Source organism: Paroedura picta, chromosome 11 (assembly GCF_049243985.1).
Source record: "Paroedura picta isolate Pp20150507F chromosome 11, Ppicta_v3.0, whole genome shotgun sequence".
NCBI lineage: Eukaryota > Metazoa > Chordata > Lepidosauria > Squamata > Gekkonidae > Paroedura > Paroedura picta.
The window spans coordinates 63,336,635-63,469,568 of record NC_135379.1 but is presented as its reverse complement, the minus strand read 5'-3'; the positions used below and the strand labels follow the sequence as shown (position 1 = coordinate 63,469,568).

The 132,934-nt window shown below is 47.3% G+C and overlaps 2 protein-coding genes across 2 annotated transcripts; one reads left to right on the top strand and one right to left on the bottom strand.

Moving 5' to 3' along the window:
• Positions 1-44,573: 44,573 nt before the first annotated feature.
• Positions 44,574-59,828, bottom strand: INO80C (INO80 complex subunit C). Its single transcript, XM_077302962.1, has 5 exons — positions 59,531-59,828; positions 50,847-50,957; positions 49,507-49,618; positions 48,420-48,487; positions 44,574-45,259 (listed from the first exon to the last, which is right to left on the bottom strand). The coding sequence occupies exons 1-5, from the start codon at positions 59,696-59,698 to the stop codon at positions 45,128-45,130; spliced, it is 591 nt and encodes a 196-aa protein (XP_077159077.1). The 5' UTR covers positions 59,699-59,828; the 3' UTR covers positions 44,574-45,127.
• Positions 59,829-77,171: 17,343 nt separating this feature from the next.
• On the top strand, positions 77,172-123,039 carry GALNT1 (polypeptide N-acetylgalactosaminyltransferase 1). Its single transcript, XM_077304403.1, is given in 13 exon segments — positions 77,172-77,190; positions 84,678-84,902; positions 94,190-94,364; positions 108,920-109,086; positions 112,021-112,228; positions 113,214-113,328; positions 113,331-113,386; positions 114,676-114,793; positions 116,067-116,247; positions 117,216-117,355; positions 119,111-119,209; positions 120,391-120,525; positions 122,245-123,039. Coding segments are annotated over 12 exon segments (1,680 nt in total). The 5' UTR covers positions 77,172-77,190; positions 84,678-84,763; the 3' UTR covers positions 122,392-123,039.
• The last annotated feature ends 9,895 nt before the right edge of the window (positions 123,040-132,934 follow it).

The following is a 132,934-nucleotide window of genomic DNA, read 5'->3' as shown; positions in this document are numbered from 1 at the left end:
TCCCCCTCCCTCCCTCCAGGCCTGCCGCGAAGGAACCTCTGACAGGCCCTGACTGAGGGGAGGGAGGCCTTTCCAAGAGCAACGCAGGGGAGCCTGAGGGCCTTCCTTTTGAGGGGGGGGACTTTCCCCTTCTGCCAAACAGTTGGCTGACAGGGAGGCCACAGAAAAGCCCCTTCTCACTTAAAATAATGCTCTGGTCGGGGGTTAGACACAGCCAAGCCATGTGTCCTTCTTCTTTGCAACTCTCTGCAGATTTGAGGCCACTGCACAGCGTTATTCTGCAGAGGAAATTGGGGTTTTTTTGTCTCCTGTTTCATCTGCACAACAACCCTGTGCAGTAGGCCTCAAGTCTTTCAATTCTACAACAACCTGTGTGGGAGGCCTTAAATGTTTCTTCTCTACCACAACCCTGTCCAAAGTAGCCCTTTCTGCCTGGGGAGCTGATCTTTATACTCTGCAGGTGAGCTGTAATTCCAGGAGCTCTCCAGGCCCCACCTGGAGGTTGGCTACCCCTGGGTTGGATATATTCCTGGAGGTTTGGAGGTGGGACTTCATAATCGTACAATGCCTCAGAGTCCAGCCTTCGAGGAGGCCGCTGGTGCGCTTCTGGGCCTGGGGGGAAGGCTGGGGGGAAGCACACCTACTGCCCGCTGTATTTACAAATACAACAGGCTTGGTCCCTAGTACATATATAAGAGGACATACATTTTACGAGTTCAGCTGCTTTGGGGTTTTCAGTGAAGTTCATGGGCAATCTAAAAATGGAAAAGAATATTAGAGGGTGTAAAATGACTATGTTGTGTCATCAAGTTGCTTCTAACTTATAGTGATGCTATGAATTAATGAACTCCAAAACACCCCACATCCAAGTTCTTTGTCATATTTATATATATATATATATATATAAATTCTCCAGGTATTTCCCTACCTGAAGCTGGCAACCCTAGACGCTGAGCAGGTTCATGGTGGAACCTGGGGATCCCCTGGAATTACAGGTCATCTCCAAACCACAGAGATCAGTTCTCCTGGAGGTCTGCTGATGTCCCTCCCCAGCCCCAAATCCTGCCCACTCCTGTCTCCAGGTACTTCCTCTCCCAGGGCTGGCGACCCTAGGTCAAGCAGGAATGGCCTCACTTCCATGCTCTCCTTGGGAGCTTTGTGGAGAAGTGATATTCAAATGTACCGTTATCAGGCGAAGCCCACCATTGGTGACTGCAGTTTGGATCAAACTAGGAATTGTCTTTTCCTCTGTGAATCCGCTGGCTTCAGGGGCCAAGCAATGCACTGCACAGATCTCTTTCTCACATTTATTTCTCCCCTTTCCCCCTGCGGCGTGTCGGTAAAGGGACGCAAGAGCACTGGGTCCGACAGAGGGCACCCTTGCACTTACATGGAAGGTCGACTCCTTAGAAATATTCTATAACTGTCAACCAGCTATTTTCCACTTACTGCGAAATGTTTTTGAGGCTTCCTTAAATGGAAAGGAATGAAGAACAAGACATCATACTGGTGATTGCTCATTTGCCTACCTCTCTTATGCATGTATTTGCTTATTTATAGTTGGATTTATAGGACTGCCCCTCTTGGCCCAACCATCTCGGGGCAGTGTACATCAAATACAACATAGTTAAAAACATCTGTGCCCCATACATCTGATCTCACCCACGTTGCTGCCCTCCATTAGTTGCCAGAACAAGATGGTACAGGAAAGAGTGTTTTGAGGGGGGGTGCCTGGATTTCCTGGTGGCCCAGCCTCAACCAAATGCCTGGTGGAAGAGCTCCATTTTACAGGCCCTGCAGAACTGAGTAACCTTCAACAGGGCCCGTGTCTCCTCTGGGAGCTCATTCTACCAGGTAGGGGCCAGGACTGGAAAGGCCCTGGCCTTGGTGGAGACCAGGTACACCTCTTGTGGAACCACCAGCCTGCTGGGACAACAGAGTGTAACCCTCTTTGAGGGGCATTCAGAGAGGTGGTCCTGCAGATACGCCAGACCCAGACCGCGAATGGCCTTCAGCGTCAAAATCAATTTCTTGAACCTAATCCGGCACTCCGCTGGAAGTCAAGGCAGCTGTCTGAGCACTGCCAAATAAATCCGTTTCAGCTTTAGGACCACCAAAGCCAAACAGCTGGAGGACTAAATAATAGAAGAGGAGCAACCTGGAAATCTCTGAAGCACTATCTAAATGCTAATGATTATTGACAGCCATGCTAGTCTCTTCTTTAAAACATTGTTCAAGCACAGCTAGCAGCAATATTCTGTATTTAGCAATGCTTATATTTGCGCTCAGGCTGGTGGAGAAATATGTCAGGAGGCCAAACTTTGTGACCTACTGTGATAAACCCCTGGTTCCTGACCCGTAGTTCTCCCCTCCTTTTGAAATTTGCTTGGGTGCCTTACTCTCCCGGATCCCCCGCTGAGTTGTGGCACCTTCCCAGGCCCAGGGAAGAGCGCCCCTCCCATCTCCACCTGCATTTCAAAGGCTCATCCTGCTCTCACCCCCCTTATCTCAGGACTGTTCTCACTGGAAGCTCAGTCTGAATACCAGGGGGCTGCCTGGCCTGCTTTGGCACTCTGCGGATCAAAAGGACCTGTATTGCCCTTTCTGTGTGAATCGATGTTCCCACCAAATGCTTCTCCTGCCCCCCCCCTTCCCAAGCCAAGGTATCTAAGCTATGCAGCCCCCTCCCCGGCGTCTCTGTCAAGATTCCCGCCTAAGAGCTTATGCGAGGTGTTGATCCTTGTCCAGATTCTCCAAATAAAGACTTCTACTTAAAGCTTCAGCCTGAAGCCCGAGAGTGAGGTCTGAGCTGCGAGTCTGCTGGGTCTCAACCGCTTGATTCCTGACACCTACATGGTCACCTACAGTAATTTTCAGAAATTCAGAAGTCCTGAGCTTTGCTAACGTCCAGCTTGGCTGACAATGACCGGTAAAACCGCTGTCCACTCCTGGGAGACTCTTTGCCGCTTCTTCCCTGGGCAGGTGGCAGGCGGCACACCCAGCTGACCCACCTACTTCCAGGCCTTGCTCCCTCGCACCATCTTTTCTGGGGAGACCCTCCCTGGCCGTGTAAGTGGCAGACTTGGAGCCCTCCCCTCGTGCAACCCTGACTGCCCGAGGGCTGCTGCTGTGTGCCTTGAGAGCCAGTTGGGTGTCGTGGTTAGGAGTGCGGACTTCTAATCTGGCATGCTGGGTTCAATTCTGCACTCCCCCACATGCTGCCAGCTGGGTGATCTTGGGCTCGCCACAGCACTGATAAAACTGTTCTGACCCAGCAGTGATATCAGGGCTCTCTCAGCCTCACCCACCTCACAGGGTGTCTGTTGTGGGGGGAGGAAAGGGAAGGCTGCTTTGAGACTCCTTCGGTTAGAGAAAAGCGGCATCTAAGAACCAACTCTTCTTCTTCTTCTTCCTTTAGAGTGGCCATTTACTTTTGTTATACGAAGGCCAGTGACAAATGGATCTTGGGTTTTCATTTAGGCCTGTTTAACTGTACTGTAGAAGGTCTGTTTGTCAAAGGGACCAGTTGGCAAAGCGAGCAGATTTTCATTTGATTGTCATGGAATTATTTAAACACATGTTATAAATATTAGATCCCCACCCCCACCCACCTCGGCTCTCCCATGTGCTGTTTTCGTAATGAAATGCTTCTCCTCTAACAACGGAGTGATTTATCCTATGCTAAACCCTCGCAGAGCCCAAATCCTCCAGTGCTTGTACAGGCAAAATGCCGGCTCAAATTAATGAGATCTTTAATGCCTTATAAAAAGGGTGTGAATTGTCGAATATTCCATACAGAGAAGCCTTTACACACAGCCCAGCATTAACCCATCATGTCCCCCAAGACAAAACACCAGATTTCAACAGAATGAAAATAAAGGTACCGAGACCCCTGAACCTGGCATGAAGTTTGCATTGCTCACTAGCCAATGGGACAGAACCCCCATGGTTCCCGGGGGAAGAGCCACGTAAGCTATAAAATGAAATGGCATTCCCATGCATGACTGCGCAGTGGGCTTATAGTCCCCCCGAACTTATGGGTAATATAATGTATGAGACAGGATGTGCACGTCCCCCAGATCCCCATAAGGAACATCACTTCTGCCAGACTTCACAGCTTTTTAGTCCTGCTCAGCAAGCAGTGAGAAAATCAAATAATCTCGATCCATGCTTGTACAGAATTGGAAAACCATGCACTGAGATTGGCCATAATTGAATCATAGAATCATAGAATCATAGAGTTGGAAGGGGCCATACAGACGATCTAGTCCAACCCCCTGCTCAACGCAGGATCAGCCCAAAGCATCCTAAAGCATCCAAGAAAAGTGTGTATCCAACCTTTGCTTGAAGACTGCCAGTGAGGGGGAGCTCACCACCTCCTTAGGCAGCCTATTCCACTGCTGAACTACTCTGACTGTGAAAAACTTTTTCCTGATATCTAGCCTATATCGTTGTACTTGAAGTTTAAACCCATTACTGCGTGTCCTCTCCTCTGCAGCCAACAGAAACAGCATCCTGCCCTCCTCCAAGTGACAACCTTTCAAATACTTAAAAAGGCTATCATGTCCCCTCTCATCCTCCTTTTCTCCAGGCTGAACATTCCCAAGTCCCTCAACCTATCTTCATAGGGCTTGGTCCCTTGGCCCCAGATCATCCTCGTCGCTCTCCTCTGTACCCTTTCAATTTTATCTACGTCCTTCTTGAAGTGAGGCCTCCAGAACTGCACACAGTACTCCAGGTGTGGTCTGACCAGTGCCGTATACAATGGGACTATGACATCTTGTGATTTTGATGTGATGCCTCTGTTGATACAGCCCCAAATGGCATTCGCCTTTTTTACCGCTGCATCACAATGCCTGCTCATGTTTAGTTTACAATCCACAAGTACCCCAAGGTCTCGTTCACACACAGTGCTACCTAGAAGCGTATCCCCCATCCAGTAGGCATCCCTTTCATTTCATGGAAATGCTCTGTGTGTGTTGGGGGGAGACTATCTGGTAGATTCAGGGACTTGGTGTTGTTTCAACACTCTGAGGTGCGTAAGCACCGGGGGGGGGGGGCTGCCCCGAGTCTCCGTTTGGAAATGTGCTGATTTGCTGGCTCACCTCACATCCTCCTTGGCACACGTCTACCAGCAGGTTTTCGGCCACCCCCGAGAAGGCCAGCGATTCTACGCATTGCTTGTTAAAGGTGCCCATCTCTCTCACTTCCCACAACCGATGACCATGGGGACACCTTCCCACAACTGGGCACTCCCAGGGAATGAGCAGCTGGGTGACCAACGGCCTCCCTTCCTTAGCACCTGTAAATTCTGCAGATGACATGAAATTGGGAGGAGTAGGGAACACCCCTGGATGCCTAGACCTCCCCGCCTGTGCTCACTTCTGTACCTGTTAGCTGAGTGATCTGCTAATCTACATCCTGCCTTCCCAAACAAATATTTTAATGGGCAATATTAGTATAAATTGTACTTGATTTTAAATGTAAAATAGGTTTCACAATTTTAAGTGTTGCGACTGGCCTGAATCATTTGAGACAGGGTGGGATAGAAATTTAAGAAATAAAAAAGAACACACAACACAGAAAACAAGAAGAACTAGCCTCACAATCTAACACACGTTGCATTAGATGGCATTAGAGTTTTGCCATCATGAGATCCCAGGCTGCCGTTCAAGCGTTCTCTGCATAGCTGTCTATTTGCAAAGGAGCAAGATAGTCCCCCAGAATCCAAGCTGGTCTCTTTTCCCCAGTTCTAAGCCCAACTATAACTTTGGGCTAAGTGAGATCAGGCAATGACGACCAACCAATTAGGTAGTTTTAGAGGATGAGGTTTCTTGGTTAGAGAACCGCACTCAAAGAGTTGTTGTCAATGGTGTTTCATCAGACTAGAAGGAGGTGAGTAGCGGGGTACCTCAGGGCTCGGTGCTCGGCCCGGTACTTTTTAACATATTTATTAATGATCTAGATGAGGGGGTGGAGGGACTACTCATCAAGTTTGCAGATGACACCAAATTGGGAGGACTGGCAAATACTCCGGAAGATAGAGACAGAGTTCAACTAGATCTGAACACAATGGGAAAATGGGCAAAGGAGAACAAGATGCAATTTAATAAAGATAAGTGTAAAGTTCTGCATGTGGGTCAGAACAATGAAAAGCATGCCTACTGGATGGGGGATATGCTTTTAGGTAGCACTGTGTGTGAACGAGATCTTGGGGTACTTGTGGATTGTAAACTAAACATGAGCAGGCAGTGTGATGCAGCGGTAAAAAAGGCAAATGCCATTTTGGGCTGTATCAACAGAGGCATCACATCAAAATCACAAGATGTCATAGTCCCATTGTATGCGGCACTGGTCAGACCACACCTGGAGTACTGTGTGCAGTTCTGGAGGCCTCACTTCAAGAAGGACGTAGATAAAATTGAAAGGGTACAGAGGAGAGCGACGAAGATGATCTGGGGCCAAGGGACCAAGCCCTATGAAGATAGGTTGAGGGACTTGGGAATGTTCAGCCTGGAGAAAAGGAGGTTGAGAGGAGACATGATAGCCCTCTTTAAGTATTTGAAAGGTTGTCACTTGGAGGAGGGAAGGATGCTGTTTCTGTTGGCTGCAGAGGAGAGGACACGCAGTAATGGGTTTAAACTTCAAGTACAATGATAAGAGCCTAATGCTGGGAGCGATCGAGGGCAAAAGAAGAAGGGGACGACAGAGAATGAGGTGGCTGGATGGAGTCACTGAAGCAGTAGGTGCAAACTTAAATGGACTCCGGGGAATGGTAGAGGACAGGAAGGCCTGGAGGATCATTGTCCATGGGGTCGCGATGGGTCGGACACGACTTCGCACATAACAACAACAACAATGATATAGGCTAGATATTAGGAAAAAAATTTCACAGTCAGAGTAGTTCAGCATTGGAATAGGCTGCCTAAGGAGGTGGTGAGCTCCCCCTCACTAGCAGTCTTCAAGCAAAGGTTGGATGCACACTTTTCTTGGATGCTTTAGGATGCTTAGGGCTGATCCTGCATTGAGCAGGGGGTTGGACTAGATGGCCTGTATGGCCCCTTCCAACTCTAGGATTCTAGGATTCTAAGTATTTGAAAGTTTGTCACTTGGAGGAGGGCAGGATGCTGTTTCCGTTGGCTGCAGAGGAAAGGACACGCAGTAATGGGTTTAAACTGCAAGTACAACAATATAGGCTAGATATCAGGAAAAATATTTTCACAGTCAGAGTAGTTCAGCAGTGGAATAGGCTGCCTAAGGAGGTGGTGAGCTCCCCCTCACTGGCAGTCTTCAAGCAGCGGCTGGACAGATCCTTCTCCTGGGTGCTTGAGGCTGATCCTGCATTGAGCAGGGGGTTGGACTAGATGGCCTGTATGGCTCCTTCCGACTCTATGATTCTATCCTCCAATGTCTCCATTTTCTCTGGAGAACTGATCTTCGTAGTGACCTGGAATTCTGGGAGATCCCCAGGTCCCACCTGGTGGCTCTATAAAGAGTAGGCCATACGGGATTGTTAGATTCCCACCTGGAGGCTGGCATGCTGCAGAGTTGGAACCCTTCCTTTTTCTGAGTCTGCTTTTGAGTCAGCCTTTTGCCTGCAGATTTCGGTCCATCTCTCATGAACACCCCCAGGGTTTTAAAGAACCCCTCCCGCCATTCTTCCTTCAGATAAAGCCCTGTCCTTGTGGCTGAAGAAGGCTCTTATGAATCTGCCCCCAGCAAATGTCGGTACAGAAGTCTCTCTTCCCCGAATGGCTGCTTTGTCTGTAGTGTGACCCTTTGGGCTTCATTCTGCAGCTGATGACAGCGGGACCGATGATGTTTTTATGAGATGGACTCCACTCTGAGTTGACCTTTGCTCAGATCCCAGCAAGGCGGAGCAGTCTGCTGTCAGCGTGAGGGACGGACAGGCACCAAGAGTCTCCGAGGACTCTGAACTTCTCAAGGGCAGCCCCATGTCATGGAATATTAACGCGTGACCTTTGGATCCAGTGCTTTCACTGCAAAGGAAATTTCATCTATAGATCTTGCCGTGCAGACTGGCAGGACCAGATTCTGTTTCCTTTTCTTCCTGGAGAAAATGGAACTTAGCCTTAAGGCTAAAGGAACTTGTCCTCTGATTGTTATGAAAGAGATTTTTTATTGTAGCAAGAACTGTGTTTCACAAAAGGGCTGACGCAGGGGTAGTCAAACTGCGGCCCTCCAGATGTCCATGGACTACAATTCCCAGGAGCCCCTGCCAGCATTTGCTGGCAGGGGCTCCTGGGAATTGTAGTCCATGGACATCTGGAGGGCCGCAGTTTGACTACCCTGACAGGTCCATAACAATCCGTCGGGGAGTTCTGCAAGAGAACGCTTTGAACCTTGGAGCATGTGAGTCATCTGATGAGCCAATGTGCATGATGCGTTGGAAAGAGGAACACCGTCGGGATGGCCGACCCCGGAGATATCACCAAGCAAAAGAGTTGAGTCTGCTTATTTTAGCCGTGTTCTAAGGTCTGTTAAATATTTTGGCCACCTCATGAGAAGGAAGGACTCCCTGGAGAAGAGCCTAATGCTGGGAGAGATCGAGGGCAAAAGAAGAAGGGGACGACAGAGAATGAGGTGGATGGATGGAGTCACTGAAGCAGTAGGTGCAAACTTAAATGGACTCCGGGGAATGGTAGAGGACAGGAAGGCCTGGAGGATCATTGTCCATGGGGTCGCGATGGGTCGGACACGACTTCGCACATAACAACAACAACAACAAAAAGGTCTGTCATTTAGTCACATCTTAAGGCTTGATCATTTAGTGCACCGAAGACTGATTGGCAGTTTTCAAACAGCCTTTGAATTCTGGTTCCTAATGGATCTTTTCTGCCATTTCAGACAGACCCTGTTTTAGTAACCGGCTGATATTAGAATTTATGGGCCTGCTCATACCAGCCCTATTTGTGTTGGGTTAGCAAAGCAGGCTTGAGGGAAACGGCTTCCTTCTGTTCCCCACCCCTGTGTGGTGCTGAATCTTTGTGTTGTGCTCTTTAAGACACCTGTTGTGCTGCTGACCCACCACCCTTGGCTGCTGCACACATTTCCATGGATGTCTTTTAAAGGGGATTTTAAATGGGGATTTTGGGACGCTGTTACCCGCCATGAGCCGCAAGGGAGTGGCGGGAAATAAATATAATAATAATAATAATAATAATAATAATAATAATAATAATAATAATAATAATAATAATAATAATAATAAAAAGTGTTCTAAGTTGAGCACTAGAGCGGTAGATGACTGTAGGACTTCTGTGCTACAATCGCGCCATGGGGATGCTTGACTCCCACAACTGGTTTAGTGCTATCATGTTTAACTTAACAATTCCCTTGCTGCAATTCCCTTGCTGCAGGCCGACTGATGGCCTGAGTCACACCGTTCCTGGGACCGCCCCGGGCCAGTGCCGATGTCGTCCGGAAGCAGGAGTCAGCCCTACAACTGGACAAGCACGGGGCCAGGCCAAATTCCTGGTGCAGAAAAGGTCCTTCTAAACTCACCGGTTTCAGTGGACTTTGGAGGGTTAGCCTGGTGGAATCAGCCTAGCCCAATTGTGTCAGAGCTCAGCTGCTAAGCAGGGGTGGGTGGGATGGGAGCCCACCTCGGAGGACTGGGTGGCACTGCAATGGCCAGCCCCCTCTGAGTGCCTCTTGCCTTGAAGACCTTCCCCATAAGTCAGTCCCCCACATTGTGCAGGGACTCCCTTTCAGAGCAGGAGGATACTCATTGCTTGAACTGGAGCATCGGGGGTAGGGGGGGGGGTGATGGTTTACTGGCTAATGCCATTCAGACTCCTGACATCAAGGAATACAATTGCACTGGGTTAAATGCCACCATTCCACTCAACGTCTTACTCTGAGTAACAGTAAGGCCTCTCCTCCTTCGACCTCCTTTGTCTCCTCAGTGCTCCTTGCTCCATTGCTGCTGAAGGCCGATAATCCTGCCTCCTTCCCACGAGAAGGTGAGCAGGGCCATCCTATGCAGAGTTTCTCTGGTCTAAACCTGTGGATTTAAGCACTCCGCCTCCGGTCATGCCATCTGGCACACCTGATGCAGTGTGAAGCAGAGTTCTCAGCTTGACTCATGGCTGGAACTTCAGCTCATTTGCGATAGGCAGACTCCTCTGTGGGTGTCCAGTTTTTACCCACAGGAAGCTTCATTATTTAATTCACTTAAGGGGGGGGGGATTGCAGCTAGAGGACTGGTGTGTTTGGGAGAAGCTTGCTGAAAGATTCATCTTTGACTGCTCCTCTTTGAAAGAGACGGCTAAAGGAAGAGCTCCCTTGGACAAATTAATCCGGAGTGTCATGGCATGTGTTGTTGGGAAATGACCTCGGCGAGAAATGAATGTTCGGCCAGCTAAAAGGGACGATCACAGATGAGAAATCACAGGGGAAGTCCTGCGCAAACAGCTCGTATTGACAAGAGCCAGGCCAGGGCCCTGCTATGAGGAAGCTGCTTTCCAGAGCAGACATTAGCTAATAACTTGTTTTTTGCCCCTGGGATTTCAGTTTTGGCGGCCTCAGAAAATACTTCAGCACTCCAGAAGGAAAATTTGACATGGCTTTGGGACTCCCTGACTGCCATGACTGAATGGTCACAGGGTTCCTCTTGCTGACCTGATCTGTGAGAAGCAGGCCACCTCAGAGTTTTGGGGGAAGGCTGAAGATCTAGAGGGCCCCTCCTGTTCTATGCCCACCTCATCGAGGAACGCCAGGACCACTTTCCCCACAAGGAGGGAACCCTGGCGTTGACAGGTCCACACGGGGAGAGGCCAACCACACTGGTGGATGGACTAATCTTGGAGGAATAGCTCAGCCAACTTCTAGGTGGGCACCAAAATGACCCAGCAGGAAGCCACTCAGGATCAGTCAGAAATCAAAGAAGAAAACCACGTGGTTCAACAATCCCATGACTCTTTTTTGCTCTCTGAGACCTTTTCCGCACGAGGAACTAGGGCTGTTCCAGCACTCATCTGTTTGCGGGGCTAATTCCTGCTTCTGGATGATGTTGGCACTGGTCCAGGGTGGTCCTAGGCCTGGCATGACGCAGGCTGTCCGTTGGCTGGGCCAAATTCCTCGTGCAGACCAGGTGCGAGAGACCACGTCCTCCATATCACTTTGTGTGGTTGAATGTAATTCATGAATGAGCTGAAGAAGACGGTGGCCGGTTGGGGGACACGAGAGCCCTTCTGAATGGTGAAAGATTCCATCAGGGCCAGAGAATTCTGATTAGTAGTGATTTCTCAAGTTGAGCAGGCCTGTGGTAGAAATAATTTCCTCCCACAAAAGGAACTATTGCTTGTGGTGAATCGGAGCTGTCTGGTTTGCAGATTATAATGCCTGATGATGATTCAAGGAGCAGAGGCATTTAGAGAAGAGTAAAAGTTTTACCAGGCTGATATTTTGGAAAACCGCACAAAACGACAGGGGACCACACCTTAACACTTCACGCCGCCCAACCGCAAAAGCCTGCTTGTGTTGAGAAGTGCGGGACCAGATCGCCGGGGTTTGGTTTTTCCCTTCGAGGCAAAACTTGGCTTCCTTCTCGGGCCTTGGCCATGTTTCCAGGCTCCCTCTTTCTCCCCCTTGCCCAAACTCCCATCTTGCACAGGAACATTTCTTCTTGAAAGAAATCCCGCTAGCCTTTTCCTTCAGTGCCAGAGGGCCAAAGCCAAGATCGATTCCTTTTTCAAAAAGCACACTCAGGAATGTTGCCTGACTCCAGTTCTTGCCCTGCTCTTGCCACAGACAGGCAGATGCTGTTCTTCCGCTGTCAGATTTGGAGGTGCCATCAAAGGCTTTAAGGGGGGGGGGAGAAACACAGCCCAAGGGAGACTTGGCCCGCCCGATCAGTGGTTGCAGGCCGAGTCTTATTCACATTCCCCGATGCTTTTGAAGAGGACCACACCAAACCACCTTCCTCTGCACAGATTGAAGACAGATGGCCGTGGGGGACTGAGGGATCTCTCAGCCTGGCTCCAAAGCAACAGAGTGTCCATCACAGACCCCAAAGCCTCCTTCTTGGGCACAGAACAGGTTCTACAGGCATCCCAGAGTTGGACCTTGGCCAGAAATATCTGCCTAAATCTCCATCCATGGCCATGGTGACATTTGGGGAGCATTCTCTTCATAGCTCTGTCCCCATAATCCCCCCCCCTGCTCTGATTGGATAGGCTGACTGCAAGAGACTCATAATACACAATATGGGGAAGGAGAGGAATTCTAATTCAGTGGCAGAACACACTCTTTGAATATGCAAAGCACCACAGTCCTCGGATCTCCATTTGCAGCCAGTACCTTGTCTGCCTTGCCGTGAGCATCAATCCACTCCTGAGAGCCAGTTTGGTGTTGTGGTTAGGAGTGCGGACTTCTAATCTGGCAAGCTGGGTTTGATTCCCTGTTCCTCCACATGTAGTCAGCTGGGTGGCCCTGGGCTTGCCACGGCACTGATATCATTTTTACGTTTGAATGCAATTCAGAGAGGAGGAAAAAAGACAAAAAAAAACAAACAATGCAACCAGACAACAACCTAAAGGATGTGTATTTGATTTGATTTGCCTTTCTCACTGACACACAAGGAGCTTTTCCACACCAGGAATTTGGCTCAGCCCTGTCTGATCAGATGGCTGATGACAGGCAGTGGGCATGCTTGGTGCTGGAATGTGCGCTTAAGGCCCCCACAAATGCACATGTCCCCACTGGGCTTAATAGGGGTGACAGTGGAGGTCTCCCATTGTGCAGAGAAGTAGTGTCCCCCCCCCACTCCAGTGTCCAGGCATCCTGAGGGACTCCCTCTAACAGACAAAGCCTCTTGAGAAAGCATTCAAGGTTGCTTTAGAAGCAAAGAGACCTTGTGGAGCTGCCTGGACAATACCAAGCTGGGAATTTGGGGGACAGGCTAGTAATATGACACAATCTTCATTGGATGGTGCAGAAGTCATTATGACTGTGTATTTCAACAGATTATATGGAATGCAGAACTACAATCTTTACACTGCTCCGTGGGAGCGGTATAAATAAAACACTAAGGGCTGTGGGGGAGGGCTCGGTCCGGGATGGGGGGGCAACGATTGGCCCCCCAGCCCGCCTCCCGACCCGCCCACTCCCTAGCCTCACCTGCCTTCAGCTGACCTGCCATTTTGCTCCCCTGGTCCGCACTTCCCAAGCCCCCCCTCCCCAAACACCACCACCGCCGCTTTCCCCCTCTCCCACGCAATCTCCCAAGCTCCCCCCATCCCCACTCCCCACCGCCACCGCGGCTTTCTCACCCAGCCACATACTGTACTCAACCCCCCACTCTTACCCACCCATCGCTACTTGCCCTTCCCCCAACAGGCCCTTCCCCCCTCCCTTCCACCCCTGCCCTGTCCCCTAACATGGCACCTACCTGCCTACCTTCCTGCCTTCCTCCCAGCATTCACTTCCTTCCTTCCTTCCCTTCCTTCCTTCCTTCCTTCCTTCCTTTTATTCTCTCTCTCTCTCCTTCCTTCCTTCCTTCCTTCCTTCCTTCCTTCCTTCCTTCCTTCCTTCCTTCCTTCCTTCCTTCCTTCCTTCCTTCCTCAATTTCTCTCTCTCTCCTATCTGCCTCTCTCTCTCTGCCTCTTTGTCTTTCTTTCTTTCTTTCTTTCTTTCTTTCTTTCTTTCTTTCTTTCTTTCTTTCTTTCTTTCTTTCTTTCTTTCTTTCTTTCTTTCTTTCTTTCTTTCTTTCTTTCTTTCTTTCTTCTGCCCATCCATCCACCCACCCTGCTAGCATCCGCTGTATTTCGGCTACAGTGGGCTTAATATCTAGTCACAACATAACACAGCAGTGTAAACTGGTTGTTTTTTTACAATGGGTTTTGTTGCTCAATGCAGAATATCTATGCCTTGACAAAACTCTCAAAGGCGTAGCTCCTGTCTGCTGCCTTCTAAATTCATCCCAATTTCCCCCCCTTACGCAACGTGTCCAGATTAATTTGGAAGTTTTTGCTTCGGTGAAATATCCAAATAAGGCGCTAATTGGCCACTGCGTTCTTGGGTGGGGCATCTCCCCGACCGACGCAGCCCAGCATCCCTGTTCCACTGGCAGGCGCCTTTCATCTCTTCCTTGCTGCTCTGGCCACCGCCTTCTGCAGAGGACCTGCCTTTGCAGGCGGAATGCTCAGCTGGACCGCTTCTGAATACCAACACAATCCCCTTTCCCCACAATTTACAATCTGAGCAGGCTCCATGGAGGACAGCCTGCCTCCCAAGCGCTTTGCTCCCTTGCCAGAACTGTTCGGCACCCTCTTCCGGACACCACAACGCCACAAGAGCCCTTGTGCTGGAGTGAGTTCAGAGTCTTTGTGTAATCGGCTTCTGCCCTGTCGGTCCCATTTTGTATGGGGAGGGGATGGTTCTGGGTTAGAGCCCGAGCCAGAAACAGAATTTCTATCAAGTTCTTTTGAACAGTGAATCATTTTCCCAACCACAGAAAGCTCTGGAAACCTCTCCCTCCTGCCACATATAAAAACTAGTCTAGACGCAACAACCGTAAAAGAATCGAAAAGAACCACCTGGCAGTAGCCAGAAGGGTAAGTCAATAGGGTTCCTGGCTTTCCTTGACATCACATTCGATAATACTGCGGAATGAACTATGCAACCCAGTATTTTGCAGGCATCTGAAAGAAGACAATATAAATAAAGGGGGCCTTGGGTCTCCTGCTTGGGAGGAGGGTGGGGTAAATACCTTTCTTTGCTTATTGATTTGGTTTATTTATGCCCCTTTCTTTCCAGTGGGGCTGATTAGCATCGGACTCTTCCTCCATTTTATTCGCACAACTACCAGGTGAGGGGGGTTGGGCTGAGAATGGGTGACCGGCCAAGATCCCCGGCAAGGGTCTGTGGCAGAATGGGAATTCAGACTGTGGCTCCTGGATCCTACTCCAGTACTGTAACCAGGGAATGAAAATGGGGTTCAGTTCATGATTCATGGCATATCCTATTTGCAAACCATGAACTGTCACAAACGTTTAGCTGCCTCGCAAACCAGTTCAGTTTGTGCGGTTCATGAGGTGATTGAACAACACCCCCCAACACACACACACACACACACACACACACACACACAATGAGCTAAATATACCACAGTTGCTGAGTGTCTGACCGAGCTAAATATACCACAGTTGATCTACATGCCCTCAAAGTTTGGTGAGGGTTGGATTTATGGGGTCCAAGTTATAAGCCTTCAAATAAGGTGTCTCCAGGAAAGCTCTTTCTGAGGAAATGTCCACATGTCATTCTCTCAGAAAGCACTTTCCTGGAGACACCTTCTTTGGGGGACCATGAATCCAATCCTCATTTGATTTAGTGGAGCCTGTCTGGAGATGACTCTGCTCACAAACCAGCACAAGCCTCCATGAACAGCTTCCATGCTCATTGAAAGTTTGTGTTGGTTGGCCTACCATGAACTCGTCTTTGCTGACCACAAACTGACCAAGATTAATCACAAACCTTTGTTTGTTAACTGGTTTGTGCTCACCCCTAACTGTAACCATTACACCACGCTGGATTGAGCAAATCACTGGATTGAGCATAATTATTCTCTGGATGATCTTTCTGTTTTTGGCATTGAGTCAAGTACACCGTGCCAATTCCTGAGAACAAACGTACACCGGCGGCTACTTTCATTTCTCAATAGACAAAATTTCTCCTCATGGTTTGACTACCTCATGGGATTTATCCTGTTTTTATGTAGTGTTGTGTGAGGGATACTTGCATGTATAAATGGTGCGCCCTTTAATTACACGAATGAGTCGCACCTGGGATGCAGCTGTGCATTAGCACAGGATGTGAGATAGGCACTGTTCACTGACTACGTTGAGAAGGTGAACGTCTGCAACTGACCATAGAATCATAGAACCATAGAGTTGAAAGGGGCCATACAGGCCATCTAGTCCCACCCCCTGCTCAATGCAGGATCAGCCCTAAGCATCCTAAAGCATCCAAGAAAACCATGTGACCATGTGACAGTTTGGATTCTCCATTACTGAAGGAGCCAGTGGCCCACAGGATATCATAAGGTGTTCTGATATTTACAACATGTGTATTATCGATTGCTTCTTCTCTTCGGCTTTGACTTTGAGGAACTGGAGGTTTCCTTTCGGAGTCCTTGGGATCAAGCAGATCCTGCCCCCCCTGTTGTGGTGCTGCCAACATGCCTGCCAACCCTGGGTTAGGATGGGGGGGGAGACCACAGTGCTGTACCATTTGCCATCCAGACCTGCCATTTTCTCAAGGGAAGCAACCTGTTTTTTCTAGGGCCAATCCCTATACCTTGCAAGGAAGGAAGGAAGGAAGGAAGGAAGAAAAAGAAAGAAAGAAAGAAAGAAAGAAAGAAAGAAAGAAAGAAAGAAAGAAAGGGCCCCATTGAAAAAGTGACTCAGTACCCAAATATGAATTTATAATAAACCTTGGGAAAATCTTTTTCCATTAAAAATAATTGCAGTTGGCCTGAAACATATTGAATTTTTAATTCAAACCCGATGACTATAGCTCCCACTAAGCAATTATATTTATAATAAATTCTAACCTCCTTAGAACAAATACAGCTGGGGGACGTAGAGTATAGCTGTGCTGGGCAGAATGTTTGATTATGGTTTTGGCCATAGGGGATAGTCTGACCTTTCTAACAAGGGGTGAGGAAAAACATTCACTAATTAAAGTCTTTGAGAGGCTGACAGCTATGGGTTTAAGGAAGGGGACTGCTAAATTAGTATAGGAAAGAAATTTATTTAATCTCTGAGTTCGAAGGGACCACCAGGGTCATCTAGTCCAACCTCCTGCCAATGCGGAAACTACAACTATAATATCCCCAACAGGATATATGAAGGGGACAGTGCCCTTCCCCCTTACACACATTTCCCGTCCGTCCTCTCACTTCAATAAAAATGCCAGTTTTGTCCCCTTTTGAATAAAAGGTATATACATGCTGTAGGGTTAGTTTTTGTCTTGCCTGTATGCTAATGTAACCCATATCTTCATTTATGTTTGAATTCTATTAAACAGTCATAATTTGGACCAAGGGTGCATGAGCCCCACCTCCTCAGTTCTTCTGGCCTGCAGAGAGAGAGGGAGAGGGCCAAGGCCAGGACGTTAAATTGCTCATTTATTTGCAGGTATGACATGGGCCCAATAAGCAGGGTAGAAATTCTCTTTTAGAACTTCCTTTTAGGGGCTGCTTTAAGAAAGGTTTCTTGCAATTAAAGATGTGGTTAAAAACCCTTTCTCCCCGTTGTGTTCTTCTGGCCTGCAGAAAGAGCTCAATGCACTTACAAAACTTGTTTTATCGTCTTACTTTCGTGACTACACACTTTTTAACCCCCGTACCATTATTGCTATCCTAATGTAAGGTGACCAGATTTTAACATTGGTAAAGTGGGACACCATTGACCAGGGGTGGTTCTTGATTAAAATTTGGTCTATATGGAGCAACAAAAAGTTTCATTGAACGCACAGAACGCAAAAATAGTATTGTTATATTTTTTAATTTCAACATAAATACAATTTGCCTTTTGGAACTGTCCATAGAGTTTTCATGGCAAAGATACTGGAGTGGTTTGCCATTTCCTTCTCCAGTGGATGCAGATGATATCGCTCTAATGGCAGAAAGTGAAGAGGAACTAAAGAGCCTGTTGATGCGGGTGAAGGAGGAGAGTGCAAAAGCTGGCTTGAAACTCAACATCGAGAAAACAAAGATCATGGCATCCGGTCCTCTCAATTCCTGGCAAATAGATGGGGAAGCAATGGAGATAGTGACAGATTTTATTTTCCTGGGCTCCAAGATCACTGCAGATGGGGACTGCAGCAAAGAAATTAAAAGACGCTTGCTCCTGGGGAGGAAAGCTATGGCAAATCTAGACAGCATCCTAAAAAGCAGAGACATCACCCTGCCAACAAAAGTGCGTTTAGTCTAGGCTATGGTATTCCCAGTTGCAATGTATGGCTGTGAAAGTTGGACCATAAGGAAGGCCGAGCGTCAAAGAATTGAGGCTTTTGAACTCTGGTGCTGGAAAAGACTCTTGCGAGTCCCTTGGACTGCAAGGCGAACAAACCGGTCAGTCCTAGAGAAGATCAGCCCTGACTGCTCCTTAGGTCAGATCCTGAAGATGAAACTCAAATATTTTGGCCACCTCATGAGAAGGAAGGACTCCCTGGAGAAGAGCCTAATGCTGGGAGCGATCGAGGGCAAAAGAAGAAGGGGATGACAGAAAATGAGGTGGTTGGATGGAGTCACTATAGCAGTAGGTGCAAGCTTAAATGGACTCCGGGGAATGGTAGAGGACAGGAAGCCCTGGAGGATCATTGTCCATGGGGTCGCAATGGGTCGGACACGACTTCGCACATAACAACAACAATAACAACAACAACAATTTGCCAGGTGCCTCCAGATGTCCCTCCAAAAGTGGGACAATCTGGTCACCTTATCCTAATGTCCCCCTTTTGTATCAAGGAAATATGGTTAGCCTACCAACCCAGTGGATACTTAAAAACCTCCAATGATGAAGGATCCACCCCCCTCCCCCCAGGGGAGACTGTTCCAGGGTTAAATACAACTCACAATCAGGAAGTTCCTCCTCAAATCAAATCAAAACAAAACTTCCTTTGCTGTTTATATCCATTCTCTCAAGACCCATCATCCAGCATGACCAAAAATGTCTCTGCCACACCTTCTGCATGGCGATTAGTACTGGAGGTGACCATCCTATCAACTTGCAAGCCTCTGCTGCAGCACAGAGATTCCCTTCGAGCTCTCCTGACAGGACATGGTCTTCAAGCCCCTCACAAGCTTTGCTGCCCTGCACGGGACTCCTTCCAGCTACTGAAATCCTTCTTCAAATGTGGTGCCCAAAGCTGGATGCAGTGCAGAAGGTGAGGTCTAACCAAAGCAGGGTACAGATGTGAAGGAAGTACACAAGTCACTGCAACATGAATTGGGGGTCCCCAGCCTCTGGCAGAATGGGTCTGCTCTGGCCTACAGGCCTTATTCCACCCCAAAGGGTTCTGGAGAGGCTTTTCTCTCGCTCGCTCTCGGCTAACACGCTGCAACCACAGTCTTCGGTACGGAATTGCCTGCTGAGATGGCCAGGACAGGCATGTTGCAATATGTTTGGGATAGTCCAAAAAGTACCCGAATCAGTGTTGATTCAGACAGTTTTGGGACCAATCCAGTCTAAATCCCACTTCCCCTTAAATTAAAATGCCCAAATCAGCCTTGGCCGAATCACGACATCAAGGTTCCGGCACAATTTGGCCATGTGAAGATCAGGCAGTTTAAAGGGACCAAAGTTTTCCTTTACTCTGTGGTCTGAGAGAGCAGGAGTTTAAGGTAGAGGCACCAAACTTGCCGTGTGGCTGTGGGAGCCTCTCCTCAAAATAACCCCCACGTTTCAAGAAGATTGGACCAGGGGGCCCGATTCTACGGGCGCCCAAATAAGATGCCCCATCTGAATCCCATTGTTTCCAAAGACGAAGGAAAGGTGGAGGATCCCCTCCCCCTCTTTGTTGGAAGCCAGGGAGATAACTTGCCTTTTAAAGTTTTGGTTTTGACCTATGAGGTTCAAGCTTTTGTCTATGAGCTAAAAACCTAAAGGGTCTGGGTCCTCCATACCTTTGGGACTGCACCCTCCCTGACCTCCCCCAAAGGAGTTTATATCAAGGGAGCATTATCTGCTCAAGGTTCCTGGCCCCAAGGATGCCAAACTGGCCATGGCCAGGGCCAGGGGGAACACTCTCCCTGGGCGATCAGGACCTGCAGGACTTGGGACAGGTCAGCAGGGCCTGTAAAGCAGAGCTGTTCTGCCAGGCCTTCGGTCGAGGCCGGAAATGACATTGAAATTCTGCTCTCCCTGTTCCCCCCCCCCTCCCCATGCTGGTCATTGCCGGAATTCCTACCGCTCTTCAGATGAGCCCTGTTCTCCTAGACCAGGGGTAGTCAAACTGCGGCCCTCCAGATGTCCATGGACTACAATTCCCAGGAGCCCCTGCCAGCATTCGCTGGCAGGGGCTCCTGGGAATTGTAGTCCATGGACATCTGGAGGGCCGCAGTTTGACTACCCCTGTCCTAGACAGTGAGGCTTACAGAAAAGCCTGGCCTTGGAGGGTGGGCTGTACGGCATGCCACTGAGTTCCCCCCTCCCCAAATCCTGCCCTCCCAGGGCTCCCCCCCCCAAATCTCCAGGAATTTTCAATCTGTAGTTGGTAACCTCCTCGGGTGGCCATTGGGGTCACGTAGGCAGCAAAGCAAGCCTGGTCTTCCCCTGTTTTCTCCGGACTGAGCATTCCCTAATCCTCTTGTTCCTCTCTCCCTTCTTCCCTTTCCTTCAGAGTAGGGTTGCCAGCTCTGGGTTGGAGATTTTGGGGGTGGAGCCTGAGGAGGACAGAATTTGGGGAGGGGAGGGACCTCAGCCTGGGTATAACGCCTTAACCTTCACCTTCCAAAGCAGCCTTTTTGCCCAGGGAAGCTGATCCCTGTGGGCTGGGGCAAGAAATCTCACCACCTGGAGGCTGGCAAGCCTACTTCTGAGGCTCTTGTTTCTTTTGCTGCACCTTGCGGATCAGGGCCTGTTGCTCTTGCGGTGTTGTTTTCCTGGGAGCACGGTGACTCACCCGGTGCCAGCTAGAGATCGGCCTCCTTGGCCAGTTTGGCGGCCGTGTCTGTCGGTGGCTGCCAATGACCTCAGCACCGCCTCCCTGGGAAGACCGCGATGGAGACCTCTGTATTTATAGCCCCGTTTCCACGAAAGCCTGGGACAGCGCGAAAAGAGCGTCACAATGGTGAGGACAAGCCTCGAGCCTTGCTGGTTGTCCGGTGCCAGTCATGCTGCCCTCCCCCCCCCGTCAAGTCCACTAGGGGGGGGGCACGTGGATTTATTGATATTAAGATCCATTTTTAAAAAGTTTTTGAAGGAATGTCCACTTGAAAACTAACTTTAATATTCAATGGGGAATGTTCAGCCTGGAGAACAGGAGGTTGAGAGGAGACAGGATCGCTGTCCCTGGGAGATTCCCAAGTCCCACCTGGGAGCTGGCAGCTCTGCTTGACTAAGCAGGTGCCAAGGGACAGCGCCTCTTTGATGACTCCTTGGCCGGTTGGACGTTCATGGGACTGAAGGACAGCCTGGGTGATGTTAATTTTGGGGATGCAAAACAGCAGGACTTATGTTTGGAGAAGGTGTCCCATGTTCGTCTCAGAGGGTGCAGGTAAATTGGCTGGGATTCCTACAGGCCAGCTGGGTTAAGCTTCGCATTGCTCTGCCCTCTGCTGGGTCCCCCCAACCCGTTGGACAGGCTCTGTTGCGGGGTCCACAGCTGTAAAATGCAGGTGTTGTTTTATTTGGGAGTTGGGGCATTATTTTTCATTGCTGCATTCTTTAGAACAGGGATAGTCAACCTACGGCCCTCCAGATGTCCATGGACTACAATTCCCATGAGCCCCTGCCAGTGAAAGCTGGAGGGCCGCAGTTTGACTACCCCTGCTTTAGAACAACAATTTAAAAAAATGCTGGCTGACCACTATGTTTTTTTTGGGGGGGGGGGGGAATGACAGAAGTAAGTTTCCTGTGTGTGCTGACTAGACTTGAAGAATGGCTATCTGAAACATGGCCAGGAACACCAGGACCCAAAATTGGGTGGCAGGACAGCCCTCTCTGACAGGCCTCACTGCCTGCTGTGGGGAAGGTGTGAGCACAAGCGGGGCAGCTGTGCCCATGGTGTGATGCTGGAGGTTTTCTCCAGAACATTCAGTTTGGAAGAGATGTGTGCCAAGGTCATAGGTTGTAGGGCACCAAAAATCCTTAGACAAGCCTTTAGATCAGGGGTAGTCAAACTGCAGCCCGCCAGATATCCATGGACTACAATTCCCAGGAGCCCCTGCCAGCGAATGCTGGCAGGGGCTCCTGGGAATTGTAGTCCATGGACATCTGGAGGGCTGCAGTTTGACTACCCCTGCTTTAGATGGTCAGTTGGGACTTGTGGGTCTAAAGCAGGGCCTAATCTGTCTTAGATGCTGTTGCATGACAGAGGCTCTCCCTTTTGCATTTACCTGCAATTGTAGCTTCCTCTCTCTTCAGCAGTAAAAGCCCTTTATTACTCTAATACGGTATTAGCAACATCTTTATGATGGGAGCAATTGATTCATGCGCTCCTATTTGTCCACGCCCGTCTTTCCCAGCCAGACTCTTATGCAAGCATCCCCTGGGGCAGGGACGGGGTGGCACTTCGCAACGTGAGACGAGCCCTTTGGCAGCATCCTTTGGATTCTGCTCTCGGAAGACTTGATCGGGAGACCTTCGCTGGACGGAGATGTTTACCCCAGCTCGTCCTGGCTGAGAAAAGAATCCCAAGAAACGGAAAAGCTCCTCCCTGTCTAGAAGAGCCCATTTTGATTTGTGAAGTCTTTCCCAAAAATAATAATCTGTGGGTTGCTCTGAGAATGTGCGATTGGATGATCCCAGGAGCACAAGAAAGCATTCATATAATTGAGAACATGTTGTCTACATGCAGTGGGGCAAAAGCTCCGTCATTATTATTATTATTATTATTATTATTATTATTATTATTATTATTATATTTATATCCTGCCACTCCCTTGCGGCTCGTGGCGGGTAACAATATCACAAATCCCAATTAAAACCCCATAAAACAATAACAACATTGCCAATATTGCCAGCACGGCAAGAACGGCAGCTCAACTTCCCCCCCCCCTCCCTCCCACTACTAGCGGGTGGAGAGGAGGTCCTGATGATGTTTTGCTTCGGGTCCGGAACCCGAGTCCCCGGGGGAGGCATAGATCTATTATCAGCCCCGGCCTCAACCATAAACCTGGCGGAAGAGCTCCGTCTTGCAGGCCCTGCGGAACGATGGAAGATCCCGCAGGGCCCGCAGCTCTCCCGGGAGCTCATTCCACCAGGCAGGAGCCAGGACCAAAAAAGCCCTGGCCCTGGTCGAGGCCAGGCGTGCTTCCCTAGGGCCGGGAACAACCAGTAGATTTTCACCCGCAGAGCGTAAGGCTCTGCGGGGGGCATAGGGCGATAGGCGGTCCCTCAGGTATGTGGGTCCCAACCCGCGTGTAGCCTTGAAGGTTAAAACCAGAACCTTGAACCGGATCCGGGCAGCAATTGGCAACCAATGCAGCTGCCTCAGCACTGGCTGAATGTGGGCCCTCCAAGGTGTCCCAGTGAGGACCCTAGCAGCTGCATTTTGCACTAGCTGAAGTTTCCGGATCAAGGACAAGGGAAGGTCCGCGTAGGGCAAGTTACAGAAATCTATTCTGGAGGTGACCGTTGCATGGATCACTGTGGCTAAGTGTTCGGGGGACAGGTAGGGCACTAGTAGTCGGGCCTGGCTAAAGGTGGAAAAATGCCTGGATGAAGGGGGTCAATTTGCCATGCACTCACATGGCTACATTATTAATGTATGGACATGGTAATAAGTGGAAAGAGAAGCAGCCAGTGGTAGAAAGAATGAGCTTATGACTAGAGTTGCCAACCTCCAGGTGGTGGCTGGAGATCTCCCCTGGAATAAGTGGCTGCTTTAGAAGGAGAACTGTATGGTATTATACCCTGCTGAGGTCCCTTCCATCTACAAACCCTGCCCTCCCTAGGCTCCACCTCCTAAATCTCCAGGGGTTTCCTGACCTGGGGCTGGCAATTGTTGACCTGGAGCTGGTTAAGGCCCTGATTGATGTGTGAATGCAACTACTTCTTCATGCGCTTAGGAGAAAGAGTAGTTTGTTCTTCAGTGGCATCTCCTTGTACTTCTTGGGATACTGCTCCAGGGGGGAGGGGGTCTTCAAAGGGTATGAGGGACTGTCCCTAGAAGAAGGCTTAAAAAGTCCATTTGTGCATGTCCATCTGTCCAACAGATATACTGCCTGAGCTGATTTACAATTTATGTATTTATTAGAAGAGGAAGATTAGAAGAGAAGGTAGGGTCTTCATAGCAATACCTCAGAGGTCCCACATCCAGCCCTTCCTTCAGCAGCTGCACTGGCTCCTGGTTGAATTCCGGATCAGGCTTAAGGTTTTGGTTATCACCTTTAAGGCCTTACACAGTCTGGGCCCAGTGTACCTAAGGGATCGCCGCTCTGCCTACACCCCTCAAAGAACCTAACACTCTACTACCTCCAACCTCCTGGTGGTCCCTGGCCCCAAGGAAGCCCACATGACCTCAACCAGGGCCAGAGCTTTCTCTGTCCTGGCCCCCACCTGGTGGAACGAGCTCCCAGAGGAGATCAGGGCCCTGACAGAACCTAAACAGTTCCACAGGGCCTGCAAAAGGGAGCTCCTCCACCAGGCATTTGATTAAGGTCAACCCAAACCATCACTTCCAAGTGGTCCCCAAGCCCCCCCCCCTACTATGACGGACACCAATCTGTCTAATCCACTGGGTCCCAGTAAGAGTTGAGCTGTGGCTCTTTTGCAGTTCCATCATTCTCTATTGTTATTCTCGTTATCATGCTAAGGTTATTGTTATTATAATGTTATTGCTTTTATCACATGTTACCATATGTTAACTGCATCTTTTTCCTGTTTTCTATAAACCGCCCTGAGCCTTCCGGAAGGGCGGTATATAAATATCCTTATCCATTGTTGTTCCTCTATATATTTGTGAAACAGCCTAGGGGGTGGGACGTGTCCAGCTGTCCAAAATAGAGCCAATCAGGGTGCAGCCAGCTTTGCCCTGATTGGCCCTGTCCCTGCAGCTCCCGCCCTCTGTCCCTGGACTCTAGCCTCTTTGCTCTCAGACGCCTCAGTGCCTGGAGCCAGCAGCAGGTAAGGGGAGAGGCCCTGGGCAAAGGGTTGTTGTGGAGGGCCTCCTAACGAGGGCCTCTTGGCCTTCTAGGCTGGGCCTGCTGATGAGGACCTCCCGGCCTGCTGACTGCCTGCTAAGGAGCTCTGTCCCGGCCCTTCTAACGAGCTGCCCAGCCCCCGCCCGCCCCACTTGCTCTGGCTGCGAGCTGCGTCCCAAAGCCTCCATAAGCTGCCTGGCCAGGGGAGGGGGCCCTTTCAAGGCCCATTCTTAGGGACGGGCTTTGAAGCTAGTAAATATATAAATAAGCGGTTCCTTCTGCTCTTTGTGTCTTGCTGGCAAGATAGCACACCTCCACCCCCGATTCGAAGTCACTTCTAAGCTCGGGCAGTTGCTTGTCCATTTCAAGCTGGTCCCTGTCCGTGGGCAGGCGCTTTCTCTCGTCTCTCCCCGCAGTGTAAGGTGACCAGATTTTAAATTTGTTAAAGAGAGACACCATTGACCGGGGGTTGCCAACCTTGAGGCGCATCCTGGAGACTAGCTTCAAAGCACATTTAAAGAAAATGAGTTTTGAAAGGGGACAAGGGGTAAGGGAAGGAGAGCCCCCTCCCACAGCTGGCAGCAAGGAGGGTCAAGGAAGAGGCGCGAGCCGTTCACAGGCACAGGGGCTGCGGGAGAAGCTGCAAACAAAAGATGTGGGGGAGGGGCCTTGGGGTGTCGGGGGGGGTCTCCCACCCCCTCCCAGTGGTGCGTTCTGCTTGGGCGAAGCCACAGCTTGCCCCCAGGCATCCCCTTTTCCAACCCGCCCAGGCGGACAACTCAGCTGCGGATCGCGGGGCGCGAGGGGGAGCAGCACATCTCAGGGGGGTGGAGTATGGGCACCCCAGAGAGGGCAAAGCAAGACGAGCCAGGCACCGCTTCTGGGCACGGGGTTTCCTCCTTGCCAGGCTGGATCTTCCCCCTGGCCAATACCCCCCCCCCCCGAACTTGGAAGTGGCTCGATCGGGGTGGGGCGGCAGGCGAAGGCTCGCCAGCAGATGGACAGGAGCCCTCCCTTCCCCAACTGGGGCTCCCCACGCCTCGCACACGTAAGAGACCATCACTCCTCCAGAGTCTGGGGAGGAGACCCGCTTGGAAGGGTGGCCACTGGTGGTCCAGACCCCCCCAATACAGGCCTGGGGGGCCGGCAGCCCAGCAGGCTGAAAGCTGCCGCTGGGCCCGGGAACGGCTTGCACCACGTCTGCAACGCAGCACGAGCCATTCCCAGGCCCAGGGGCTGCGGAGAGGCCCCCACCCCGGGACATTTTAATAATGTTTCGGGACATGGGACTCTGGCCTCAAAGTCATGAGCGTCCCACAGGAGTTGGGCCACATGGTCACTATGCCACAGTGCCCACAGGCGTTGTGGCCAGAGGCATTCTCAGGCTCCCAATGCCCCTTTTCAGAAGTGTCTCTTTGTCTTGAAGTACCCATTAGCCAACGAAGTGGCCTGGTCCTTCCTTTGTCATATTTTGCAACTGAATTTCCAGTTTTCAAATTTTTTGACAGGACCATGCCACCTAATCAGGACAAGCAAGTCCTGCTATTCGCTCTCGTCTGCCTCATTTCACACTGAAGGAAAGGAAGCTCTCCCCCAGGAGGGAAGAATCCCATGTCCAGGAAACTAAACCGCTAACCCAGTGTTGCCATCTCAGCTTTGGGAAATTCCTGGAGATTTGGGGGAGGGACTTCAGAGGAGTAGGCTGCCACCCTCCAAAACAGCAGTTTCATAGGGGAGAAGTAATCCCTTTCCTTGGGAGCTCAGCTGTAACTCCAGGGGATCTCCCGGCCCCACCTGCAGGTTGACGACTGCGTGCTTACCCTACCTCCCCCGAGATGTGGCTTTTCTGGGCACAGGGAGATTTTAAGCTGGGCAGTTCTTCGATAGGGCAATACTCTCTTTGCCAGCCTCCGGATGCGATTGGAGACCTCCCAGAAGCATAGCTGGTCTCCAGACAACTGAGATCGGATTCTGTGGAGAAAATGGTTGCTCTGAAAGCAGGGTTCTCTAGCATGATACCTCACTGAGGCCCCTCTCCTTCCCAAACCTTGTCCTTCACAGGATCCATCCAGGAGTCTCCAAGTATTTCCCAAGCAGGAGTTGGCATCCTTTACCTGCTGCCTCAAGCGGGACACTCCATCAGTGCTGCATAACCCAGAAATACATGTAGGGTGACCAACTTTGGGCTAAGAAATTCTTGGAGATTTTGGTGCAGAAGAGAGGGAGGGGGCAATTTGGGGACGAGAGGGAGGGCCATGGAGCCCACCCAGTGAAGGTGCCATGCCCTCCACGGGAACTAATCTGTGGCACTTGGACATCGGTGGTAACTCTGGGAGAATGCTGGAATGCCCCAGTGGGGGACTGGCAGCCCTAAAAGCAGGTAGAGCCCCCTCAAAGTCTAGCCATAGACCCATTGGGATGACACAGAGCTGTCTGAGTAAACTGTTGGGTGACGAGAGGGGCATGGTGCCCTGGCTGGGCTGCAGCCCTCCTCACCATCATGTGGTGCCTTAGAAAGAGCCGTGGAAGAATTCAGAGGTTTGCGATCCTCATTTCCCTTTGCACTGAAGTCATTCCTCCAGAGGAGAAGAAATGGCTCCTGGAGTTTTGTTCACCTCTCTAAGGTTGTTTTAACAGCTTTCACACAAGAGCCCAGAAAGGATGAGTGGATGGAAGGAAAGATGGGTAGTCAAGTTGACATCCAAGCCACTTTATGTCTCACTGATGTAAAGAGGTTTATGTTATAATAAAAACTTTAAAGCATCTGAGGCCTCCGTGGCCCTTTGCTGGCATCGTGTCTCTGAGGCTGCGGCTGTTTGTGAGCTGAGGTGCTTCATACTTTCCTCATCGTGACAGTTGGGATTGGCCGGCCGGCTGACACGAACCCCCTGCCAAAGAAAACACTAAGTGTCTATCTTTTAAAAATTCAAAGCAAGTTTGGGAAACCCTCTCAGGAAACGCTCGGGGTTACAGCAGCTAGCATCAAATTGGTTCCCAGCCCTATTTTCTAATATTTTGGGGAAAGAACTCGTTGAGCAGGGGTCCCCAACAGGGTGCCTGAGGGCCTCACGCCACCGGCCAACACACAGGTTGCCAACCTCCAGGTGGCACAAGCAACACCTAGAGGGAAAACAAGGGTGTTAACAAGCTGTAGGAATACCGCTGGAAATGCCAAAATCCAAATGAGGAGCGGGTGAATCCTGTGAATGCTGGTGAATGCTTCCGCAGGGGACCCAAATAAAAACTTTTCTGCACACGTGCCTGGAGGCCTCTAGATATTATAATAATAATAATAATTATTATTATTATTATTAGATTTATTATTAGATTTATTATTAGATTTATTTCCCGCCACTCCCTGGGTATTCACAGCCTAATGCATTTCTTCATAGTTTAATGGCCGAGTGACCACTCTTAAAACTAGAATAAGGTGCCCATCTGTCCCACTTCTGGCGGGACTGCCCTGCCTCCAGGCCAACTGCCCCGCCTCACGGCCCATTCCTTTGTTGTTGTTATGTGCGAAGTCGTGTCCGACCCATCGCGACCCCATGGACAATTATCCTCCAGGCCTTCCTGTCCTCTACCATTCCCCGGAGTCCATTTAAGTTTGCACCGACTGCTTCAGTGACTCCATCCAGCCACCTCATTCTCTGTCGTCCCCTTCTTCTTTTGCCCTCGATCGCTCCCAGCATTAGGCTCTTCTCCAGGGAGTCCTTCCTTCTCATGAGGTGGCCAAAGTATTTGAGTTTCATCTTCAGGATCTGGCCTTCTAAGGAGCAGTCCGGGCTGATCTCCTCTAGGACTGACCGGTTTGTTTGCCTTGCAGTCCAAGGGACTCACAAGAGTCTTCTCCAGCACCAGAGTTCAAAAGCCTCAATTCTTTGACGCTCGGCCTTCCTTATGGTCCAACTTTCGCAGCCATACATTGCAACTGGGAATACCATAGCCTTGACTAGATGCACTTTTGTTGGCAGGGTGATGTCTCTGCTTTTTAGGATGCTGTCTAGATTTGCCATAGCTTTCCTCCCCAGGAGCAAGCGTCTTTTAATTTCTTTTCTGAAATCCCCATCTGCAGTGATCTTGGAGCCCAGGAAAATAAAATCTGTCACTATCTCCATTTCTTCCCCATCTATTTGCCATGAATTGAGAGGGCCGGATGCCATGATCTTTGTTTTCTTGATGTTGAGTTTCAAGCCAACTTTTGCACTCTCCTCCTTCACTCACAGGCCCGTTCCTTAAATGTCCTTAAATGGAGAGGCAGCACGGGGCGAGGGAAAGCGGCCAGCCCTAGGGAGGCGGCGGCAGAGGAGCTGCGCAGGGGGCCAGCCCGGATGGGGCGGCTGGCCAGGGAGGAGTCCCCTGCCAGCCTGGCTGCTGCGCCAGGATCGAGGAGGCATTCTAGCGCGGGGCCTGGCGTGGCCTCCCCTTCCCCGAAGCCGGTGGCCAGTATGTAAGCAATCTGGGGGTGGAGGGGACAGGAGGAGAGCACCCCCGCTGCCACCACCGAGCAGGAGCCGCCACTGCCGCCCCCCCCCCCCGCCACTGAGAAGGAGCCCCCCCCCCCCCAACCCCAGTGTCCCGCCTTAGGTCCTTCACAATCTGGTCACCTTAAGCTAGAAGGAAGGCAGGAAGGGGGAGGAGCAGCTCTGTAGAGAACCACCCCCCCTACTTTGGAGGGTGCCCTGCTGAGGTCCCCCCTTTCACCAACCCCTGATTCCACTCCCAAATTTCCAAGAAGTTCCGGACCCAGAGTTGGCAACCAGAACAAATGTGTGTCTCACACTTGCAAACCAGATGGCCAGGTGGAAGTAAAGGACACTGGGGCTTAGCTACTATCTGTTACCGTCTGGTTTGTACAGTTGTAGGAAAAAACAGAGGCAGTACGGTTGTAAACCGATCCCAACTCATTAGCATTTACCAAATGTCTGGGAAGCAGCTGTTATTTACAGAAAACGCTAGACTGGAACGCTAGACAGGGAGACTGCTTTGAAGCAGGAGTAGGGTTTCTTTTAAGCAGACAATCTGCTTTCCTCTGTTAAAACAGGTAGAAGTCAAAGTTAAAGAAATTCAAAGAGCTGAGGTGGTGGCTGGCAGGTGAGGAGGACACCACCTGGGACGGCAGAAGACCAGGCAGGGTCGTTATGGGGAATGGGCCAGCCCCCCCTCCTTCATGTGCCCCACCACCCATGGTTCTTTCTGTCCCGTTCCCCATGCAAACGACCCATTCTTCTGTCATCCCATTATGGGGAGATCAGCATTTCAATCTTCCACATTCAGTTTTTTTTGATATAGCCATTGCTTCTTTTTTTAAGCCATTTCTCTTTCATTCCTAGTTGAAATCAATGTACCCCCTTTATAATGCCAGCCCCCCTTTCCGTTGTAGGGAGGGAAGGGAGTTCTGACACTCGGAAGCTTACTTATGCCCCAGACCTCTTGCTGGTTCTGAGGTCTCGGTGGAGCTCTAGCAGGAGGGCTGGAAGGTTTCAGAAGACACTGCCTGCCTCTGAGCATCTGCAGAGTGGCATTCTGCAACTTTGCAGAACCAAAATGGAGATCCCCTGGAATTACAGCTGATCTTCTGATGAAAGAAATCGGTTTCCCTGGAGTAAACGGCTGCTTTGGAAGGTGGACAATGATGGCTCCAGACTCCACTGAGGTGCCCTCCCCTCCCCCAACTGCCCCCCCCCCCAGCCTCCACCTCCCAGATCGAAAGGGGCTTCGCTACACAGGGCTGGAAACCTTAATCACTGGGCTGAAAGTTTAAAAACCACAGAGGGAGGAGTACAGAAGAGGGAAAAGGATGCTGCCAGGTGTTGATGGCAGGCTGCCTGCCTGAAGCTTGTGGCTCCATGGAAAATAGCCACCTTTGGAGCAGAGGTGGCCAAACTGTGGCTCTCCAGATATCCATGGACTACAGTTACCATGAGCCCCTGCTCTTGCATGCTGTCAGGGGTTCGTAGTATCTGTAGTCCATGGACCTCTGGAAAGCCACAGTTTGGCTACCCATGTGTAACCAGATGCAAAGGAGATGCCATTCCTGTGCACTGAATAGTTTTGTGTGAACAAAATAATATGCAGGTAGATCAATTTGTTAAACAGACAGAAGATAACCCAAACTGTGTTTTTGCACAGCTGCTGACGTGCAAGCAAGCCTTTTGGCTCCTGCTCTGATCTCAGACCTTCTTCCAGACACATCTGGGGCTTCACCAGGACTCCCCCCTCCCCCCCCCAAAAGCATTAAACAGACAATTATTTGAAATCCAAACAGCAGACGTGGCTGTGTGAAAATAATGGTCTCTGAACCATTTTGACCACATATGAGTGGAGTCAGAATAAAAGGGCTCGAGGGGCTGCCATGCCCCCCTGCCCCCTATAAAACCTCACACCCAGCCATCACAGCAGAGTTGGGTGTTGCTGCATCTGTTTCCCTTTTGGGAGGAGCTCTTCCGATTTGGCCTGGACCCCTTTACCCAACCAGCAAAGGAAGGCAACTGCAACTGCCTGGGTAAGTAATATGCCCTGAGACGTATGGAAGGGGGGTATACAAATCTAATCTGTAACAGCGGGAGCTGCTATATATATTTCGCTAAGGACTAAGTGGGCGGAGAGTGGGCATGGCCTGTCAGAGGAAGGGCCCAATCGGATTGGGCCCTGCCTCAGACAGGTCACACCCACACAGGACTTTGGCCCAATCATCACTGCCAGCCTGCTCCTGACCGCCACAGGGAGAGGAGGTCAGTAGGGCTGCCAAGGGGGATGAGAACAGAGGCTTGGAAAGGCTGTGCCAGCCCTTTTCACCCCAAGGCTGTCCTAACTGTCATGTCCAACTGCAAATTGCCTCAGAACCCTGACAGAGCTGGCAGGAGGCTGCAAAGTGCTCTCCCTCTGTCCCCCCTCCCTTCAGGCCTGCTGCGAAGGAGTGTCTGGCAGCCCCAGACTGAGGGGAGGGAGGCGTTTCTTTCAGAGAGCAATGCAGAAGGGTCTGAGGGCATGGGGGTGGGCATTCCTTTTGAGGTGGGGGGAACTTTCCCCTTTTGCCAAAGAGCTGGCTGACAGGGAGGCCACAGAAAAGCCCCTTCTCACTTAAAATACTGCTGTGGCCGGCCATGCTGCCTGAGGGAAGAAACAGCCAAGCAACTCTCTGGAGATTTGAGACCTACCACACAGGGCTGTTGTGCAGGTGAAACTGAAAGCTGTTGCAGAGGTTCTTTTGCCTTTTTCATCTGCACAACAACCCTGTGCACTAGGCCTCAAGTGTTTCAACTCCACAACAACCTGCATGGGAGGCCTTAAATGTTTCTTCTCCTCAACCCTGTCCAAACTCTATGAGAGCCCTTTCTGCCTGGGCAGTTGATCTTTATACTCTGCAGATGAGCTGTAATTCCAGGAGCTCTCCAGGCCCCACCTGGAGGTTGGCTATCCCTGGGTTGGAGATATTCCTGGAGGTTTGGAGCCGGGCCTTAAAATTGTACAATGTCTGAGTCCGGCCTCCACAGTAGCCATTTTTGCCCACCATCTAGCGATGAGAAGCAATCTAGAGAGGATGGTAGAGGTTCACAGATTGTGGTTGAGGTGGAGTGGTTGCGGGTGTGTCCTTCCTGGGCTATGGGCTTTGGCCAGCCCTTACCAGCAACTGTTGGTATTTTGGGGTACAGAGAGACCAATATCAATTCTGTGAGCCTGGAAAGTTCAGGAAGATCTAAATAAATAATATTTACAGCCTGAAACTGTAAATAGTGAACAAGTAAATGGCTGGAGAGATATGGGAACTGAAGTGACTTTTTTCAAACTTGGCCTGGTAAATAAAAACTCCTATGAACTCAAAGGCATCAGTGGCCCAAAATTTCAAATGTAGTTAGTTTTACAGGAAAGTAGACAGTGAGACTTTGGGGGAAACTAGGTGATCCACTTTTATTAGGCAGCGACTTGGCCTTGCAGACAACAACAGGGACTGCAGTTGCCAGCAGTAGGTTTCATGTTTCAGAAAGGCAGACATCACCAGCCAAGCAACCAAGTGGATTCTGGGGCCACGTGCATTCCTTGTGAAGGGGTGCATGTGAGGGGAGAGAGCTTTCTCTTCAGCCTAACTGCCTAACGATGAGCTGTACTTCCAGGGGATTCTTGGACCCCATCTGGAGGCTGGCATCCCTAAACCTCAGGGGGATACAATGCTACACAAGTCACCCCTCCAAAGTAGTCTTGCCTGCGGAGCTGGTCTATAGTCTGGAGATGAACAGCAATTCCAGGCCCCACCTGCAGGTTTGCTGTCCCTGGTCTGAACATATTCCTTGAAGTCTGGAAGTGGGGCCTCAAAAGTGTGTAATGCCCCCATAGCTACCTAGCACCCCCTGACCTATTTCAGGTCAAGAAAACATTGCAGAGAGGAGGTAAGGTTGCCAGATTGGTGTAGGTTCATCTTCTAGAATTCCACACTACCTAGGTGAGCATAAACCAGACTAAGGTCAAGACTGCTGTGCACAGAGGGACCTCCTCTTAGGGTTGCCATCTTCCAAGTGAGGCTCTCTACCCCACCTCCCTCACGGAGAGTCTGCTATGGGGAGAGGAGAGGAAGGCGATTGGAAACTGCTTTGAGACACCTGAGGCCTGCTGGGTCACTGCGGCCCATTCCCAGTTCTCTCAGATCTCTCACAGCCCCACATACCTCACAGGTTGTCTGTTGTGGGGACTGCAAGACGGAGCTCTTCCGCCAGGTTTATGGTTGAGGACAACACGTTAAGGGAGATCTGGACCCCCCTCTTGGATCATTCTAGTGGCAACTAGAGATCCTTCTCCCATGTCCCCCCCCAGAGGTGTTATTTTAAGGGAGGGTTCTTAGTTGTTTTTATGCCTCCGTGTTATATATTATATATTATATGATAGTATATCTTGGACTGGATAGGAGATTCTGGATTGTACATTTTTTAGGGGAATTTTATCCAGGGTTTTTATCTGTTGTAATCCACCACGAGCCTTGTGGGAGTGGTGGGCTAAAAATCGAATAAACTAACTAAACTAAACTAAACTGACAAGAAAAGGTGTCTGTAAACCACTTTGAGACTCCTTTGGGTAGTAAACAGCAGGGTACAAAAATCCAGCTCTTCTTCTAAGGAGCAACCGTGAAAGAACCATTTGGGCACATGACATGTTATCAACAGTGAAAAAATGGAGACAGAAGAAGCTGGGTGGACACCTGTGTACTGTGACTACCCCATGTGTATTAGGGCAGGGGGACAAGAAGGGAAATGATGTTGAATGCAGAACTGGGAGGAATTGGTTGCCATGTAATCTCCCCCTAAGAAGAGTCTCCAGTCTGATTTTCCCTTCACATATCTGAATACATGGCTCTGGAAAGCTCATCTGTAACCACTATGCCACAATTCCCAAAGGTCAGTCCTCTCCCACACTCAATGAACATTCCACACCACAGGTTCTTGACACCCATATCTCCACACCCATGCCCTCATTTGCCACCACACCACCACAACCCCCCACACAACACACACATTCAACCCCATGCCCTTACAGACTGAACAACTCCTCCCCTTCCTCTTCCCACTGCCAAGCGCTAGCACCAGTTGTATTCCTGGATACAACGGGCTTTGCCCCTAGTAAGTAAGTAAGTAAGTAAGTAAGTAAGTAAGTAAGTAAGTAAGTAAACAAACAAACAAACAAACAAACAAACAAACAAACAAACAAATAAAATGTGGAAAGCGAGGGACATGGAGGGGGGCAGCCAAGATGGGCTTTTCCGCACACCTTAAAAAATAGTGTTACGCCAGAGTCCTAACTGTCTAACTGTTGTTCTGCATTCATTCCATCTGCTGTGGAGGCAAGCGGGGAGGAAGTGACTCAAAGGAGCAGGAAGTTCCCAGATGAACCAGTCAGGACCATGGAGGAGATAACTTTAAAAATGTCAGGGAGTTCCTATCTTAACTGGGCTAAATAGACATCTCCTCTGACCACCCCACTCTAGTCCTGATAAATGCACACCACAGAGCTTGCGTATTCCAACAAGACCCAGGTTAGAGTCCCCGTTCTGACTTGGAAGATTGCTGGGTGACCTTGGGCCAAGCACACACTCTGTCATCACAGGGAGAGGATGGAGAAGGGAAAAATAATATTCTAAGCTGCTTTGAGTCTCCAGCTTACCTCACAGGGCTATAGTGAGGATAAAATGGAGGGGAGAAGGAACATGCAGGCCTCTTTGGGGTCCCACTGGGGAGAAAAGCAAGACAGAAATGTCCCCTTTCATCTCTGTGGTGATGGGTGAGAAGACGCCATAGAAAGTCAGTTTGGAATGTGTACCCTTTTGAGGGTACCTCCCCTGCTTGCAGTAGGACAACTGGTTTTAGGGGTAGGAGGGCAGAAAGAGTAGAAATAGGAATGCCCAGTTTCACTCATCCTGGTTTCTTGATTGAATCCTTCATTTCTAGCCCACTTGCCTGTGTGAAAGAAAGTGTGCCTCTGAGCATGCAAATAATTCCCCAGGGAATAATTGCTGCCAAGCGCTTGTCCTCGTCTCTCCCAAAATCTGGGATTAGGGGGTAAAGGACTAAAGAGATTTAATGCCCAAGCATGTTAAACCCCCAAAACCTCTTAGGAGAGAAAAATAAGGATTTTACTGCAGGAGGTTGAAGGCCTGAGGAGGATATAATATGTCGGCCTTTATGTTGCAAAAAGTCAGGCTCTTTTGCCCACTCGGTATACGGGATGGCTGGGGAGGATGGAGCTGGACCCTCTATTTCCCCAGCCTAGACATTCATCCAGCCTTGCTGGAAGAGTTCCCAAAGGAGCTTCCCATCCAGAATGCGCAGTTCTTGATGCTCTCCAGGCAAGCAGCTTGGGGTTCGAACAGCCAGCCTTCTTACGCTTGGCAGTTTTCAGCACTGCAATCTGATGCACGCTGGTTTAGAATGGGAATACATGTGCATTTTGCTCAGAAAAAATGGGGCCAAAGCCATCGCAGGGTTGAAAGTCCAGCTGATATTTAACAGATAACATCCCTCCCCTTTCTAATATTCCAAGTCCTCCTCTCCTCCACGCAACTTTGAAGGAATAATGGCAGGGAAATACAAGTAGAGACGATGCTGGTGGTTTGCCCAAGTAGCATATGAAGGCCCTTCTGAAATGGTTTCTTGCATTCCTGGGTGTCAATTATGAGCCTTCAGACTCCAGTTTCATTTAAGAACTCCTTTCTTAAAAGACTGGCATTGTGGTTATGATTCAACAGAAGTGGGGAAGCGTTTCTGGTTTAGATCATCAATCGCAGGCAGCACCACTCTCCTGCAGCTTAGACCCTTCTGAACTTTTTGATGCGCCCCATCTGCTCCCGATGACTGCCTGGCATGCGCCCAGCCCCCAATTGCCAGCCCCGGCCCCTCACTCAGCCTTCAGAGCTCTCTCTTTGCTCCAACTAAATCACTTTGGGGGCTCCCGGGGAAGAGACTTTCTACTCTTTCTCGGTAAATCCATCTTGTTTCATCTTTTTTGTAACCTGGTTTCATTCCGCACATGTTGGATAATGCACTTTCAAAATACTTTAGAAGCAGATTTTCCTGTTCTGCACAGGAAGATCCAGTGACGAAAGTGCATTTATCCAATGTGTGCAGATTATTTGCTGGTCGTGTCTTCTCTCTAACAGAGAGTCCAATGGTTTCTAGGCACTTTAAAAAGTTCCTTTAGAAATTACTTTCCCACCTCCTAATTAACTCTGGCATCTCATTGGTTACAGAACAGCTTTAATCCTTGTTTCCCATTGGCTGTTTTTACAATCCTAGCTGGGATCTCCTGACTGGGTACTTTTCAATCCCAGCTTGGACGTCAACCTCTGGTTCTCTGGGGAACCACATAGACCACAGGTGGCATAAAATATAATAGACTTACTATGTGTGTGTGTAGATCAGGGGTAGTCAAACTGCGGCCCTCCAGATGTCCATGGACTACAATTCCCAGGAGCCCCCTGCCAGCGAATGCTGGCAGGGGGCTCCTGGGAATTGTAGTCCATGGACATCTGGAGGGCCGCAGTTTGACTACCCCTGGTGTAGATATTTATTGTACATGGTATTTTCAGTCTCTCTCTGCTCCTCGTCCTTGCATGCAGGGGTCTTGCAACGCCACAAGCTCCCCACTCCATCCCTGCCCCACCAGGGCCTTTGATCTGCTCGTCTCTGACCACTAGGCCTGAAGGAGGGTCTTTCCGCAAGCTGCGAGTTATTCCTGAATCACATTTCCTCCTTGGGTTTGTGGTCTCCCTCCGGATCCTGCATTTCCCAAGCACCTGACCTGGATCATGGTGTTGGACTGGGTCTGTCTCCCTCACTCTGCATTTTTTGTTCCTTGACACCAACTTGTTTGGACAGAGCATAATTTCCAGACCGCTATTGTGTGAAGTCTGGGCCGGGGCTTCTTCCTCCCTTCCTGTGTTTTGAATCCATTAACAGCAGTGGGTCGTTGTGTCGGCATCTCTGCTCGTGACGTTCCCTTTTATCTACAAAGCCAGCCCCTCAATTTCGATATTCTGAAATGACCCGAGCCAGAACATTCCAATGACTCTCGTGGGTGGGAAACTCTCCCACTGACCTACGGACTCTATCAGGTGATGGATGCAGACTGGCCCTTGGTCATGGCTTCTCCTAAGGGAACAAAATAATTGTGAGCCAAAGAACCTCTGCTTTTCCATCACCTGATACCGAATCCTTTTAGCTGGCCAGGATGGAGCCTGGGACCCTCTGCATGTGAAGCAGTTGCTTTGCTACTGAGCCACAGCAGATGAGGTGGTTGGACATCCAGAGGGCTTGGCTGGCTGCTGGGTGAGGCAGGATGTTGGGACAGGTGGGCCCTCACTGGTCTGATCCATCCGGGCTCTTCTCAGACCCTCCAGAGGGGTCTCTTGAATCACATTTGGGCAAATGTTCCATGTTTTCAACTGCATATTATCAGTCAGAATAATGGCAAAAGCATCATCCGTCCCTGGGGTTTTCTAATGTGTCATGGGACACGAGATATGCCCTAGTTATGATGTTATCTCTTTGTACTTTTTAAAAATGTAATTTATGGTCTGCCTTTCTCACTGAGAATCCAGGCGGGCTGCAAAATGCAAGGCAGCACAATCAGCGCGGCCGTGCTCTAACTGGGGGGCTATCTTCATCCTGGCACCCACCAAGGGATTTTAGAAAGTGAACAGGGCCAGGTGGAGGACCGTGCCTGGAGGCAACCCCCGGGGTAGACAGAGCCTAGTGATTTGCTTGGCCTGTGATGCCCTCCCCCCACGGGGCATTTGTTTAATGGATTCATTTACGTTAGTTGCCACCTAAAACGTGGCAAACTCCTCCATCTCAGGCCTTTGACTCGCTTTCTTTATAAAGTATCTATTTTTTGTTATTTTAAATGTATAAATTGCTTTACAAATACATATGTGCAGTTGTGATTGCATTGGGGGAAAGAATAAGAAACAGTTGAGAACTACAGACTGAATGAAGCCGGAAAAGGATCCATAGAAAAGTAACACCGGACATTCCAACACAGGCTCCAAGCCATCGAGTGATGGTGGCTCTGGCAGCGCAGGACGCTTGGGGGGGGGGGGGTTTCCATCCAGTAGATATCTTCTCTCTCTCTCTCTCTCTCTCTCTCTGCTATCAAATTATAGCTGAGTGACACTGACCCCTCAGGGGGTTTTCAAGGCAAGAGACCTCCAGGGTTTTGTCGTTGCCTGCCTCTGCCTAGCCACCCGGGACTCCCTTGGGGGTCTCCCATCGTGGGACCATGAGATAAGGCTCACCTGGGCTATCCCGGGCAGGGCAAATCCGCTCTGTTTACATAAAGTCCAGGGAAAATTAGAGCAGAGGTTTCTAATACTCTAACCCTAACTTCTAAAACTATAAATATTAATGCTGAAAAGTTGTGTGCAGTACAACTGTGGGTTCAGAACGTTCCACAAATGAAGACAGAAAGTTTAGGAACAAATTATTTGCTCTTGGAAAAGGGCAGCTGCTGGAAGTGATAAATTTAGAGACAAGAACTGGTCAGTAGGTTTGCATGGCATGGAAGTTACTTTGCAGAACCTGAAGGTCAGTATTAGGGGTGTTTCCCAAAACTCCAGCACAACCCCCTTTCTCCAAGTTTGATCTGGGAGAGAAAAGATTCATTCAAAGTTTCGAGTGACAACCTACGCAAAGCCTATTAAGAATGATGATCATTCTGATGCCAGATACTCTGAATGCATAAGGCTCACTAAAAGTTAGCATAAAGAACAGGTGCAAGGTTCTCATATAGGATAAGATGAAACAAAGGTCAAGATCTAGTTTTTGAGAAAGAGGTGAAGTATCCTGTTCTTAAACTTAGTTCATTCTACCCTCTGTTTAGAGTACATCCTACATTCCTAACTTGATACGAACCCAGCCTAAGGAAGGTGAGACTGGCCTCAACTAGGATCAGGGCCTTTCCAGCTTTGGCCCCAGCCTGGTGGAACATTCTGCCGAGAGAGACCGGGGCCTTCAGCAGTTCCACAGGGCCTACAAGACAGAGCTGTTCCACCAGGCCCATAGTGGGGGCCCTGAGGGACCCCCCAAAAGAGCTGACATCACTACTGCAAACTGAGGGAGCCTTCATTTCAGCTGGAGAAGAGGCCCATGAGGTTAAGGGAAAGGCTCCAAGGAAGGGTCAAGGTATGAAATGGAAGCATTTTGCAGAGCTGATGCTCCGTTCTTCTCATCACTGGTGTTGCAGCCCAGTTTTGCCTTCATAACAATATTTGCTGATAGTCCCTGTTCCTCTTTTCTTTCTTTCTTCCTTTCTTTCTTTCTTCCTTTCTTCCTTTCTTTCCGGTCATTTAGGCCAAAATTTTAGAAGCACTACTATGCAACAGCGGTTTGTAAAAGGGAAGGTAATACATTAAAAGGTTAAAAATGCATCAACAATAAAACTTAAAACTTCTCCACCATAAAAGCCAACATTTAGAAGCATTAACTGCCGTTGACTATTTTACACGGATAAAATGAGCCATAAAAGCAATAAAACTAATAAAGCTGTTAAAATATAAAACAAAAGACAAGATTAAAAGGTGATACATCTACTAACCAAAAAACATAAGAAGTTCTGTGGACCTATTATGGCTATACATGAGTGACCCATTCTTTCCTAATTCTTAAAGCTAGCCATGGAAATTTTGCTACTTTCCTAGTTAACAAATTATCTGTATCTGATAGCAATATTTGCAGGCGATGCTTTCTCAGGTCGTGAGGGCATTCTATAAGCACTGGTACTAATGCTCCTGTGCGAACATGATTATACAGCTTGCACTCAAGTAAGATGTGTTCTGTGTTCTCTACTTGACCCTCATTGCAGATACAGAGTCGATCCTTGAGAGGGAGTCCATCAAATTTCCCACTCAAGTAAGCAGAGGGCAGGGCATTGTGACGAAGGAGGGTAAAGGATCTCCTGTCTCATTTCAAAGTCAATATTAATTGAAACATAACAAGATGAACATTAGGAGAGTCTATTAACAGAGTATAAAATGTCATCTTTACAGGCAAAGCATGACCCATTTTCACACTAGGAGCAAGGAGAAAAGCCCTGGGAGGGATCTGATTCTTTCAGAGTTATTTATTGAAGAATGTTCTAACAGATGATGGCAATTTCTGGTTTGCCACCTCATAAAATATATTCCACAACATAGCATGATGCATTTCCCAGTCTGAATGATTCTTGGATTTGGAGAGAGCCAGTTTGGTGTAGTGGTTAGGAGTACAGACTTCTAATCTGGCATGCCGGGTTCAAATCTGCACTCCCCCACATGCAACCAGCTGGGTGACCTTGGGCTCAACACGGCACTGATAAAGCTGTTCTGGCTGAGCAGGAATCTCAGGGCTCTCTCAGCCTCCCCTCCCTCACAGGGTGTCTGTTGTGGGGAGAGGAAGGGAAGGCGAATGTAAGCCGTTTGGAGACTCCTTTGTGTAGAGAAAAGTGGCATATAAGGATTCCTTTCAACTTCTAATATTCTCACCAATGAAAGTTGTCTTGAGTGACCAGGACGTAGCACTGCTAGCCTCCGGGTGTTGCCTGGAGATATCCCAGAATAACAATTGATCTATAGACTATAAATTTCTCCTGAAGAAAATGGCAGCTTCGGTGGGTGGGCTTGATGGCATTATGCACTGCTGAAGACCCTCTCTGAACCCAGCCTTCACCAGGTTCTACACATAAAACTCCCAACATTCCTAGGAACTGCTATCAATACGTTTTTATCACTCCCTTTTCTCATCAGCAGTCATTAAAGCACATTACGGGAGACTCCAGTCTGCTTTTCAAAAAACTATTTTGAGCCTTCCTATGTATATCAATGTTTCATTAAAATTTGATTAAATTGGCAGTTAATTCAAATTGCAATGTCACTTCCTGGTCTATCTGCTGCCGTTACAGCTGCCTGCCTCCTCTGTCTCACTATTCTGCCAGAGCGAAGGAAACAGCCGTTAAAGATGCATTGGGGGCAGGATACGTTTACGGCCTTGCACGGTTTCCGAGAAAGAGCTAAATCTCAGTTGTATCTTCAGCAGCATCTCCGTGGGGAGAATATTCCTGGATGCTCGGGGGGGCAGGTGTTTGGAGCCTGTTCTGCAAATAAACCTAGTCCGATCAAGTGGTTGCATGCCCACCTCGAGGGCTGGCAGTTTTGCCGGCAAGGCAGGAGAATATGCCGCGCTCTCCACCTGGGGCTGCCCTTGAAGATGAAATGACAGGGTCGGGTGGCGCTAGAACAAGGGAGCGTGTGGCCCAGCTGTGCAAAAGGTCCACAAAAATTTCATCAGCCCTTTAGGGTCGTTGTACAAGCAGGGACGAAGCTGTTAATGTGCACGCTCCGGGACACAAGGCAGGCCCCTGGCTGACTCCATCCACTGGTGGATCCTAAGGAAGGCATTATCTAAGGCAGAGGGCACAACCCAGCTGAGCCTGCGGGCACCTTTGGAAATGACTGTCGCAGAGGGTGGAGTCAGGTAGCACAAGGATGCCGTCGCTTCCCTGCAGCCACACAGTATAGATCAGGGGTAGTCAAACAGCGGCCCTCCAGATGTCCATGGACTACAATTCCCAGGAGCCCCCTGCCAGCATTCGCTGGCAGGGGGCTCCTGGGAATTGTAGTCCATGGACATCTGGAGGGCCGCAGTTTGACTACCCCTGGTATAGATCCTTGTACTGTGATGGAAGCCTCTGCCAAAGCCACGTAGAAAAATCTGCACAGCCCCTCCAATATTCAAGAGCCAACGGAAAGCCTTTCTAGGCAAAAGCTTCCGAAAAATGCTTGGCGGGCCCCAGGAAAGGGGGCAGGGGGGCACCATGCGGGGGGGGGGAGGGACTTCTCGCAGGCTCCACAAGCTGTTCATCTCACAAATCTCAAGCTGGCAGTTCTCTAATTCCAGCAATACAAACATGTCAGGTTGCTCGGGGGAAAGAAGTTGAATCCTTTAGTGTCCCCTTCCAAACTGCTCACAGCATGGGGCCAGAGGGGCCAGACCAGATTTGGATCCCGGGGTTGTGCTCCATAGGTGACGATTTTCAGAAAAGTCCTTGTTTCTTACAGGCAGCCAAAAACAGGGTGGAAACGGCTGGACCCCAGGAGCGGCTCAGCCCCCCTGCTCCTTCCTCTGCTAAGGAGACCAGTTCCAAAACAAAGGGCTGTTTGTGGCTGGCTTGCAAGAGGTGGAACCACCTGTTTCTGACTCATTCCAAGCCAAACACCCGACTTCCTGGAGTCCTGCATGTGGGAAGATCTGAAATAGGTGACTCAAAGCTTGGAGGGGAAATCGGACGCAGGAGAGGAGAGGACAGGGCACGCTTGTCCATTTGACTCTGCTGCTGAGCTGTTTCATGGAGAGCACAACAGCATGCTCCTTTCCTGTTCAGCAAGCGCCGTTCAAGGTTTCCCCACTCTTTGCGCAGGGGCGGCTGAACTTGTGTGCCTGCAGAGAGGCAGCAGAATGCAAACGGCTGTCTCTGCGTGGTCGTCCACCATCCGTGGCCCGCGGGTGAAATGCCCTGGAAATGATCACTGTGCAAACAGGACTGCTTTCTGGGGGGAAACTGTTTTCACGATAGATTAGTAAGGCCAGATAAGAAGCCAAAGCTGTAAACTGAGGAATGTGCTAGGATGAGGGCTTGAGACAGTGAAGCAGGCCTTGCTAAAGAGGTCACCGGGATCTGCTTTCTGAATCCATTTTCTAGCATTCGTTGGGCAAGCTTGAATGTAGCACCTCTCAGGCTGCATTACGAGGGATCTTTTTTTATCCTCAGTGTAAAAAGAAAAGGAATCCCACACAAAAGGAACCGGGCGCTATGCAAATCATGTTTAATGACTTTGTTTCAGCTATGGAACCAAGAAGATTTTAAGGCAACGCAGTCCGTTCCTTCATTTCAACTCCTTCCTGCCGAAGGTATTATTGGGGTCTGGGCTGTGGGTCAGTGGCAGAGCGTCTGCTTGGAATGCCGGAGGTCTCCGTTCAATTCCAGGCATCATCACCAGTTGCGAAAGGACTCGGTGAAAGGCCTCTGCCTGGGGAGCTGCTGCCAGTCACAGGAGACAGTACTGATCTGGAGGCACCAATGGTCTGATTCAGTAGGAGCCAGCTGCACGTGTTCGAGTCTCACTCCTGCCAGAGTGGGGGTCCTCAGCACGGGGCCTGTCCATACTGTGCTGCCTGCCATGTTTTCAGAAAGCGAGGGTGGCTTTTGCCCAGCAAGGCTTCTGATTGGCTGCACCGATTTCTAACAAGATTGCTTCGGCGGCAGCTGCCACCACTCCACACGATTCCTTGTGTGCCTGAAGGGAAGCGGTGGCATCCATTTTGTGGCTGGCTCTGCTTTCTGTGGTGGCCATTTTGTGCAGTGTCAGAATTCCAAAGAGGCCCACATGCTCAAACAGGTTATGGATCCCAGTTCGATAGCAAAGAAGGAAAGACAGGAAAGTCCAAGCAGTGTAGTCTTTCAAACCACTGCCTCAGTCAGCTGTATTCAATTCAACATCTGTTTTCATTTACAAGTTTACTAGCAGAAAGATTTAAAGGGGTTCCCACTGGCTATACACAATGCTCCTTATAGGTAAAATTCTCTTATTGACTCGTTTCATGAAAAGCGATGGGTCATTTAACTTCATGAAGAAGAAACACGGAGCCAAAACAAACACCCAGAAATAAAACACAGCTAAAAAGCTAAGGAGTGCGGAACACGTGATCTGCTCCGGCACTTCACGGTAGCAAAAAGCCATTAAGTGGATGCTACAACCTTTTTGTTCCTGGCAGGACCTTTACATTTCAAAGGCGTTCATTTCAAAAGTTATTAAAGAACAAGGCTGAGGCACACAAAGGCCCCAGTGACCAATCAGAATGTAGGGTTGTGAGCTTTGGCCTGGTGCAGCTTTTGCCCAGCAAGACTTCTGAATTTAGGGTTGTGTGCTGCAGACGCCAAAGCAGCCAGGCACGGGGGGAGGGGAGGGGCGGCGCTGGTGGCCACCGAAGCACACAACCCTAATCAGAAGTCTTACTGGGCAAAAGCTGCACCAGGCCTCACCCACCTTCTAAGGACACTCGGTGTCCGTGGACTCCACAGAGCGCAGACAACATGTTGGGGGCGCGTGCCCCACTCGGTCTGGGGGGGAAAGAACTGCATTAGGAACACACGGAGGGACCAACAACACTGAACCACAACAGATACCAGCCCTAAGTGAAAAGTGTAATGAACCAAGCAATAAACCTCAGATAAAAGAACTTTTATGTCCATTAAACAGTACTGGGTTTGACCAGTTACAGTCCATTTACACAACAAAAATGAATGTTTTACCTACCTAAGCCAAATAGAGACCAGCACGTAATGAAGGCAATAGCTAAGGCTGGTTTTGCCTGATGGTCAATAGTTACGTTTGCTCTACCTTGTTTTGTTACCCAGCTCTGGGAACTGAGAGGGGGAGTGCTAATTTTTGACCAATGTTCTGTTACTTTATAGACGTGAAACCTTCAAAGTATACAACTCTTTTCACTCCAGAGAAATGGCCCTTTGCATTCAAGTTTCTTTTGACTTCTCTCTGAGCCCGGTCACTCAAATGAAGCAATGCTGAATGCTCTGGGCTTTTGATCAATATGTTACACTTCACAGAAGCAAATAGATATTTTCCAACAAGGTTACATCAATCTCTGGAATCCCTACAGCTTTAATCTTGTACACGCACACCTCCCTGCTGCCCTCCCCTGACAAAAAGTCTCCTTCTTTTGATCCATCTTTCCCGCCAAGTGTCAGCTTCCCTCGTGCTTCTCAGGGCACCGCAGCTGGGGCTTTCCTTAGAGTGAGGTAGCCGGCAACAACATCTGACGGGAGCATTCGAATATAGGCAAATTCCTCGATGGTGCTAAATCTCAGCTTGCTTTGTGGGTCTGTGTAGTTAGCCTGGAAAAAGAGCAGACCAACAGCTGAGTGGAGGAGTCAGCAAGTAGATGACTTTAAGGCTCATTAAAAAATTAACACTGCAGAGGAGTACTACGCGCACACACACAGGCGTTTCCATAGCTAGAAACATGACCAAGGAATTCTCCAGGGCCCAATCTCTTTCTTTTATTTGCTTTTTTCACCGTGATTCATGATAATGAAATAATTCCCAATTCTAAAGGTGTTACAGAAGTTGCTGAAATCACTTCAAACATAGTTTCCACGAGCTGTCAATAGCTAAAAGACAACTTTCTATCTCAGAACACCAGGTTCTTGGGCACATAATGCCCTCCTTGCATACTGTTTAGGAACCCCTGACTGGGCACCACCAAGAGACAGATCCCTGGGCAGAGCCACGCATGTCGCACTGACTGCTTTGGAAGAAGCTACAAATCCACTCGGGGTTCAACATTTTGCAAATCTGGGGAAGTACGCCTTTATGATCAACAAAGTTTTACTCAAAGTGTAAGCTTCCGTGTGCATGCGCATTTCATCACATGCGCACAAAAGCTTATACCTTGCATAATACTTTGTTGCTTTTAGAAGTGCCCCTGGACGTAAACACAGCCACCCACCTGCATTTCAAATAGTACTTTGTAAGCTACATTTGTTGACTTGTTTAAATGACCCGCTGGCTAATGTTATCCACAGTTACTTTAACATTCTCCATCGATGGCTCTCCCATCTGTCTCCAGAGCCGGAGGGCCTGCTGCAGACAAACCCGGCATTTCTGTTCAGCTTTCATGGCGAAGGAGCCCTTGATAAACCTCCTCCATGGGATAGTCTCACCTCCTTTTAAAGCCACTGGCCTCACCACGTTCTCCTGAAGTCACGTGGCTTCTGCTCAGGGGAGGCAGCATTGCTACGTGCAACAGTAATCACTGTACAGCTATTGTTAAATAAATTACACTGGAGATTTTCTCCCCCAATTATCCAATAATAAGTTAAATGAAAGAGCACCGTCCTACAATCAGGGGAAAGTCCCAGTCTTCTGTAAACTTACAGACTGCATTATTCAGAGTATATGTAATTATCATTATCTGTTGCTACAGCAACAAGGCTGATTCACTTTCATGCAGAGGCTGAGGTTTCAGCATTTGACTATTTTGCTGAATAAAATAACTGCTGCAAGTCTAGACCGGTGGCCCACCATCTGAATGTCAAGAGACGTCTACAAAGTACAAACAGCCCATTACAAAACTGCTGGATTTTATTTCCGTACGATGATCGCAGACCTGACCTGGAGGGCCCGGGCTTGCCTGATCTCATCAGAACCTTTAAGAACAAGAGTTGCTGTAATAATTATGATTATAAAGCGATTAGTTGCTATTAAAGCCAGCTTGGCATAGGGGTTGAGAGCAGCGACTTCTAATCTGGCGAGCCGGGTTTTTCCCTGCTCCTCCCCACTTGCAGCCAGCTGGGTGACCTTGGCCTTGTCCCTGCCCTTTTTCTCTCAGAGCTAGTGACACAGGGCTCTCTCAGCCCCACCTGCTTCACTGGGTGCCTGTTGTGGGGAGAAGGGGAGGCGAATGGAAGCCGCTTGGAAACTACTTCGGATATAAAAACCAACTCTTGTTTTTCTAAATCTGAATTAATAAGTGCTGATCTAGGTATGGAATGCTGGAAACTCAAGTTCAGGTTCCCTATTCTGAGGCAGGCAATGATAGGCCACCTCGTGCCTGGAAAACCAGCTGAGAGCTGAAGGCACTTTCTATCATCACCATGATGACTGCATAATTTAAAAAAATATTTCATCATCTCATCAGAGTTGTAGTTAATGTTTCAACTGGAATGTTATCAGTTTTATGTATTATTATTATCAACTGGACTTCTTTGCATAATGCTTGTGCATACAATAAAGTAAGACAAGAAGATTCAGGGGCACGATCCATGGAGAGAAAGTATCCAGCTTTAGTGGTTGGGTGGGTGGGTGTGCTTTGTTTTGTTTTTTGCTTAACTCATGCCCTTAAGAGAGGTCTCCGCATTAGTCTGTCTGCAGCAATAAGAGCCCAGCAACACCTTAAAGATGTTCAGAATTTGATAGTATCTGAAGAATTGATCAGTGACTCATGAGAGCTCTTCCCCTGCCACAAATCTGTTGTTCTTAAAGTGCTACTGGACTTTTTACACCTCAGCAACAAACATGGCTGACAGCCTGCTCTGAGAGACAGTCACAACAACAGCCGGGTATGCTGCATACAATCACGTAGGGCTGTTCCATGAAGCCACAACTCTCTCCTTTCAGAAATGTCGCTGAGATGCAGAAAGGCAAGGCAAGGGGAACTCTGCCAGGCACGCCTCAAGAGTTTTCAAGTGCCATTTAACAGAACACTGGATCAGACCAATCTAGTCCAGCCTCCCATCTCACACAGTGGCCAGCCAGTTACTCTGGAGGGTCAACTATGGGGCAGAGAGGCTGAGGCCTTCCTCACAACACCAGAAGAACCCTGCTGGCCAACCAGTTCCTCTAGAAGGACGGAAACAGGACAGAGACTGGGGCCTTCCTAAGAACATATGCAGTGTATTCCACCTTGAATGTCAGTAAAAAAGATGGAATATAACTTACAGAAATAAAGAAAGGTGAATAAAACTATCGCTGCCTCCTCCTCCTTAGAGAACTTCCCCCATGAAAATGCCTCAGAGCAGTTTAAAGCACACTGTAGGCAGGAGGTTGGATAAGATTCTACCAACCTACAGATACATTCATGGAAGCCAAACACTTTCACAGAGACACACACACACACGGAAAGAGTAGAACCAAAGCTCTAAGTCAACTTTTTGACTCTGTGCCCCTGAAATAACTTTTAAGACTTAAAGGAGACCCGGAAGTGATTTCAGCTGGCCACGCCCCTGGAAGTAACATCATTATCTAGTCGATATGGTCATTGGCGGTGAATTTGTCTCTCGTCTTTTAAGGAAGCAGTTCTGACTGGAGAAAGAGAAACACTTTACTCCTACTATGGCAGCTCTGCCTCATGTAGGCTGGAAAGAAGAGTAGGAGCTGAGAAGACAGCCTGCCCTCCCCCAGCTCAGAGCTCCCGTGTACCCACAGGAGTCCATGGACCCTTGGTGCTCTAAATTGTGAAAAATAAAGTCAGACAAGGGGGAGAAACATACTTACAGGAAGTCCTGAAATATCAGAGTATTTCTTGGCTGGTTTAAAGGAAGGGGGAGCATCAATACTGAAGTCTGGAGGAGTGCCAGAAAGAGAACAGAAGAAAGAACATTTAATTGTAGGACCAGCAAAGTCTACCATCAAGAATGGTACACAATATTGCCAATGAGTTTGCACCACAGATCTACACAGGGTCCCTACCCAGTGAGCTCCCACAGCACAGTGGAGTTTCCATTCTGGGTCTCCCAAAGAAAATGTTCCACAATTCTCTGTAATCCAGAAGGGTTGCTTGGTATTTACTCAAATGCAAGTCTAGGGTTTTCCCCCAGCTATATCCCGTAACAAAGAGGGGTCCAACTTTCCGTTGGCCACAACAACTAGCATCAATTGATGACAAAATTGTCTGGCAGAAATTCTGCCGCTGTGCCATTGTGGGGCAGCAGATCAGCACTAATCCGCCGGCACACATGAGCACAAGGACACGACCGACTCTGCTGAAAGGCCTTAAGAGTTAATGTAAAGACTCGGTTTGCACATCAGATTATCAACTGAGCCTCCAGGTTAATGTGATTGCATAACAATGTGCACTGCTAGAATGTAAGACAAGATGGCTCTTGCATGGTTCCTAGCAGCACACATCCAGATGCTTCCAGGAACTCACAGGCGGATTCTGAGGCCGCTGATTACTGGCCCCTCGTGCCTGGTACTCAAGTAGGCATATTTATTTTCTACATGGGGGTTCTATTCCTCTGTCATAGATCCCGCCAGTCGATATGGTCATTGGCAGTGAATTTGTCTCTCGTCTTTTAAGGAAGCAGTTCTGACTGGAGAAAGAGAAACACTGAATTCACGCACAACCCTTAAGATCCATGCACCAGGAAATGGCACTGCAAAGAAGTGCCAAATAGCACGGGGCTGGTTCTTATGTGCTTTCTCATTTCCTGCCCAGTGAAACATGTATCTTTCAGTGGCAAAGAGCATCTGCCTGATTCCAAACTGGCTGAGCTCATGTGGCCTCAATCTCTCTCCCCTAGAGAAAACAGTTTGTTGTTTTTTTGGAGGAAGTTACATGAAAAGTATCTAAGCAGCTTACAACTAGGATCATTTAGCTGCCATGGCAATGCCCTTTCTGATGCCAGGATTTGTTTCAGGTTCTTCCAGGTTCTGTTCTTCTTTCCAGCTGCAGCCCCTCCAATACCAGAGTGCTAAAACGGTTTCAGAGAGAGAGAAAAAGAGAGAGAGAGAGAGAGAGAGAGAGAGAGAGAGAGAGAGAGAGAGAGAGAGATTGTAAGAAAATGTATTGAAATTGGCTTTTTCCCTTTTTTTAGTGCATAGCGTTGATAGCAAAATCTTATCTGTAATAATTTAATCTGAGTGGAGTGAATGGAAGACATACTTTTAATGTGGGAAGCACAGCTCATGTGGCTAGGGTTGCTGACATCACAAAATGCAGGGATCTCCCAGGATCCACCTATCCACAAGATGCGAGGCTGGTTCCTTCCATTATCATAACGCCAGCAAACAGACCCCTGCCACACTGCTCAGACACTAACCCTGTCCCTCCTGGTCACGGAGGGGCTGTCAGGCTGATGCATCTGCACTCAAGCGGCTATTTAGACATTATTTATTTAGTATTTATTTATTTGGAAATGTTATCCTTTTGTTATTGTTTCAAGGCAGCTTACAACAACAGTTAAAGTATTTTCCGCTTAAAAGCAAAAATAAGACAACAACCCTCAAACCTTCCTTCAAAGATGTTTGCCGCCTCAAACCCCTCCCAAGCCTTGGGAAATGAGGGGCTCCTGGAAATCTCCTTCTGCTGTTCAAGGGGCCACGTCCCCAGAGCTGGAGCCATGATGGGAAAAGGCCCGGTTCTGGTTGGTCCCAGGTGGGGCTCCCTGAGCGTTGGGAGAGCCAACAGGTGCTTGCCCCACATCTCTCTAATAGGTGGTTGTGAAGGGCCTGAACAGCCATAACCAGCACCTTGAATTCAAGATTTCGTTCAGAGACACCAAGCTCCATCCCACCTTTGCAGTTCACCCCACTTGCAGCTGCTGAGATGCCTCCCCCCACTCATCCTCTGTTTCCTAGTATATTCAAGAAGAAAGGGGCAATGCAAACATACTGCCCAGGGGGAGACGTAGGTCAGGGGAATGCAATCCAGTGTGCTTCCCTTCCCAAACAGCTGCGTGCCATTTGTGCTGTCAACTTTCTGTCCAGGTTTATGCACATGAGCCCCAATGGGTAGAAGAAAAGTCCGATTTATACTTGTGGTTCCCTACTGAGCTCAGAATACACATGACAAACTTGTGTCTGCAGGCATATTCTTGCTAGCTGTACGGGACGACAGAATAGCACAGCCTTTCTCAAAAGAAAGCAAAGGCAAGAGACTCATGAAATATTAGTATCCTATTTGGACACATGAATACTTACAGTGAAGCTAGGTGCCTTGAAAGGCAATGGTTTGCTAGAAGTCTCTGTTGGCCCCATGCTGGAATCAGTGGGCACCATTTTATTTTCACTCCCCGTCTCTGCACTGGCACTCTAGAAAAAAGAGACTCATGAAGAAGAAGAAGACGAAGAAGAAGAGTTGGTTCTTATAGGCCGCTTTTCTCTACCCGAAGGAATCTCAAAGCAGCTTACAATCACTTTCCCTTTCCTCTCCCCACAACAGACACCCTGTGGGGTGGGTGAGGCTGAGAGAGCCCTGATATCACTGCCCGGTCAGAACAGCTTTATCAGTGCTGTGGCGAGCCCAAGGCCACCCAGCTGGTTGCATGTGGGGGAGCTCAGAATTAAAATCAGCTCGCCAGATTAGAAGTCTGCACTCCTAACCACTACACCAAGCTGGCTTATATTTAGCCTGAAGGCTGTCAACAACACAGGTGATTTTGCAGGTCCCTCTCCTACTTTGAAGATTCATTCAAAGGTCACAGATGGTTGTTATCCATAAACTTCTCACACTGATCTATTTTACCTTCAGCACTAACAGCATGCAACATTACCATAACCGCCTACTATCATCTTGCCAGATCCATATTAGGAGCTGCTATTCAGATGAAACCCTGATCTGGAGGGCCCAGGCTGGTCTCATCTGGCCAATCTTGGAAGCTAAGGGGGGTTGGCCCTGCTCAGTGCCTGGGTGGGGGACCACCAAGGAAGGCCAGGGTTGCTGCAGAGGCACGCAATGGCAGATCATCCCTGAACATCTCTTGTTTTGAAGACCCTGGTCAACTACAACTTGATGACAAAAAAGGTAGGTAAGTCAGGAAAACTAATATCTTCAAGCTTGCGATGGATAGTTGAAAGCTCTCAAGCAATGATTCTCGGATGTAAGCAGTTACGGAATTTCTCTACTGTTGATATACAGTATGCCAAGAATAATGCCACTTGGTCACCCACTTGGCAGTCTGCATTCAGACAGCACACTAAAACTGAGTTGTATCAACCTTGGCTTCTTGCTATGTCTGAATACAGCCAGTGTTTATAGTTCCTGCTAGCATGTAATTATGGGCTCAACGCTATTCTATAAGCTTAACCATCAAGTATGACTGACAGCATTATAGAGCAGTATGAGCCGATAACACATTTAAGAACATATTTCCCTTTTGTGATTCCCGTTTAAATTCACTTTGCATAGTTACTCTTTCTCCCATTTGAAATATCTTGTTTGCAAAACCCTTTCAAAACACACTAAAGAGGTTAAAAATAATAGCCTACTCAAGCTGAACAGCTATTGTGCTCATTTTATGGAATTACACTGGAGTCACACCATGCATGAACAAACCAAAGCTGAAACAGCGTTTTTAAAAAAGTAAAAAATATTGATGAACTGAAGCTGGTCAACTCCCTGAGCCAATTCACTCAGAAGAAACAAGCTCCACACTGTTCTGTGGATATTACTTCTGTGTAATTGTGCCAAGGAGTGCAGCATTAAGGAACACTCAGCACAATCTGGTGCAGACTATGGGCAGGATTGCTTTGTTGAACTGTAATTCTAATGGCAGCTACCTAGACGCTACCCTGTTTAATTCAAAGAGACTTACTCCTGAGTAAATAATTTTTAAAAACTTTATTATGCTCACAAATCAGCAATAACATAGCTGAGAATCAGCAACATTTAAAAGGAAACATCACAGGTAAAATCATGACCTCACTATTAACTGATTTAAACGTTATGTACCTTGTTAATAAATAGGGTTATCAACTCCTGGTTGGGAAACATCTGGAGATCTGGGGTGGAGACGGCAGAGGGCAGGGTTTGGAGAGGAATCTGCAGTGCTCAGTCCATTTTCAGCAGGTGAACTAACCCCCATGGTCTGTTGACCAGCTGTAATTGGGAGCTCCCCAAGCTCTACCTGCAGGTTTGCAACTAGTACAGGTGCTTTTTTATTGTATGAGCCGAAGTGCAAACCTTGGCAGTCAAGACAATAAAAAATGGACTACAATGACAAGGGAATGGGGGATGGGGGGGGATGGGGAAAAATAAAGACAGAATCCCTGCATGTTTGGAAGGGGTTTTCCCATCTGCTTTATGACAAGTGGCAGTGGCCAATTCATCAATACCCCCTTCTCCTTAATACCTAGCCTTCCCCCCCTCCCCCAACATGCAGTGTGGTGTTGTGTCAAGAAGCTGAAAAAGGGCATTTAGCATTTGGGTCTTAGCAGCTCCAGTCCTAGCCATGGGTCATCAGGAGCCCAAATGGGCAAGCTGCAACCGAAGTCTCAGACTTTTCCCATTGAGCTCTGCTTTCTGAACCAGTGTCCAAAGATCGGTCTAGCGAACAGAGAACGTTTGGGCTTACACCCCGGTCCTCAAGGAATTCCCTTGCCATGAAGCTCCACGGCTCTAAATAAGTGTCTGAATCATTGTGCTCGGATCACAGCCTTGCCCAACTAGAGCAGTTTGTATATTGCTGAGGCTGCAGGACAGCTTTATATAGCCCTCTTCCCATTCTGTCACAACGTAGTGCTTCCTTTTAGTTGTAAGCTGTTTGGCTGACCACAAAGAACCATAAAAACTAACCTACTCTGGGTGGCTGAAGCTTAAAAGCAATTTAGAATAATGACTTCCTTACAGACTGAGCACTAATTAGAATTATAGAGGTGGAAGGAACCTCCTGGGTCATTTAGTCCAACCCTCCCCCCCCCACCTCTGCACTATGCAGGATACTCCCAACCCTGTCGCTCCTCCCCTGTAACTTGGGACAGGAGCCTGGAGCAACCCTACTGAATTTCAGTTACGGAAGGGCAAAAATGTTCCCCATGAGCTCATGCGCTGAAAAGCAAAAATGTTTTCTAGTTTTAAAATCTATCCAGTGCATTTTTTATCTCGCCATCCATGCAAGGAGCTTAGAGCGGCATACATGGTTCCCCCCGCCTCCAATGTTCACAATGACCTCGTGAGGTAGGTTACCCAGCTTCACCCAGTAGGTTTCATGGCAAGCAGGGATTTGAACTCAGGTCTTCCTGGTCTTACTCCACTACGCCACAGAAGAATATTAATGGGGTCACCATTAAGTGCAACTTGACGTCACTTTCCACCACTGTGCAATTGCTCTGTTAACTGGAAAGTCCCTTACAGAAAAATTGCAGCTTTATTTTGAAGGCTGATTTCCAGCATGACCCCTGATAATATGCTATTAATTTATATATATAAACATTACCCTGTTAAATCTCACATTTCCAGATAATATGAAACTTCTATTCCGCCTAATCCAAGAAAGGACAGTTGCAATTTCATCCATCTGATTGGACTGTCACAGGGAGATGGATCGCTTTTCTACGCTCTCTATAGGGCAACCTGACTGTGCAGAACAACTTCTAGTGCCCTTGATTAAAGGGCGATGTCCTCCAGGGTCTCATCACTTGCCTTACTTTCAAATCACTCTCCTTCGCCCAGCCTGCTGCATCGGTTGATAAAATACTTACACAGAACGCATGAAATACTAATTGCTTTGCTCACCTCAGCAGCGGGATAAAGCTGCCTCAAGGAAGCACGCAGCCTTCCGAAAGTTTAAAATGCTGTCGGAAGGATGGTAAAGTTTTAATGAAGTTCCTGGAGGAAACAGATGTTGTCAACCCATGGTATGAGATGTTCCATTCCACTCTCCTATCTGCCCCTTTTAAGTTTGGAAGGCCTTCATTTTGGAACACAATACTTGGCTGAACTTTACAGATCGTATTTTAAACACACACACAAGAGTAAAGTTCAGGATTTTATGTTAGAAGCTTTTTTTAAGGTCATACTAAAAGGAGACTCAAAAATATGCTTCTTATAGCAAAGATGGTAATTGTTACCCACTGGAAATCCCCTGAAGAACCAGCAGCAGAGGCCTGGTTGCACAGATTATGCAATACAACTATAAATGACTTTTAACATAATTATTTCAGAATAACAGAGTTCTTGGTAAACAACATTATACCCAAATATTTCACTTTTTTGCTTTACTTTTACTTTAAAATGTGTTTTTTCTTTTAGTTTCATTTGCTCCTGTAAATTCATATTTCAATTAACATTTTCTATTTTTCTTTATTTTCAAACCCACTACTGTACCAAATTTTTCAACTTAATCATTAGAGATTTGATACATTGTAAGGGATCTTCTAAAATCAATACTAAAATCATGCACAATTTATTCTTTTTAAAAATTATAAATCCTTTCTTTGATTAAATGTACCATTTCTGCTATTATGAAGATCAAACATCAGATAATTTACATCTTCCCAGCTTCACACAGGAAGTTTGTCATTTTTCAAAGACCACGGATTTATTTTGCAGATCCATTACAATAAATGATTCTTGTTTCTGAGCAAAGGTGGTTAGGAGGATCAAGCATCAGGTTCAGGTGCCCTAAGCTTGCATGGAAATTAGTGGAACTTCTAAGTAAAAACGGAATAACATTCTTGCTAATTGTTGTTGTTAGGTGCGAAGTCGTGTCCAACCCATCGCGACCCCATGGACAATGATCCTCCAGGCCTTCCTGCCCTCTACCATTCCCCAGAGTCCATTTAAGTTTGCAACTAATGCTTCAGTGACTCCATCCAGCCACCACATTCTCTGTCGTCCCCTTCTTCTTTTGCCCTCAATCGCTCCCAGCATTAGGCTCTTCTCCAGGGAGTCCTTCCTTTTCATGAGGTGGCCAAAGTATTTGAGTTTCATCTTCAGGATCTGGCCTTCTAAGGAGCAGGCAGGGCTGATCTCCTCTAGGACTGACCGGTTTGTTCTCCTTGCAGTCCAAGGGACTCGCAAGAGTCTTCTCCAGCACCAGAGTTCAAAAGCCTCAATTCTTTGATGCTTGGCTTTCCTTATGGTCCAACTTTCACAGCCATACATTGCAACTGGGAAGACCATAGCCTTGACTAAACGCACTTTTGTTGGCAGGGTGATGTCTCTGCTTTTTAGAATGCTGTCTAGATTTGCCATAGCTTTCCTCCCCAGGAGCAAGTGTCTTTTAATTTCTTTGCTGCAGTCCCCAGCTGCAGTGATCTTGGAGCCCAGGAAAATAAAATCTGTCACTATCTCCATTTCTTCCCCATCTATTTGCCAGGAATCGAGAGGGCCGGATGCCACGATCTTCGTTTTCTTGATGTTGAGTTTCAAGCCACTCTCCTCCTTCACCCGCATCAACAGGCTCTTTAGTTCCTCTTCGCTTTCTGCCATTAGAGTGGTATCATCTGCATATCTGAAGTTGTTGATATTTCTCCCTGCAATCTTGATCCCAATTTGTGACTCCTCTAATCCCGCCTTTCTCATGATGTGCTCCGCATACAAGTTAAATAGGCAAGGTGACAGTATACAGCCTTGCTGAATTCCTTTCTCAATTTTCTCAATCAGAGATTCCATGCTCGGTTCTCACTGTTCGTCTTGACCTGCATATAGGTTTCTCAAGAGACAGATAAGATGCTCTGGTATTCCCATCTCTTCAAGAACTTGCCACAATTTGTTGTGTTCCACACAATCAAAGGCTTTAGCATAGTCAATGAAGCAGAAGTAGATGTTCTTCTGGAACTTCCTAGCTAATTAGATATAATCAAAAGAAGGTTCATATGGTAAACTGAGAGAGATGAGATTCTGATCCTTTGTGTCACTGAACACACAAGCATCAGATACATATAAATCAAAGAGAATACTGATGGACTTTTAAATTGTGATAATAATTACTGACAATGCTAGGAAAACAAATTAAAAGCCTTTAAAGTAACTAACCGTAAGACCCATATAATTTCATTGGTTTCCAATATTAATCTTCAGCATGGAAAATCATTAATGTAATTTATTTGCTAAAAGGCTATGTATCCTCCTGCAGAACAGAGTAACAATACTTCCAAAATAAATATGAACCTATACTTGTGAGCCAGCTGTTCATGCAATCCCCCTTCCCAACCCACCTGGTCATTACATTTATTTTTAGCTAAATATTTTAAATATAAATTAAACCCAGCATAGGCCACCAAGCATATGTTAAAACATAACCTGCCAGATATGGGGAAGAATATATAGATTGTGGAACTGACAAAGGAAAATGATCATTACTTTTACTTCTGTCACAATAAATTATAAACCCAAACCCCCAATGTGTGATATGAGTGTAGTTTGGATAAAGACTTCCATCCATTCCATAATAATAATAATTTACAGTTTGTGCCTGATGGAGGGATCTTGGGCTTTCAAAAGCTCATACTCTGAAAACTCCTGCTGGTCTCCAAGACGGAATCTAAATGCACATTCGGTTCAATGGGACTTGCCCCCAAGCAAGTGCATAAAAATTCACATACAATTTCAGAATTATAACAGAAAGCCAGAATGGAACATTACAGTACATCTTCATGCCACGCAGGCTTCCACAGGAGTAGCGCCCCTAAAGCACTTCTGAAAAACAGTCCAGAATGAGTCCAGTAATTATAACAGGGAAAGTGCTCCAAGGACAAGCTGAAGGTGGTGGATATTCAATAGTGTTTGGCTGTTGATTGAAATACAAGTCATACTGGAATCAGGGTGGTAAACGGGGATGCCAACAGCCCTGGAGAAAAATCCCCCCTAACATGTGGACACAGCTAGCTGAAGTTCATACCATGAAGATAAATACCATCATCTGGTATAGAACCTTGTTAAATAAAGTGATGGTACCGCTTTACTCTGCTCTGGTTTGGCCTCACTTGGAGTCCTGGGTTCAGTTTTGGGCACCCCAGTTGAAGAGGGATGTAGACAAACTGGAGCATGTCCAGAGGAGGGCAACAAAGATGGTGAGGGGTTTGGAGACCAAGACCTATGAAGAAAGGTTGGGGGAGCTTGGTCTGTTTAGCCTGGAGAGAAGACGACTGAGGGGATTTGATACCAATCTTCAAGTATTTAAAAGTGTGCCATGTAGAGCAGTGGTCCCCAACCACCGGGCCGCAGACTCCCTCTCCCCATGGCTCCCTCTCCACGCCCCCCCCCCCCCCCCGCAGTAAGAAACTTCCCAGGCTGCAAGCAAATTGGCCGCCAAAGCAGCTGATTAGCTTGCGGCCCGGCAAGCTTCTTTTTGTGGGGGGGGGTGGAGGGAAGCAGGGCCGCCGGCGCAGACGCACATGCGCAGCAGATCTGCACATGCGCTTTTGCGGCTGCACATGGTGCAAACATGCATGCATGGACCTGCTGCACATGTGCATTTGCGCATGTGATGCCGCCGGATCGCCCTCCCCCCCACTGGTCCGCAGCCTTAGAAAGGTTGCGGACCACTGATATAGAGGATGGAGCACAGTTGTTCTCTCTTGCCCCAGAGGGACGGACCAGAACCAATGGGATTAAACTAATTCAAAAGAAATTCCGTCTCAACATCTGGAAGAAGTTCCTGACAGTTAGAGCGGTTTCTCAGTGGAACAGGCTTCCTCAGGAGGTGGTGGGTTCTCCATCTTTGGAAATTTTTAAACAGAGGCTGGATAGCCATCTGACAGAGAGGCTGATTCTGTGAAGGTTCAAGGGGGTGGCAAGTTACAGGGGAGGAACGACAGGGTTGGGAGTGCCCTGCATAGTGCAGAGGTGGGGGGGGGAGGGTTGGACTAAATGACCCAGGAGGTTCCTTCCACCTCTATAATTCTAAATAGTGCTCAGTCTGTAAGGAAGTCATTATTCTAAATTGCTTTTAAGCTTCAGCCACCCAGAGTAGGTTAGTTTTTATGGTTCTTTGTGGTCAGCCAAGCAGCTTACAACTAAAAGGAAGCACTAAGTTGTGACAGAATGGGAAGAGGGCTATATAAAGCTGTCCTGCAGCCTCAGCAGTATACAAACTGCTCTAGTTGGGCAAGGCTGTGGTCCCAACACAATGATTCAGACAGTTATTCAGAGCCGTGGAGCTTCATGGCAAGGGAATTCCTTGAGGACCGGGGTGTAAGCCCAAATGTTCTCTGTTCGCTACCGATCTTTGAACACTGGTTCGGAAAGCAGAGCTCAATGGGAAAAGTCTGAGACTTCGGTTGCAGCTTGCCCATCGGGGCTCCTGGCGACCCATGGCTAGGACTGGAGCTGCTAAGACCCAAATGCGAAATGCCCTTTTTCTGCTTCTCGACACGGCACCACACTGCAGGTCAGTTTGGTTGGGGGCTAACTAGGTATTATCCGGTTTTTTAGCCTTTGCTCTTCCCCTCCAGGGAGCGGCCAAGGACACTGGTTCCCACCGATGGGCTTAGCGGGTGCACGTGAGAATGCAGCCGTGCCTGTGGGGAGGAATGCCGGCGGGCGGGATTCAAGGAGGAGCCCCAGAGGCGGCGCAGGGGGCGCAAGAAGCCCCCTCCCACCCCGCGCATCGCCTCCATCGACGCGGCCGAGTCGGCCTGGCAAGACCGGCCAGCGGGTGAACCGAGCCGGACGCGCTTCCTGCCAGCCGCGCCTTTCGGAGCCGCCGAGAGCCTCCTTGCAGGGTGCAGAGCGGGGCCGCCCTCGGAAGCCCCCCCCCCCAGAATCCATCCCGGCTGCTCCTTGTCCCGGGGGAGCTTGCAGCGGGGAGCGGACCCGAGGCTGCCGCGCCGGTTCAGACGTGACTCGCGGGGCGCAGCGCCTCGGCAGGAACGGCCGCCTTCCCCGCACGCATGCGCGCATCGCCGTCTCCCCGCGCAGGCGCACATCCTCCGGCGCTTACCTGAGGGGCTGGTCCCGCGGGGCCTCCGCCCGGGCCGCCCACCCGCCTCTTCTTGGCCGCGCTGCCGTTGGCGGGGCTCGAGGGGCGCTTCTTGCTCCGAGCGGGCGCGGGGGCGGCGGCCGTCCCGGGGGGGCCGGGGGGGGAGAGCGCGGGGGGCGAGGCCGCCATTCGGGCCTGCGCTGCCTCAGGAGCCCCGCCCTCGAGAGGCGGGGCCGGGGGCGGGGCGTCTGGGGTCGGAGGTCGGCCGCCGAGGGGGCTTCCGGTGGGCGTGTGCGGGGCTGGGGCTGGGGCAGGGAGAGCCCGGCCAGGGCCCCTGGAGGACCGGCCCGGTGGCCTTCAGGGATGCTGGTGGGCGTGGCTGCAGGAGGGGAGGGGCCCTGGGGGAGAAAGGACGCCCCCGGTGGGCAGGGCTGGCTGTAGGCTACGGACGAGTTCGTGACCCCGTAGCGACTGATGCCTCCAGACTACTTAAGCTACTGGCCCTGGGTATAAGCCAGGGGTAGTCAAACTGCGGCCCTCCAGATGTCCATGGACTACAATTCCCATGAGTCCCTGCTAGGGGCTCCTTGGAATTGTAGTTCATGCACATCTGGAGGGCTACAGTTTGACTACTACAGTTTGACAATAGTACAAGCTATTGTGTGGGTTGTTACAGCTGTGGAGCGGGCACATGAAAGTGTGGACCGGAATTAATCTTGGGTGGTCTTCAAGAGGCCGCTGGACTCAAACGTCGTTCTGTTGCTTCAGGCCAAGATGGCGGCCCACCAGAATAAAAAAATGTGAACAGCCACTAAAGATGAAGCTTGCTGCCAGCTCTACAAGGTGTGTTCGAAGGGAAGAGACAGCCTGTTACAGCTTTGCACTCAATACAGTATTCACAGCATCACATGGTGGCTTATAACTAGTTTTGTGTTGGATGATTTGCCCATTGTGGCGAGGGTGAGGGAGCCGGTGGGATACACAGTCTGGTTCAGTGAGCTTAAAGACATGCCACAGCCTTCCAAGGCTGCTACGGTTGTGAAGCAACCAGCTTCCCTTTTTTTTACAGACTGACAGGACTACAGATTAATAGGGCACTTTCAGTCCACTTCAGAGACCATTTGCACATGCATTTTGTCTTTTCACACAGTAAAATCCTGTTGCAAAATGCATTGAACGTAGATTGAAAGTGTGTTATTGAATGTGTGTGAAAGCACCAGGTCTCATTCTTGCAAATGAGTCAAAGCTTTCTGAACTACTGAACCAAACAGGTGACAAGAAAGAGCCAGTGTGGTGTTGCACTAGGATCTGGAAAATGCAAGTTCAAATCCTTGCTCTGCTGTGGAAGCTGGCTGAGTGACCAAGGAGAACAATGTAAACTGCTTTGGGTCTCCATTGAGAGACAGGCAAGGGAAAAATAAAGTCAATAAAGAAAGCATCTGTTTTTTGTTTGTTTGTTTTTGTCTTCATATCCTGCTTCTTAACTGGTATAGTGCAATGAAGGAAGAACTGGAATAATACTGTATAATCTAAAGAAACGGATGTTGGTGTAGCTGTGGGTGGATGGACTGGCTTCAGTGATCTCAGAGGATGCGATCAATCTCCAGAATCCAGACTGTAGAGCATTAGTTTCTCTTCTGCAACTGCTTCCTACTGGAGTTCGAGACATCCCCAGCCAGATGAAGCTGCCTTATCCTGTCAGAAAATCCATCTGTTTGTTTTATGTGTCCTGTGACTGGCAGCATTCTGACGCCTTCCCCAGCCTTGCTAGCCATTATTTCCTAACTAGAGGTGCCTGGGAGAGAATTAGAGGCTTTCTGAATTCAAAGCGTGTGCGCCATCCCTGACCTATGGCTTGCAAGTCAGCTTTATCAAAATCAGCAAAGGACGAGCAAAATGGGAGGGAGGGGATTAGGCCAAGCATTCAGCGTGCTCTGAAATCCTTATGTCATTTATCCACACAGCAATCTTGTGAAGCAGGTCTTTGATTATTCCTGCTCTCAGACTGATTTTACCATCATTTAGTGGTCTTGAATCCTCCCCTATTAGATCATACTATTTCTTGCATGTCATAATTCATCATTAAGGACAACAAATCTTATGACGTCACACCCCATTTTGTAGCTTATTCTGTCGCATCCTACTTTTACTTTGCAAAAGCCCAGGGAGCCAAGTCTGTCCATTTGCATTTATTTCCTATATGTTTCTAAAATAAATTGAAATACCTTTGTATCTTGTCTACCTTTGTCACTATATCAGTACACACACACCCCTCACCATCATTTAAATCGGATGACAAAAGACCAAAAGCTTTTTAGTTCGACTAAAAAAATTGTCAGCCTTGGAATGCAGCTGTAAATTTGCAAATGACTCTCTATATTGCCATGAAGCCCATAAAGGCAAAGACATATTTTGCCCCAAGTCCATTGCAGGGTGCTTTGACTGTTCACCCTGCTTGCCAACTCTCCAAACGGACTAATAAAGAGAATTCATCATTTTATGCTTTCCAAATCGATAATGGTTATGAGGAGTTTTGTGGGATTAATTCATCATCCACGAGTGTTTGGGTGGGGTTTTATAAATTGTACCTATCTAAAATATTCAGCTATAAAAGTGGGTTTATCATTTTAAATGTTCCCTGGATAACACACCCTATAAATGTCAGCCTAGAAGATAACAGCCCAAAGTGCTTTTTGTATATAATTTTTTAAAATTCTGTTTATAATTTTACGGCCCTTTTCCATGTGCCTTTGCTTTTCACAGGGCTCACCTCACTGATCCCTGGGATAAGCTCAGGGATAACATTTAATCAGGTATAATCCAAGTTTGTCACACGCCTGTAACTAACAACAGCTTCTAACTGTACACACACACAGATCCTGCTTTGAATTGGTTGTATTACAGTTGCTTTAATGTGGACACAAAAGGACTGTGATCAACATTCTTTCCATAATTTGACTTTCTAGCATATATTTGCTCATCTTGAAAACATCAAGGAGGTTGGAGCAGAAAAGATTTAACTTATGCTTCTAAAAATAACCATAGATTTCGCCACATAGCAGAAAATGGCTTGGGCAACTCGAGGGCTGGTTCACACCTGTGGTGGTGGTGGTGGGCCTTCTGCTCTGAAGCCTAGCCCCTGGGAGCTCTAACAAGGTATGTAGGAAGAAGCTACAAGGCTGGGGTCAGAGATGGTGACCCTTGCCTGCCCTGGAAACATTTCCTCCCTTCCTGTGATTCCTGGTGCAGCTCAGGAAGTGGACTTTCTGCTCCTGCAGAAACTCCCCCTGAATCAACCTATAGCAACTTTGTTCAGCTTGTGGGCTACTGACACATACCGTTTCCACACTGAGGACTCACTTAGCCATGATTTCGCCATGACGCCTGTTTTGTTTTTGTTTTTGTTTCAGGATCACAGCCCTGACTCTGTTTTCTGCTTGGGCTTTCCTCCCCTCTTCATCCAGGATACAACCTGAAATTTGTTTTCTGCATTGGGGTGGGATGCTGTTGTGTATGTGGATCTGGTGTGAGGGCGATCTGGCTGCGACATCTGTCATCCCATTGATCACCAGGGTTGATTCGGCTGATCTGGCTGGCTAGGCGGGTGTCCCCTACCTCCCTCACCGCTCCATGTGCGTCCCTCTCAAAGCTGCGCTTGGTGGAAAACCATCCCAGATAGAAGGAGTGTACCGTTCTTCTTCGGGTGTATGTGGATTTGAGCGGCTGAAAACGCGCATGTGTGTTTTCGGCTGCGCATGCGCGGCCGGGCAATTGCCCTCCCTGCTGCCGCCGGTCCCCAGCCTGAAAAAGGTTGGGGACCACTACCTTAGGACGTCTGAGCAACAATAAAGCTAGTGGAGGTGACAGCATTCCTGTCGAACTCTTCAAAATATTAAAAGACGGTGCCGTAAAAGTGCTACACTCAATATGCTAGCAAATTTGGAAAACTCAACAATGGCCACAGGATTGGAAAAGGTCAGTTTACATTCCAATCCCAAAGAAGGGCAATGCCAAAGAATGTTCAAACTACAATGCCAAAGAATGTTCAAATTACAAATAGCTGAGGAGAGAAGGGAAGTGAAAGGCAAGGAAGAAAGAGAAAGATACACCAAAATGAATGCAGAATTCCAGAGAATATCTAGAAGAGATAAGAATACCTTCTTAAATGAACAGTGCAAACAAATAGAAGAAAACAATAGAATGGGGAGGACCAGAGATCTCTTCAAGAAAATTGGAGATATGAAAAGAATGTTTCATGCAATGATGGGTATGATAAAGGACCAAAATGGTAGGGACCTAACAGAAACAGAAGAGATTTTAAAAAGGTGGCAAAATTATACAGAAGAACTATGCAAGAGCGAGCTTAACATCCCTGATAACCACAAGGGGATAGTCACTGACCTGGAGCCAGACATCCTGGAATGTGAAGTCAAATGGGCCTTAGGAAGTCTGAGCAACAATAAAGCTAGTGGAGGTGACAACATTCCAGTTGAACTCTTCAAGATCTTAAAAGATGATGCAGTAAAAGTGCCACAAAAGTGCTCAATATGCCAGTAAATTTGGAAAACTCAGCAGTGGCCACAGGATTGGAAAAGGTCAGTTTACATTCCAATCCCAAAGAAAGGCAATGCCAAAGAATGTTCAAACTACCACACCATTGCACTCATTTCTCATGCTAGCAAAGTTATGCTCAAAATCTAATTTAATTAAATTAATTAATTTATTATATTTATATACCGCCCTCCCTGAGGGCTCAGGGTGGTTTACAGAAAACAGGGAGGATACAATTAACACATGGTAACAGGTAACAATAACAGCAGTAATATCATCTTAACACAGCCCGCAGCGCCGTGGGCGCAGCGGACTAAATAAAGCTGTAAGGGCTTAGGGGGAGGAGTTAGGGCGGGCTCTGTCCGGGATGAGGAAGGGTGCCGATTGGCCCCTTCCTCTGGACAGACCATCGGCGGGGCTAATCGGCAGGTGCGAACGCCTGCTGACTGGCCTCGCTGATTCCCGCCGTGGCGAAAAGGGAGCAATTGCGAGCCGCGCATAGCGTGGCTTGCAGTTGCTCCCTGCCCGGTGGCCGCCGGCCAAGTCAGCCCCCGGCAGTCGCTCGCAGAGAAAGGAGATCAGCCACTGAAGGGCAGTCCCTCTGATCGGCGAGGTGGTGAGCTAAAAAGCTCATGATCTACTGTGTCAAACGCTGCTGAGAGATCTAATAATATAAGCAGCGCCGACCTGCCCCGGTCCAGCTGGTGACAGAGGTCGTCCATTAGGGTGACTAGCACTGTCTCTACCGCATGGCCAGGCCGGAAACCAGACTGGGATGTGTCTAGGACCGAAGCTTTTTCCAAGTATGTGGACAGTTGGTCCATGACCGCTTTTTCAAGCAATTTCCCCAGAAACGCTAAGTGCGAGACGGGGCGATAGTTGGATGGCTGTCGTGGATCCAGAGAAGATTTTTTGAGTAGTGGACGAACCACTGCCTCTTTTAGTCCCTCTGGGAATTCTCTTGTTGAAAGGGAGAGGTTGATTATCTCCCGGAGGGGGGCTACTACTCTTATGTCGGATGTTTTCAGTAGCCATGATGGACATGGATCTAGAGAGCAAGTGGTTGGCTTCGCTGTCTTTAGTACTTTGTCCACTTCGGTCAGCGTGAGTCCTACAAGCTAGGCTCCAGCAATATGTGGACCGTGAACTTCCAGAAGTACAGGCAGGATTTCAAAGAGGCAGAAGAACTAGATATCAAATTGCCAACATACACTGGATCATGGAGAAAGCGAGGGAGTTCCAGAAGAACGTCTACTTCTGCTTCATTGACTATGCTAAAGCCTTTGATTGTGTGGAGCACAGCAAATTGTGGCAAGTTCTTAAAGAGATGGGAATACCAGAGCATCTTATCTGTCTCTTGAGAAACCTATATGCAGGTCAAGAAGCAACAGTGAGAACCGGGCATGGAATCACTGATTGGTTCAAAATTTAGAAAGGAATTCGGCAAGGCTGTATACTGTAAATTCAAGCCATTAAATGCTAGCTGAAAACCCACTGCTCCCAGAAGCACTTGAAAGCTACAGGAATGCCTGATCCAGCCCTTATTTCCAAGTACATTGGGGGCATGTGGGTGTGTTGTGAGGTTGTGGGAAGCTGGTACAAAGATTGGTGTGCAATAAAAAAATGCCTCTAGCCAGCCTGTTTTGCAGCAGCCATGATTTTCAAGTAATCCTCAAGAGCTGACAGAGACAAAATAGATGACAACTTTTATTTTTCCCCAAGGCTCAAAATGCATTTCTTGTCTAATTGCCTTGGCCACTGAATCTACTCATTGCCTAACCTGGGGAACTGGCAATTGAATTCATGCTGGAGATAAACAATCACCAATTTGAGGCATGGCAGATGAAATTATATTGACTTGTACCAGATGTCACAAACAGAGATTTCTTATGGTTAATGTTTTTCCCAATATAGCTATTGACATGGTTTATCATATATTATTTAACATTGGCCTTGCCAAGAAAACCATGTAGTGAATCTGAATTAAAAATAAGATCTTCTCTGCATGCTTTGCTGATGGAATCCATTGGGAATGATGTTAAAAAGACACCGTCCTTCCTCTGTTTTGCTTTACCTTATAATTTTTGCTGAATTATTTATTGGAATGAGACTTTTCTTCATTAGCTGAAAGGATAAAAACTATTGTGAGGTGAGGAAGAAAAAAGAAATTCTGAAACAAAATAGTCCATACTCTACCGACCTACCTACCTATCATCTATCTAGGCCAGGGGTAGTCAAACTGCGGCCTTCCAGATGTCCATGGACTACAATTCCCACAAGCCCCTGCCAGCATTTGCTGGCAGGGGCTCGTGGGCATTGTAGTCCATGGGCATCTGGAGGGCCGCAGTTTGACTACCCCTGATCTAGGCCCTGATCTGGACAGCCCACACTGGATAGCCCCCTTGTTAGATCTTGGTAGTCTCTGGCATCAAAGATGGATTTTTGCTTGAGATTCATTAAATCCCCCGTCAATCTTGAAAGGATGCTGGCTTAGGTCCAAATTCCATTTACCATAAATATCTGGATATACGGGATTTTCTTTTTGTCTTCAGTTTTCAATCTTCAGAGGGAACTGAGTCTCAGGACTCCAAACATGGGCTTGGAGGTCCTTGCAGCAGAGGCCACAGTGGCGGGAAGGCTAGTACAACAGGAGGCAGCAGGAACCCATCTGGGCATAGAGACAAAAATTGCAGCTCCGGCTGGACAAGGAGTGGTGTGTCCAAGCCAGGCCAGAGGAAGCAAACCTGAAGAGTCCAAACCTGCTGGAGAAGCTGTGGCATGACAGTCAGGCCAGAGAAGACCCCTGAAGAACAAGTGCCAGCTGGGATGAGCTTGAGAGCTATGGGCAGAGCTAGGCAGGGCTGGGCTGGTGAGGTGGAACTGGCCAGGAGTCTTTGGTGTAACCAGGAGGGTTTGGTGTAAGGAGAAGGTCGGAGGGTGCTGTCAACCCCCTTCCCTTTCACATCTGAGGGCTGGCAAGGAGCCCTAGGGCCAGCAGCACGATGGAGGACCAAGGCAGCATATTCTTGACAACTATGGTGCCTTGAGATACCTCCTTTGCATTAAGGTCTGCAGAGACAAAGACAAGCCAGTAGCCAGTAGCAGTCAAAGATGAGCAGTAATCATGAAGCTCTCCAGGAGGAAGGATACTAATAAACGGGGTAGAACAAACCCATCAGGCTCTACAGACTGGACTCTTCCACTCATACTTGAATAGCTACAAAAATCCCCCTGACTTTCTGTCTGGTAACTGAATGGAGGGAGTCCAAGGGAAGCTCTAGTGGTTGTTCAATGGGCTTATTGCAGAGAGAAGCCTCTCGGACTTCGCTGAACCAGCCCCATGGACTTTGCTGGAGGGAACCTTCAGCCAGTGGAGCCCTTTTGGGTGCAACCTGGGGGGGGGGGGCTTGGTGGCCACAGAAACGAAGCCCCATTGGGTGATGTTAGTGGGGTCTCAGGATCATTGTGGAGGTGTAAATGTTTAATTTGTTTTGATTCAAGTGGCCTGAAGTAGCACAACCAAAATAGAATCCAACAGCCCCTTTCAGACCAACCAAGATTTATTGCTCTACGCAGGCCTGCCCTTAGCCTTTACCTGGAAGCTACAGCTGGTTCAAAATGCAGCGGCCAGGATCCTCACAGCAACACCGTGGAGGTCTCACATCCGGCCTATTCTCCACCAGCTGCAATGGTTGCCAGTTGAATTCCGGATCAGACTAAAGGTTCTGATAATTACCTTCAAGGCCATTCGCAATCAGGGCCCAGTGTACCTGAGGGATCGCCTTCCCAACTATGCCCCCAAAAGAGCTCTGCGCTCCACTGCCACCAACCAGCTAAGGATCCCTGGCCCTAAAGAGGTCAGCCTGGTCTCGATCAGGGCCAGAGCATTCTCTGTCCTGGCCCCCACCTGATGGAACGAGCTCCCAGAGGAGATCAGGGCCCTGACGGGACTAAAACAGTTCTGCAAGGCCTGCAAAAAGGAACTCTTCCGCCAGGCATTTGGTTGAGACCAGACGTAATCAAAAGCGACTGAAAGGCCCCTGCCCCCCTCCAGAATTCCACCAACATGCTCTGGACCTGTTTGTATTGTTGCATTGTTGTATTGTCTATATTATTTATACTGTTACATTGTTATACGGTTACAACCATTCGTTATTATTGTAAAGTTATTCACATGTTTATAGATTGTTTTATGTATTGTTGTTCTTATGTAAACCGCCCTGAGCCCCCGGGGAGGGCGGTATATAAATATATAAATATAAATAAATAATAAAATAAAGGTGCTATTGGGCTCATTTTGTACGTTTTGAAGAACGTTCCCCGCCCTGAGTGAGGTGGAAGGGCGAGATATTTACATTGTAATTAATTACTATTATTAACAAAATAAATAAATAATATTGATATATACAATAAATATAATATTTATTGTATATAACCCATAATTATATATAATAAATAACTATAAATATAAACATAACAAATAGAATAAATAGATATAAATATTAGATGAAATATTACATTAATTATGATTAATTATGATTTTTGCTCTGTCCCCGACCCCTCCTCCGAAAGCCTGAGTCTGCTCGCGCGCCCTTCCCGGGCCGCTTACGTGGTGAGGGGAGGGAGGGGTGGTCGCTGGCCACGCCCCCTCGCCTGGTCCGCCCTGGGGCCTGCGACATCCGGGTCACCTGCGGGCGGGGCCAAGCGACCCCCTCGCGCGCGGCGAGGCAGGGGAGGGGCGTGGCGTCGGGGGCGCGCGCGCGGCGGGCGGGCTGAGGCGGCTCTGGGCATGGGGGGCCGTTAACGGCTGTCGGGCGGGCTCGCGCCAAGGGGGACGGGCGGCCGGCCGCGTCCTCCTCCGCCTCCGCCTCCGCCCCGCCCGATGTCCGTCGCCCGCCGTCGCCCGGCTGCGCCGCGCCTCGGCCAGGGCGACCCGGGGCGGGAGACGCCTCCGCCGGCCTGCCTGCCTGCCTGCCTGCCTGCCTGCCTGGCCCGCGGGAAGGGCGCCGCGGTGGGCGGGGGAGCCGGGCGGGCAACGCGGGCCGCTCTCCCGCCAGGCGACGCAGCCCACGAGCCCCGCCCGGGTGAGTCCTGCGTTCGAGTCCTGCGCGGGGCCCCTTCCGCGCGCGCTCCCCGGCCGGCCTCTGGTCCTCGCTGCGCGGGGCTATCTGCCACCGCCTCCTGCGCCTCCTGCTCCCCTGGCGGGCGCCACGCACCCGCTCGCCGAGGCAGGTAGGCCGCCGGGATGGGCCGCGGGTGGGGTGGGAGCCCCGAAGGACCTCCCGGGAAGCCCCACTCAGCCCCGGCCGGAGCCCTTGCCCTCCGCCTGACCCTCCGCGCAGGAGCGTGGCGCCGACGGCACCGGAGGCCTTGCGTGGCCGGGGGGGGGGGCGGTGGTGGCAGGGCAGGCCAGGCTGCTGCGAGGAGACCCAGCTGCGGCCTGGGCCGCTTTCCTTGAGAGCAACTTTCATTATGCTCAAGGAGGTTCAAGCCATCGCCGCTGCATGGCAGTACCGCAGAATAGCTGGCCCAAACTGGGCCCCCAAGTTGCTGCAGTGTGGGATTTCTCGACTGCTCCTTTTTTTTTTAAATCAGCTCTCTTAAAAAATTTCCTTTAGCATGTAAGCATTCTTCCTCCTTCCCCTTTAGTATGAGCGAAATGGCTAACCAGACAGAATGTTGTGCAATGCCTGCCTCCCCCTCTCCGCTTTAGAACGACTGGGAATTTGTGTTTCCTTCAGTGTATTGTGTGGGTTTTCTGGGCAAGTGGGGATCACTTTTCATTTAAATGTCACCTGCTACTGATGCTAAGTATTAATGTCCCGGATGACAGCCATCACACAGGTTTTGACGGATTACATAGCCTTCGTTGAAGTGTAATTTTTTAATAAGTTTATTTACAGTCCACAATTTAGTCAGACGCCACAAGACAGCAGTAGTGCAACAGGACAAGGATGACAGAATTTAGGAAACAAGGCAAGCAGAAAAGTGTAAAGAGTTAAATCAATAAACAATGCTGAAAGTGGAGTACAGAGTAAAAGTTGTGACACCCTTGTAAAAGCGTATTCCTTGCTTCTTCCATTGTATTGCATTTCTGATCCATTTTATGAAAATGCATTTTTTATAAACTGAATTGATGTACTTTTTTGTAAACTGCCGTCTGGGAGCGGCGGTATAAAAATATAAATAAATAAAATTGCTGTTGTACATCCTGCCAAATGATAGACGTGTGGGAGCCATCCTGACCCCTTTAGGCAGGCTTGTTCCACAAGGTAGGAGTCATAGTGGAGAATGCATGTATATTAGTTGATATTGTCTGTTTATACAGATAAAGTATGAAGTATTTTACTTCATACCGAGACAGCCTTAAGCACAGGTTTTTGTTTTTGACAAATGAACCCATTAAATTCCACGTGAAAACAAGTGACTACTTTGAATGTTATATTTATGAGCTTTTTTGTGAATGTGGAATTTCTGCTTTTCTCAAAAAGAGTTTCTTTTAAATGTGGCCAAATTTTCCAGCTTGCAGGGTCTAATTACTTTTGGCAGCGTTTGAAACTAGAAGGCATGAGAACATCAGATAAAGGCAGACTGCCCATACACCAACTACTGTACAGAATGATTTTTGAGGCAGTGAAAAGATGACCCAGAAAAGCTTGTCCCCTCAAGTGTGTTGGGTCTCCATATGAATTTTAAATGCACAGTTATGTAAACTGTGTTATTTAGTTAAATATATATCATTTTGTGTAATTGTTTTTCCAGTGGCAGTGCAACATAATGACTTTTGCTTACGGCAGAAGAAAGCAATTCTGGAGATGTTGGGGATAGAGCAATTTTGGTAATAGGCCTTGGCAGTCTTAAAGTATAAATGCCGTATGAAGTGTGTTCCTAAGCATGTCTGCTCCGAGGTCCCATGTTACTCAATCGGGAATAGTAGAATTCCAGTTACACTGCTAAGGAGCAATTCTGAGCAGGCCTATTCATTTTATTCAGTAGGGCTTACTTCCAGGAAAACGATAGTGGGGTGCAATTCTAAGTGGGCCTACTCAAATGCAAGTTCCATTTTAGTCAGTGAGACTTACTCCCAGGAGAGTGTTCTTCGGCGTGCCTTTTCTACAGAAGTGACTTTGTCCAATATTGTAGAATGCCGTGAATGGCGATACTCTGTTCTAGTTTAGCATGTTTAGTTTTTTCCCATTATAGACAGGAAACAAGTTGAAAATAGAAGACACAGACCTTGTAACCAAAAAGAAACCATTTCACACAGTCATGAACTTTATAATGCTGAAAACATTGAACCCTTACAAATATTTTAACTATGATTTTGTTGACAAAATAAGTGTATCTTTAGATCACTGACAGTATGTCTGTATACATGAAATGCCCATTATCTTTGTTTTCTGTTAAGCATTTGCTGTTTGTTTTCTGTTAAGCATTTCATGCATTCCAAAAGAGAATTCTTATTTTTTTCTGTGTTCCCCCAAATGTCCAGATTCTTTTTCCTGGCCTTTCTTGTCTCCCGTCTAGATAAGATCACTAACCTCAGATAGTCTTTTATTCTGAAAGTTGTGAGATTTCCGGAGTGTAAAGGAGAACACAAGAAACAGCCTTATACCAAATCAGGCTGTTGTCTATAAAGATCAGTATTATCTGTTCTGGCTGGCAGCGGCTCTCAAGTGGAAGTGTGCACCCACTTCTTGACCCTTTTAACTAGAGATGCTGGTGATGGAACCTGAGACCTTTTGCATGCAAAGCAGATGCTCTACCACTGAGCCACATTCCCTCCTCATAAATTCTTAAGTTAATAGCTGTAATTTTTTCCATAGCTATCAGCACTGCATAATTTATAAGTGATTGAGGTCTGCAAGGCATGCATATGCATAATTATAATACGTATAATTGACTTGAGTGTGTTAGCTTCAGGTGGGTTGCTGTGTTGGTCTCAAGCTGTAGAACAAAGTTTGAGTCCAGTAGCACCTTTAGGAAAAAGTTTTGATACTTCTTTACATACAATGAAATGGAAATTACCAGTCCATACATATAGGTAGAAGGTGAACAGTAAATTAGCATACAGCATACATTTTTATGCTGCTCCCCTTGCGGCTTAACACGGTTTACACCTGCAAAAGGGAGCTCCTCTGCTAGGCATTTGGTTGAGGTCGACCTGAACCACCACTTCCCATGGGTCCTGCCCCTGAGCCTCCCTCCTATGGCGCCCACTTGCAGTTCCGCCCAACCTGCTGGGCTATCAGTCTGTGTTAATTTAATCTTCTCCTTATTGTTCTACTATGTTGCTTGCCGTTATTACTGTATTATTATTTAACTGAGTTATCTTTATTGTTTGTGTTTTATGTGAGCCGCCTTGACCCTTTGGGGAGGATGGCACATTAAATAAACAAACAAATAAATACATACCATTATAATGTGTGGTACAATGCCCAGGAAGTTAAGAAATTCAGCTCAGTAACTTATGTTAACATTATAAACATTCAAACTTTTAACCAGATAACCATATTGTAACTATTGCCTGGACTGATGATGCCTTATGATGTTTCTTGTGGGGATAACTGATGTGTGTGTGTGTGTGTGGGGGGGGGGTTGGGTCGCCCAATAGATGTTATCAGTTCACTGGCCCCAACCGAAGGCTTGGTGAAAGAACTCTGTGCTCGCTCTGCCAGGGCCCTGGTCTTCCCTGGGAGCCAGGATAGAGAACATCCTGGCCCTGGTTGAGGCCAGGCATGCTTCCTTAGGGCCAGGGATCACCAGCATGTTGGAATTAGTTGAGCATAGAGCTCTTTGAGGGGCAAAAGCAGAGAGGCAGTCCCTCTGGGGCCAGGTAGGTAGTTTAACTTGGCGCAAGTGGAAGCATGCCAGGTGTGCTACTCTTGTGACCTGAGCCTCCATAGAGAGGGAAGTATCAGAGATCACTCCCAGGTTCCTATGAAGAGCTGTGCCTTGTATCCTGGCTTCAGCGAGACGGCAGGCTAGGAGCTCATGGTCAACTGTATCAAATGCTGCTGTGAGATTGAGCAACGCGAGCAGCGCTGACCCGCCTCAATCCAGCTGGCAATAGAGGTCATCCATCAGGGCGACCTTGACAGATTCAAAGACCAAACAGGAATAACAAGTCTGCCCTCTGGGGAAACATAATGCAGGAAATAAATATGTCAACATTGGGAGATTGATGTGCAGATGTATCCCTAATGGTGAAATACATAAACTAATTAACTAAGACCCTGCCATTATGTTCCATCCGTCTCTTCTCAAGCAGTTTGGTGTAGTGGTTAGGAGTGCAGACTTCTAATTTGGCATGCCGGGTTCGATTCTGCACTCCCCCCACATGCAGGCAGCTGGGTGACCTTGGGCTCACCACAGCACTGATAAAGCTGTCCTTCCTTCACTGGCCAGGCCACCAGCCCCGCAAATCTTCTCAGCTAGCCAGTACGCCTGCCACCAAGGGACCTGACTGAGAGAAGACCATCGGCTGGCCAACTTGCCAGAGTTCTCCTGCACCCCCTCGACCTGGACTCTGGTCACTGTGCCCTGGATATGCTATAGATCAGACCAACACCTACAATCTGGTGGGAGGTGCGGGGGACTGAACCAGGGAGCTTCTTTAGTAATATTAGGGCTCTCTCAGCCCCACTCACCTCATGGGGTGTCTGTTGTGGGGAGAGGAAGGAAAGGCGAATGTAAGCCGCTTTGAGCCTCCTTCGGGTAGAGAAAAGCGGCATATAAGAACCAACTCTTCTTCTTTATCTTCGTTGCGACCTAACAACAGCTTCTTAGAAGTGGGACAATTAACAGTGTAGAGTTATCTCCCCTGTCTCTAGATCAGAGAATTACAATTTCCTGTTCTAATCTATTATTCCAAGTGAGAAATAAAACAGAGGACATAATGCCCTTAGGGGGGGATTAGTGAGAATGCAGATACAAGGACTGAATGAGGTTAGCATATGTAGTCAGATAAGAAACCAACATCCCTGTTAAGTCCCGAGGATTTCATTGTTTGGAGTGTTGTAATAACTTGCAACTCAGTGATTTCCCTTTCTAATCTGTTCTTGACAGCTACTTTGAGGTCCCCCATTTTATATCTGGGAAGGTTGAAGTGTTCTCCAGCAAGTTTCTTAGTCTTGTAATTCTTGATGTCGTATTTCTCACCATTTATCCTTTGGTGTATGGTTCGTCCTGTTTGCCCTATGATGAGAACCAAAGAGAACATTGTAGGCCTTAAATGGCATTTACAGTATTAGAAGAAGAGCATGTGAATAAGCCTGAGGTGCTGAAGGTCCAGTGATTGTGTTGTCTGGGTCTATGTGGCAGAAAAGTTGGCATCTGCGTTTGTGGCTTAATATAATGCCTTCCATTAAGATAGATTCAGGTGGTTAAATGACCAGAACTATAGATCTATCTAGGACAGCGGTTCTCAACCGCCCTAGTGCTGCAACCCCTATAACAGGGGCAGCAGTGGCGCGCATGCACACAAGCCACCACCGCCACTCCTGCTTGCTGTGCTGCTGGCCTTCTCTGCGCCACCTTGGTAAGCTCCAAGGCAGTGTGGAGGTGGCCAGCGCCATTCCGCCACCGCCATGGTTATCACTGCCACTGCTCCTGCTCGCCATGGCGTTGGCCTCTGCGCAGCCTCACTAAGCTCCAAGGTGGGCAGAGGAGGCCACCGCCATGCCACAGCCACCTTGGCCACTGCTGATACCCCTGGGAAAGGGCCGAATGACCCCCTCAAGGAGTCGCGACCCCCACGTTGAGAACCTCTGATCTAGGAAGTGGGTAATGATGGGGCTACGGATGACCATAGTTCTGTATATTCATTTATCTCTTCTCTCATTCCAAATAAGATATTGTAAGTGAAGAACATTATCTTTAGGATGGTGGTAGAGCTACTTTGGTGTTGGAGTACTGGGCTAGGATCTGGGAGATCTCAGTTTGAAACTGCCATAGATCCTGCAGTATTGGATGACCTTGGACCAGACCTGCCTCACAGAGTTGTGAGGATAAAATGGAGAACAATTATAAACTACTTTGGCTCTCCATTTGGGAGAAATGTGGGGCAAATGAAATTTAACAATAGTATTATGATTTTAAAAAATGGTGCCTGCTAACACCCGGTGGGTTATTCTACCGTTTCAAGGTTGTCTGCGGATTTGCAAATGGTGGGGAAATTACTTAAGAGCTAATTGCATTGCAGTCTGCATTATTAAATGAGGCAATTAAATAATCTTAAGGGAGAAAATCAGTTGACTTGACTTTTGTCTCAAAACAGCAAGATACAAAAATTAGAGTTCAAAGATAGGATTATCTGCCTTATGAAACGTTGGGTAGTTTTATAGTGATTTTTTGACCAGTTATAATCTAACAGACAAGAATTGATTAGGAAGTAATTTGGCTTTCCAGGATGGACCTTTTGGTAACATAACCTGGATAGTTCAGGCATTAGTTTTTACTGGCCTGGTTGCTCCATCTTGTTTCTTTGCTCAACTGCAAGAGCCTACTTAACCTAATTGCAGCAATCACTCACTGTTGTGACATCACTAGGCATCCTTTTAAGACCAGTGGTCAGAACCTAAGCAGGTTCACTTTGTTGTGACCCCTAAGTTCAGTGTGTCTCTTTCTGGAATAGCAAACTTACTGGGGAACTAACTGCTTATGCTCCAATCCACAGATGTGTAGTTATACGCTCTTGGGGGTGGGGCTGGGGGGTTGGTTTTTACCACTCCACCCCTTAGTAACTAACAGTAACTAACATATATATTGTTAATAAAATCTGTAAACCGCCCGTGGCGCCGCGGGCGCCACGGACTAAATAAAACAGTAAGGGGTCCTGGGGCGGGATGAGTCCGGGATGAGGAAGGGTCCAGATTGGACCCTTCCTCATGACAGACAATCGGAGGGACCAATTGGCAGGCGCGAAGCGCCTGCCGATTGGTCCCTCCGATTCCCAGCCCCAGGAACTGCGAGCCGCGCGCAGCGCGGCTCGCAGTTGCTCCCGGCCTGAGGCGGCGAGAGGCGCAAAGCGCCTCTCGCCGCGTCAGGCAACCGCCTGACGGAGCCCACAGTGGCCTGACGCGGCGAGAGGCGCGAAGCGCCTCTCGCCGCGTCAGGCCGCCGCCTGGGGGAACCCACGGACTCCTCGAGGAAAAAAAAAGACCCGCCGCTCGGGCCGTGGCCTGGGGGAATCCCGGACTCCAAAAAAAAGCAAAAAAAGAGACGCGCCGCTTTGCACGCTGCCTGGGGGACTCCCAGACTCACAAAAAAAAAAAAAGGGAGAACCGCCGCTCGGCCCGCCGCAGCGGGGAACTCCCGGACTCCAAAAAAATCAAAAAAAGAGACGCGCCGCTTTGCACGCTGCCTGGGGGACTCCCAGACTCACAAAAAGAAAAAAGGGAGAACCGCCGCTCGGCCCGCCGCAGCGGGGAACTCCCGGACTCCAAAAAATACAAAAAAAGAGACGCGCCGCTTTGCACGCTGCCTGGGGGACTCCCAGACTCACAAAAAAAAAAAGGGAGAACCGCCGCTCGGCCCGCCGCAGGGGGGAACTCCCGGACTCCACCTAGCACAAAAAAAAAATCCCGCCGCCGAAGTGAGACTAAAACACCCGTCAAGCCACGCTGGAACTCACCGAAACCTCCCCCTGCGAAGACACCGACCTCCGCTGACGCACCAGCCTCAGCCACCGCCGCTTCCTGGATGACTGGCCCACGTGGGAGTCGCACGGGGGCAGCCATTACAGGTTGACGTCACTCCCCTGCGCCAAAACAACACTCGCTACAGCGGCTGCCTGCAATGGGCTAGCCCAGGGGTAGTCAAACTACGGCCCTCCAGATGTCCATGGACTCCAATTCCCAGGAGCCGCTCCCAGGAGGCTCCTGGGAATTGGAGTCCATGGACATCTGGAGGGCCGCAGTTTGACTACCCCTGGGCTAGCCCGTGCTGCGCGCTTCTTAGTCCACCTGTGGGTGGATGAAGCAATGCGGGAGGGAAGTCCGTCCAGGGCTGGGAAGGGGAAAAGAACCGCTGCTCGGGGGAGGCCCCGCCACCCAACGGAGCCCCACGAATCAGCAAGTGCGATGGCCGAAGACAAACAGCAGAGACCAGCCAGGACCAGCGCGAGGGCGGTGAGTGAACCTGGGGTTCTGACTCGCCTTGGGAGGGAGGACCGCGGCTCCGCTTTTCGGGGGGGGGTTTCTGAGAGAGAGGGTGGGTGGGGGGTGGGAGCATGTCCCTTCCCCTTCCCCCTTCTCCCCTTTCAAAGCCCGCCCAAAGACTGCAGGTAGTCCCCCCCCCCAAACCACTCTGACTGCTAGCGCCCATTGCATTTCGAACTGCAATGGGCTTGATTACTAGTATTTAAATATTTCAGTAATACTTTAGCAACTGAATATCTGTGAAAATAGAATAGTCATGAGGATCTCAGATAATAACTTTGGGACTCCTGTGTTCCATTCTGATAAGACATTGATCCAGAATCAATGTTTGTATGTACTGTGATAAGGTTGTAAATAGAAAGGTGTTAACACTGTTTAGCATCTTACAATTCCTTAAGAGCCCATACAGCAGGCTTTTTCAACCAGAATTTTGTGAACCAATCAAAAGAAAAAGCAAAAATGAAAATATATGAAAAGGAAAAAATTGTTTACAATTTTGTTATACATTTCATTTTACAGTTTTAATAAGATTTTTGTAGCTTTACTTAACTATACTTGTAGCTTTACTAACTACAACTATACGTAATATTTATTAAATCACATCTTCCTTTAGATTCTTAGTATTAAATGGTGTGAAGAGTTGAACATGGGCTAGCAAAAGAGGTAAATGCATAAGCAATTGTGGTGTTATAGTTGAGATTGGATTAAGGCAATTGATAATCTGTGAATGACAATAAACTAGCATACAAATACAGAGTTAACAAACAGATTTGAGAATGACCTTTGAGTCCAGTGGCACCTCCAAGACCAGCAAAGTTCAACTAGGTATAAAGGAGAACTGAAAAACTTAGCATGCGTAGAAGCAGACACCTTCAGATACATTGAAATCAGTTTCATCAAATAGTACATATAGGTAGGAGTAAAGCACGTTGTACCCAGGAGCACAAATGGCGCTAGGACAGATGCCTGCACTGAGGCTTTCCTGGGTGCTGGCCCTCCTCCACCTGCTCAAACTGCCCTGAGTCTTTGTGGAGGGTGGTATATAAATATAAATAAATAAACTTGAGATCCAGTATGGTAAATGGTTAAAGAGTAGCAGACTCTAATCTCAAGTGCTGGGTCTCATCTCCCATGCCTCCTCCATGTGCAGAAAACTGGGTTACCTAGTTTTTCTACTCATTTCTATTTCCCACAAAACTTGGGGAATAAAAGGTCCAGAGCTGCCATCAGCAGCTGTCTCAAAGCGTGTATTATAGAAGCCATCTTGGTGTAGTGGTTAGGAGCGCTGATTTCTAATCTAATCTGCATTGGACAGAAGAAGCCTCTGGCACAGAAAAGACCCACCGAGAAAATTGGAAATGCAGTGGGAGATCCCACCAAGATGTCCTCCACCTCAGGGAGAATGACCATTGGGTACATATCTTGTAAGGCCATCCTTCTCTGAGGAATGGAGGACATTGTATCCCTCCCAAGTCATCATCAACTAGTAGGACAATAAACCTACAGCCTTTCTAGTTTTATTTAGCTTCTTTCTGTCTTAACTGTTCTATATTATTGCTTGTTTACGTTACATGTTATCTATTATGGACAGTCTTATAGGCTAGCTTTGACTAGGACTTTTGGAGGTCTGAACTGAAGGTGGGATGACCCTCTTAGAGGAGACAGGAAGATGAAAAATGTAGTTCCTGCCTCCTTGAATAGATGGTGGGAATTACCCACCAAGATGTTCTCCTTTCCTCAAAGAAGAAGGCCTTTCATAGTAAATACCCAGTGGGCATTTCTCCTCCAAATCCCCCACCTTTCACTTTCTGAATCCAATTCAACTCTATATTGTTAGGTTCTTTTGGATATGGGTGGTTGGACAGAGGCTGACCGACACAAGGTTCCCAGTTTTGGTATTGCTGATACTTATTTGGATCTCAGTAGTAATTACTCTTGTGTAAGTATACTACCCTGTATGTATTTAGTGAATCTGTTTTTGCACCAAGCAGTAAATCTGAAATACTGATGGAACTGTTCATATGCTGCCTCAAAATTACTTCAGAATAACTTCCAGTATTCTAGTTTGAGATATCAGTCATGTTTCTTAACCTTAAATGTTACATGCTTGTGCTGCATATATGCCATACATGGGCATAAATAAGCTTGGTACAGCTTGTGCAGAATTCTTCCTAGTAAGAGTCAAATAAAGATATGACTAATCTAGTGCACTAGGAACTTTCAGCAAAGCATTTTACTACAATAGGTAACACAATAGCAGTTGTTTGTACTTCCATACAGGAAGTGTCAATTCCTGATTTCTCATCTCTTTGTGGGAATGTGGAAATTCAGTGTTATTTTCCTGTGGCATAAAGCAGATAGTAGTTTCATTTTTCTTTAATAGCTTCCAGAATAAACAGACTTTTTCTGATTAGCCAGTAGGCTGGACATGCACACACAGAGACATATATACACAGACACCCAGCCTACACTGGGTGGTTGGCTTCTGGGGGCTGTAGATACTGGTGTTGTTTCTTTATTGTTTCTTCTGGGTTGTTTGCTACTCCTCCCAATTCGGTGTCATCCGCAAATTTTATGAATCCCCCTACCCCTTCATCCAGATAATTGATAAAAATATTGAAAAGTACCGGACCCAGTACCAAGCCCTGTGGCACCCCACTGCTCACCTCCCTCCACTCTGATGAAATACCACTGACAACCACTCTGTGGGTGTGGTTTTCTAGCATTTCCCTGTCCACCTAACCATCTGAAAATCCACGGGAAACATCCACGGGAAGCCTGACTGAAATCTGGGTAAACAACATCCACAGAGGTTCCACAATCTAATAAGCCCGTCACTCAGTCAACGAAGGAAACCAGGCTGGTCTGGCAGGACATGTGGGAGACAAATCCATGTTGACTTCCCTGGATCAACAAATTGTTGCCCAGATGATTGCAGATCACCCCCTTTAAAATCTGCTACATTATCTTTTCTGCAGTTGAGGTCTGACTCACTGGCCTGTAGTTTCCTGGGTCATCTCTCCTCCCTTTTTTTTGAAGATTGAGACAACATGTACTCTTCTCCAGTTTTCTGGCACCTCTTCAGTCTTCTGAGAGGTCCTAAAGGTGATGGACAAGGGTTCTGCTAGCTCTCCAGAAATCAAGGAATGTAAATGAAATAAGGAAGGAAGAGAGAGAGAGAGAGAAAGAAAAAGAGGGAGGGAGAAGAAAGAAATGAAAGAAAGAGGAAGGAAAGGGGGCAAAGGAAGGAAGTGAGGAAGGCTCTCCTGCTCTCCCCCACAATTATAAACACAGCCAATATTCTTAGTTATTGTTCCAGAACACTGTATTCTCAACTGCACACTTATAGACCCAACATAAAAACTTCATGGTTCAGGAACATTACTGTATAGGGAAGTCAAAAAGACACTAAAGTGGTTGGATAATCATTCTTGCTAGTGCTCCAGTAAAAAAATGAGAAAGATGCAGGCACTGGGTTCTGACATACCTCATCACTGAGACATCTAATGTGAGTAGATTTTGAAAGGATAGTGTCCCTTATCTTCCCACTATCAGGAACACAGACACAGTTGAATTGGTCACAGCTTTAATGATGAGCTTCAGTGGTGATTTGGATATGTTGTGATGGTTGTTTCATCTTGCAACTTCTTTGGGATATGAAGTTCTGCAGGAACAGAAAGCTTCACGGGTAAATGGCGTTTCAGTCTTTTCAGTTGGGGAGCAGGCCTGGTTGGAACAGCAGTGCGTGGCCTCTAGTCACCTCTGGGAAGTTTTTCAACCATCAATACCTTGGAGATGAGAATAATCTACCAAGCCCTTCTCCACTTCAGAGTTTTCATTTTTGAGAAGTATATTGGGTTTGGATAGACAATATTGCAGCCAAAATGTATCTAAACAGACTGTGCAGCTTCAGGTCATCAGCCCTTCACAAGGAGATTCTCAAGGCCTTGCCCAGGGTGGAGAAGACACAATGGTCCATAAGAGCCGAACACATTCAAAACATGGCCAATATTTAGACAGATGAGTTAAACTAGCAAACCATCAATCTGGTCATGATCTGATCCCATTTGTGTCTCACCTGAACCATTAAGCTCCATGCTTCTTCTGCAGATTCCATCATTAAGAAGCAGAGAGCATAGGTGCTCCGACCATACCTTGGCCTAACAGGTTATTGTATGCCTTCCCACCTGTACCAGTACTTCCGAAGCTACTGAGAAGGATCAGATGGCTTCAAGTTATACTAGTGGTGCCATCCTGGTAAAGGAGACCTTGGTTTTTTTGACTCTCCTTCAAATGTCAATATCATTGGACCTCCAGTACCAAGACCCAGTCTGGCAATCCAAGCTGGTTGAGGTTAACCGCCTGGAGAGCAAGTGCTATTAAAACTAATACAACAAAACTGAAGTCACTAATACAATTCATTCTTCCATAAAATAATCTACGACTAAAATTTTATACTTAGAAAGCTTTCGTCAGGTAGTGCAGGAGGAAGATCTGTCATGTCTCCCAGTATCAGGGACATCCTCAATTATTTCCTGCAGGATGGTATCAAACAAGGTCTCCAAGCTGCTACTATACACAGGCATTGGCATCAGTCCTCTCTGACTTGATGGATAAGTCAGTCAAGACATTCCCATACGAATAAGTTTTTAAAAAGGACAGTGGCCAACAGCCCCCTTGTTATACACAGATTCCTGAATGGGAGGCCAAATGCTGTCTTGAATGGGTTGACCAAGAAATAGTTTGAACTCATCAAAACAGTACCACTAACATTTCTAAGATTTAAGACATTAATTGTTCAGCCAGGAGAGTCTTAAAACTTGGGGGCTACCAATTACTCAAAGAGCCTCTTGTGGCGCAGAGTGGTAAGGCAGCGACATGCTGTCTGAATCTGTCTGCCCATGAGGTTGGGAGTTCAATCCCAGCAGCCGGCTCAAGGTTGACTCAGCCTTCCATCCTTCCGAGGTCGGTAAAATGAGTACCCAGCTTGCTGGGGGGTAAACGGTAATGACTGGGGAAGGCACTGGCAAACCACCCCGTATTGAGTCTGCCATGAAAACGCTAGAGGGCGTCACCCCAAGGGTCAGACATGACTCGGTGCTTGCACAGGGGATACCTTTACCTTTACCAATTACTCAAGACCTCTGCATCTTTGAGAGATCCCTCATAAGGGCAGGCAGTATTTACCGCTCCTTACAACAAAAGTAGTTCTTCCATTTCTCTGAACTAATCTCAAGGAATACTTCTTAAAATATTGACTGTAATGAGACCTTTTACTTAGTTATATAACTGTCAAAGTGGGAAATGCAAAATGTATTTAGAAAAAGTCATGAATAGTACTTCCAGTAACTTGAGGGAAAAAATGGAGGGGGGAAGGGTTGTAAAAGCTGCATTTTGTTTTCCATTTTAGGAAGGTTTTGTGTTTTTTGTACAAACAGTGTCCATCAAACATTAATCCAAAGTCTCGATAGCATCATTCTTTCCCCCACTTTGTGCACATATAAGGTTGTGCCTTATCAGTAAGTATGCTCAGGAAAAGGTGGCGAGGTCTGTGAGAGCATGGCATCCAACACGGATAGAATGAACCACTTTTTGCTGTGAGGAGTGATAGAACACAAACTGTAGGGTTGGATCCAGCCAGATCTTCTGAAGGTGAACAGTGGAGAGACTGTTCTGTAGGCAGTCTGAGAGCGGGTGAGTGTGGTGCGCCTATCTGATGTTATTCCTTCCTTTAAGCTGGTAGTTGAGCGATTGCTTCCAAGAGAAGACAGTTATGAAGACTTAAAGCATTTCATTGGTTCGCAGCTCTCATTTAGTATTTTGGCTTTATCTTCCTTTTTTGAAAACTTGTTTCACTGTATGAAAACTAAGGCTAGAGATCACATTTTCCTCCTGAAGAGAGTTTTTAATATTCCATTAAAGCATTCCCAGGCTTGGTCTGACCTGACATGGTATTAAATGTTAACAGAGGAATATAAAATGCATTAACCTTGCATACAACCCTCTACGTATACAAAAATAGATTTGTTTTGTTCATCCTGAGAGTTTATTATTCAAGCTACAGTTCTCTGCCTATCACGTGTGTTTAAGGTCCAGTGGCTTCAGTTTGGGTCTACAAATAACTGTGTGCAAGGCTGCAGTGTAAATATTCAGTTAAAATACTTCCTTGAGAAAAAGAACATGTGCAGGTAGAGCATTTAAAGCAAGCAAAATGAATGTGATGAAAAAATCAAGCAGGTTCTTGTTTTGGTAAATATGATATAAAGGCAACAATGAAATTATTTGGCAGGGTAAAAGAAAACTCCAGTCAGAAGTTAATAGGACTGGCATTTTCAAGTTTTCTAAAAAAGCATCAACCTTTTTTGGAGAAACAAATACGTTAATTATGACCAGCTGCATAGTATCGTGTTTGTTTTCAGAATTACTTCATTTGTTAGTTTCTTAAGAAATGTAATGAATTACTATAACTTTTATTTATTGTGGGTCAGTTGCTTTGCTTTTTATTTGAAAAAATGTTTTTTATGTAACATATATGTGGGTACTGATTCTGATGTTCCCACTCTAAGCAAGATTAATTTGTGGGTGGCCTTCTTGACTAGGGACCTCTGCCATTGTTTTCCTGTTGGGAATCAGGTGACAAACCACACAACACCTTTTGTTAGGACTAGCAAAGTGACACACACCAGTGTGAGCTTTTAAGTTCGCTAGAATGCTGTTAAGCATTTTTAAAAATTCATCATGGCATAATGCCAAGAGTCCTGGTCATGTTGTTACAGGTCACACTCAGTTCTTTGGGTCAAAAGGTGATAAAATAGTGCAACTCCATAACTGTTTCTAATCACTCTAATCCACCAAAATGTATAATCCCTTCTGGAGTAAGGAAATAATTGGCATTCTTTGTCTTTACTCTGGAGTTAAGTGGTATCCTTGCAGTTCTTGTTTATGTTCAGATAGTTTATATCATGTCAAGTAATGCATGCAGTGCTTTGAACCAAAAGAACACTTGCATAATTTTATGATTGGGGGTCACCACAACACGAGGAACTGTATTAAAGGGTTGCGGCATTAGGAAGGTTGAGAATCACTGCGCGTCCAGGCTGCCTTTGTCAGATTCAATCCATAAAGCTTACCCCCCCCCCCATGGTCTGTAAGGTACTGTTCTGGTGTAGGCCTTAGGCTACTTTTGGAATCTTTAGAAGGAGGAGAATTAATCTGAACGTTACAGTCTTTAGTGTTATGTGGGCACAGCGTATTTTGTTTTAAGAAGCGGTGGTACTGAAAAACGGTATTGATACCTTCATTATGATCTGTCTCACTAGTCACCCATACTGACCTAAGCAATAAAAGGTTATTGCTTACATTTTTGGGGTTAACTTTAGTCTCTTTAACATCTAACACAAAATGTCATTTCTTTCTTCATATCCTTTGTAATGCATTATGTTTGCTTTTCCCAGCAGATACAGAACATGATCTCCGGAAAGAGGTTGAAGGCCGACTCATTGACTTCAATGTACACCTATTTTTGCATTTGACATAAAGTGCCATGAGAAAGTTTGCATATTGCAAGGTGGTCCTTGCCACCTCACTGGTTTGGGTCCTGTTGGATATGTTTTTGCTGCTTTACTTCAGTGAATGCAACAAATGCGATGAGAAAAAAGAACGAGGCCTGCCTCCTGGGGAGGGTGAGTTGGATATTTTCTTAATATACTAATGTCGCAACTTCTCCTCAGCAGAAAAAAAAACTGGTTTGCGATGACTGTGACTAGGATTAAATTGACGTGTCTGTCCATAAAATAAATAAAATATTAACTTTAAACAAGAGAGTGAGACGTAAAACACATTTGCTTTTTTCCTTCAAATTTCCTAAGACAGGATCCGAGAGAGGTTTTGTTTTTTTAAAGAACTGCTTTTAAAAAGAAAATGTATTTTGAAGTCTTGCTCAATTTCAAAAGTTTAACATGAAACAGGGAGGATGTCTATGGAAGGAAGGAAGAAGCGCAAAACTTACTTGGGCACATTTGAATACTGGCTGTAGCCCATAACAGCTGAAAGGTCATACTTGGTTAGTAGTGATGGGCCTGAAGGGAAAAGTGGCACCTTTAAGACCAACTATGTTTTATTCAAGGTACTGCGCAGCCAGAGGCGGTATGGAGGGCTCATGGTGTAGGCTGCACACTTTGCACGGCCTTGGACACAGGCCCCAGGCTGCTACCGGGAGGCCTCTGACCCTTGCATAGGCCACTCGTGGTTCTTCAGCAGTGGCAGCCTCAGTGCCTCCTCCTGGTGGCCATTGCCATCGCCTGCTGTGTGCTGTGGCCGGCACCGCCTCCTGGCAGCGGCCACCTTCTTCTGGGTGCCACCACCACCTGCTCCTAGTGGGCGCCCCCGTCTTCTGGGCGGCACCATTGGCATCAGGTGCCTGCCGCTGCTGTCACCTTTTGGTGGCGGCCGCCACCCTCTGCTGGACTCCTGTGGTGCGTTCTGCTAGCCACCGCCGCTGTTGCCCCCTCCTGGCGGTCACCTCTGTCTTTCTCCCCTGGAGGCGGAAGACATCTTGGGTGTTTCCATTTCTCCTTACAGGGAGGCAGGCTCACTTTTTTCCTTTTCCACTTCTTTTGTGGGCATGCCTCTCTGTCCCAGTTCTTTCCTGCCTCTAGATCAGGGAGAGCACACTTCTACTAGCTCTGCTAGCAGGCTTTAGAAAAAGTCTTATCTCTCTATCTTCTCTTCACCCCTACCTACTTGCACTTGCACCAGCTTCGGGTTGAGTTGTTTTCTCAGCTGGTTAGGCTGTTGATTCGGATCCCTCCCCCCCCCCCTTCATTCCCTCCCGGCTCAAGAAGAGAGCGGGACGGCATGGCGACAGACAAAGAGGCTGAAGACTTTAGGTCTGAAGAGGATGTTGCAGCTATGTTTTGGAGCAGATGTCGACAATACTGGCAGCATGAAAATCATCAACAAACCGAATATCTGAATATACTTGGAAGGTATTCCGGGGTCGGTGTAGGAGGAAGAAGGTGTCAGCTTCTTCACCCAACATAGCAGATACACTGGACTTCCTTCAGGACGGACTGGATTGAGACCTTAGTGGCTATGCTTAGGAGACAGACAGCGGCCATCTCCACGGTAATTTCTAAGATTAAAGGTAAAAGACTGTGGCACAATTTAGATGTGCATAGAGCACTAAAAGCCTTACTCATCAGAACAGCAGAATTTCACAAGACTGAATTCATATTTATCTCAGTTTCAACACCGAACAAAGGAGACAGAATGTCCAAATCCTTGATTAGCAGTTGCATCAAAGACTGCATTGTTGAAGCGTACAAAGCCTCAGGGGTACCCATACCAGAAAGGATCATGGCGCATTCAGTGCAGAGTGCGGCTACTACAGCAGCTTCGCTTAACTAGATGACTGTGGAAGAAATAGGCAAGGCAGCGATCTAGTCGTCTGTGTCCACCTTCACAAGACACTATAAAATTGACATGTTCAGCTCCGTTGATGCTGCCTTTGGACAGGTGGTATTGCAAGAAGTAATATTTAAGTAGCAACTTTCCACCCGGGGGGACACTGCTCAGGAAGGTCCCAAGATGTGTTCTGCCTCTGGGTGCGAACGACCAGCAATCTTACCTGGGAGGGGTCATTCTCCCCAGAGGTAAAGAAAGATATCTTCATCCCCTCCCTAGAAGTTGTTTTTTTCTTATGTTCCTTCATATAAGCCTGTTAGCTGTGTGCTCTTTGATATGTTCCTTTTCCTGTTTAATGTTATAAGTTTCCTATAGAGTAAGGATTGGGTGATATGCCTGATACAGTGCTGGAAGTCTCAAACTGGGACAGAGAGGCACGCCCACACAGGAAGCGGAAAAGGACAAAAGTGACCCTGCCTCCCTGTAAGGAGAAATGAAAACACCCATGATGTCTTCCTTTACCTCTGGGAAGGAGGACACCTCCACAGGTGCATTAGGCTGGCTGCTACGGCCCTCTCCTCCTGGCAGCCTGGCAGTCGACTCCGCTTTGTCCTAGGCTACACCGGCGCTTTCAGCTGGCCACCGCTGTGGCCCCTCCTCCTGGCAGCTGCCACTGCCTTCTGGCCACCACCGCCTTCTCCTGGAGGCCAGTGGTGGCTGGGTGGAGCGTGTCATATGCTAGGCCTGGCAGGTAGGCTCTGGCGTATCCAGGCTGCGGCTGGCTAGGGAGGGTGGGCTGGCTAGCCGCACCCTGGTTGGGCTGGAATCGAACTCGGACTGCACAGACATGCTCCACCCACTGGGGCGTTTCACAAATATATATAGGCACATTGATTGATAAAGATACACTTTTACGATCAAGCACACTTCTTCAGATCGGCCTCTTGTCTATGAACTTTTCTAATCCTTTTTACAACTGTCTAAACCAAGATTTTTCAACCAGGGTTTCATGAAACCCTTAAAAATATATATTTTTTAATTTGTTAAATATTTATTGGGTGATATGACCATATATGGTCATGTTGATCTGCTCCGCCCTCCCAGGGAGAAGGAGAAGGTCCCCAGTTGGCCATGTACACAGCTGTGCTTCCCAACCATAATTTGCACGATCGCACCACTTCTGGAGTTTCTCAAAGAAGAATGTTTCAGGGGTTTCTCATTGTTTAAAAGGGGGAAACCTGCATTTTGTGGCTGGAAGTTCTACAGTCAATTGTCATAAGGTGGAGATTTGTAGAGTGGTATCATGTTGGCTGGAGGAGGGGCCTCAGTTGTTCCTAGTCCTGGCCAAAGGCCTGGCAGAAGACCTCTGTTTTTCAGGTCTTGCGGAACTGAGAAAGCTATGTGAGGGAGCTCATTCCACCAGGTTGGGGCCAGGACTGAAAAAGCCCTGGCCTGGGTCAAGGCTAGGTGTGGTTCTCTGGGACCTTGGACTACTAGCAGATTAGCACCCACAGAGAGGACGACCCTGTGCGGGGCATAGGGAGACAAGCAATCCCTCAGGTAGGCAGGGCCTAAGCCTTGAATTGCCTTGAAGGTTAATACCAAAACCTTGAATCTGATCCAGGCCACAACTGGCAAGCAATGCAACTACCTCAGCAGAGGATGTGGGATCTCCATGGTGTGCCAGATATCTGTCTGTCTATCCATCTGTCCATCCAATAGATAACATTTGTGTTGTTAAAAGAAGCACTTTCTTTTGGGCCTCCGTCATTAACTGCTCATCAACTTCACTGGATGCCCTGAGTTGTAGTATAGTGCAGTGGTCCCCAACCTTTTTATCACCGGGGACCACTCAACATCGGGAACCACTCAACGCCCGGTGAGGGGGGGTAGTTTACTCCTCTACTCTCAACCACTGTCCTAACGCTCTCTGATCACTATGGTAATGTTTAAACATCCCTTCAAAATAAGATACAGACACGCCACAACAATGAACATAAGGAACATTTTATTTTCATGGAAATTTTAACTCATGACAATGACAAATCAGTGGGAACCCTGAGCTTGTTTGTCTGCAACGAGATAGTCCCATATCTGGGAGTGATGGGAGACAATGACACCCGAAGTGTGTTGTAAAGGGCCGGGGGGGGGGGGAGAAGGCGTCCTTCAGGGCCCACCTCCAATTAGTCGAAGGACCACATGTAGTCCGCAGCCCACAGGTTGGGGATCGCTAGTATATTGTATAATTTTGTAAACCTATGTTGTATTCCCTCCCAATACTTTGTCTAACCTGAAAAGTCCTCAGATTTTCCGCCTTTACTCATAAGAAACATGCTAACCATGGATCATTTTGCTTTCCCTTTTCTGCACCCATTCTGGCCCTGAAATACTCTTTTTTATGAAAATTGCTGCAAACACACTTTGTGTTAGTTCTATAACTGAATCTCTGTTTGACTCAGTTCTCCAGACTCCTCGTGTACCAATAGTGTTTTCAGGATGGGTAACTGATGTCTTCCACAGCAAAGGCCTGCAAATAATTAATTCAGCTCCTCTGCAGTTTCTTTCCCCCTTTTAAACAGTCCTTTTAGAACATTGTTGTTTGCTTGCTCAACTGTGTTTCTCATGTTTCCTGGTGCTGAATGCATTTCAAGAGAGTATATTGCTTCAGGTTTTCCCCTCCTCCAGTATGCTTTGCAAATGCTCCCTTCTTGTGCTTTATCAAATCACATTTGTTTGATCAGACACTGTGCAACTTCTTACTTGTCCCATTCTGGCAATTTATCGCTTTGATGATCTACATTTGGAAGATACAGATTTGAATGTCCAACTGGTTCAACAATGCTTATATCTAGTACACGTCCTGAGTGTAACTCAGGAGTCAATTGAGGGCCAACTTTTCTTTCGTTGCTACCATGACTGTCTTGCTGAATTCCAGGTGCAACCGCCCTACTTGTGTTATTGATAACTATTGAGAGGCTGCCTTGAGTACTAGGCAGACAAGAGGACTAACCTTTGCATTTCAGTGGTGACTGTGTTATTCAGGGGAGCCAATATCAGGAAAAAAGGGAAATGCTCAGCACTGCCTTTCAAATAAAAATGTGCATCTTGCACAAACCTGTTTCTTCTTGCTGCCATTTCCCATTTTTAGCACGTCTACTAAATAATGTTGTAATATATTCTGGGTGACTGTTGCCAGTGATTAAACTAGCAGCCTCTATGCTTACACATTAAATGGAAATTTTCAAAGGTGTGCTATTGGAAGTGCCTGGGATGAATGAGATATTCTTGATGAGCATCCCGCTGACTGAAACCATCATATAACGTAGGACAACCTGCGTACCTTCATGTTCACGTTAGTGGGTACCAGGTACACAAGGCACCTTTCCACAGTGCAGGTCATTCTGATAAAGTTCAGCAGTAAACAATTTATTTATTGCATTAAATCAGTATTTCAGAATGGAGCAATAGACTTTATATAGAAGAAAATGTGGGATGTCTTTCCTGCTGTTCTTGGTGTAGTGGATAAGAGTAGCAGCCTTTAATCTGGATAACTGGATTTGTTTCCCCACTCATCTACAAGCAGTTCACTGGGTGATCTTGGGTCTTGGGTCAGTCACAGTTTTCTCAGAGCTCTCTCAGCTTCACCTACCTCACAAAGTATCTGTTGTGAGAGACGAAAGGTAGACGATTGTAAGCCGCTTTCAGTCTCCTTCTGGTAGTAAAAAAAAAAAGGGGGGGGGGACAAGTAACACCATTAACTTAAATATACGCATGGTGTTAATAGAAATTTTGGCTTCTGTAATATCTATAGCAGGGCACAAGCTCAATGGAAACTTAGCTTAATCATAATATAGCTTTAGCTTAGTTGACAGATTGGTGAGAAGCAGTTTTTTGTACCAGTCACTTAGTTTTCCTTTCCAGATATTTTGTTTAGATGATGAAACTTGCTTTTTTCTTTCATAGTCTGTTTGCTTAATGGATTGTTACATTGTGTGGGCATGCAGTTACTTGTACAAAAGAAAAGCAAGCAATTCAGTTTTTTAAAAAGTCAACAGCAGTTCAGAGATACACTTCCTTGCTTGAGAATACCTTTTCCTATTTCAAAATGATGCTGTGCAGAAATTCCTGAAGTGTCATTATAGTTTCAATAATGCTACTTTTTTGCATGCTAGTCTGCTTCTGGCCTATGGTAATAATCTTTAACTGCTCCCGCGGAGCGGATTAAATAATCGGGTAAGGGCATCTAAGGAAGGCCCTGTCCGTGATGAGGAAGGGCGCCGATTGGCCCCTTCCCCCGGGCTGAAATTGGAGGGGCCAATCAGCGCCTGCCGATTGGCCCCTCTGATTGTCAGTCCGGCGGCAAGGGACCAATCGCGATTGGTCCCTTGCAGCCAGACTGACAAATCGGGAGGCGTGAAGCGCTTCCCGATCCGCCCCTCCAGCGTCCGCCACATTCGCCCAGCGTCCGCCACATTCGCCCAGCCGCCATTTGCTGACTCTCCGTGAAGACGAGTGGTGGCCCGCGGAGCTGGCAGGCCGCCGCCCCCCGAAGACGCGCCGCCAGCAGGCTGTGGAGACAGGCCGCCGCCCAACACTATCACCACCAGTGACGGTGAAACGCTGGCCCCCACTCTCCACCCAGGCCGCCTCCGCCGCTAGCCCACGAGGCAACACACACTTCGGCCCTACCGCGAGCCGCCCACTGCCATTTGCTCCCTCGCTGGCAAGACGCGCCCCGCTCCGCCGCGGTGAGAGCCACCTGCGGCAACCACCGGAGCCAAGAGCCCGCGGCAAAACCCCGTGGCTGCAACACGTCCCAGCAGCGGCGACAGCCCGCTGCCGCCAACAAAAAGCCACCCGCCCCCAACCTCTCTCCTCATCCCGAGCTCGCCTCCGCCGCTGGGGCACGCCTCCACATGCCCTTCGGACCTGCCGCGAGCTGCCCGCTGACATCTTCTCACTCTCAAGTAATACAGGTAGCCAACTGCGCGGCCCCACCACAGGATGCCGCGGCTGTGGCGGACAAGCCTCCCAGCCTCTCACATGGCCGCCTGCGGCTGCGGCGGAGGGGGGGGCTGGGAACGGTCGCTGGTGCCCCAGGGATGGTTGCATGGCCGCTAGCGCCCGCTGCTTTTAAAGTGCAGCGGGCTTGATTACTAGTCTAATAATGTTGTTGTTAGGTGTGAAGTAGTGTCTGACCCATTGCGACTCCATGGACAATGATCTTCCAGGGCTTCCCATCCTCTACCATTCCCTGGAGTCCATTTAAGCTCACATCGACTGCTTCAGGGACTCCATCCAGCCACCTCGTTCTCTGTCGCCCCCTTCTTCTTTTGCCCTCAATCGCTCCCAGCATTAGGCTCTTCTCCAGGGAGTCCTTTCTTCTCATGAGGTGGCCAAAGTGTTTGATTTTCATCTTCAGGATCTGGCCTTCTAAGGAACAGTCAGGGCTGATCTCCTTTCTTTGCAACAAGAAATCTAATAATAATCATTGGTAAAAGGTAAAGGTATCCCCTGTGCAAGCACTGAGTCATGTCTGACCCTTGGGGTGACGCCCTCCAGCGTTTTCATGGCAGACTCAATACAGGGTGGTTTTGCCATTCCCTTCCCCAGTCAATACTGTTTTACCCCCCCAGCAAGCTGAGTACTCATTTTACTGACCTCAGAAGGATGGAAGGCTGAGTCAGCCTTGAGCTGGCTGCTGGGATCAAACTCCCAGCCTCATGGGCAAAGCTTTCAGACTGCATGTCAGCTACTTTACCACTCTGTGCCACAAGAGGCTCATATAATAATCATACCTCCTTCCTAATCTGTTATCACAGTTTTGCAAGGTCAGAGTTTCAGCAGAGGTCGGATTACTCAAAAGAATAAATAATGCTTAGTAGAACAAATACTTGCCTACAAGCTTAGTAGTACAACACAACAACACATTTACTTCTCCTGGCCTAGTTTTCCTACTCCAACCAATTGTGTGCCAGTCACTTCAGTTCTCCTTTCTTCTTGGTAGAAAAAATTCAGTTCTCCCTGTTAGGTGTTTTCCACCAGACTTTGATGGAGGGAGGACTATATTACGGACTTCCTTTCTCTCAGTGGGAAGTGCCCTCCTTCAGTCTTTCTCCTGCCTTGGGAAGAAGTGCAGTGAGACTAGGCATCTCTCTTACTTTCCTCTCTTGCTCCTTGCAGCTCCTCTTATTTTCCCCATCTTTCTCCCTGCTGACTCCTATTTCTAAATCCTTCCGCCCTCCTTCTAATTGAGTGCAGTGTGTGTGTGGGGAACTATGTGCAGCTATTCCCGCGCTTCCTCCTTAAAGCAGCCAGAAGGCAGGTGGTTGTTCCCACGCTCTCTGCCTACTATGACCTTGCTTTGCTGCTGGGATACCGTGGCAGAAAGACCACAGGACAATGGTTTTCCCTCAGAGGAGGAGTGAAGGATGCTGGTTGTCTCCAAAGGGCTAGTAGAGCGCTGGGACGTCAGCCTTTTAAGAGGCAACAGCAGTCAGCACACATGGGGGGGGGGGGGATCAAGAGGAGTAGCAAGAATCTGACAGATCTATGAAATGGTTTTCTACATGTGTCTCTTTACTGAAGGTGGTAGTAGCATGAATGGTTATTCATTGATTCTATTGAAAAAATGCTACATTAAAAAAATGAGAATGTAGCAGTAATTCTTAGTGAACCTGCAGGGCCTGCAAAACGGAGCTCTTCCCCCAGGCATTTGGTTGAGGCTGGGTGGGAGCCCCGGGGTTTTCGGGTCCCCGCCCCCCCCCTCCTAGGGCCCTATTGCTAGACTGTTGAGGGGCCTTATTTCATCCTCTAGCAGGGTTTATTCCATTTTATGTTATGCTTTCAGTTACTATTTCATCTACACTGACAGATGCCTGGAATAGGAGGGATGGTCATATTAGGTTGCCGCCATTTGCTAAATTTGTTATATCTGCTATATCTTGTTTATTTATTTATTTATTTATTTTGTATTTATTTAGATTTATATACCGCCCTCCCCGAAGGCTCAGGGCGGTTTACATTAAAACTAATCAACGATACATGAAACAGTCTTCGTTAAAACATACAGTAAATAATAACAGTGGTTGTAACCATATAACAGAATAATGTAACAGTATAACAGTATAATAAAATAATATAACGATGGAACGGTGCAATACCACAACAGGTCCAGAGCGCTCTGGTGGAGTTCTGGGAGGAAGGGGGGAGATGGGGGGAGGGGGGAAACTGTTGTAAACTGTTTTAATTGTTTTATGGATTTGTTTAATTGTATGGATGTTTTTGTTGTGTTAACTGCCACAAGCCAGTTATGGGAGCGACGGTATAAAAATTAATTAATTAAATAATAATAAATAAAACATTTGTTCCAGTAAATTAATGCTTGAGTATGTTTTATTCCTTTCTCAGTTCTGCAGCTTTTCGGAGATCTGCTTTTCACCCAGTGTGAACAGTAATGATTCTAAATTCAGTATCTTCAGGGGAACTGATATCACACTTTTGCCGAGGAGAGGTCTTCAGTGCTTTTTACTTACATTTATTAATGCCAAGTTTCTTTTGGTAGTTCCAGAACTGGTACAAAAGGCCCATGAAGGCCCAGGAGAAATGGGGAAACCTGTTGTCATTCCGAAAGAGGACCAAGAAAAAATGAAGGATATGTTTAAAATAAATCAGTTTAATTTAATGGCAAGTGAAATGATTGCACTCAACAGATCCTTACCTGATGTCAGATTGGAAGGGTAAGTGCCTTTACACTGATTTTGAAAAGGTGCTTTGTCTATAAATGACTATTGTTTGCATTAGTGTGTGTATTAATGCTTCATTTGTTGGCCTGGAATACGCAAGATACACTCTTCAGGTACTGAGGCATTCTGTAATTTATTGGCAGTTAAGCTGTGTTAAATACAGTTTTAACATGTCATCTACCATTTATTTTAAAATTAGAATATAGATATTGAGTTTTCAAACAAACTGAATTGTTTGTATTTTTTAAAATGAACTCAACATGGACCATTAAAAAAGCCTAGGAATATGCTTTGCTGTTTAAATACTGTTAATACAGGAATATTTGATTATTTGTGAAGCAAAATTTTAAGTTCATCATATCTATATCCTGCCCCCCTTTAGTGAGTTCAATATGTAATTTCCCCATTTTCTGTTCTCTGTGATTGAATAGGGTTGAGAGATGCTGACTACCTGTACCTGCAGTAATGTTTATAGCCTCCTAGGCCAAATAATGTATGTGTCGGTGTGGTTGTATGTCAGATATATTAGCTATTTTAAACTGCTCTGGAGCCCAAATGGACATTGCTTGGTCAGCACTCCGTACCATCTCTGGAGTTGCCTGACTCGCTCACACAGGTACTGGGTTGTATTGTTGATAAGAGGTGGACAGATTTAGTTTTCATCCTCCTTCCTGCTGTGTACTTCAGTGTATAATTTTGGGGAATCACCTGGCCCCATGGATTGGCTACCAGAACAAATAAACTGCATTCTTGGGGGTTCAGTTTTCTAGTTCTCTCTCCTCCCCGTAGTCTTGGACTTCAGTCTCTCTGTGTGGCCTGTTGCTCTGTGTCAAGATGGTAGAAGGTCCAGTTAAGGGCTCTGAACCCAGCATTTCTTCTCAGATATTCAGTTTATGTTACTTCTTGTTTAGAACAAATTTTTGAACCTCTGAGTCAAATTCTGAAGGCAACAGCAATTTTGCTTTCTTCTGGTTCTCCCGAATGCTATTCTAGTTTATGCTTCACTATCATAGAGGTTGACAATGTTCTTCCCAATATCAGTGAGCACAGCTTCTTCTAGAGGGATGGATTTCAGGCTGGTTTCTTTCACCACCTTTCATAGTTGACTGGCACTTGAAGGGTTTTACAGATGTGAATACCTGCCAGTCCTGGTTTAAATTGGTGTATAATTATGAGTCTTTGAGGAGGGTGGTATATAAATGTAAATAAAATAAAATAATAAATAAATTACCGTATTTGCCGGCATATAAGACGATTGGTTGTATAAGATGCCCCCCCCAATATTTCCACTCAAAATATAGAGTTGTTACATAACATTACAGTACCTGTCATTGTCACCATTGTACGGCTGCAGCGCCTCCAGCCTACCCCTGCTTCTCCCTGTGACCGGCACTAGTGTGCAAGTGCACATGTGCAAGCTCTGTGTAGACAAGGGGCGGGGCGGAGCCCCGCTGCTTCCCGCAGAGCCGAACGGGCCGGTCACACCAAAAAGGCTGGCACCCCTGTCTCGCTGATGAACCACTGCGGCTGCGCTGGATACCGCTCGATACTATCGATACTGATAGTATGTAGAATGAGGTGGGCGGGCATCGGGAGGCAACTATGGGCAGCTATGTCTATCCCAACTGAAGTTCACCCGGAGTATAGGACGACCCCCCTACTTGAAGGCATGTTTTTCAGAGGGGGAAACGCCAGCAAATACTGTAAATAAATAAATTTCTTCCTAGAAGCATAGTAGTTTTATACGTGCATACAACCACAAACTTCTGTACATCTGCTTTCTTTAAAAATAATTTGTTTTTGGATCTATGCATCAGAGTTTACATCTAGAATTCTTAACAGTTGTTGATATGCTAATCCCTGGTGGACTAGGAAGATGGGGTTTTGTAAATGATTAATCGCAAATGTCCTAAGAATACTACTAGTTAGATGTTCTTTTTGTACATTTTGGTGCCCAAAAAATAATTTCAGTGTAATTCATTGGGAAAAGTGTGCCTTGTAATATTGCTGCATTAAAAGTGCCATTCTAAGAACACTTTCCTGAAGGTAAGCCTCATCTGGTAGACTTGAGTAAATTTGCTTAGGATTGCTCTGTAAGTTAACTGATTTTGCTGAATGGAATATAGTACATAGATCCAGCTTGGTAAAGTGGCAGCCTGTAATCTGGAGAACTGGGTTTGCTTCCCCTAGGGTTGGATGTTTCGGCACCTGAAGTGGCCAGTCTATCCTGGCGCAGCGAGTGCTGCACCGCAGAGAGGGGAGGCGAGGCGCAGGCGTTAGCGCACCAGCGGGTGCACACACGCTGACGCCCGTGCCCCCCCCCCCCCCCGTGGTGCGCCACTTGCAGTGCCGAGAGAGACCGGCCGCTTCGAGCACTAAAGTGCCCAATCCTATTCCCCGCTCCTCCACATGCAGCCCCCTGGGTGTCCTTGGGATTGCAGAAATCTGAAAACAGCTGAAACAAAGCTTAAGTGTTAACATGTTAAAGAATGCAAAAAGTATATAATAGGATCTTACAAACAGCAACAGATAGAATGTTCTGCACACAGTAGTGTAGCCCACAGACTTAGTTCTTTTCTTAAAACACTTCTGAATAATTTTATTGCAAGTGTAGCTCTTTGCCAAAATACTCTCCTGAATAATTCAGTTTTGCATAATAATCAGTTCAGATGGCAAGGTCAAGAGAAAAAAATTAAACAACTATGTTTGTTTAAAACATAGATTCACGTCAACAGCTGCTTGCACACGAAAGCTTATATCTTGAATAAAACTTTGTTGGTCTTAAAGGTGCCCCTGGAGTCAGACTTTGTTTTGTTTAAAACATGTTTATTTTGCCTCTTCAGTGACCTGCTTGAGGCAGTTCACACAAAAAAGGTAACATTATAAAACTTAAGATGAATAGCCATTGAAAACTAGCCAACAGAATCCAGAAGCATAAAACATATGGCAGCCTAAATGATTAGTATAACAGTTCTCAGTCTAGGAGCAGATTGTAAAAACAATTAAAATGGTCAAGCCCTTCAGTAAAAGCCTGAGTTAAAAAATGTTTTGGCCTGGTGCCTGGAAGAGTAGCATAGGCACTAGGCAAGCCTCCGCAGGTGAGATGCCATCACAAAAGCCACGTCTGGCTGCCGTTGCCTCACCTCTGCTGGCACAACAATCTTGAAACCATCTTCTGCAGTTACAATATGATAGATTATTTCAATGTCAAATAAAAAATTATCATATTGGGCAAACGAACCTTTCATCTTCTAGTGTACTAATTGTGGACAAAATTAGTTGCATTTAAACAAATAAGAAAACGCTAGAGCAGTGGTCCCCAACCCGTGGGCTGTGGCCCGGCACCGGGCCATGAACGCCTCGGCGCCGGGCCGCGGCTCCTTCTTCCCTCCCCCCCCGAAGCGAGAAGCTCGCCAGGCCGCGAGCAAATCGGCTGCCAAAGCGGCCGATTAGCTTGCGGCCTGGTGAGCTTCTCGCTTCGGGAGGGGAAGGAAGAGAAGCTTGCCGAGCCACAAGCTAATCGGCCGCTTTAGCTTTAGCGGCCGATTTGCTCGCGGCCCGGAGAGGCCAGGAGGGGAAGCTGCGGCCGCCGGCATAGCGGCGGCGCAAACGCGCGTGTGCGGCAATGCGCGTTTGCGCTGGGGCTGCCGCGCGTGCGCGGGCCCCGGGCCGCCCTCTCCCACCACTTCCCTGCAGCGGTCCGCAGTAAGCGGAAGCTTGCGGACCGCTGCGCTAGAGGGCGTCACGCCAAGGGTCAGCCATGACTCGGTGCTTGCACAGGGGATACCTTTACCTTTAAACAAATAATAAGAAAGGAAAGAACATGATTTGGTTAATTTATTATCAGATAGTTATCAAATATGTGCTATTTTCTCTTCTTTTGTATCCTCTTAATAAAAAACCATATAAATGTTGACAGTTTTGTCCTTGGTTTCTCAGGGAGGCCTTCACACAGCTGTCAGACTATGAATCATCAGAGAACTGGACTCAGTGGAAGGAGTGGAACAAACTTGTTTATATCTCAAAATATTTTACTGAACTAGTATGTAGACTAGGGTAGTATCTTTAGCTATAACTATGTAGTTATATTTGTGAATCATTTGAAGGTATTTATTTTTTTACAAAAAAGATAGGACACCTTTTTTTCCATTTTCCTTCATGCAATGTGGTTGGCAGGTAGTTGTGGTCACATCCAGTGGAAGTGTCTGGTTGACATCACTTCTGGTGACATGGAACTTGCAGGGGGTGTGTGGCATGGAGGCGAGGCCAGCTGACATTTATTTTATTTATTTACTAGGGGCAAAGCCCGTTGTATCCAAGAATACAATGGGCGCTAGAGCTTAGCAGTGGGAAGAGGAAGGGGAGGAGTTGTCCAGTCTGTAAGGGCATGGGGTTGAATGTGTGTGTTGTGTGGAAGATTGTGGTGGCATGGTGGCAAATGAGGGTATGGGTGTGGAGATATGGGTGTCAAGAACCTGTGGTGTGGAATGTTCGTTGAGTGTGGGAGAGGACTGAACTTTGGGAATTTTGGCACAGTGGTTACAGATGAGCTTTCCATGTCCTCATATATGTGAAGGGAAAATCAGACTGGAGACTCTTCTTAGGGGAAGATTACATGGCAACCAATTCCTCCCAGTTATTCATCATTTCCCTTCTTGTGTGAATTAGGCCACATTCACCGAAATGCCCCTCTGTCCTACATGGGGTACACATGGGGTAGTCACAGTACACAGGTGTCCACCCTGTTCCTTCTGTCTCCCATGTTTTCACTGTTGGTAAAATGTTATGTGCCCACATGCTTCTTTCATGGTTGAAATTTCACGGATTTTTGTACCCTATTGCTTACTACTCAAAGCGGTTTACAAACACCTTTTCCATTCGTCTCTTCACAATAGTCAACCTGTGAGGTATGTGGGGTTGTGAGAGACCTGAGAGAACTGGGAATGGGCCGCAGTGACCCAGCAGGCCTCAGGTGTCTTAAAGCATTTTCCAATCGTCTTCCCCTTCTCTCCCCATAGCAGACTCCACATGAGGGAGGTGGGGTAGCGAGCCTCACAGGGAAGCTGGCAACCCTAAGAGGAAGACTCTCTGTGCACAGCAGTCTTGACCTTAGTAAGGTTTTTTATACTGTTTTTTTATTTGCCAGGCCAATAAGTCATTTCAATTACTATGTGTCTCCAGACATTTACTTGTTGTCTATTTACAGTTTCAGGCTGTAAATATTTATTTAGATCTTCCTGCACTTTCCAGACTCACAGGACTGATGCTGGTCTGCCTGTCTGCTCCCCAGAATACAAACAGTTGCTGGTAAGCGCTGGCCATAACCCATAGGCCAGGAGGGACACTCCTGCACCACTTCCTACCAACTGCAGGCAGAAATGGCTCATTTGAAGGCTGGACTGAGGCATTGTATGATTTTGAAGTCCCACCTCCAAACCTCCAGGAATATTTCCAACCCAGGGGTAGCCAACCTACAGGTGTGGCCTGGAGAGCTCCTGGAATTACAGCTCACCTGCAGAGTATAAAGATCAGCTCCCCAGGCAGAAAGGGCTACTTTGGACAGGGTTGTGGTAGAGAAGAAACATTTAAGGCTTCCCACACAGGTTGTTGTTGCATTGAAAGACTTGAGGCCTACTGCACAGGGTTGTTGTGCAGATGAAACAGGAGACAAAAGAGCCAGTTTCCTCTGCAGAATAACACTGTGCAGTGGCCTCAAATCTGCAGAGAGTTGCAAAGAAGAAAGACACATGGCTTGGCTGTGTCTGACCCCCGGCCAGAGGAGTATTTTAAGTGAGAAGAGGCTTTTCTGTGGCCTCCCTGTCAGGCAACTGTTTGGCAGAAGGGGAAAGTTCCACATCCTCAAAAGGAAGGCCCTCAAGCTCCCCTGCGTTGCTCTTGGAAACGCCTCCCTCCCCTCAGTCAGGGCCTGTCAGAGGCTCCTTCGCAGCAGGCCTGAAGGGGGGAAGGGAGCGCACTCTGCAGCCTCCAGCCAGCTCTGTCAGGGTTCTGAGGCAATTTGCAGCTGGACATGACAGTTAGGACAGCCTTGGGGCGAAAAGGGCTGGTGCAGCCTCTGTTCTCATCCCCCTTGGCAGCCCTGCTGACCTCCTCTCCCTGCGGTGGTCAGGAGCAGACTGGCAGCCAGACTGGGCTGGGTGAATGGAATTTTGGTCTGTCCTGGTGAGGGGCCAATAGGAAGGCGCTTTGCGCGCCTCCCCATTGGCTGCTTGGCCCTGGATGGACACTCGGAAAGCCCAATCAGAAGCCGCTTCGCAGCTCCTGATTGGGCCCTCTGAGTTTTTATCCTGGACAGGGCCCGCCCTAACTCCTCCCCAGGTGTCCTTACCCTTTTATTTAATAGGAGCGGTTAAAGATTTATATCACTTCTGGGGTACCTCAAAGCCTGAAAAACATTTCAGGGATTCCGTCATGGTCAAAAGGTTGAAAAAGCCTGGCCTAATGAATGGATGAATGGCCTTCATTTACAGTCTTTTTTAAAACGTTGCAGGAATGTACCATCTCATATTACACATTTAAAATTAATCCTTGTTTCATGATGAAAAATATTTGGGATATAAGATATCAGATTTTTAGTTAGATTTTTTTTCTCAAAAAGCATTTTATAAAAATATCTCATATAAATTTTAAAAAAACCCAATTTAAATTTAAAAATCTATTTTTTTAAAACTGTTCCCTTTGTCACTGGTAAGTCCTTATCAGTACTGTAATCTTTTCAAGCCAGTGCTATTCAGGAAGGGAGGAGACCGATAACAAGAACTGGGAAGGTAGATTGAAGACTGCTGTTGGGAGGAATGGAACCTGTTGCTTATTTGCATATACTAAGAGGACATGAGAAGGGGGAGAGTAGAGTCAGCGCCATTTGCTGGAAGGAGGGCAGAACAAGATGCATTGAAATTACAGGAAAGTGGGTTTTGGTTAACATGATACAGAAATCAGTGGACTGAAGGTGCTATAAAATCCGTTTTCTTGAAGAATCAAAGAAGTTGCTCGTGGTTCTCTTGGGAGAGTATTAGGAAGAATAGCATCACAGAATCATAGAGTTGGAAGGGGCCATACAGGCCATCGAGTCCAACCTCCTGCTCAACGCAGGATCAGCCCAAAGCACCCTAAAGCAAGAACATTGTCTTTCTTACAGTAGAAAATTTATCTAGATGACTCACTGAATGTCATCAATCCCATTATTGAGATTCAATGGCCAGAAGTGTGCCAAGTACAACTTTTGTAAATGATCCTCCTTGTGACGGAGCTACCTATCACGGTATTACCACATTAAGGAAGCTTTCAGTCAGACACTGGAAATGATTTGCTTGTTCAAGTATCTTTCATCCATTTCCTCTAGGGCAGTATAACAGGAACCCCTGTGCAGTCACAGACAAAATGGAGCATTAAGCAGGGAAAGGTGCTGCATGTGTAATTCTCCAGCCTAATTTGCCAGCTGGAACCTTGCCCACATCCTCTTATTAAATATGTTGCAAACATGCCAATCAGCCATTTCTAGTCCCTACGATTGACTGGTTAGTGATACAGTGGCTTTTATTTGACTGGACTATCTATCAATACAGACTGTTGGACTTAGATGTTGTTTTATAGAGCTGAAGACTGATATTTTTCACAGGCAGAACTGTGTTGGTGTATCCATTTAATATCGTTCTTGCTGCAATTTCATCATAAATTAATCCTTTATATATGCTGTACTTGGTTATGCAGACTACATTCTATTTAGAACTTAATTCTGTACATCAGAGATGCACTGAATTTTATTTGGATCTTATGTCAAAAATCAAGAATACTTTCCTATTAGTAGCAATATTCAAAGCTTGACTTATTTTTAGTTGGCAAGAATACATAGTGTGGATTCTGCAGCCTTTAATATTGGAGAGGGTTTCTGGTAGGATATGTAGCCTTGCTCACAGACTGTATCAATTGTGGCTAGAATGCTATTCAGCTGGTGGGATATGAGTCCTTTCTCAGTCTTGGCAGTCTCTCCCAATGAAACGCAAAGCCATATTCTGTTGCCTACTTACCACTTTCCTCCCTCGGTGCGCCAAGTTTTGTCGGTTGTTCCAGACTCGCAAGTTCCAGCCTTGGAGTCTAAACTTCTTGAAGAAGACAATTCTGGGAAAGGGAAGATGTAGGCATATTTTAAAATGGCGATAGGAGCATTTGAAAATGATAGTAATGATTTCCATGTGGCAGATTATGGTTGTGATTAAGAGGAAGGTGTTTGTGACACAAAAACAGCTCTGAGATTTCAGTTAGATTTAAGTGGGTTGCATTACTGTACCACCTGCGGGATAGGAACTCTCAAAATTTATATTAAGGTTTTCTCGTGTCTAGGGAATTTTGTTTAGATACTTTGATTCAACAGAAATGGAAATTCATTTATCTTAAAAATGCTTATGCGTCCCATCATAGAATTGGATCTTGGATTTTCATTAAGGATTTTCCAGGGAAGATTTCAGGACTAATTCTTCATTTTCCTTAGTTTTTCTTCGTCAAAATAGCTTCTAGTTTTGTAGGATCTCATATTCTTTGTGATATTGTGGTATTTCAGCCTTTGGAGATCTTAAATGGTGCATAGAATACATTTGATAAGGCAGGTTTTTCATTGGAACATAGTCATGTCAGAATTTCAGTCATTTTCCTTTTAAATTCTGCTTGAATCTGTCACCACAATGGTTTTTAAGGGCCATTTTGGATTTTGTTTCCAGGATCTAAAGAAGATTTCTGCTTGAATCATGAGATATTGCAACTTTCTTATATCCAAATCTTTGAGATCAGAAGAGAGGAAAAATCATTCTCTTGAAGTCAGGTAAATCATGAAATACTACTAAGGACAGAGTTGAGCTTGGCGGGATTAGAGTGTAGTTTCAGAGAGAGTTACAGTTCTATAGGCTACTGGAGGCAGATTTGCTTTGTGGTCCATAGAGGTTCCTACTCACGTTATTGTTTTATTTTGTAGTGGCAGTGTTCAGTGCTGATGGTTTTGCAGTCCCATGTGGTGTTTAGATTTCTGATCTACTCACAAAGGTATAACTGCAGTAGTTAATTTTCCCCCCAGTTATCAGAGAGCTGCCAGTTAAACCAGCTGCGTCCTCCAGAAGTGGTTGCTCTTCTGTTGTGTGTTTGGCTGTAAGACTGACTGTGTTCTTGACTGTCAATACTGAGTCCATCCATAGTTCTGTTCTGAGGAGGTCCTTGCTACAGTAGGTAGACTTAGAAATGTACTGTGACAGTTACTCATCACGTTTTGATATATTCTGCATAAAGCCAAGCATCTCTCAGAATCTCATAATTACAATCTCATAATATACAATGAGCTGTACAATTATTGGGGTAGAAATACTTGCTGCAATCCCATGGCAGTATCCTTCCATCTTATTTTGATCTCAGGTTTTAGCTTAGAACTGACAAATCCTTGTCTGTCTCTTTTAAGAATTACCCCAAATCAATCAACTTCAACTGATTCTGCTTAAGATTATTTATAGTAGTCACAATCAATTCACTTAAGCCTATTTGAGGAAATATGAACGAAAGGAAATCAGTCTACTATTGGTTAAGAAAGTATATTTTTACAAGCAGGGGATCTGTGAGGACTTGCACGGGGAAGCTCATCTCTCTACCCCACTTTTTTCTCTGAAAGCCCACCATAGCTTCCTACCTTTCCTACCTTGGTGTAGTCTGCATGGGGCTTTTTACCCAGCCCCAGTTTGAATGAATCCTTCTCATCTACACTGAATTTGATTTCCATTTTGATTTTGGGCGCTTTAAATTTTCCCTCTGCAACATGCATGATTGATCCAGAGTGATCCTTCCTTTCCCCTGCGATATCCAGAAGTAGATATAACCCTCAAGATTTGAAAACCCAGTATCAGTAAGTGTGCAGAATTTAGCTTTCTTTGAATTAACTCCCTTCTCCATGTCTTGCAGCAAAGCAGTCTTCCCTGATTGGCCAGGGCATCAGTTCAAAGTCTTCCTGGTTCCCAGTTACAAGTGACTGCGCTCCAGAAGCGCTAACTTCTCTCAGCAGAAATTTGCCTCTTGGGGTTTTCCCCCCTCCTCTGCTGTCTCCAGTCCTCTCCCTCCCCCTCGTTCAAAAGAAGAAAGAGGGTCCTACTGTGCTTGGCTCCCCTTCACTCCCTTCTCAGCTTCCCCAATCAAGTGCAGAACATTTTCTGTTTCAGTTGGGGGGTGGGGATAGAGGAAGACCTGAGTTCAAATCGATCTGAATTCAGCAGGATCCACAATGGAAAAAAAGTAAATGCAGAATCAGCCCTTATATCCCTCCACTAGCCTACCTTTATCTGCCTCTCCACCCCCCCCCCCCTTTCCTTTGATTTTGCAGCTTCTCACTAGAAAAACTATGGCATTGTTATGGAATGCTGGCTGCTGGGCACAGTTGTGCAGTGGGGAACCCTTATATACTATCCCCCCCCTGTTTTCAGATATTTTATTTATTTATACTTAATTTATATCCTGCTTTTCTATACAGTGGGGGTCCCAAAACAGCTTATATCATTCTCCTTTCAATTTTATTCTTACTGCAACCTTATGTGGTAAATTAGGCTGAGAATGTTTAATTTGCCCAATGTCACTAAGTGAGCTTCCTGGTAGAGTGGGGATTTGAACCTTGTATTTCCATATCCTGGTATGAAATTTTAATCACTGTAGCTCACTTGCTTTCATGAGGTGGCCTCTGTTGACCAGTAATAAGCAGCTGAGCCTGGTGAGTCATTGAACTTGTGTGGTGACAAGCTGCCTGGCCATTGCTGCCAGGGGTGACCCTGTGAGGCCTTTCTCAAAGGCCCAATAGCCCTGGAAAGGGCCCTTCCTTCCCCCTGCCTTTATTGACAAAAACCGAGGATTCGGACAATAGTGTTGTGATTGGAACAGGCTTCTTCGGGAAGTGGTGGGTTCTCCATCTTTGGAAATTTTTAAACAGAGGCTAGATAGCCATCTGATGGAGAGGCTGATTCTGTGAAGGCAAATGGGTGGAAGGTTACAGTAGATGAGCGATTGGGATGTGAGTGTCCTGCATAGTGCAGGGGAGTGGACTAGATGACCCATGAGGTCCCTTCCAACTCTATAATTCTATGATTCTATGATTGCCTAGCAGTAGCCACAGGGGACATTAGTTTCTAACAACTGTGGGTGATATGTCTATTGTACAAGTTTTTAACTCTCACTGTGTGTGTGTGTGTGTGTGTGTGTGTGTGTATGTGTCTGTCTGTCTGTCTATCGTTCCTTGTCGTTGTCGTTGTCAGGTGTGAAGTCGTGTCTGACCCATCACGACCCCATGGACAATGATCCTCCAGGCCTTCCTGTCCTCTACCATTACCCGGAGTCCATTTAAGTTTGCACTGACTGCTTCAGTGACTCCATCCAGCCACCTCATTCTCTGTCGTCCCCTTCTTCTTTTGCCCTCAATTGCTCCCAGCATTAGGCTGTTCTCCAGGGAGTCCTTCCTTCTCATAAGGTGGCCAAAGTATTTGAGTTTCATCTTCAGGATCTGGCCTTCTAAGGAGCAGTGTGGGCTGATCTCCTCTAGGACTGATCGGTTTATTTGCCTTGCAGTCCAAGAGACTCGCAAGAGTCTTCTCCAGCACCAGAGTTCAAAAGCCTCAATTCTTTGACGCTCGGCCTTCCTTATGGTCCAACTTTCACAGCCATACATTGCAACTGGGAAGACCATAAACTTTAGATGAAATTAGTTGGCATGCTTTTTAGGATGCTGTCTAGATTTGCCGTAGTTTTCCTCCCCAGGGGCAAGTGTCTTTTAATTTCTTTGCTGCAGTCCCCATCTGCAGTGATTTTGGAGTCCAGGAAAAGAAAATCTGTTACTATCGCCATTTCTTCCCCATCTATTTGCCAGAAATTGAGAGGGCCGGATGCCATGATCTTCATTTTCTTTATGTTGAATTTCAAGCCAACCTTTGCATTCTCCTCCTTCACCCGGATCAAGAGGCTCTTTAGTTCCTCTTTACTTACTGCCATTAGATCCAGCGTATGTTGGCAATTTGATCTCTAGTTCCTCTGCCTCTTCGAAATCCTGCCTGTACTTCTGGAAGTTCTCGGTCCACATATTCCGTGAGCCTAGCTTGTAGGATTTTGAACATAATTTGCTAGCATGAGAAATGAGTTCAGTGGTGTGGTAGTTTGAACATTCTTTGGTGTTTCCCTTCTTTGGGTTTGCAGTGTAAACTGACCTTTTCCAATCCTGTGGCCACTGTTGAATTTTCCAAATTGGCTGGCATATTGAGTGTAGCACTTTTACTGCATCGTCTTTTAAGATTTTGAATAATTCAACAGGAATGCTGTCACCTCCACTAGCTTTATTGTTGCTCAGACTTCCTAAGTCCCATTTGACTTCACATTCCAGGATGACTGGCTCCAGGTCAGCGACTAACCTCCTTGTGGTTATCAGGGATGTTAAGCTCGCTCTTGTATCGTTATTTTGTATAATTTTGCTACCTTTTTAAAATCTCTTCTGCTTCTATTCGGTCCCTAGCTTTTTGGTCCTTTATCACAGTGGTCCCCAACCCGCGGGCCTGCGGCCCGGTGCCGGGCCACGAAGGCCTTGGCGCCGGGCCGCAGCTCCCTCTTCCCGCCCCCCCCGAAGCGAGAAGGTTGCCAGGCCGCGAGCAAATTGGCCGCTGAAGCGGCCGATTAGCTTGCGGCCCGGCAAGCTTCTTGTTTTGGGAGGGGGGGGGAGAGAAATTTGCCGAGCCGCAAGCTAATCGGCTGCTTTGGCGGCCGATTTGCTGGCGGCCCGGAGGGGCCGGGAGGGAACCGCGGCCACCGGCATGGTGGCGGTGCAAACGCGCATGCACGGACTGCTGCGCACGCGTGTTTGCGCCCCTGCTGGGCGCAAACGCGCGTGCGCGGCTGTCCGCGCATGCGAGTTTGCACTGGGGCTGCCGCGCGTGCGCGGGACCCCGGACCGCCCTCTCCGGCCACTCCGGAGCAGCGGTCCGTGGCAACCGGAAGGTTGCGGACCACTGCTTTATCATAACCATCTTTGCATGAAACATTCTCTTCATATCTCCAATTTTCTTGAAGAGATCTTTGGTCCTCCCCAATCTATTGTTTACTTCTATTTTTTTGCACTGTTCATTTAAGAAGGCATTCTTATCTCTTCTAGCTATTCTCTGGAATTCTGCATTCAGTTGGGTGTATCTTTCTCTTTCTCCCTTGCCTTTCACTTCCCTTCTCTCCTTAGCTATTTGTAAAGCTTCCTCAGACAGCCATTTTGCTTTCTTGCATTTCTTTTTCTTTGGGCTGGTTTTAGTTGCTACCTCTTGTACAATGTTGCGAACCTCTGCCCATAGTTCTTCAGGCACTCTGTCTATCCGATCTAATTCTTTAAATCTATTTGTCACCTCTACTGTATACTCATCGGGGATATGATTTAGTTCATACCTGAGTGGCCTAGTGCATTCCCCTACTTTCTTCAATTTAAGCCTAAATTCTGCAACAAGCTGATGGTCGGAACCACAGTTGGCTCCTGGTCTTATTTTTACTAACTGTATAGAACTTCTCCATCTTTGGCTGCAGAGCACATAGTCAATCTGATTTCTGTGTTAACCGTCTGGTGATGTCCATGTGTAGAGTCGTCTCTTGGGTTGTTGGAAAAGAGTGTTTTCTATGACCATTGTATTCTCTTGACAAAATTCTACCAGCCTGTGCCCTGCTTCATTTTGTACTCCAAGGCCAAACTTGCCTGTTATCCTGGTTATCTTTTGGCTTCCTACTTTAGCATTCCAATCCCCCATGATGATAAGCACATCATTTTTTGGCGTTGCTTCTAGAAGGTGTTGTAGGGCTTCATAGAACTGATCAACTTCATCCTCTTCAGCAGCAGTAGTTGGGGCATAGACCAGGATTACTGTGATGTTGAATGGTTTGCCCGGAGGCTAGTAGGTTCTATTAGAGAGTGTTCTAGCCTGGCCAGGTTTCCTTGCCTCTTCAATGCCACGTCTGCTTTACAAGAGCTATAGCATCTTCTGCTGGTCTTTGGCAGACATGTTTGTACATCATTATGAGTAGCATTTACTGGCAAGGCAAGATGCCCAAGTGGGAAAGGCAGTCCTGCATTCTTTGTTCAAGTGAAGGAGATCATGCCCCACCACCTGGTGAGCCGCTTGCTAGAATACCCATGTGGGCCTGCACAGAAAATCAGTGATGAAAACAAAGTTGCACGTACCTGTAACTGTTACTCATCAAATATCTTCTGTGTAGGCACATGTATTCTCCCTCCTGTCCTCTTGCTTTGGTGGCACTAGAGATACTGAGAATTGGTATGCTGCTGCATGGGGACATGTGATGTCGGGATGAGAACAATTTTTTCCCCATGCACAGCACCCCCTGGGAAATATCTCTAGTCAAGCCTGCTCATGCACAGACCCCATGTGTGCCTGCACAACAGATACTTGAGAAACAACAGTTACAGGTAAGTGAGCCTATCAAAAAAGTGAGATTTAAATTTACAATTAATTTATTACATGCTTGTGTTTTTTTGTGCATTTTAGGTGCAAGACAAAGGTGTATTCTGACAACCTGCCTACAACAAGTGTTGTCATTGTCTTTCACAATGAAGCTTGGAGCACTCTCTTGCGAACTGTTCACAGTGTCATAAATCGATCACCACGACAAATGCTAGAAGAAATTATACTGGTCGATGATGCTAGTGAAAGAGGTAAGAGCTTAGCATTGATCATACTGCACAAATCCAGGCTTCTGTGGCAAAGCTGCAAGGATGAGAAACACGAGTTGGGTTTTGTGCAAGAGTTGGCAGAGGTGATTTCTGTTGATTCTTTTCTCTCCTGCCGATCTCCACAGCACTGTACATACGGTCCACAAGGGTCCCACAATCTTTATGAATGATTCTTCAAGGGATGTGGGGGGCTGCAAAATGAGGGGAGGCAGCTAAAACATGCTGTGATCAGTGCTCCTCTTGCAGTTTTTTGGGATCCATCTCAAAACCAGGACATTTTTATGCACCTGCTTCCCAGTAACTTGCCATTATTCATAAATGAAATTTTCCTTGAAGCAGTTTCTGTGATGGGTATGGAATTTTTATCCAAGAAAATCTATGTTTTTAAGTTAATCAAACTGAAAGATGCAGTCAGTCAGTGCAAACTTTATTCAGATGTTGGTTAAATATTCTGTTTGTAGAGAGCGAATATCAGGCTACTACAAAAATAATTTCCCAAGCTGACAAGAATGTTTTTGATTCTAGCATCAATCAGCTGAATCGAGTGAAGCAAACATTCAGCTTTGCCTGAAGCTTTCTTTGTGTCTAATGTTACATTCCTAGGAAAGTTAATTTGCATAAAATTACACTTTCGCACCAGGAAGTGAAACATTAAGAAAACAAGACATCTTTCTCCGAACATAATTTAGAAGTGTTAATTTTTCATTTACATGAAAACTGTGGCTGAATGCAGATCAGTTGTTGATCACATATGGAAGAAGTCACCAGGCTGTGTCGAAGAGAAGCAGGTGAAGCAGAAGGCAGACTGGTTTTATAGGAAAAACTGTAATTTAGCTCTTTTGCAATATGCTGCATATAGGGAATGTTAAAAAGATTAAACCATTTCCTTGGCTCTTACCGGCTTTGATGCCTGAAAACTAGTTTAACAAGGGGAATGATCCAGTGAATAATAAGCACTTTTAAGGCCTCTTGATTTCAAGGAGAGAGATCTAAAGACATGCCCTGTGGTCTGATGAACTTTAAAGTTCACGAAAGTGCTTGTGCTTAAAGTGATTCATTAATAAAATACCGCTATGATCTACCTGACTTTTACTAGTAGGACTCACAGTAAGTGTCCAAAGAGCTGTCTAGAGCAGGACTCCTCACCCTTCTGGCACATGGGGGCTGCATTAAAGTGCCTAATGCCTAAAGAGGACCACATCTTAAATCAAAATGTGACAAAATATTAACTATTTTGATGAAAAAAAAGCATTCAGAAATGTTCTTTTTTGGAACAGTATTTTACTGTAGAATCCTTTTATCTGTTGTGCAGGCCTCTTGATCTATGCTTGGATTTCAGTTTTCATCTTGGAAAATTTTGTTCACAGGTATATCTTGTACCAAAGATGAACATGCCTGCATCAAATGTGCTTAGGTTGATAAAAAATATCAAGTAGACTAGAATAGAAATCTGTCAGACCACTTTCTTTGTAAATGTGTCTGAGATGATCACTAGCTTGCAACTAGTGAGAATACTTACCTTTCTGGATTCCAGTCACTACCATATGTGACAAATCTCCAGCAAGGATGTATACGGCTAGGTCCTCTCCCCTTCCCACCGCTCTCCAGGCCCATCACTGGCTGTTCTTGTTTTTGTTTTTGGAGGGGGGGGGGTCTGATTGACATGACCATATATAGTCATATCACCTGCTAATTTTTTAAAGATTAACAATAAAAACGCCCACCCAATTGGTGAAACCCCTCTGGGGCCAATGCAAAACGCTGCAGTATACTGTGTAACTGAAGAATCTTACTACACAAGGATTGCTGATGGATGATATGGTGAAATTGTATGGGAAGTGTAATTTCAGTATCTCCTCATTGATTCTTGCAACTACACCAGTTTTACTTCCCACCATATTTCTTACACTTCCATTTATAATGCTTTTCAATTTATCCCAGTTCTATTGATTTGTACATCTTCAAGTATATGTTTTGTACAGCTAGTGCCTTTCAAACTCTGCAGTATACACAGCTTTTCTGTAGTTGGAATACGTCCCTCTGACAAAAATTAGTAGTTGAGCCGTGTCTATAATGTCATCTAATGAGAAAGGAAAAAATCAAGACTTTTTGTCATCGACAACCAGTGATGTATGCAGCGCTTCTAGTTTTTCCGCACTTCTGGTGATTGTAGGTGCAGATAAACTGACACAGTTAATATGAGATACAGGGCTCATTTCTTCCTATTACTTTAACTACACACTTTTCAATACATTTGCCATCAGTCTACCACTGTCAGCAATACATGTAGCAACATGATAGCTGGCCCTCACATTAGACAGGTTCTTTCTTATTCACCCACACCTCTCCTTGATATATTGAGTAGCTCTTGTGACAGGATTGAAAGTGCCTTTTAACATTGTACTCCTTTAATACAGAGACAGTTTCAAGACATCAGGCAAACTCCTTTACCCTTGTTTGAAACAAAGAACATTTGTCATTGAAGACCCATTGCTCATCTGCACAATTCTTTATTTCTTTGAAACAGCACTTTCTTTGGCAGATATAGAAATTTTCGCAGAGCAGCAGTTGCAGTGTGGTATGGGTTCCTGAGGAAGCTAAAAACAATCGGCAATGCACAGGGGATACTGATTTAAAAATACAGTGTTGAAACCTGTGAAAATGTAGACTATGTATAGAAGCAACAAATGTGTACTGGCAGTTTTGATTACAAGTATTGCCAGCTCTTTTCTCCTGTGGGGAAAGGAAAAATAGAAGCCAAGAGACCTTTATGTCCTTTGAGATAAGTGGATAATTCTGTCGTGGTAGTTTTGTTTGAGAATTGATTTAGGTACAAGGAGGCCAGTGTAGAAATGTTGGCCATCTTTTGACAGTGTGCTGCTTGAATGCTTAACTTCATTTTCCTGCATTCTTCAGACTTTTTAAAGAGACCCTTGGAGAACTATGTGAAGAAGTTAAAAGTTCCAGTTTATGTGATTCGAATGGAGCAGCGTTCCGGATTGATTCGAGCCAGATTGAAAGGTGCCGCTGCCTCGAAAGGCCAAGTCATCACATTCTTAGATGCTCATTGTGAATGTACAGTAGGATGGCTGGAACCTCTGTTAGCACGGATAAAAGCCAACAGGTAGTATTTTAGAAAACTTAAGAAAAGCTGCTGTGGAATATTTAGCTAAGTTGTTGGTAACATGTAACTTGAATCTTTGGAAGCATCATTTAAAAGCTTAATTTCAGATATTGTTGATGGGTTCTCACAAAAGGCATAAAATGACACCTAAGTAGAGCTTGTGGATGTCCAGGGCACATGCAACTGGGAAGTTGTAAAAACACTCTTGGGAACTTCAGTGCCCCAGCTCCCGTGCAGGAGCACAAATTGGGGGCGGATGAGGTGCACCAGGCCAAGTGCTCCCCCATGTGGGTACAGGAAGAGGTGGGGCAACCTGCCACAACTAAAACTCCAGCCTGCAGCCTGGCATGAAACCTCCAGTGCATAAATGGTCCAAGAGTGTGTTTCTGTTACAGTGAGAGCACCTTTGCAGCAAAAGGCCTAGCAGTAAAAGAAAAGTTAAAGAAACTTTTAAATGATGAAAACCCCCAAACTATCCTATATATCACCAAATTCTCTGCTACCACCATTAAGATGTAAAAAATTTTTATAGGAAAATAAATCTTTGCACATTGTTATGTTCATATCTTTACAAATGTTATACAATTACTATTTAAATCGTGATTTTATGATTCTTAATTTGAAATGCAGTCAACGTTTTATCTTGTATTTTGATATCCTGGCATTTATTGTAACGGTTGAAATGACTGTAAATAAAGTGTTGTTGTTAGTCAATTTTGATATTTCGTAATGATTTGTGAGTGCCATCCTATGCAGAGATCTATGGAAGTCCTAGACTGGGGTATATCTGCAAAGAATTGCACTGTTTGTAATGTGTTCATTTAAGGAGCTTCCCAGAGAAGATACTCAGTGTTCTAAGAGAGCAAGGAAGACAAATTCCTGTGAGATGCTGATACTTGTATGGCTGCTGTCCTATGAAGTATAGTAAATAATACTTTACATGTTTGCATATCCTTTCTCACAGTTTATCCTCTTCTCTCTTTAGGAGAACGGTGGTTTGTCCCATAATTGATGTAATCAGCGATGATACCTTTGAATATATGGCAGGCTCTGATATGACTTATGGTGGATTCAACTGGAAGTTGAATTTCCGATGGTACCCCCCGTTCCCCAGAGAGAAATGGACAGAAGGAAAGGTGATAGAACCCTTCCAGTCAGGTGAGAGAAGCCAGTCTACTGAAATGTAGGTATCTCTTTGTCCATATCAGTTGCTAAATGAGCCCATTGCTTCTGTGCAGATGCTAATGAAGCATTCAGATGTCAGTTTTACCTGTCATGAAGCCGTAGTGTGCATGACCCAGGTTTATTGCCAGCCTTGCCTGTAACCCCTCTCCCCTTTTTCAAATAACTAGAATTAACCATCCCTCCCTACTTGTAAGAGCCTCTTGTGGCGCAGAGTGGTAAGGCAGCAGAAATGCTGTCTGTCCACGAGGCTGGGAGTTCAATCCCAGCAGCCAGCTCAAGGTTGACTCAGCCTTCCACCCTTCCGAGGTCGGTAAAATGAGTACCCAGCTTGCTGGGGGGTAAAGGGTAATGACTGGGGAAGGCACTGGCAAACCACCCCGTATTGAGTCTGTCAAGAAAACGCTAGAGGGCGTCACCCCAAGGGTCAGACATGACGCGGTGCTTGCACAGGGGATACCTTTACCTTTTACCCTACTTCTAAACCATTGGCATTTATTAATTTAATTGTTTAATTGATTTCACTAGCCTGTTAGAATTAGCTGTGTGCAGCACCCCTCAGGGGATATAGACAGGTTAAGGATTTCATGAAACCCTGGTTGAGAATGCCTGCCTTAAGTATTACAAGGTTGAATGAAAGATCAGCATTAATAAATAGCTGTATTAATCTTTGAAGGCTTCACTCATGTCATAGGCTCAGCTCTCCCCACTAGGGGATCTTCAGGGCAGAGAAATTCTGTTTCGTCTCCTCATTGTATGTACTGTTAAATGTTGCTCACCACCTTGAGCTGGCAACAGGAGGGCGGTATAGAAATGCAATTAATAATAACTAATAATAATCTGGTGACTCGCATACACTTCTGGCCATTTATGAATGGCACAGCTCTTATTTCCACAACCAAACCCCTCTCTCACACACACACAATTTACACACTACATATAGCCAAGTTTTCACAGGAGGTGTGTGCATGTCACTGTCATGGTGATCTAATGCAGTGTGTGTAGTGGGTTGGGAGAGAGGAGAGGAACCTGGGCTCTGAACCCTATGTAAGAAAATGCAAAATGCTTTCTGTTTTGTCAGTCCTTACAGCACCCCTGTAAGTAGACTTGCAGGAGTAGTGATTTGCCTAAACTCCTTCATGAGTTTGGGTGGTTATAAGATTTCACCGTAGAACTCTCCAGTATGTAATCTTAGCCAGTGTACTACATCACATCATTTGTCTTGTTGTGAATTTAAAACTATGTGGGTTTTTTTTTTCTTTCAGAACACCTACAATGGCAGGAGGCCTTTTTTCCATAGATAGGGATTATTTTCAGGAAATTGGAACATATGATGCTGGAATGGATATATGGGGAGGAGAGAATTTAGAGATTTCATTTCGGGTAAATGTATACCTTTCGATTCCATCTATTGTTTCATAGTTGATACTTCCAGTGCATGGGTCTCTGTGTGGATATTGCCAAGGGGTAGATGCCAACAGTGGATAGCATCCTTCAGCATTTTACTATGTAAAAAAGTTGAGGGGTAAGACTGGGCATAGCACTTCCTGGTCACAGTGTAAAGTATGTGCTTTACTACACCTCTTAGAATAAAAACTGTAGGTCACTAGTGGTCACTTCCCCATGGCTGGGTGTGCAAGGGACTGAAGGGGGATTGAAATCAGGGAGCTTGTTTTCGGTGCTCCACTGAAAGTCATTTACTATCCAGTGGCCACAGGCTGCATGCTCAGGACATGGTTTTTCCACTGGGAGATAATATTCAGGCCTCCTTGAGGATTGATAGTGAAAATGCAGGGCATAAAGGAACTAAATAAATTCAGTTTATGCTCAGCTCTACCCTGTATTAAGGCACTACTAGTAACGGCGCAGTCTCTTCTTCCCTTACGTGCATTTATTTATTTAGGAAGTTTTTAATGTACTTCTCCAGAGTCCTGATCAAGGCAGCTTGCTAGTTTTTTTTTTTTTAAAGAACACACCGTAAAATCATAAGTTATCAATATGAGAATAAAATGAGGCATTAAAAACACAACAGGGACACAAAAACAATGTAAAATATCATTTTATTATCTATATATATATATTGTTACCTCCCTGGAGCCCTTGGGGAAGGGTGAGCTATAAGTAAAATCTATTTTTATTATTATTTCTTACTGTTTTGCTGTGTCACTTGGACATCACTTATTCAAGTGATTAAATTGTGGGTTCACAACCACAGGATACAGCAAAGGCCATGAGCTTAGATGGCTTAGAAGGATATTCCTGAAGACAGATTCATGGGAGAAATGTCAATGGTTGCTTGCTGTACAGACTGAACAGAATTGCCATGTTCCCAGTGCTGGGAGGCAAAGTCATGACAAAGTCAGCTGGTTGACACTGTGTAGAAGAGGATGCTGGACTAGATCTGCCCCTGGTCTGATCCAGCAAGGTTGTTTGTGGCGGTCCTATTTCCTTGAGGCGTGTTGCCAGTGTGAGGGGCCAGTGTCCCCCTGCAGAGTGTCCTTGGGTATGCTGAGAGAGGAGCAGCCTACACATCCTGCGAATTAAAGATTTAAATGCGGCCTTTTAACATTTGTATCTTAGGCTTGCTCTCTCTTCTGAAAAATGTTTTGCATTTTCTGTTGAAGTAAATTATCGCCTTCTGTTTTGACATTTTTAGATTTGGCAGTGTGGGGGAACTCTGGAAATTGTGACATGTTCACATGTTGGACATGTTTTTCGAAAAGCCACTCCGTATACTTTCCCGGGAGGCACGGGACAGATTATCAATAAAAATAATAGACGGCTTGCAGAAGTTTGGATGGATGAGTTCAAGAACTTTTTCTATATAATTTCCCCAGGTGAGCAAATAATCCTCATAAAAGTGAAGGAAATAGTGGGTGTTAAATCTGGGACAATCCAGGATTTGAGTCCAACAGCACCTTTAAGACGAACAAAGATTTATTCAAGGCGGGAGCTTTCTAAAGCTCCCACCTTGTATAAATCTTTGCTGGTCTTAAAGGTGCTACTGGACTTTGATTTTGTTGTGCTACTTCAGACCAACACCGGTACCCACTTGGATCTATCCAGGATTTGTTACTTTTCCCCTGAATGCTTTGTGGTGGCTCCAGCAGAGTTTGCCTCTTGACTGTCAAAGGTCTCTAATAAAGATATTTTAAACCTCAGAGGTGCCAGGGTCCCCTTCCCCTGTCTTATGTGGAGACCTTAGACAAAGAGCAAGCCAGCCCCCAGCTCCCTCTGTGGGGGAGAGTAAAAGCATGTCAACAGGACACACGGAGGGGAAGGGAGGCGAAGGAACAGATAGCCATGCAACTGATGGGGCCACCTGCTGCAACTGGAGAAGGGAAAAACCCAAGTTGTCCAGAGTGCAACAGACTGACCAAGCACCATGCACTCTCCATCTGGAAGAGGGAAGCCAGCTGATGTGACCACCTTTAAGCCTGGGCCGGGGGGGGGTCGGGTTGAGCAGCAAAGGGGGAGGAGGATAGAAGGAGAGACCTCGAGAGACAAGACAGAGATGGCTGTTGAGAAGCAGAGAAAGAGAGGGAAAAGTGGGACATCCAGACATCTGAGCCAATGGGGGCGGTGGGGGGGGGGCTAAAAGGGACATCCTGGGCCGTGACTCCTGTGGAAACACCCAAGGACCCAATCAGGGGAATGAGAATTCTTAGCATTGTCTTGGTCCAATGGTCTACCATTATTGCAGCCCCAGTTATCATATGGGGACTGATGAGATTTCAATCTGCTTAATCTGTTTGCAGTCTGTTAAGAGAGTTTTATCGCTAACAGTCTATAACTTTCTCTCCAGGAGTTACAAAGGTCGATTATGGAGACATATCATCACGAGTTGGGTTAAGACAGAAGCTGCAGTGCAGGCCTTTTTCTTGGTACCTAGAGACTGTTTACCCCGATTCCCAAATTCCACGCCACTATTTCTCTTTGGGAGAGGTAAGAAAATGAAGTGCAAAAGTCTCGGAAGATCACCATTTGTCTAACTTTGCTCACGTAAAAAGCTTTAACGTTTGGCAAAATGGGATTGAAGCTGCTCTATTTTCTTGGTGATAAATTGACCAGTAATGCTATAATTTCAGTGTCTGTGTAGATTGTTAGGGCAGACATAATTTAAGATGTTGAGGGAAATTCTCTGTCAGCAGAAAACTGCTAGTTTACATGATATGCACAGAGCTTTTCGCGAATAGTCTTGATATTTAAATAATAGAGCGAAGGTTAATTTCATTTATTTTATTTTAGAAATATACCCTTAGGTAAAGATAGAATAAGGTGGTTTTCAGCATTAAAAACATAAAAGTGTTGTAAAGCACAGCAAAAACAAAACAGACAAATAGCATTCCTGAAGCCAGATACACTTAGGGGGTGTGTGGCTGTTTCAGCTCTGGGTAAGGTGTGGGGTAGACAAGAGCACCTCAGCCTGTGCTGCTGCAGGGGCAGGCAGGATTGAGCCCCATGGGGTCTTGAAATGGCCTTTAGTTTGCCCCCAAGTTCCCTGTCACCATCAGCTCAGCTTTGCATTCCTTTAAGCTTGTTTATCCAAGTCCTGAGTCCAGATGTTCATGCAAGGAAACTATTTCCTGTTCTCCTGTGAGAAAATAGACTGTCTTTTGGGCTCCGTTTCGGTGGTGAAACCCTAAGAACATTGAGACGTGGCTAGAGTTCCCTTGTCAGGGGCAGAGACAGCAAGAGAGCTCTTTGGTTAAATGGCATTCTTTGCTTGCTGTGGGTTTGTGGGGGAGCGGTCGCATTCAGTATGTCTGATGGGAACCAGAGTGCTCTGCCCTACTCTGGCTTTGTTCAGCCGGGCTGCATGTACACAGGAGTCCTCCCTGTCCTCTGCTGAGCCCTCCTGCCCACAGAGCTGTAAAGCCAGAAATTGGGGGGAGGGGATTCAGGAGTCCTCACTGCCCCCCCATGCCCACCCACCCGCCCACCCACAGAACCATAAGACAGGAATCAGGTCGAGGTGTTGAAGAGTCCACCCCACCTCCACCCTCCCACCAAGCAGTCATGGGAATTGTTGGGTGCATGAGAACGCTCTGCCTCCCAACCAGGGAGTCCTATGGGGAGTCATGGCAGTCGTTTCCCCCCAAGATGGCAATGAGGCGGACAGGTAGCTGCCGGGGTTATGGGGGAGGGATTTGGCTGGGAGACATGCTGGCCTGGCAGTGGCAGCAGTGGCAGGGGAGGGGCTCCCTTCACTGGTCCCCACTTGTCCTCTTTATAGGCCTATTTAGTGTCAGTTTAGTGTCAGTTGTTGGGGCCTCTTTATTGCCTGTACCTCTCTCCTTTTCTCTCGCCACAACCTTTCCTTTATTTATATTCCTTTATTTACTTCATTTATACCTTGCCTTTCTCCTTTTCCACTGTTTTTCTCCATTCTGTGCTCACAACAACCCTGTGAGGTAGGTTAAGCTGAGAGACCGGGAGTGGTCCAAGGTCACCCAGTGAACTTCCGCGGCATGACTGGGGATTCAAACAAGCCTGACTCTTTCTATTGCACTGTGCTGGTGTCCTGAGTGCAGCAAGGGAGAAGGCATGGCGGGGAGTAAGCCAGTGGGGCAGGATGGGCAAAGGGATACAAAAACTAGCTTGCTTAGAACTATCCAGGGCTGAGAGTTGTAGAGTATCTGGTATAATAAATATGTTCAGCAAGTAAACTGGGCTTGGTTATTTTCTCTTTGTCTTCAGATACGAAATGTGGAAACAAATCAATGTCTGGATAACATGGCAAGGAAAGAAAATGAAAAAGTTGGGATTTTTAATTGTCATGGAATGGGTGGTAATCAGGTAACAATATAAAGTCCTTTTAAAAACTTGCCTATACCCTAGATTAAAAACTTTTCACTTTTTGAAAGTATATCTTTCATTGCAGTGAAGCACTAATGGCCTGATGTTTAGGGAACCATTCCGAATTCCTCTAGTATTTGCCTTCAGAGTTTATGTCAGAAATGGGGCTTAGGAAAAGCTCTTTAGCTGTAATGCATTTTTGAACAAAAAATTACTTGGCTCCATAGCCAAGTAATGCTGGCTGCTCAGTTTTCGACTAGCTTCTTAGAGGAGCTTTTAGCTTCCATTTGATTTGGTTAAAATCTCTTACGTACTGCCTGTAAGCCTGCAAACTTGACCTTGTGGAAAAAGAAAAGGTGTTTGTGTTATAGGGTATTGAGCCTTTGTTTGTTTGTTTGTTTATTTATTTATTAGATTTTTTTTACCCGTCACTCCCAGCGGCTCGTGGCGGGTTACAAGTGACTGTATAAAATCTTTCTAGAGATATTTGCCCAGAAAGGTCATTTCCTGTGATAACCGTATGATCTTAGGGAACCAAACCATTCTGCTGGATCAGACGACCAGTCCACCTTTTCCAGCATCCAGTTTCAGGCAGAGAACCAGCTCCTAATTTTGCCTTCTGGCACTGGATATTCAGAGCTCCCTGACGGAGCCTGGTGGAACAAGCTCCCGGAAGAGCTAAGGGCCCTGACAGAGCTAACACAGTTCCGCAGGGCCTGCAAGATAGAGCTCTCCCGCCAGGCGTTTGGTTGAGGCTGGGGTGAGGATTGACTGGAGTTACGATCTGGGGGTCCCATACCGGACCAGTATCCATTCTATTAAGATCTTGACTTGGTCCTCGGTTGGGACCAGCTGAGTTAGATGCACCGTCATCTTTATGACTGCTGTTTTTATGATGAATATATTATGTTTTAATGGTATTTTACGGGTTAGGCTTTTTATGGTTTTATTTTGTAAGTGGCCTTTGTCAAGAGAGGCAGGGTATACATTCAAAAATAAATAAATATATAGACGTGCAGGTTTCTTTGATTGATCATGGATCATGGATTGATCCATGAATCTGAACTCCTCCTTTAAGACCAATGAATCAGTAATCATGGAATAATAATCAAACACTTCTGTCTCTTTCGTTCTTATTGCTTCTTAAATTTTAAGATGACCATATTTTCTGTTCTGTCAAGGTTTTTTCATACACAGCCAACAAAGAAATTCGAACAGATGATTTGTGCTTAGATGTCTCAAAATTGAATGGCCCGGTCACAATGCTCAAATGCCATCACTTAAAAGGCAATCAACTTTGGGAATATGATCCAGTGGTAAGCCTTCAAATTTCTGCAGGTCGTGACTTAAAAAAATCAGTAAATGTTAGATATTTTTTCATATTCTGTGTATTTATAATTCTGTGTATTATGTGTTGTTCAGAATAGGGAATGTTTAGATATTTATGGTCTGCTTTTTTCCCTGGTGAGGACCCAGACGTGTTTATGACAATACAAAACTGCATTATGAACAACCAAAAATAGCCATCTGTTCTGTGGTTGGTCCTTCGGCCACACCTAAGGTTTAAATTTGGGAATCTCAGCTAGGGGAGGTTTCTTCCAGATCTTCCCTCTTGTGACACAAAACCATCTGTTCCTCATAAGGGCAGCTCTTAGAATCATTGCTTGCAAGTGTTGGAATGAAACAGAGGGGTTTGGGCGGTGCATGGGAGGCATTTTGTTCTCTTATTGCATGATTTACAAACATTCATATAAACTGGAGCAGTATTCTTTCAATTTAATATTAAGACAAGCCTGATGTTCTCCTACTACTCTGCCATATGTACCTAGAATCATAGAGTTGGAAGAGACCTCCAGGGTCTTCTAGTCCAACCCCCTGCACTTCAGGGAACTCAGAACTACCTGCCTATCCACAGTGACACCAATTACAGGCCCAGATGCTGCCCCCCCCCCACTAAAGTCTCCCTGGCCAGTCTGGATGAAATTCACTTCCCTACTCCATAGTAGTAGAAATGTCCAAGCACCATCACAATCCCTTCTTCCCACCTACTCACAACCTGCCTATATTCACAGAATCAGCATTGCTGTTAGATAGCTATCTAGCCTCTGCTTAGAAACTTCCAAAGAAGGAGAACTGAGGAAGTCTGTTCTACCGAGGAAGTGCTCTGTCAGGAACGTCTTCCAGATATTTAACCAAAAATGCTCTTGAATGAATTCCAACTCATTGGTTCTGATCCGACCCTCTAGGGCAGGGGTAGTCAAACTGTGGCCCTCCAGATGTCCATGGACTACAATTCTATTAATGCTGGCAGGGGCTCATGGGAATTGTAGTCCATGAACATCTGGAGGGCTGCAGTTTGACTACCCCTGCTCTAGGGCCACAGAAAACTGCTCCATCCTCTTGAAGACGGTTATCTATGCCTGTGTGTGTCCTCAGTAACCAAAACTTTTAGGGCAGACATGATCAGCTAATGTACGCTTTGCTCATCAACCTAGTAAAAGCTCTTTTCGACTTACCTGGTCAGCCATTTAACATAGCAGTATAAGCATCAACTGTTTTAATATTGTTTGAACTCCAGTGATTCATTGGTGATTCAGTTTAAGTTCTTAAATTTTAAGGGCATGCTTCACAGTCCATGGAATTACCTGGCTCACTCCTTCTGTAGATCAGAAGGAGTCTTTCAAATAAGATTTGGTGTCTTGGATGCAGCCTTTCCATATTGGAGCAAGTTTTTAAAAGTCAACTGCAGTAAGAAGGAGTTCCAAGAGACCATGTCGGATGTCCAGCTGGCCACCCAGTCCTCTCCTCCTCTGACAGTCTCAATACTTTGCCCGCAGGTGTTATAGCTTGCATGTGTGTCTGAGGTCCAGTCACGTAACAGCAAACCATGCCCTGTCTGAACTTGACCGCCTTACCCAACCATTTTAGGCTGAAACTTACCAATGACATGACATTTGCTTCAGATGTCTCTGAGCTTCTCTGTAAAACCCTTCATTCTTCTCTCTCTCTCTCCCTGCCCCCCCCCCCCCATGAAGAAATTAACCCTGCTGCATGTGAACAGTAACCAGTGCCTGGATAAAGCCACGGAAGATGACAGTCAGGTGCCCAGCATCAGAGACTGCAATGGCAGCCGTTCTCAGCAATGGCTTCTACGTAACGTTACCCTTCCGGAAACGTTCTGAGGAGGAGGATTGACTGGGCTACCTCAGCAAGCATCACAGGCTGCAGCCCTCTGCGGCAAGCAACGGCTGCGTGGCGTCCCAGCCGCTGGGACAGACTCTTCTGCATCTCCAAGAGCGGCGAGCGAGCCGGGGCGTGGAGCAGATGAATACTTGTGAATTGGAACACTGATGTTTACAAGTTTCGAAAGACCTTTCATCCACCTAATATAGAACGCTTGGACAGGCAGGAAATAACCAAGGGGAGGTGCTCTCGGGAGAGGGGCATTAACCTAGTTTGCTTGTACAGTGGTCATCTTGGCCGAAAGTGCTGTCCTGAAGATTGTTGCATCATTAATAACCAAGGTATCAAACTTAGAGACAAAAACAACATCACAAGATTAAAAAAAAATCATTAATCAATGAAATGTGTACACAGGGTTTAGATGCAAGACAAATAGAACTATAAAAGTACAATTTGTAATACTTAAAGCATCAAATTTATATGTAGATTTTTTTACTTCAGTGGAAAAAAATATTCAAGTGAACAACAACTTTATGTTCAACTGCGTGGTAGTTCATTAATATATTTTTCCTCCCCTGATGGGTCTGAAATTATTTTGGGCAAAAGCAAAATTGTGAGCATAAATAAAATTGGGTCTTTGAATGTCAGTTCAGTGCGTTTTCTTCCTGGTTGTCTTATTATTTGCCTGAAAAGATAAGGTTTAGCGGCCTTTGTGATTCGCGGTTTCGTTTGTATCTGGGCTGGGCCATCTTTTGATCCTGTGTCACCGGTTCTTAAAGAATGACTAGGGCATTTCCAATGGGAGATCACTTGACAGTGCTTGCATGAGAAGCTGTGAAGTTGTTCAACTCAGCCGCATGGGGGTTCTCCATCTTTCCACCTGTTAAGGTGCTGTCAGCTGGAAGGAAGCGCCTCTGCTAGTGAGATGGACCCATTTGCTTCAATATCACATACCACTGTGGTGCAGACTGTTTCCATTGCAATCTTGTGTGTATCAGTGCATACATACTGCCCAAGAGCTCCCCAGTTCTGGATAAAGAGAATCACTGGGATTTTTTGGCTACCACATCAGGATTTTTGTCTCTCCACTAATCAAATGCCCAAGTGTGGACATTTTAATGCTCGGAAAGGATCAGGCCTAACAGATGTTAAACCTGGTACTAATGCCCCAATTGCGCTTCACGCCCCCTCTTGGCTTGCTCCTTAAAGAGTGTGATTGTTAAACAGTTTGGTTTGCTACTTCTGGAATTGCTCTCTCTGTTTAATTTCCATGTTTTGCACGGTACCAATCATAACAGGTGATGCCTTTACCCTTTTGCCAACGTGTCGGGCAACTACAGTTGACTATATTCCAATGTCCCCTGGCTTATTGAATTTAGTATAGAATTTTGAAGTTGTTAATTGTCCTTGGAGTGACCATTGTCCATTGAGACTGTCATCACTAAACATGATCACTATAATCATCATCATTGCTGAACATAAAGTTGAAGTTGCATACAGCCAACTCACTCACTACCTGATTGGCCCTCCCTGGGGGTGTGCTGCAAATAGGGCGAGAGCACTCTGCCAATGAGGCTAATCAGTTCAAATTGCACTCTGCTCAGTCAGTTCAAATTGCATGCAGACAACCCACTCCCTACCCGATTTGACCTTCCTGAGGGTATGCCACCAATAGGGAGAGAGCACTCTGCCATTGAGGGCCAATCATGGGGCTTATCTGTCATCTTCCTCTTCCTGCTGCTTGCCAGGCGGAAAAGGTGCTGGTCTCTCTGAAAGGCCCTGATGCTGGTAAGTTGTTTCATCCTCAGCCTCTTTCTACCCTCTATCTTCCCCAGGCAAGGAAGGGAAGCCAGCTGTTTTCTTTGTCTCCAGTGTTGGTCTCAGGTTTCAGTGCTCTGCTGGAAGGAAGCATAGACAAGCTGCCAGGGAGGCAGAGAGAATCAGTATTTCAAAAACAATACTAAGGGACAGATATAATGCAATGAATGTCTTAACTTGGTCCAGTGAGTTAAGGGTTCTTTCAGGCAGTCCAAGGGCCTCAGCAGAAAGAGCAGGTCACAGGTTGTGTCCATAACCCAGGCCTCCCAGCCTCAAGTTAATATAGACTGTCAGCAGCCTCTCAGTCATCACTCTGATGACTCACTGTTTTCTGCAGTCAGCAACTGTCTTGCTAACATGTTGTGGTGCCTTTTAGACTGGAGCTGTTCTAGCACATAGCTGGCATTGCTTAATTGGCTCAGGTGAGCCAGATGGGCTGACAAGGCAGGGAGCTGCAGCTGGAGGCTGGGCAGAGGAATGAAGAGCTGCTGCAACAACTTTTGAATCTAAGCCCTGAGAGGTGGGGGTGGGTAGGAAAAAGCCCTGGTTTGTTTGCAGCTCCATTTCCTCCTGCTGGTCAGAGCTCTCTGCCTGTTGAACATCTGGCTGGTCTAAGCTCTCATCCAGCTGAAGCTTGGGTGAAACTGGGAGCTCCTGGTAAAGAGGAGTCTTTCCTAACAGGACCTGGGCTCACAACACCTCCCCAGGGCCCTGCAGCTGACCATTAGAGTGCTCTTTGCTATCCCCCACCTTTTCTCAGAGGGGATCCAGCAGCCTTCTCCACCCAGCCATGCCTTTGGGAGATATGGGGGGTTGGAAGAATGCAGCCCACCCACCACCATGGCTACCTAGCGTTTGGGGGATTGGGGAGGGGGAGAAAGTAGCTTTCCCCAAGCAGCCTGGCCTTCAGGAGATGTGGGGGTGGGTGGGTAAGAGGCAGTCTCCTGTGGCCTTCCCCCACCAAGCTTGGGCTCTAGGAGATGTGGGGAAGGGGCTGGAAGGAGGCATCCCGTACAGCCTTTCCTGCCTGGCCTGCCCTTTGGGCATGAGTGGGAAGGAGGCAGCCCATTCCCTCTGGTCTTCCCAGAGCAGTCTGGCCTTTGGGAGAGGTGGGGGCGGGTGGGAAAGAGGCAGCCCCTGTGGCTTTCACCACCCAGCCTGGGCTTTGGGAGATGTGCAGGAAGGGGTGGGAAGGAGGCAGCCCCCTCCCCACGGCCTTTCCTGCTTGGCCCAGCCTTTGGGAAATGTGGGGAGGGGAGGAAGGTACCTGCCTGGCCTTTGGAAGATGTGGGGGATGGGGCAGTGGGGACCTGTATAAACACCTGTTTGGGGGTGGGGGTAGGAGGGCCAGGTCTTGAGATTTAAGAGACTGCCACTCATTAACCACTTCACCCCACTGGGTCTCAAGACTGGGTGATGGAGGGAGGGAGGCCAGAATCCTGGAAGGTCACAGTGTGTGTATTGTGCTAGCACCCGTTGTGTTTCTGGGTGCAACGGGCTTTGCCTGCAATATAATATATGGTCATGTCAACCTGCTCCCCTCAAAATAGCCAATGATGGGCCTGGAGGGGGTGGGAAGGGGAGGGGCCCCAGCTGGGCATGGACACAGCTGTGCTTCCCAACCCTATTCTGCATGATTCCGCCACTTTTGGGGTTTCTCAAAGCCAGTTTGGTATCGTAGTTAGGAATGCGGACTTCTAATCTGGCATGCTGGGTTCGATTCTGCACTCCCCACATGCAGCCAGATGGGTGACCTTGGGCTCGCCACGGCACCAATAAAGCTGTTCTGACCGAGCAGCGATATCAGGGCTCTCTCAGCCTCACCCACCCCACAGGGTGTCTGTTGTGGGGAGAGGAATGGGAAGGCGACTGTAAGCCACTTTGAGACTCCTTCAGGTAGAGAAAAGTGGCATCTAAGAACCAACTCTTCTTCAGTAATCTCAGGGCTCTCTCAGCCTCCCCTCCCTCACAGGGTGTCTATTGTGGGGAGATGAATGGGAAGGCGACTGTAAGCCGCTTTGAGACTCCTTCGGGTAGAGAGAAGCGGCATCTAAGAACCAACTCTTCTTCTCCTTCAGTCATCTCAGGGCTCTCTCAGCCTCCCCTCCCTCACAGGGTGTCTGTTGTGGGGAGAGGAAAGGGAAGGCAGTTGCCCTGTCACCAACTGTTCACATCAGTGTCCGGTTTTTCTTTTTAAAGTTAGTTCCTGATTCTGCCTTGCTTCCTGGAAGGGCAGTTCCTCTTTCAATTCTACACAAGCACCTATTAAAGAGAGGGGGAATTTGGGTGACTTTGCAAGAGGCAGCGGGGGCGGGGAAGCCACGCTGAGCAGCCATCTCTAGCCCTTAATTCAGACACAGAAGCTTCATGAAAAATCTCTTGGCTCAGTCATATGGGCAGAAATGTAGCCAAGCTGTCCCTTGAGGAAGTAAATGCTGGAATTTCCCAACTGGGGAAGAAGGCCATATGACGTGGAGGTCATCAGCGCTTGGTGTTGTGGCTGAAGACCTAAAGTTCCCTGAATACCAAGGCCTTCTTTCTGAGGATGGAAACCGTGATCTCTTTTGTCAAGCATAGATTTAGAAAAGGCCGAATGGCCTTGAGTGGTGACGGTCACCCAACTGACGGTCACCCTTTCTCTGCTGGAGGTCATAACATGCTATTTAAAAACACAGGGCTAGAAGGGACACTAGAGGTCTAGATGTCAAGGTAGTGGGTCAGTAGTTGCCTGTCGGGGATCAGAGTGGACTTGACCATCCACTGTTTTCACAGTTGTAAACTTCATGCATGGATTCACACGCACGCCATGTTTCTCTCCGTTGGCTTCCTTGACTGAGTCAATGTTGCGTGTTCCTCTTTTCCTTCTGCCTTCAACGTTTCCAAGCAGTATTGGCTTTACCAATGGCTTGTCTTCTCATAATGGCCCCAAGTCATGATAGGCCCGTGTCATCCCTGTAGCTTTTAGTGACAGTTCAGGCTTGATTTAATGTGGAATCTACTTATTTGTCTTTTGGGCTGCCCACAGTCTCTGTCAAGTTCTCTTCCGACACTACATTCCAAGTGGAACCATTTTCTTCTTCCTGTCACTTTTCCTCCCCGTCCGACTTCCGCACCAGACATGGTCAAGGGCGATATTATGGCATGGAGTCTCTAGGCCAGGGGTAGTCAAACTGCGGCCCTCCAGATGTCCATGGACTACAATTCCCAGGAGCCCCCTGCCAGCGTTCGCTGGCAGGGGGCTCCTGGGAATTGTAGTCCATGGACATCTGGAGGGCCGCAGTTTGACTACCCCTGCTCTAGGCCTTTTGTCCCATACCCTCAGCCTCATCAGCCCTCTTGGACAGCCACAGGCCGTCTGACCCCACTTGGGAAGGGCACACCCGCCCCCCCCTTCCTGACCGTGCCCTCAGGGAGACCTCTGTCTGCCGCCTCAAGTCCCGCTTCATGCATCAAACTGGCCTCTGTCTTTGGTCTCAGGGGTGCTGTGGGGCTCTGCTGCCATTTAAGTCACCTCCTGTTCCGAAGATTAGATCAGTTTAACAGCATGATTAAAAACCTCCCGTTTCCTAACAGGCCTCTTTCAAAAGGAATAGATTCCTTCTGCGTAGGTTTCTGGTGTGCGCCGAGCAAGCTGCAGGCTGTGTGCACAAGGAAAACGCACATGACGAAAAATGGAGCTTCTCACCCAAAGGTTGTGAATGAAGCAAGATCAGAGGCTGCCCAGTGGAAGGGTACAAAATTGGGTTATTAAAAGTGAACATGTTACTATTGCAAGTGTTACATCCAAACTTAGAACAGCTTAAAGCTGTCAAACAGAGCCTGACTGATGGGAAAGGAATGAAATTCACAGGGTAATTTATGGACTCTCAGATCTGGAAGGGCCATCTAGTTCAACTCCCAGCTCAGGGCAGGATCGGCCCAGAACCTCCCCCACAAGCTTGAAGGCTGCCATGTGTGCGTTTGTGTCCGCACACCACTTTCCTAGGCAGTTCCCTCTTTCTGCTGCATGGTTTCCACATGTCTGTTGACTTTCCCCTCCCCCAAGAGGGGATTTATGCGGTGCCGTTTCAGTGATTTCACCAGCAGAGCGCAGGCAATCTGGAGCTAACCAAATAAAAATAATATTTCCTGTCAGCCACACTGCGGGTCGATCCCAGCTGGAAATACAGTCTGTCAGCTGGACCCACAAACTTCCCAACTCAATAAATAATAGAACTATTTTCTTTTCCCCTAAATATATAAAAAGGAGACACAAAAGGCCCCATGAAAGATTTGGGAGCCAATGCATGCATCGTGTCTCCCCCCCCCCCCCTGCAGATACTCGCAGATACAGCGTTGAAGGAAGAGGGGAGGGGAGGGGAGGGGAGGGGGCTCCCCAGGTTCCATCCTGATGCGTGATGCTCTGAGTCTTTAGAGGGGGGCTCCAAACCGAGAGCCCAGGTTTGAAAGGGGGTCAGGTGGAGGGCAAGCTTTTCAGATCACGAAAGGAAGATGGCTGCAACCGGCTCAGGTGAAGGGTCTGATCTGTGTCACATAGACCGTTTATGCACTGGAGGTTTCATGCCTGGCTGCAGGCTGGAGTTTTACTCAGGGCAGGTTATCCCACCTCTTCCTACACCCACATGGGGGAGCACTTGGCCTGGTGCACGTTGTCTGCCCCTGATTTGTGCTCCTGCACAGGAGCTGGGGCAGTGAAGTTCCCAGTGCATAAACGATCATAGTGAAACATGTTTCCTGTCCCCCCCCCCCCCCTGGAAATCAGCTCCTCTTCTTTTCCCTGTTATCCTTTCAACAACATCCCTGTGAAGGAGGTTGGGCTTGCACAGTGTGACTAGCCCAAGGTCACCCAGCAAGACCTCTAGGTTGGCTAACTCCAGTCTGGGAAAGTTTTGGAGATTTGGAGACAATCCCAATGGGAGGGAGAATTGGGGGTGCAATTTTGTCTCGAATCTAAGGCATACCATAGACCGGGGGGGGGGGGGGCTATGGTTCTCCAAAATATCCATGGACTATAATTACTATGAGCCACTGAGCATGCTGTCAGGGGCTCATGGTTATTGTAGTCGGTGGACATCTGTTGGCAGAATTGAGAGGGTTCAGAGGAGAGTGATGAGGCCTGGGGACCAAGCCCTAGGAGGAGAGGCTGAGGGACTTGGGAATGTTCAGCCTGGAGAAGGGGAGGCTGAGAGGGGACAGGATGGCTCTCTTGAAGTATTTGAAAGGGTGTCACTTGGAGGGTGTCACTTCCTGTTGGCAGCAGAGGAGAGGACCTGCATGAATGGCCATAAACTACATGGAGAATGATATTGGGAAAAATTAAATCAGAATAGTTCAGCAGTGAGATGAACTGCCTAAACTCCCCCTCACTGGTGGTCTTCAAGCAGTGGCTGGACAGATCCTTCTCCTGGATCCTTCATTGAGCAGGGGGTGGGGCTAGATGGCCTGCATGGCCCCTCCCCACTCTAAGATTCTAGGAGTCTAGTTCAGCAGGGGAAGGGGCTGCCTAAGGAGGTGGGGAGCTCCCCCTCACTGGCCGTCTTCAAGCAGTGGCTGGACAGATCCTTATCCTGGATCCTTCATTGAGCAGGGGGTGGGGCTAGATGGCCTGCATGGCCCCTCCCCACTCTAAGATTCTAGGAGTTTAGTTCAGCAGGGGAAGGGGCTGCCTAAGGAGGTGGGGAGCTCCCCCTCACTGGCTGTCTTCAAGCAGTGGCTGGACAGATCCTTATCCTGGGTGCTTGAGGGTGATCCTGCACTGAGCAGGGGGTGGGACTAGATGGCCTGGATGGCCCCTTCCAACTCTAGGATTCTAGGAGTCTAGTTCAGCAGTGGAAGGGGCTGCCTAAGGAGGTGGGGAGCTCCCCCTCACTGGCCGTCTTCAAGCAGTGGCTGGAGAGATCCTTATCCTGGGTGCTTGAGGGTGATCCTGAACTGAGGAAGGGGTGGGACTAGATGGCCTTCATGGCCCCTTCCCACTCTGTGATCCTACGGTCTCCAGTTTGGCCACCCTGCCATAGACTTTGAAGCTGTGATTTTGTCTGCAATCTGGAGGTCAGCTTTAATTCTAGATGAAGGCCAGGCTTCCCCTGGAGGTTGGCAACCCTACTTTCATGGCAGAGTAGAGATCTGAATCCAGGTCTCCCAGATCCTAGTTGAACAGCTGCACTGGGTATGCTCTGGCTGTTGAAAGAGGGATCCCTTCTTTCACACCATCAAAGCCAGCTGCCCTCTTTGCCAGGTGCAGATTTCACGTTATGCTTTGTGTGAAGAAGTGATTGTTTGGGGAAACCTGCATGCATGCCAGGCTTGCCAACTCTGGGTTTGGAAATTCCTGGAGATTTGGGGTGAAGCCCTTGGGAAAGCAGTGTTTAGGGAGGGGGGAACCATAGAGTTTACCCTCCAAAACATCCACTGACCCCGGGGGAATGGAGCTCTGTGGTCTGGAGGTGAGTGGTCATTCTGGGAAGTCTCCAGGCCTGCCCAGGAGATCCACAACCCCAAGCAGAAGTCTGGAAAATTAGGCAGCCCCAAAGATCTGTAAAGCAGGGGTGGCCAAAGCGTGGCCTCCAGAGGTCCATGGACTAGAATTTGCACAAACTCTGCAGGGCTCACGGGAACTGGAGCCCATGACCGTCTGGAGAGCTACACTTTGGCCACCGCTGCTGTAGAGGCTGTGTTCATTTCCCATTTACACCAGCAGGAGGCGCAACCATCTCCTCCGTGTGATCCCAAAGAAAGAAGCCAAAGTGCTCTCAGGCTCAGCTGCTCCTCTCCTGTCCACCCCAGCCCCTGGGGCCACATTTATTTCTCAAAAGGAAAAATCAGCCCAGTGAAACATTTTTACTTATGTAAATTTTTATTCTATTATATAAAGCTTTAGCTAGCTATAGATATACCGCCCCCCCCCCGCCCCCGTTGCTCAGGGTGGCTTACAATGAAAGGTGCTCATGGCACAGTGGGTGCCAATTTCTGGGAGATTCCTGGCCTTAGGGAGGTCCACCTGGCCTCGACATGGGCCAGGGCCTTTTCAGTCCTGGCCCCGACCTGGTCGAACGAGCTCCCGGGAGAGCTGAGGGCCCTGATGGAGCTATCACCATTCTGCAGGCTCTGTACGATGGAGCTCTTCGGCCAGGACTTCATTGGAAGCCTTCCAGGGCAAGGAAGATCGAGCGCCCCTCCCCGAGCCACCCAGTACATCGGGTTGCCCCTCACTAACCCCCAGAGGCGCAGAGTGGCCCATGGAGTGGGAAGGGAGGGGGGACAATACTGCCGGCAGGACAGGTTGACGTAACTGGATTTGGATTGTTTTATGTCTAAGGGGATTTTGCTGTGGGGCTTTATGTCTGTAACCTGCCATGAGCCCTCTTTTACAGGAGTAGTGGGTCATAAATCACATTATAAACAAACAAACCAAACAAGGAACACCGTTATTTGGAACTATTTTGACAAAGAAATCCTGCCTCCAACAAATGCATTTGGGGCTGGAAGGTTTCCTGAAAGCCATTGCGAGGAGAAGCCAGAGAGGGATGCTTTGGGTTAGGGCAGGGGTAGTCAAACTGCGGCCCTCCAGATGTCCATGGACTACAATTCCCAGGAGCCCTTGCCAGCATTCGCAGGCAGGGGCTCCTGGGAATTGTAGTCCACGGACATCTGGAGGGCCGCAGTTTGACTACCCCTGGGTTAGGGCCTCCCCCCTCCCATTCCCTTTGCCTGTTTGCTTTTTGTCAAGAAAAACATTATGCTTTGCTACCATCTAGTGGCGGTAGTAAGTATTGCCCATAGTTGACGCAACTGCCTCCCCAGCCCTTGTCTTTTATGTCTTTTATGTGTAGGCTTGCTATGATCACAAGGAGGCGTGAGCAAATACAGTGTTTCCTGTGGTTGTCACTGACTGTGAGTGGGGCTGTTGTCGTGAAGTGTCCCCCAGGGGACTCAGGGTCTCCTTTGCTTTGGGCTAGGGAGGGCAGCTCCTTCTCCCCCACTGGCAAGGAACGGAGAGGTAGGGCTTCCCGGTCCAGTCTGGGAAACTCCTGGGGACTTTAGTGGGGTACAAGCCCCATCCATTCTCTCCAGGGGACCTGATCCCTGTATTCTGGAGAGGAGCTGGAATTCCCAGAGTCCCACCTGGAGGCTGGCATCTCTAGATCACCTTCCAAGTCAGAGCATCAAAAAGAGAAAAACATACACATTTGCAGGGAGGGGTCAGAATCTAGAGTTACTTAATTATTTTTTAAATATCGCCTTCCCCTCTGTGAACTGGTCTCCTTGGCCCTTTTGGCTCTCTTCCTTCAAGAAACTTCATGTAAGGAGCCGAGGTGGGGTTTGGTTACGGAAGGCCCTGCGTGGCTAACTACCCCAGGTCAAAAGAGGGAGATTTCTGCGCTGCTCCTCTGAATCCAGGAAGCAGAATGCTCTTTCCACATCCTTCTAAGCACACCTGCTTCCGTCTCTGCTTAGAACCGGGCAGGAGGGTCCTCTGGGCAGCTGCCGCAGGAGAAGGGGCTCAGTTGCGGTTTCTTGCACATTCCAGTGAGGTCCCCGCATGACTTCCAGGGTGATCTGGAAAAGGCGTCAGGGTGATGCTCTGGTTTGGGGGCAAAACTCTACGACAGAATTAGCTTCTACCATGGAATTAGCTTCTTGCAAAAATCGGAGGGCCACCCCAATGTCCCTGACGTGCCTGTATCACTTCTGGGTCATGCTGAAATCAAGCAGGCACGTGGC

What these genes read in the sequence shown, in the direction of transcription:
- INO80C (XM_077302962.1), bottom strand. Translation starts at nt 59,698, where the DNA reads ATGGCGGCCTCGCCCCCCGCGCTCTCCCCCCCCGGCCCCCCCGGGACG. An exon ending in TCAAGGCACCTAGCTTCACT is followed by an intron (nt 49,619 to 50,846) that starts GTAAGTATTCAT and finishes AAACCGTTTTAG; the next exon opens with CACTCTGGTATTGGAGGGGC. An exon ending in GCAGCTAAATGATCCTAGTT is followed by an intron (nt 48,488 to 49,506) that starts GTAAGCTGCTTA and finishes GCACTCCTCCAG; the next exon opens with ACTTCAGTATTGATGCTCCC.